The sequence below is a fragment of the Acipenser ruthenus genome, chromosome 1 (genome assembly GCF_902713425.1).
Source record: "Acipenser ruthenus chromosome 1, fAciRut3.2 maternal haplotype, whole genome shotgun sequence".
NCBI classification, from domain to species: domain Eukaryota; kingdom Metazoa; phylum Chordata; class Actinopteri; order Acipenseriformes; family Acipenseridae; genus Acipenser; species Acipenser ruthenus.
Genome location: NC_081189.1, coordinates 60,032,552 through 60,154,902, shown reverse-complemented (window position 1 = coordinate 60,154,902; position 122,351 = coordinate 60,032,552). Strand labels below are relative to the sequence as shown.

At 38.9% G+C, this 122,351-nt stretch overlaps 3 protein-coding genes across 10 annotated transcripts in view; 1 reads left to right on the top strand and 2 right to left on the bottom strand.

The window, feature by feature from the left end:
* The window catches only part of LOC117421101 (probable tRNA methyltransferase 9B), an 18,472-nt gene extending 10,720 nt beyond the window's left edge, over positions 1–7,752 (bottom strand). The window contains exons 1-5 of one of the 3 annotated variants that reach the window (XM_059026861.1): positions 7,364–7,752; positions 4,534–4,619; positions 4,159–4,228; positions 2,082–2,291; positions 367–521 (exon numbers count right to left, since the gene is read on the bottom strand). In XM_059026861.1, coding sequence (XP_058882844.1) covers positions 367–520 — 154 coding nt within the window. In that variant the 5' untranslated portion in view covers position 521; positions 2,082–2,291; positions 4,159–4,228; positions 4,534–4,619; positions 7,364–7,752. Of the gene's footprint in view, positions 1–366; positions 522–2,081; positions 2,292–4,158; positions 4,481–4,533; positions 4,620–7,363 lie in introns of those variants that run through there. The other 2 variants (XM_034035040.3, XM_059026867.1) reach the window with 2 other exon arrangements.
* A 66,637-nt stretch (positions 7,753–74,389) lies between these two features.
* On the bottom strand, positions 74,390–108,008 carry LOC117421370 (amidophosphoribosyltransferase-like). The gene is made up of 11 exons (XM_034035683.3): positions 107,651–108,008; positions 88,381–88,447; positions 85,592–85,798; positions 85,322–85,434; positions 84,970–85,115; positions 83,950–84,028; positions 77,641–77,792; positions 77,283–77,410; positions 76,106–76,327; positions 75,831–75,951; positions 74,390–75,418 (listed from the first exon to the last, which is right to left on the bottom strand). Exons 1-11 carry the CDS (start codon positions 107,776–107,778, stop codon positions 75,231–75,233), a joined length of 1,551 nt encoding a protein of 516 aa, XP_033891574.1. The 5' UTR covers positions 107,779–108,008; the 3' UTR covers positions 74,390–75,230.
* On the top strand, positions 90,609–121,386 carry LOC117421369 (multifunctional protein ADE2-like). 6 transcript variants are annotated; one of them, XM_034921972.2, is made up of 18 exons: positions 90,609–91,029; positions 93,501–93,599; positions 94,349–94,744; positions 95,144–95,236; positions 95,314–95,385; positions 96,075–96,530; positions 96,975–97,016; positions 97,675–97,743; positions 98,436–98,626; positions 108,570–108,600; positions 109,153–109,347; positions 110,064–110,242; positions 114,023–114,202; positions 114,370–114,483; positions 118,301–118,384; positions 119,406–119,586; positions 120,013–120,171; positions 121,122–121,386. In XM_034921972.2, exons 1-18 carry the CDS (start codon positions 90,624–90,626, stop codon positions 121,286–121,288), a joined length of 3,114 nt encoding a protein of 1,037 aa, XP_034777863.2. In that variant the 5' UTR covers positions 90,609–90,623; the 3' UTR covers positions 121,289–121,386. The 6 variants fall into 6 exon arrangements, with proteins under 6 accessions (XP_034777863.2, XP_034777866.2, XP_034777862.2 ...); XM_034921975.2 differs by having other exon boundaries at positions 90,609–91,050; positions 98,517–98,626; XM_034921971.2 differs by having other exon boundaries at positions 90,609–91,050.
* Positions 121,387–122,351: the final 965 nt, after the last annotated feature.

Here is a 122,351-nt window from a genome sequence, read left to right as displayed (position 1 = left end):
AAAAAATCCCATTTAAATGCATCAAGATTTCAGGTTGTAACACAACAAACTGTGAAAACGTCCAAGGGGGTGAATATTTACTATAGGCAATGTAAATACATTGTATAAATCCTAGGAATGCAGTTTAATTATGGAGCCGCTATCTTTATTGTAACTTTAAAAACAAATACTAAACAACTGTGATAACACTAACTGATAGTTTTGTTTTTATATTTTATGCACACAATTATCACAGATTTTGTTATTTGTACTTTTTAAAACACACTATAAGAAGGACTGTGCCATCATTAGAATTACATTTTGTGGTTGGTGCACTTAATGTTGGAGGAAATCAGACTGGTTTCAGGTTTGCTTCAGTTTTCTTACCAATGTCAGCAATCAGGCTTCCAGGTTCCTGATCCAGCAGAAACTGTTTTACCCGAGGCCAGGCCTTGCACCGCAGGTCACTGAGGTACGGGGCTGTTTTCTCATAAACGCTGTGCACATGTTGCTTTTCCAGTTGAATAGCTTCTTTCTCCATCCTGAGGAGATCAAACAATGCAGCAATTAACTATAGTAAACTGTCAATGTACTGTATGTAAGTGACATTCATATCCCCACAGATAAATAAAACAAGCATAAAAGTGACCTACATGAGCAGTATGTTCAAAAACTTTTTGTAACAAAATGTCTGTGGACTCAGGTCAACCTCCCACATAAATACTGTGAATAACTAAGAGGGAGCATGGGAGCAAACAACACTATAGGATCATCTACAAAAACTAATTTGACAACAGATGCAATTCTCTGCTTCACTCTACTATCTTCTATTTTAGAAAAACACCCTGCGTTTGACAAATCTTGTAATCCCTTAAATTAAAAACGTGGAGCATTTCCTGTCAATATGGCAATACCTTTTCTTTTCCTTATGGAAAACACTGCCTCATAAGCAGCATGTACAGTGCTTTGTTATCTTTTTCCCAGGCTGATCCCTGGGGCTGGGGTTCTGTGGCATTTCCAACTCTGAAGCATGCTGAGGCTCTCTGGGCTTATATTGCTGGCAGTGCCGTTCTTGTGTCCAGCTGGAAAGCATTGGGACAGATTGTCTGACTGGCTGAAATCCCTATGGTGTTTTTTTTTCCCAAGCTATGATTCATTCCACCATTTAACAAGCAGCCAGCCTAAACTTGCGAAAGCATGTTAGACATATATCAAGATAAAGTCCTTAAACTGGGACAGTATGGAAATATTGTGAACCACTTCCACGCTAAGGGGAAGCTCTGGGGGTTTTATTTTTAGGCTCTGTAATGCATGAGTCACTAAGTGCAAAACTCTGAGAGTGTAAACTCAGTAATGTTGTTGTAAAGGCAGCAGGGAACCTTTTAGGTGCTTTTTCATTAAGTTATTAAGTATTCAAGAAGATATCATTAGTTGAGGTTTTAAACAGGAAGGGACTGGTATTAAAATATCACACAAATACTGTGCCCTCATAAAAACAAAATCACCTCAGTTTGAATGAATGAAGTTTAACAAGAGGCAATGTGAATAAAAAAACATTGCTAAAATACTTATAGATCAATAACTAAAGTTTTTAAGTGTGTAACTGATTTATGTTCTACTGTTGATTTGATTTAACTTTAAGACAGAGAGAGTTATTAACACTCAGACTACTGATAAAAGCTTTGCACGCACTATATTACTTTCACTTGCATTTGCGCAATATGTTTTGTGATTCCACCTGTCAGACTGCCTGTTTGTATGTCACTGTGGAAGGGTGTGGGTATTCACTGACACAGGAGACCGAAGGGTGTAGTTGAAACACCGCACAGGTGCCCAGTTTTATTGATTTACTTTTTTTTTTTTTGTGTGCTGGTAATGATTTGTTTTAGCCCACAGAGGGCGCTGTTGCCTGTGGCCTGAATACCAGCGATGGTAAACAGGTCCACAGAAATACCCACAGGTAAACAGACACTCTGGGGCATTCACAAGTGCTCTGAAATAATAATAACAAAAGGCGAAATCAAAAAGAGAAAATAAAACACAGTAATCAAAAACTACAAAGAAAAGGTGCTGCACTCGGCAGTTACCCCAACCGTTGCTACCTGCACGGCCTGGGTCCTCGTCCTACACTTCACCGCTCCCTCAGCCTGCTTTCTATGCACTTATGGGGTCTGCCCAAGGTTTTCCCGCTACCAATATCTTTATTTTCTTCTCTTCTGGTTTCTTTTTTTTTTTTTTTTCTTTTTCCCGGTCGTTCTCGGTCCTGGAGCAGAGCTTCCGCTAGCTCGTTGTTTCTTCGTACCTGGGCAGAGCTGAGGGAACAACAGAACGTTATTTATAGGGTCAGCAAGCCCACCAATGCCCGCCTCTCAGCCACTCAGAGAGAAGGAAAGCCCACACACCCTCTCTCCCACCTCTCTGTGTCACTGCCATGACTGACCGGCGGATATTGCAAGGCTGCTGCCCTCTTCCTGCAGCACTATGAACGCACCAGAAGAGTCAGCACAGATCTCCCCCTGTTAGTCACAAATACATTTTTTCATTTATCTAAAAAATATCTTGTCTGGTAAATAATTGTTTAGAACCAGTTATTGATTTAGCATAATCTGGGGCTCTATACGGTCTGCTTGTCTATTTGTCTGTCTGTATGGTGCAATTACATTGTTAACAGCTTATCTAGCTATAAAGGGCATTTTTTAGCACAACTTATTATGTATACAGTGGATGCAGGTCATGGTGATCGATTTTCATGTTACTGGTAGCTCTAATTTTGTATTAACAGTCGTTGTGGTGGGTGAATGTCACTGACGTGCTTGTTTATCATTTTAAGGTGTATAATATTTCAGTTTATTACATACTCATAACTGTTTCATTCTCCCACTCCATAGCTAAATATAGTAATTTAGTGACGACTTGTTGGAGGAGTGGGGTATCATGTCTTTGATGGATGAATCATTAGCTTTCATTTCCTTTCATAAGAATAGCATCATTTTTACATTGGAGAGGACATCAATAAATAACTTGGGAGTTATTGAGGCCATATTTTACCATCCAAGAAAAAAAATAACACATTCAACTTAACGGTGATCAACCAACATTTTCTATTTCTTAACTATGTAAGTTACATTTCTAAATTATTAATTTGTTTTCTTAAGTACTGTTAAACAAGTCTTCTTTCTACGGCACCACAACATACAATTATACGCTTGATTATCAATGTCTGGTTAGGCAAGAGTAGGTGAGATATTAGGTTGCTATTGCAAATGGGTATGTATAGTATATAAGCCCTCTTACTGTTTGCTTTATTTTACTCTAAAGATACTTCACCCTTAGATAAAACATGTTGTCAAACTGATCACTGTACTGTGACATGACATATAACCTCTTGAGTTTGCAATCACACAACACCCACATATTCAGATACAGGTTTCCTGTGGTGTTAATTGAGCTAGTCACAAAGCTGCAATTGAAGTAACCTTGGTGATGTTTGTATAAACGTATGAATAGACCTGTGGCCAGGAATCCAACAAACTGGCCTCACATACATGGAATCATGCATGCCGTAGTTTGAAAGGTTATGATGTTTACAGTGCATCCTATTTAAATATGATACTGATGAAAAATGCTGAAATGGGGATAAATGTTACACCTAATGTAGTCATATAAATGACAAAGCTATGTTATCTGATCAAATACAAAGCACAGAGCTGGAAATTATTTGGAAAGTGACAAATGGGAATTGATTATTACCTAGCTCTTAGATTTATAAATAATTGTTTGTGTTTATCATTTTCATATGCTTGTGACGGGGTACACCCCACCCCTGTGTGTATTTTAATTATTTTGTATTATTATTATTTAAATGTATGGTTTAGTGTTTAAATACACAATGTTATGTTATTGTTGTTTTACAGCATGGATGGTGTTAGAATGGATTAATTTCTTACTAATCTGCAGACGGTCACATGTATAAAAGCCTGCAGCTTTGGCTTAACAAGGTTAATTTGGTTCAGAGGCAGAATGTGAGACATGAGTCGTGAGTGAAATTAAATACTATAGGAAACAATTGCTACTCAATCACCGTGTTTTGTTTGGCCATTGTGCCTTTTTTTTTAAAGGTGTTTTGTTTTGTTCAAATGTTTTATTTATTATTAAACGTGCGCATCAGCACTTTCATACCCCAGTCCTGTGTGTCTCCTTCCTGGTCTGACATCACCCACAAGCCATCTTGTCACAATGCTACTTCATACTGTATGAAAATCCCAATATACAAGAAGATCTGTGTGATTCAATTTTAAGACTATCAATAACAACACATGGAATACTGTCTAATGATTGCTTTCAGTTGCAACCATTAAAGCAGGGCTTAAAATTGTTGAGACTTCTGCTTGCACTATTATGCCGACAGATCGCGCCTGATATTTCTGATTACAGGTGCGATCTGACGTCACTGGAATGAGAATTTAAATATCTGCCGGTTTCAAAGTGCTTTGACGGTTTCAAGTAGACAATGCAGTGAAAGCTTATTTGTTAAAAAATGTCCTCTCGATTTACCGTTCTGTCAGAGGCTGAAAGGCAGAACTCTGAAATTCTGGGCTGTACTTCCTCCAATCTGCAAGACCATGGTAAACGAAACAATGCTATGGAAGAGAGAAAGAAAACAAAGACAATGGCACAGTCTGTGCTGCAGCACCCCCTAAAGGACATTCACAGGAAACACTAGCCTCCAGAGCATTTTGGGGCATAACTGAATTATTAGGAACTCTAAAGTCAGCGTGAAATTTTATGAATGCTCTGATGTTAGCCAAAAGAAAAAGCCAAGGCAAATTATAGTTGAGTAAAGTTTAGTTTAATTTTATATTTGAGTGTTTCTTTTTTAGTGCTGGTATTATACAAAAGGAAATACAAACTACTGTACATAATTCAGATTGTAAAGGAGAAACGGCCTTTCATTCCACTTCAGGACATGGCTTTATATAACACGTGTAGATATCCTTGATAAGCCTGGTTATTTCAGTGCATCAAAGAACAGCTTACAGAATAAATGCTTTGATTTTTTCTAACAGTTGCCAATAAAACCGTTCACAAAAGAAGCTATAGAAATATTGAGCAAAATTGGTTTAGTGATGTTTTGACATCTTCTGTTGTTGAAAAAAACTGTAGGTGGTCTTCTGCATGTCTGCATGAATACTTATTGTAACAGACTGCCTGTAAATCCTCTGGGACACCATTGGAAATGTGGTTATTTTCTACATCAAGGTAGGAAACATTTAGAGAGGTGAAAAACATATCCCATACTGTTATTGTAGCACTTTCGTCAGGTAATGGACATGAAACACAGAGAACAGCACCAGCTCAGCTCAGCACTCTAAAGTGAATGATATTACTTTAAATAGTTCCAGTAGTCCTATGATTTAATAAATAACAAAATAAATCTGACAGTGGAGTGCACACACCACATATTTATCCTCAGTTAGCCCTACTAAAATCAATTACACACAGATCTCATCAGCATAATTCAGTACAGATTTGTCTTGTAAAACCAATGCATTGCTCATCTAATTTTTCAATTCGTGGAGTCAAGGGTTTCTGTCACTTTCTCAGGTTTCTGTCACTTCTTAACAGGTTTAAAAGCATTGCAATGCATGGATTAACAGTAACTACAGTATTGTCTCTGTTTGGACATAACTATTCAGCTGTGCATTCTTCTTATTTTTATTAGATTGATATTACTATATAATAATAATAATAATAATAATAATAATAATAATAATAATAATAATAATAATAATAATAATAATAATAATAATGTGTTTATCTGTAGCTCAGTACAGGGAATCAAATCTAATGGAAAGAGATAGAAATATAATTTATGAATGGTAAAAATTGGAGAGATAGGGATTCATAAAATGAGTAGCACAGCACTTAAATCTTTTGGCCCATTTAAAACCCATTTTGTTATTATAAAACATATTTAGCTTTATTATATGACAAGTGAAATACCTTTGCCATTAAATTTAATTGGGATTCAAAATCCTGTTACCCTGCAATAACAGGACACTGTGCAATTTGTCAGTCTGTCCCAGATTGATTTATTTCAAATCAAACTCTAAGCGGAAGAAGCACTCTGCATGTTGGCATTCAAAAAGAAAGTTAAGTATACTTTAAGACATTAGAAAGCAAGAATAATTACGACAACAGCCAAAGAGCAGAGAGCACTGAAGAATTTAATAACCCATGTGTAAAAAAGGATCCCTATTAAATTAATCATGAGGGAATCTAACAGTAAAGAAAATCACGGCCACATCAAATACAGAGAAAACTCTAACGACTCATAAATAATGCATATGTCATATAGTAATTGAGGCATTTCACACAGCAACACTACTCGTGTCATCTTCTACATCCTTTAAAAAATCACATTCCTTATGTGATATGCATTCATTGCTTTGAAGTAAGTGCTTGTGAATAAGATACTTTTTTTTTTTACATCAAACTGTTCTAAACTGTTAAAATACAAGAAGGATACTAAAAATAATTCTATGTTTCCATTAGTAACATTAACTCCAAATCTGCCATCTAATATTGATTGATATAATGCAACAAATTACTATAAACTGAGGTAACTTCCGATTGATTTAATTGCTTTAGTGGCATCCTACATATATGAAGTGTATAAAACTGTTACATTACAAAACAGATGTCAGTAAATCTCAACCTCAAACCATTAAGGCTTCTTTAAAACATTTGCATACCATTTACTGTCAGGTTATAAATGTACAATTATGTACATTATGGATGCATTTTACATGATGAGCTCTAAATGCTCCGATTAGCTTTTTATGTGTGTCATGCTTCTGAGACCTCAAGATTAGAAACCATTTCATATAATTAAACAAACAGCCATCAACCACACTAATTTCAAAAAGACATTGGAAATAAAGCTGTATTGTTCCAGTGCTTTGTTTTGCGTGGAACTTTTTACTTTTAAAACTACATGATTTTTTAACTAATTGTTTTTCAGTGTAAGTCATGGTACTTAATGCTTTACGAGCTATGTATGTTTAAGATACTGATGCCTATTTGTGCAGTCAAATTTGAAAAAAAACTCAACCAACAAGTTTGTCAAAATCTCACAGCATTTTACATTTTCTGCTTTAAACTACTTAAAGTTATATATGTATATCACCACATAATGCATCAATTGTAAATAGTATACACTATTTATTTAAATATATAAATCAACCAATAAAATAATAGATTTTCATGCTGTGAACATAAGAACTGCAGTTGTAAGGACACACAGCATACAGGACAGTACAGCTCATTTGCAGTTCACAGCCTGACATTTCCTGTAGATACATGATTCAAGGATATGACCTACCTGTGTTTAAGATCCTTCATCTGCCTGTTTAGTCCTTGCAGTGACCATTATTCCACAGACCTGTTGGGAAATGTACAGAATCTAAATCTAAACCAGCCAGCTTCTCCATTTTCAAGAGCTGCTGCTCTGGTACAGCAAGGCATCCTCTGAGGCACTCTAATAGTGTTAGTCAGTGTCTGTCTATTGCATTAGCTTGCAAATATGCAGGCCAACAGTATCACAGCAGACACTTGCAGTCATCTCCAAGGCAGGAGTGAAAATGCTGAAGAAACAGGTTATGGAAGCTGCCTGCTCATGTGACCTAGCGCTCTCTCATTCAGGTGATGTGCTAAATCCTTGTCTTGTGTGACAGACCCGGGTCCACAATTACAACGTTCTCCTCAGGGAGCTGCTTGCCTACCTTTGTCATGTGCTGCACACAGCATGATTTATAAACATCATGATGTGTGTATGGGCTGGACTCTTGCACAGTAGTTCCCTGGGGAATAAATAATTCTGATTCACAGAATGTTTTTCACAGCAAGTTAATGCATAATCCTGTAATCCTAATATTTTAATCAAGGCATATACCTAGACTTCTGATTTATTCACACACATGAGTTCAATATTAACCAGTTATTTAATGCGAAAACAATTGTTTAAAGGCCTTATGATTCCAGATACAAAGATATGATAGTGACCTGAAATGGCATATACAGTACAACTTGGACAGTGTGCAATCTGCAATGTAAATACATTGTGCAGTTGTTTATTTTATGGGATTATTCTTTATAACAATACAAGGGCTTCAGGGATTGTTAATTGTGTCTCATCCTGGATTTAAATGGGAATATCAGTGTATGGACCGTGTTTGTTCATTTGGGAGTTGCTGTGAGCTATTAACCAATGATACATGTAGACTCTAACCATTTACTAAAACTGTATTGGCAATTTCAATAGAAATGCTAGTGAGGGACCATGACATTGACATTTCAATTTAGGACTTAAGTATAAATGAAGTAGTTAAGAGTTTTATCTTACTGATTGGTAAACAAATTATTTCAAATTATATCTTCAGATCACAATGCCAATACAAACTGCATTAAAAAGGTAAAAAAGGAAGGGTTCAGGTAATCAATAGAACAGTTCTCAAAGAAATTTCCAAAAACTGTTATGCATTTTATATACTGAGTTTTTGAGTGTTGAGTTCCACAATCACATACAAGTGATTCCTTGTTTCTTGAAGAAAGACACTGATATCAGTGAAGTTATTGGTTTCATTTACAGGCTGCTATCAATTTCACCTTTCATACTTTGACCCTTTTTTTTTTGCTTTACCTGCGCATAATAACATCCAAAACCGTGTCTTTATTTTAGTGGTTGTCAATTATTCCTTACTATCTTGTATGTCTAAATATTAAGCATACTTTTATTTCAATGGCAAATAGTAAAACATTGTATTACATTTGTTTATAAAATGTGTTTGTTATTGTTGTATCAAAAAGAAAATAATGAATTCTCCATAAAGCAGATTTTCAGTTTATTTGATGGTAAAAAAAGCAGATTTTCAGTTTATTTGATGGTAAAAAAAAATAAAATAAAAAAATCATAACAATTATTTCACTTCTGTTACAGCCAAGGGGAACCGACAACAGTTTTTTTTTTTTTTTTTTTTTTTTTTTTTTTACTAGGGCGCTTGGAACACAGTTCCCTTTCAATTCAAAGACGACCACCAACATTATGTATGGGATATTCCTGCGCTTGAAGTAGGTATTGCTGAACTCTCTGTACCAGAGCTGCCGAAGGCCCCTTCCTGGGATGACGCACTCGGTCCCGCCCACCCAGGGTATGAAACCGTCACTCACAGGAAGATCTCCCTCTTTTTCCCTCTCAAGACGGTATGGTAAGACCTCTTTGTTTAGCTGAGCGTGTTGATAGGAAAGAGCCTCTCGAGTCGATTCGAGTCAGTTGTATTTCCCTGGCATTCGTGCTGAAAGCTGGCTTGCCACTTTCCTGGAATCAACGACTTTTGAAAAAGACAGTCCTTTTACCTTTCTGTCTTTCAGCGGCCTCCCCGCTTGCGTGGTAAGCCGCTCTTTATATCTGTCTGTCGTATGTGAGCGACTGTACAGTCATCCGCAAATGGTTGTCTTTTCTTCCTGAGAGTACACGTGTCCTCCTCGGGGCCAGGCCTGGCCGTATCCCCGTTGTTGAGTAACCTCCAGCCGCGCTCTCCTCCACGGGGCTAGGCCTTGCCGTATCCCCGCTGTCGAGTGGAGCCGCTGGCCAAGCCCGACCACTGCGGTGAGCACAACAGTGGTAGCGTATGTCAACCACCAGGGAGGCCTACAGTCCCCAGGGTTGCATCGTATAGCTTTCAAGCTATTGATATGGGCTCAGAGGAACCTGCTGTCCCTGCGGGCGACGCACATTCCAGGAGTGGTGAACTTGGCAGCGGATCTCCTCTCCAGGAGAGGTCCACATCCGTCAGAGTGGCGTCTCCACCCTCAGACAGTGGAGCGCATTTGGGAACGGTTCGGGGAGGCACAGGTCGATTTCTTCGCTTCGGCAGAGACGACACATTGCCCCCTATGGTACTCCCTTCATTGCTTAGGCGGTCCACTCGGTGTAGACGCCCTAGCGTGCGAATGGCCCAAAGCGCTTTTGTACGCTTTTACACCTATACCGTTGCTCCCGGCTTTTCTGGAGAAAGTCCGGTTAGAGAAAGCATCAGTTCTCCTAGTGGCCCCCAGGTGGCCCAGGAGAATATGGTTTTCAACCCTGTGCCAGCTGTTGCACGACCAGCCCTGGGAGATTCCACTTCGTTTGGATCTCCTCAGTCAGGCAAAGGGCTCTCTTTGGCACCCAGAGCCAGGCAGGTTCTGGTTATGGGTCTGGCCCCTGAAAGGGACTGCTGGCTAGCCCTAGGGCTATCGGACGCGGTTGTGAGTACGATGCAGAGCGTTAGGGCGGACTCCACTAGGTCTTTGTATACCTATAAGTGGAAGTATTTTCAAGCTTGGTGTCTGGCTAGAAAACATGACCCCATCACTTGCCCTATGCCAGTCATATTGCAGTTCCTGCAGGAACTACTTGATGCTGGAAGATCACCTTCCACTTTGAAGGTGTATTTAGCAGCTATCTTTGCTTGCCATGCCCCCGTAGGAGGACTGTTCTCCCCGAATGGAGCCTTAATATTGTATTAGAGGCTCTTACAAAGGCCCCGTTTGAGCCCTTAAACTCCATAGAGCTGAAGTATCTGTCTATGAAGACAGCCTTCCTGTTAGCTATCACCTCCGCTAATCGGATCAGTGAGATGCAGGCGCTGTCTGTACACAGCTCCTGCATGCGTGTTTGGGAGGATGGAAGCAGGGAGTCGCTGCGCACCAATCCCGCTTTCCTCCCCAAGGTGATTACAGCTTTCCACATTAACCAGTCTGTGGAACTGGAGTCTTTCATCCGCCTCTGTTTGCTTCAACGGAGGATGAGAGATTGAATTTCCTCTGCCCAGTGAGGGCACAGAAATATTATGTACTTAGGACAAAAGCTTTGCGTCAATCTGACCAGCTCTTTGTCTGTCACAGAACACGGACTCTAGGACAGACCCTCTCTAAACAGCGTCTGTCACACTGGATTGCGGACAGTGTCGACTGCGTATAATGGTGCTGGCTTACCCCCACCTGGTAGGGTAGCCGCACACTCCATTAGAGGGTTGGCTACATCTTGGGCCCTTTTTAAAGGTGCCTCGATGTCTGATATTTGCACTGCGGCTAGCTGGGCTACACCGCATACTTTCTCCAGGTTCTACCGTATTAAACCTCTGGGTTAGGCAGTGCTTGTGTGTCCCTCATATGCTACCGTTCATTCTCCCTCGCGACGGCTCTGGTATACATTATCCCATACATAATGTTGGTGGTCGTCTTCGAATTGAAAGGGAACGTTTGGTTACTTACCGTAACCCTGGTTCCCTGAAAGAGAAGACGACCACCAACCACGAAGTTGCTTCAGTCGCCCTCACTGGTTCGATGGAAAAAGAGGGAGATCTTCCTGTGAGGGACCGAGTGTGTCATCCCAGGAAGGGGCCTTCGGCAGCTCTGGTATAGAGAGCTCAGCAATACCTACCTCAAGGGCAGGAATAACCCATACATAATGTTGGTGGTTGTCTTCTCTTTCAGGGAACCAGGGTTACGGTAAGTAACCTAACGTAATCCTTGGTCGATTGGAAATGTCTTGCTACACACTTTTTATAGCTAAATCAGGAACATATCTTCATCTCATCAGTTGCGGGGGATGATACACACTGAATAATGAATTAGAATTGACAAGTGTTACAGAGAACCACATTTAATTATTATTCACAAGTAAAGCCCAAAATGTAAAAAAAAAAAAAAAAAAAAAGATTTAGGTGTAAACAGCAATCAGCAGTTTTTTTTTTCTTTTGACATTTTGTATATAATTAATAACACATACAGACGTGCTCAAATTTGTTGGTATCCCTCCACAAAAAACGAAGAATGCACAATTTTCTCTGAAATAACTTGAAACTGACAAAAGTAATTAGCATCCACCATTGTTTATTCCATATTTAATAGAAATCAGACTTTGCTTTTGATTTTTTATTCAACATAATATTGTAAATAAGAAAACAAATGAAAATGGCATGGACAAAAATGATGGGACCGCTAACCTAATATTTTGTTGCACAACCTTTAGAGGCAATCACTGCAATCAAACGTTTTCTGTAGCTCTCAATGAGACTTCTGCACCTGTTAACAGGTAGTTTGGCCCATTCTTCCTGAGCAAAACTGCTCCAGCTGTCTCAGGTTTGATGGGTGCCTTCTCCAGACTGCAAGTTTCAGCTCTTTCCATAGATGTTCGATAGGATTCAGATCAGGACTCATAGAAGGCCACTTCAGAATAGTCCAATGTTTTGTTCTTATCCATTCTTGGGTGCTTTTAGCTGTGTGTTTTGGGTCATTATCCTGTTGGAGGACCCATGACCTGAGACTGAGACAGAGCTTTCTGACACTGGGCAGTATGTTTCGCTCCAGAATGCCTTGATAGTCTTGAGATTTCATTGTGCCCTGCACAGATTCAAGGCACCCTGTGCCAGGCGCAGCAAAGCAGCCCCAAAACATAACCGAGCCTCCTCCATGTTTCATTGTAGGTATGGTGTTCTTTTCTTTGAAAGCTTCATTTTTTCGTCTGTGAACATAGAGCTGATGTGACTTGCCAAAAAGCTCTAGTTTTGACTCATCTGTCCAAAGGACATTCTCCCAGAAGGATTGTGGCTTGTCAATATGCATTTTAGCAAATTCCAGTCTGGCTTTTTTATGTTTTTCTGTCAAAAGTGGAGTCCTCCTGGGTCTTCTTCCATGGAGCCCACTTTCGCTCAAAAAGCGACGGATGCTGTGATCAGAAACTGACGTACCTTCACCTTGGAGTTCAGCTTGTATCTCTTTGGCAGTTATCCTTGGTTCTTTTTCTACCATTCGCACTATCCTTCTGTTCAATCTGGGGTCGATTTCTCTCTTGCGGCCGCACCCAGGGAAGTTGGCTACAGTTCCATGGACCTTAAACTTCTTAATAATATTTGCAACTGTTGTCACAGGAACATCAAGCTGCTTGGAGATGGTCTTGTAGCCTTTACCTTTACCATGCTTGTCTATTATTTTCTTTCTGATCTCCTCAGACAACTCTCTCCTTTTCTTTCTCTGGTCCATGTTCAGTGTGGTGCACACAATGATACCAAACAGCACAGTGACTACTTTTTTCCATTTAAATAGGCTGAACGACTGATTACAAGATTGGAGACATGTGTGATACTAATTAAAGAAACTAATTAGTTTGAAATATCACTATATTCCAATTATTTATTATCTTTTCTAAGGGGTACCAACAAATGTGTCCAGGCCATTTTAGAATATCTTTGTAGAATAAGCAATAATTCATCTCTTTTCACAGCTTCTTTGCTTTATTCTATGACATACCAAAGGCATGGAAGTATACATGATAAAATAGCTTTTAATTTCATCACTTTTCAGGAGGAATGAAGCATTATTTCAATGAGCTGTAAGGGTACCAACAAATTTGAGCACGTCTGTATGTAGAGTGTTATTTAAAAAGCCAACAACAGTTTATGGCATTTACATTTATTCAAAAGGAGGAATGCCCTGGGGCCCAAGGTTCAAAGGTCATGGAATCACCAAAAATACACACACAGCCCAACCAATAGCAAGGTCTGTCTTTCTGGAAGAGCAATTAAGCTTTGTGCTATGCATTACTTATTCACAGGGTTTATTGGAAGGTTTTGTAAATGGGACATTCAATCGATGGGCTCTGTTTTGACCTTGCCTGATGTGAATATATAATGAACAAAGTCAAATATATTTTCCACAAGGATGACGTGGATTTGGAAATACAGATGACATAGATCAGCTACAAGAATTCATAAAATACACCAAGACCATTTATTTGAGAATGGATCAAATTGAATCAGACAAGATGAATGACAAGATGCATGCCAGAAGCTTTACTTTTCTCTGGGAAAATACGACCTGGCAAAGTGACCCAGATGTTTTCTAGAAATGTCTGTCCTGTAAATAGATGTAGGGTAATACCAGCTGTGATAATAACAGTTTATTAAATAGTAATATAAATACCCACTATTTAGCACAACACAGAAAAAGAACACAGAACGATTAACTGTTAGGATAGTTAATGTGATGACCCAGATGAAAACAAGGCTTATGTTTAGCTTCTACACCATTCTGTTAGATGTATTGTAACATTTCTCAAGTCATTCATTATTTGAGAAACCACATTGCCATAACATTTCACAAACAGCAATTATGCACCCTGAGCTATTTATGATAATGAATATGTTTTAAGTGAAATGGCTGAGTGACTTTTATAAGTTCTTCTTTGTAATTGGAGTGCAGCATTAGGTTTACTGAGTCTCCAAAGAAAATTAAAAACAAAAATGCTAATTATGTTGCAGAGCTCTGACTGGACTGATAATGAGCAGCACAAATCAATGTTCACAAAACAAATTGATGTTTCTCTATATTTACCACATAATTTTCTTAACTTTGCTATCACCAGCATGAGATAACATGCCCGATTCACAATTATTTTTGGTGTCTTTAACAATCAAGTAAAGTTATATGCATACAAAACTATTGAACTACTGAAACACGCTGTAGGTTCAACTGGTAGACCAGGGGTTCTCAGACTTTGTTATGGCAAGCCTCGCTTTCTTTACCCGACAGGGTGAAAAACAATGTAACCTTGTGTGTGGTTTGGGGGCAGTAGTGAGGGCTCCTCCCCCCATTCTGTCCCTCCAATAATATCTGCCAAACCTCTATTTAAACCCCAGGTCATGCCCGTGCTCTCTGTCTTGCGTTTTTGGTTTTCCAGGAAGGTTTGTCGCGAGCCAGAGGAGACCCCCAGGCAAATCTATCCTTACTCTCTTTTGTTTTCACATTTTTCTCACCTCTAGGTTCCCCTTGGGGGAACTTGTGAGGCTGCATTTCTGCACGTAAACCCAATTTCTAAATGCTTTTCATCATATTTTCTGCACTTTACAATTTACTGAAGTACCCACTTCATGATGATAACCTCCTTTGCTGCATGGCGCTGTACCCCTCTCACCAGAAAATGATCCAGAATATCAAATTCCTATGTTTAATATTTCTCTTTGAGAAATGCAGAAATGTAGGAAACCGGTCAGAAGTATACTAAAATGTTCCATAAACTCTTATTACCAGAATTAAAATAAACAAATAGTAGTAACAGACTACCTATATTAATTCTGATAATAGTGTCATTTCATTTCCAAATGCTTTATAATCCGTGTTAGGCACGTTACTGAAAAAAAGTAACTTATTACTCATTTCTTCAGAAAAAATGAATATAATGTCCTTACTTACTTCTTAATAAAAAAGTAGCATGTCATATAACTTGTTATATTACTCATTATATTACTTTCTCTTGTCTTGTCCTGCGAAACAGTTGTTGTGGCTATTGTTTACTATTTAACTGTATGTCTGGTAATTAATTTATTAAATGTGTCAAACAGATTTTTTAAAATGTTTGTAGTATAACAAACAAACAGCTCTTAATAATTTACTGGATATAGCAAATAGTAAATTGTAATCATTACAATACATGTGACTTTGCGCAAGTCATAAGGGAAAATAAAATAAAAAGAGACGTTTACGGTTACAACTGAACTGAAATGTACAACTCTGTTTATAATAATGTTATGGATTGTTTTCTGGTGAGAGGAGATAAACGTACGGTACACATAATGAACCGGGAACTTAAGAAAAGCGAAGCATAGAAAATAGTTTTTAAATGTATTACACTATTTTAGATTTTATGTTTTATTATTTTCTGAGACCATACACTGTGGTATCATGTGAATGTATTATGCATCCATAACTTCAAACACACATAACAATTTTCATTAAAGAAACTAAATAAAGTTTAACAAACATTAAGACAAAACTGAAGAATACTTATGTGCTACTATTTTGGCTCCCCAGACTCTCATAAATGTGTGTTTCCGGTTATATTATTGACGGATTACAAGATCGTTATTACGACAGCATGAAAATACAATCTTACACTTTGGCATGAATACGTGTGTATGTGTGGCTGCTTCTGAGGATGGTGTTTGTTTCGGATAGTTTTGGGAAAGTACTAGTTATCTTAGTGAGTTTTTGTAGGGTTAGTGCTTTCATTTACTTCACCTTCACGGATGGGTTTTCAAACCGCAGATGTTAATATTAATATTGCACAATGGGGTTAAAACAGAGATTCAACTCGGCTTGTCTGAATCGCTCTTAACTGAAAGTCTGTATGTTGCAGTGGCAGACAGCTGCATCTTTAACAAAACAAGAGGTGGCAGGGACAGGCACTGCACCTCCCCTGGAACAGTTGTGTGCCCTCCTATCCTGCTCTAGAAAGAGTGCAAAGAAGAGCAACCAGAATTATCCCGGGTTTATTCAGTCTTGAACAAAGAAGACTACGCAGCGATCTGATTCAAACATTCAAAATCCTAAAAGGTATAGACAATGTCGACCCAGAGGACTTCTTTGACCTGAAAAAAGAAACAAGGACCAGGGGTCACAAATGGCGATTAGATAAAGGGGCATTCAGAACAGAAAATAGGCACTTTTTTACACAGAGAATTGTGAGGGTCTGGAACCAACTCCCCAGTAATGTTGTTGAAGCTGACACCCTGGGATCCTTCAAGAAGCTGCTTGATGAGATTCTGGGATCAATAAGCTACTAACAACCAAACGAGCAAGATGGGCTGAATGGCCTCCTCTCGTTTGTAAACTTTCTTATGTTCTTAACACATAAGGGTTAGTATGGTTGGCTAAACATCACGGTCAGGGAGCTGGTGTTTAGACTGTTTTAATATTAATACTGACACAGACCGGTCATAAAAGTTAGGACACTCAGCACAGGCCAGTCAGGACACTGCAAGCCACATGGAACTTCGGGTGTTGTGCCAAATAGTGTCTCCTAGCAGTATTTGGCACTCTAGATGCAAAAGACAAATACATATGTATATTAAATATATAGAGAACTATGTGCCAAAGTTGGATAATACTTGGATTCATGTTGACCCATGGTCAATTCATAGTTGGCCATTGGTCAATTCATGGTTGGCTCTTGGTTGGACACTAACATTGTGCCAACATTGGTGCAACCTTACTTGTTATGTTGGCCCATATTATTGAGGTGGATGTCCTTTAAAGGGCATCTTGGTATGTGTAGTAAATACCAGTTATCTTAAATGTATTCTTCTTCTTGTTTAGATTCACTTTGTATCATTTTCTGTTTCAGTCATCACATCCTGCTGACATTTTAAAACTATACTTTTACCTCTGATATGTCATACTAACACCAAGATGCTGATTATTTTTCATTGGTGGATGTAAGTTTTCAGTTTTTTTTAATGTATTTTCCTATTTATAGCACAAGAATGACTAAGCGTGGGTGACTCAAAATGTACTGCTGCATAAGTTGCATGCAGTTGGAATACTGGAGCACTCATTAGGCCTTTAGGGCCAACTCTTCCTGGAAATGTTTTGCTTCTGGTACCTGAAAAGCACATGCAAAATAAACCTTGGAAATAAAGTATTTATCAAAGTCAAAGATAAAATAAACATGTATAACATGTAATTTTCTGCTGAGCTTGAACATCGTTTGGCTTTCTAGGTATGTGTCTAAATCAGTGTTAAGTCTTCTTCTTTTATCAGGATATTCTCCTAACATACTGTAACAAGGTATGTTAGTAATGCTCTTGATAAAATTATAAATAACACATTTTAGATGTCGGTACCATTAAAAACCAGGGTCCATGACCCACATCCACATTCCACAGGATGTAGAATAGCAAGACATACTGTATTGCTGTATTTTGAAGCAAGTAACTAAAAGTAATGGAGAGGACTATAAGTATTTTAACAGTATAATAAAGTAAAATACTAGAACTTGGTTTCTGCTTGATGTGTACCATTACTATTGTATAATTTTAGAAAATGTTTCTTTGTTCTGTCTTTAAAATAGGGGCCAAAATATACAACAGCTTAGCCAACCATATCAGTATTGTGAAACAGTACTTTATTCCAAGCAAAGATATCACTGCATGGTGGTGCGGTAATTGTATTTAATTCTGCCAAACTATAATGACATTTTTTTTATTTTTGTAATCGATCATTTTGAATAGGAAAACAAATGAGCAGTATTTACATGCCACACTTAATAGTGCCGTGCGATACGGGTAGGTGTGGGTTGTCCGCTAGACACACAAAAGGTAGACACAGAACAAGGTTGTCAAGCCGCACAGGCATGCAGGATTTATTCTCTAGCAGCACACAGGAAAACCACAACAGCTACCAACAATGGTAACAGGCGTGTGATAATACACAGTAGTGTAAAATACAGAAAAAACTAAAAGAAAACACTGTGAAAACACAGCTATAAAATAAAATGTGCCGTGAAAATGGCGGTGTGCTGCCCCTATGGTCCCACTGACACCACCCTGCTAACTATACTTTTTAAATGGGATTTTGTGTAGAACCCTGTAATATTGTCTAAATAAAGTAAATTGCAAGTAAAGCATCAATGCTCCAGCCCCTATACTTATTATAGGACACTAGCTATCGGGGATCTCTAAGGGAAATAGTGGTTTATGGGACAGAGTCAGGTTTTTTTTAATGTAACCTATCCGTCCAGTACTAAAGCCATGTTGTCCTTGTGCTCTCCAGGTAATGTACAAATAAGGTATTTTTAAAATGTTAAGAGCTCAAATGATTAAAACTAGTTAAATGTGTTACGCAATACATTTTGGAACAGCTATATGTGAGATTGTTTGTAGTTATGCTAATTTATAGCGTTGTTTATAGGACAGATTATAGTGTGATAGAGTGTCTGAGATTTTCTCTTGAAAGATTATCAGAAGGTTGCTTTATGTAGGTGTCACAAGGAGGGCTTTGAGTGGCGTGGGTGGTGACGTCAGCGTCCAGGAAGCAGTACATGGCAGACCGTATGTTTATTATTATTATTATTATTATTATTATTATTATTACTTAGCAGACACCCTTATCCAGGACGACTTACAATTGTTACAAGATATCACATTATTTTTTACATACAATGACATTATTTTTTACACATAATTACCCATTTATACAGTTGGGTTTTTACTGGAGCAATCTAGGTAAAGTACCTTGCTCAAGGGTACAGCAGCAGTGTCCCCCACCTGGGATTGAACCCACGACCCTCTGGTCAGGAGTCCAGAGCCCTAACCACTACTCCACACTGCTGCCCATTAACTAATAAAACAAACACATTCATAAAACATAAAGAAAATATTTAAACAAAAACACTTTAAAAACACAAAAGAACAGGGCACTTTGGCCAAAACAAAACAAACACAAACACTAATGGTATTGCACAAAACAAGTACCTTTTGGATCTCTGAAATCGGACAGCATTCGCTCTCCCTCTCGCTCTCCCTCTCCCTCTCAATTTACCATCTTCTTCTCATCTCTCTATTAATGCGCCCAGAGTTGGGTCTTTTATATTCTGTGGCTGGAGCCTTAATTACCTATTAATCAAATAATTATCTTATTAAGGGTCCAGCCACATTCCCACGAGATTGATAAGGATGGGGATTTAACCCCATCCACGCCAACTGCACATTTATAAGACTGGCATTTTTGCCGGTCTCAAAAAATGATGGACAGTCTTCGTCCGCCCACACGTACATAATATAACAATAATAATAATGATGATACAAATGAAAACAATAATCATACATAAATAAAATATATACAAGGGGTTGGCACCCCGTCACAGTAGGATTGTGATTTACATTGCTCATTAGCTTGAAAGATAGCTATGTAATGGTTATGAGTTTTGGAAGTTGAGATATGTATTTTATTTGATGAACGCTGATTTGCAAATGTATTATTGTGATTTTAGGAAGCATGCTTAGTTTAAAAAGAAATACTTGGAATGCAGCGCCTCTCCATGAGACGAATTTGAGACCACTGATGCATGCTTCAGATAATGGCCGCTGTAGAAGACGGAATCGTCGAAATGTAAAATAGTTAAATGTGGAAGAAAGTAGAGTAGAGTTCTGCTGTTAACGAGTACATACAAGAACGGAGATGCTGGTGAACTGAGTGCAGTCAAATACTATATATATATATATATATATATATATATATATATATATATATATATATATATATATATATAATTATTATTTATTTCTTAGCAGATGCTGTTATCCAGGGCGTCTTACAATTGTTACAAGGTATCACATTATTTTTAGATACAATTACATTATTTTTAGATACAATTACCCATTTATACAGTTGGGTTTTTACTGGAGCAATCTAGGTAAAGTACCTTGCTCAAGGGTACAGCAGCAGTGTCCCCCACCTGGGACTGAACCCACGACCCTCAGGTCAAGAGTCCAGAGCCCTAACTACTACTCCACACTGCAGTTTTTTTTTTCTTTTCATTATACCAGTAGCATCTTAAAGTGAAAGAAGCAATTATGGGGGACGCTGAGCTAGAAAGCTTAAAGATCAAATAATCCAGTTGTGCGAGCCACTGCTAGTTACACAGCAAGATTATGCAACCAAAATAGTTAATGGAAACGCAGTTTAAACTGCAAATGGAGGAATAAAAAAATGGAATGATGCTTGGAAAAAATAAACCAATTCAACTTTCTTGAGCTGAGCTGCTAGTAAAAAAAGATCTTTGGACAAATCGGAAACTTTAATCAGTGAGAGAGGTTACATTTTACCAGTTTGGCTAATCAGATTGAAAGTGGAATCAGAAAGGGTTATAGTGAACAAGAAGTAGTGGATGCAGTGATAAAAGCCATTAACCCTGTGCTCAGTCTTAGGAGTTATTTAGAAGGCAAAGGTGACATGTCCCTACCTAAACTAAGGAGGATTCTTGGATCATACTACCAAGAAAAAAATGTGAGAGCGCTGAATCAACAGTTGACGAGTGCATCTTGATCAATGTCAAAAGTTGTTGTTTGCATCTCAGACTTTCCCTATTGGTTCAATAGGGCCTTCAAGTGAGGCAGAGAATACCCTGGGAGATTTATGGCCCGCCTCTGCTCACTCCGGATTGGTCGCCTGTCTAAAAAAATGGACATTTTTCGACTCGCCTATTGGTTAAACTCACTCAAGACCTTCAACTGAAACGGAGAATACCCTCAACTGTTTTTTTTCTAGCGTTTGGTCGTTGTTTTAGACTTATGCAGGGAAAATGCAGACCTCTTAGTGGCTGATCACATCCCCCTCTGGAAACCCCTAGACTCTTAAAAAACCTCTAGTAAACCATGTAAATCATATTGGATAAAGGTGTCAGACAAATGAACAAATAATAATTAGAGTAGTAGTATAAGCAAGCACACCTTACACAAGTGAGTTAGGCAACGTAATGTCATTTGACTGACGGTTTACTTGGCACTGTCTGGTCAGCAGAGAATACCTTGAAGGTCCTAACAGCACGCCACTGTTCAGAAGAATCCCCAGAGGATGCACAGTTCCCCCCACCGAAAGAAAAGAGACACCAAAAAGGTAATTTATTAAATGAAATTGTAGAATTGAAAGCCAATGTGGCTGAAGTAAAGGAATTAAAGGCTGAGCTGGCGACAAGTAAATATGCCTTTGTGGCACTGCCACTTAAATTGAATGTTTGGTTCTACATGGTACAATAAACGTACCATGTGTTGCGCCTTAATTGGGCAGCACGGAAGCCTGGCCAGGTTCCAAATACATTTCGAGGTTCTTATTCGCTGGAAGCGGCAGCGTTGTTAATGGAAAGATTGTTTTAGACAAGTATAAATAGTACCTTTGTTACGCCATAGGGGGGTGCTGCTTACCTGCCTTTTGAGTTCCTGTCGTCTCCTTAGTTCCTGTTTAGGGACTTTATTCCTTGTTTTTGAAAAGTCCGCGGCGTTCTTTTTCCCGGGGTGGTTTGCCATGGTAGAGCGATCCTGTTTACCTTCGACTGTCGTTCTTGTTTGAAGTTGATTTGTTTTTTTATCAGCAAGTGCTTTGTTCCAGTTTCAGGCTGTTTAGCCGGTGTTGTTCACCTTTGCTGCCCACGATCGCTAAAGCCTGGAGCCGGCTTGTAATGCACCACGTTGCTGACGGTGTTGGTTTTTCAAGTGCATGTTCATAGTTTTTGTGGATTACTGGTCATCATCTTCCGAGAGGATCTTCAAGCAAGCGGGTACCCAGGAGTTTGGTGAGATCGTTGTTTTTTTATTTTTTTTGCGAGACTGTTTGTTTTGTTTTTTTGTTTTATTTTGTTACTTTGTTCTCGCAGTGGATATTTTGCTGGCTTGTTTATGTTTTGTTTTTTTGCTCGGAACTTCTTTTCCATCTTGTTTTGTTGAACAGTTTCAATTATTTTAGCCAATAAATGTTTAAGGTTATCCCGTGTTTCTATAGTGTATTTATTGGGGGATCTCGCGTCCTTGATGCACTGTCGCTTCGCCCTTCCCCTTGTTAATAATTTGGGTATATTTGATACAGGGAGGTAATCCCGCCGTTGGGGTTAGTTTTGTGCTAAGAGCGAGACGTTACAGATTGGTGGCCCGTACGGGGAACGTTAGACATTTTGTTTAGGCTGAGTTCATGGATTTTCAAGATGGCAGAAGGTGAAGATCACGAATATATACAGGATAGTATGGATTTTGCAAATTTTACTGCTGGTCCAGGTGTCACACGTAGACAGCCGCTAGCTGAGTTAACTTCAAAGTTGGAAGAGTTATATATCAGTGAATCCCCCACAGCTGCTCAGGGAATAGCTGATGATAGTAATGTTCCCGATTTTGGTTTTATTTTCAGTAAGATGGAGCAAATTACTGCACGTATAGACAAACTGGAACATGAAATGTCCATGGCATCTCAGAGCAGTATCAATCGAGAGGAACTGTTAAGAACATTTATTGATAACAAATTTGAAAGTATTGAGAGTTCTGTGGCTAAAATGCTAGATCAGTTGGAGAGTTCAGTGGTCAGGTGTTTTGAGCGAAGGGAGGCGAAATGGCAGGCAGAATTAAGGGATATGCGGAGCAGAACAAGCACTCCGAAAGTATCTTTTATTCCACGCTCTTATCAGCCTTACCAGCCTGATATGGCTGATGTGTCTAATAGCTCTTTGGAAGCTTTGTCACTGAGACCTATGGTGACTGAAAGTGTTAGATCCCATGCATATAATTATAAACCACCTATTAAACTAAGTTTTCCAGTTTTTGGAGAGGGTGAAGGTTCCACTGATGTATTGAGTTTTATAGATGCCTGCCAGGATTTCTTGTCGGTAGTAACCATGACTGAATCAGAAATCTTAGCTACACTGTCAACAGTGTTAAAGGGTTCTGCAAAGAGTTGGTGGATTGCAGAACGCCATAAAATTCAGACATGGGCACTTTTCAAAACTGCTTTTATTGAGGCTTTTCTTCCCACAGATTATTTAACTGAGGTGGAGAAAAGGTTGCGTGATCGGGTTCAAGATCCAGCTGAAAGTGTAAGAGATTTTGCATACGATTACCGAGCACTTTGTCTTAAGTGGCGTCCGGGTATGACAGAGGCGGAAATAGTAGATAGAATTTTGGGCAATGCAAACCCCAAGCTAGCAAGTTTTATTAGGGGGTCGGTGTCGTCGGTGGCAGATTTGGTGAGAGTTGGGGCCATGGTAGAAAGGGATTGGTCCTCTCAGAAAGAGTATTGGGGGAAAGTAAATGCAAAAACTGAGAGAGGGGCAAAGAAGCCGTTGAAAGGATCAGTTAGAATAGCAGCTGATATGTCTGTCATAAACAATGCAAGCACTCCTCAATTAGCACCCACTGGTAATGGCCATCTTTCATTGTTGGCTTTGAAGCTATCTGTGCGGGGGTGGGAAGGTTTAGCATTGATTGACACTGGATGTACGTACACTTTAATGAGGAATAATCTTTGGTTACAGCTTTGTCAATCAAAGGATCATTTATCTCCAAGTACAGAGAAGTCTTTTGTGTTGGCCAATGGTCAGGCATATACTGCACTGGGCAAGTTTCGTCTGACTTATAATCTTCATGGAGAGTTTTGGTCTGTAGACACCTACATAATGGATGATGCTCATTTAGCTCAGCCTTTAGTTTTAGGACTTGATTTCCTAGTCAAAACATCTACATTGCTTGACTTGGGGAAGCAGGTGTATGGAGTAAAGAAGCCTGAGGGATATTCATTTTTTCCATTTTCTCGTGAGAATGTGTGGGGGGCAGAGTGGCAGCTAATGGCACAGCTTTTTGTGGCAGTTCCCACTAAGGTGGTGAGGAAAGAGCTAGATCTGGGATTAAGAGAGAGACCGATATTAGAATTGAATGTTACGATTGAAGGGCAAAGGTTGTTGGAACCACTGATGCTGCAGTGGCCGTCAGTTTGTACTTCCCGTTTGGGAAAGACAGACTTAATCCACCATGTGATACTTACTACCGATGAGATTCCAGTGCGTGTCCGAGCTTATCGAGTATCGGAACACAAAAAAAACCATTATAAAGCAACATCTTGATCAAATGCTACAGGATGGCATTGTAGAACCGTCTGCTTCAGCCTGGGCCGCACCTGTGGTTTTGACCGAAAAAAAGGATGGGACATTTAGGTTCTGTGTTGATTACCGAGGGGTAAATAAGAAAACTGACCTTGATGCATATCCCATGCCCAGAGTTCATGACATTTTGGAATCATTAGAGGGAGCCGCAGTTTTTAGTTCCTTAGATTTGCGTTCTGGTTACTGGCAGGTGGCTATGAATGATCAAAGTAAACCAAAAACAGCTTTTATTACTCCTTTCGGTCTGTATCAGTTTAAGGTGATGCCTTTCGGTTTGAAGAATGCTGCAGCGTCGTTCCAACGTCTGATGGAACAAGTGCTGGTAAACCTGAAGGGTAACAGTTGCTTTGTATACATAGATGATATCATTGTGTACTCTCCCACTAAAGAGCAGCATGTGAGAGATCTGGCATCTGTATTTCAAGCCCTGGATAAAGCCAATCTCACCCTCAACTTAGCCAAGTGTCATTTCTTTCAACCTTCACTTAAGTTCCTGGGTCATATAGTATCAGGAAATGGGGTGTCTGTAGATACAGATAAAGTTGGGGCAATAAAGGAGTACCCAGCACCGACCAATCTCAGGGGGCTGCAAAGGTTCCTGGGGTTGGTTGGGTGGTATCACAAGTTTATTCCGCGATTTGCTGATAAAGCTGCTCCACTGAATCGGCTGAAAAAGAAGGGGGTGAGCTGGGTGTGGTCGAAAGCTGAGCAAGATAGCTTTGAACAATTAAAGGAAGCCTTGCAGAGAGCTCCTGTGTTGTCCCACCCTGATTTAATGAAACCGTTCCGGGTGTATACTGATGCCAGTGATGTGGGATTAGGAGCTGTTCTGGCTCAGGGGTGCTCAGAAAACGAGTGGGTTGTTGCTTATGCATCTCGTGTTTTAACAAAACCTGAATCTAACTATTCCACATCCGAGAAGGAATGCCTGGCGGTTATCTGGGCCATTGAGAAATGGAAGCATTACCTGGAAGGGGTGGAATTTGAGGTTGTGACAGATCATGCTGCTTTAACTTGGGTTTTTAATTCTCCTAAAGTGACGTCCCGCCTAACTCGTTGGGCTTTACGTCTCCAATCGTATACATTTCGAGTTGTATATCGAAAGGGAAGTTTAAATGTAGTACCAGATGCCTTGTCTCGATCTCCTCAGATAGAAAAGGCAGGACTTGCCGTTTTTTCAGAGGAAAAAAAGCATGTTGCCGTTCTTGATATGCCCTCTGAAATGAGTGAGATCGCAGAGGCTCAGGCTCAAGATCTTAACCTTCAAGAATTGAAGAAGAAGATGGACGGTCAGCGGTCTGACCGTATAGGGTTTGTGGTTGAACAGGGGGTGTTGTATAGGAGAATGTCTCTACCCAGAGGTGAGGGTCAGCGCTACCAAGTGGTTGTTCCCGAGTCATTAATTACCATATTTTTACAATACTATCATGACAACCCATTGAGTGGGCATCTGGGTAGTATGAAGACTCTGCTTCGTGTGTTGGAGGTAGCATGGTGGCCTACAATTAGGCGAGATGTTACAAAGCATGTTAAGGAGTGTATAGCTTGTCAAATATACAAGCCATCAAATCAGAAACCTGCAGGGTTTTTACAGTCCACGACCGTGGAAGAGCCAGGTTACATGCTAGGAATTGACTTGATGGGGCCTTTCCCACGCAGTAAGAAAGGTAATACTTGCTTGGTGGTGATTGTGGATTATTACACCAAGTGGGTGGAGGTATTCCCACTGCGTGATGGAAAGACTCATCGCATCGTGCAGCTTTTAACTCAGGAGATTTTTACGCGCTGGGGGACACCAAAGTACCTGGTGTCTGACAGAGGGGCTCAATTTACCAGTGGTGTTCTGATTGAGGTTTGCAAAAAGTGGGGTGTTACACGAAAACTTACTACAAGTTATCACCCTCAGTCTAATCTTACGGAGAGAGTCAACAGAACTCTGAAGCCGATGATAGCTTCCTTTGTGGGTCAAAATCAGCAGTTGTGGGATCAATGGTTGCCCGAATTTAGATTTGCCATAAATTCAGCAAAACAGGAGACAACTGGCTTTACTCCCGCTGAGCTAATGTTAGGAAGGGTTCTTAAAGGTCCTCTTGATCGTTTAGTGTCCAAATCTCCTTCACCTGGGGAGTCCAGTTACTCTGTACTTGAGAGACAGGCTGGTATTGCCAAGCTGGTTAGAGAGCGTGTGAAGGAAGCTCAAGGGCGTCAGGCTAAAAGTTATAATGCCCGGAGAAGGTGTGTGATATTTAGCGAAGGAGACTTGGTGTGGGTGAGGAGTCACCCAATTTCTAATGCAGCTGGTTTTTTTTCAGCTAAATTAGCCCCAAAATGGTCTGGACCAGCCTCAGTAATAAAAAAACTGGGACCAGTTAATTACAGATTGAAGTGGGTGGATCGTCCTGAGAAGGTCGAAACAGTAAATGTGGTAAATCTAAAGCCATATTTTGGGGTATTACCCTAGTTACTCCGCTGGGGGGGGGGGGGGGACTATGTGGCACTGCCACTTAAATTGAATGTTTGGTTCTACATGGTACAATAAACGTACCATGTGTTGCGCCTTAATTGGGCAGCACGGAAGCCTGGCCAGGTTCCAAATACATTTCGAGGTTCTTATTCGCTGGAAGCGGCAGCGTTGTTAATGGAAAGATTGTTTTAGACAAGTATAAATAGTACCTTTGTTACGCCATAGGGGGGTGCTGCTTACCTGCCTTTTGAGTTCCTGTCGTCTCCTTAGTTCCTGTTTAGGGACTTTATTCCTTGTTTTTGAAAAGTCCGCGGCGTTCTTTTTCCCGGGGTGGTTTGCCATGGTAGAGCGATCCTGTTTACCTTCGACTGTCGTTCTTGTTTGAAGTTGATTTGTTTTTTTATCAGCAAGTGCTTTGTTCCAGTTTCAGGCTGTTTAGCCGGTGGTGTTCACCTTTGCTGCCCACGATCGCTAAAGCCTGGAGCCGGCTTGTAATGCACCACGTTGCTGACGGTGTTGGTTTTTCAAGTGCATGTTCATAGTTTTTGTGGATTACTGGTCATCATCTTCCGAGAGGATCTTCAAGCAAGCGGGTACCCAGGAGTTTGGTGAGATCTTTGTTTTTTTATTTTTTTTGCGAGACTGTTTTGTTTTTTTGTTTTATTTTGTTACTTTGTTCTCGCAGTGGATATTTTGCTGGCTTGTTTATGTTTTGTTTTTTTGCTCGGAACTTCTTTTCCATCTTGTTTTGTTGAACAGTTTCAATTATTTTAGCCAATAAATGTTTAAGGTTATCCCGTGTTTCTATAGTGTATTTATTGGGGGATCTCGCGTCCTTGATGCACTGTCGCTTCGCCCTTCCCCTTGTTAATAATTTGGGTATATTTGATACAGGGAGGTAATCCCGCCGTTGGGGTTAGTTTTGTGCTAAGAGCGAGACGTTACACCTTAACCTCAGTGCTAAAGAATAGTAATCAGCACAGCACCTCCGGTCAAAGCCCAAAAGTGAAAGAGGACAGCGAGAGAGGCTGCCCTAACTGACGGAAAGAAGGGAAAGGAGCTTCGTGTGAAAGTGGAGAACATTCACTATCTATCAGGATGTCTTGTGAACAAAGGCAAACAATCAGCAGTTAAGAAGTTGGGAAACTAGAGACATCACTTTTACGGGACCAAGGGTGACCGGCCATGCTAAAGTGTCCCTTCCTCAACGCACTGGAGTATGCAAAGCATGAATGTTAATCAAGGCAGACAGCAGCAGGCAATCGAAGCTACAAACTCCCTTCCTAGCTTACATTTGCCATTTAGTACCAGGAAAGTTTTTTTTCTTCTCACCGTCTATATTCAGGATCCCGGACAGCAAGCTGCCTCTCAAGAACCTCAAAGTGAATTTGGTACTACTTTTGACACACGTAAATAATACTGTATCTTGTTTAAAGTAAAAAAAAATAATAATAAATTGTAAAACTGCAAACTTGATCATTTTAAAGAAATGTGTGTCGGCTTAAACTTTGATGTTATTCATGAATAACTCGTGTTACTATTTCATGTTTGTATTGTTTTTTGTAATGCATTATAACATGTTAAAGTAAAGGGTTGACCAATTCATATAGTTTTACATCCAGTTCAATTAAAAATCAGAAATGATAGTTTCTTCACGTGCATGTATGTGTTAGTTTTGCATACGTGATGGTGCTTCTGGTTTTATTTTTTCACCTGCAGTTCAGGGCTTATGTTTAGTTTAAGAGCATAAGAACATAAGAACATAAGAGTTTACAAATGAGAGGAGGCCATTCAGCCCATCTTGCTCGTTTGGTTGTTAGTAGCTTATTGATCCCAGAATCTCATCAAGCAGTTTCTTGAAGGATCCCAGGGTGTCAACTTCAACAACATTACTGGGGAGTTGGTTCCAGACCCTCACAATTCTCTGTGTAAAAAAGTGCCTCCTATTTTCTGTTCTGAATGCCCTTTTATCTAATCTCCGTTTGTGACCCCTGGTCCTTGTTTCTTTTTTCAGGTCAAAGAAGTCCCCTGGGTCGACATTGTCTATACCTTTTAGGATTTTGAATGTTTGAATCAGATTGCCGCGTAGTCTTCTTTGTTCAAGACTGAATAGATTCAATTCATTTAGCCTGTCTGCATATGACATGCCTTTTAAGCCCGGGATAATTCTGGTTGCTCTTCTTTGCACTCTTTCTAAAGCAGCAATATCCTTTTTTGTAACGAGGTGACCAGAACTGAACACAATATTCAAGGTGAGGTCTTACTAATGCATTGTAGAGTTTTAATATTACTTCCCTTGATTTAAATTCAACACTTCTCACAATATATCCGAGCATCTTGTTAGCCTTTCTTATAGCTTCCCCACATTGTCTAGATGAAGACATTTCTGAGTCAACATAAACTCCTAGGTCTTTTTCATAGTTCCCTTCTTCAATTTCACTATCTCCCATATGATATTTATAATGCACATTTTTATTGCCTGCATGCAATACTTTACACTTTTCTCTATTAAATTTCATTTGCCATGTGTCTGCCCAATTCTGAATGCTGTCTAGATCATTTTGAATGACCTTTGCTGCTGCAACAGTGTTTGCCACTCCTCCTATTTTTGTGTTGTCTGCAAATTTGACGAGTTTGCCTACTATACCAGAATCTAAATCATTAATGTAGATTAGGAATAGCAGAGGACCTAATACTGATCCCTGTGGTACACTACTGGTTACCTCACTCCATTTTGAGGTTTCTCCTCTAATCAGTACTTTCTGTTTTCTACCTGTTAACCACTCCCTAATCCATGTGCATGCATTTCCTTGAATCTCTACTGCGTTCAGTTTGAGAATTAATCTTTTATGCTGGACTTTGTCAAAAGCTTTCTGGAAATCTAAATAAACCATGTCGTATGCTTTGCAGTTATCCATTTTCAATGTTGCATTTTCAAAAAAGTCAAGTAGGTTGCTGACTGTCTCCCAGGATATTGTTACCATATAGGTAATTTTCCATTTTGGATCTTATTATAGTTTCCATAAGTTTACATATAATAGAAGTCAGGCTTATTGGTCTGTAGTTACCTGGTTCAGTTTTGTCTCCCTTTTTGTGGATCGGTATTACGTTTGCTATTTTCCAGTCTGTCGGTACAAGCCCTGTGTCAAGAGACTGTTGCATGATATTGGTTAGCGGTTTGTAAATAAATTCTTTCATTTCTTTGAGTACTATTAGGAGGATCTCATCCGGCCCAGGGGATTTGTTTATTTTAAGCTCCTAGTCCCTTTAACACTTCTGCCTCTGTTATGCTAAAGTTATTTAAAATTGGATAGGAACAGGTTGAGATGTCGGGCATGTTGTCCGTGTCCTCCTTTGTAAAAATCTGTGAAAAGTAATCATTTAATATATTTGCTATTTTTTTTTCTTCATCTATGATTTTGCCATTTGTGTCTCAGACATTTAACCTCCTCTTTGAATGTTCTCTTGCTGTTATAATATTGGAAAAATATTTTGGAATTGGTTTTAGCCTCCTTAGCAATATTGATTTCTATCTCTCTCTCTTGGCCTTTCTAACTTCCTTTTTGACTTGTGTTTGCAGTTCCAAGTACTCTTTCTGTGTACTTTGTTTTTGGCCCCTTTTAAACGCTCTGTAAAGTGCCTTTTTTTGCTGAATATTTTTTTTAATTGATCTATTAAACCATTTTGGCCATTTTGTTTTAGATTTAGATTTGTCTACTTTTGGGATGTAATTGTTTTGCGCCTCTAGTACTACATTTTTTAAAAAAACAGCCATTTTTCTGTGGATGTTTTCTCTATTTTACTCCAATCTACTTCTGTTAGTCTCTGGTTCATACCTTCATAGTTTGCTTTTCTAAAATTGTAAACCTTAGCTTTATTAATTACTTTTGGGGTTTTAAAAAATATTTCAAATGAGACCATATTGTGGTCTGAGTTTGCCAATGGCTCTCTGACCTCTGTTTTAGTTATTCTGCCTCCCCTCTAGTCGGTGCCTTGACAAATTGCGTTAGGAAGCAGTCATTTGTCATTTCAACCATTTCAATTTCGTCTGTCGTGCCCCCCATTGGGTTTTCCCTTTTCATATGGGGGAAGTTGAAATCCCCCATTAGTATGGCTTCTCCTTTTCTACACGCATTTCAAATGTCATTGTGTAACAGATTATTTTGCTCAGCGTCTGAATTTGGCGGTCTATAGCATGCTCCTATTATTATTCCCTTTGAATTTGTGTCCATTATTCTGACCCATATTGATTCTGCATTGTTTTCTTTGTCCTGATTTAACACCTGGGCTTCAAGACTATTTCTTATGTATAGCGCTACCCCTCCGCCTCTTCTGTCCTTGTCTTTCCTATATAGTGTGTACCCACTAATATTATATTCATCTCCATCACTCTCAGACAACCAAGTTTCTGTAACACCTATCACATCGTAGTTACTTGTTAGTGCAGTAGCTTCAAGTTCTAACATTTTGTTTCTGAGACTTCTAGTATAAAGATAAATACATTTAATAGTTGTCTTACTTGAGTTGTTGCCCTTGTTTTGACGTGGTCTCCCTTCTGTTTTTTTTGTTTTCTCCCCCCTTCCTTTCTAGTTTAAATGCTTCTGGACATCCTCAAGGATCCTTTCTCCAAGTAGATTGGTTCCCTTTCTGTTTAAGTGCAGTCTGTCCCACCTATATAGATAGTCCTTGTTGTAGAATGTGCTCCAATGTTCAAGAAAGGTGAAGCCTTCCTGTGTGCACCACGATTTCAGCCATGCATTTTGATTTTGTATTTCCAGCTGTCCATATGGTCCTTTGCAAGGTGCCGGCAGTATCCCAGAAAATACCACATTTTTGGTCTTGTCTTTTAATTTCCTTCCTAGCTCTCTGAATTTGTTTTACAGGGATCTTGGTCTGTCTCTTCCAATGTTTGTACCGATGTGGATGACTACTACCGGGTCGTCTCCTGTTCGTTCTAGGAGCCTATCCACATTCTTAGTGATGTGCTTGACTGAGGCTCCTGGAAGGCAGCACACTGTTGTAGTAAGGGGGTCCAAACTGCGAACTGAACTTGCGGTGTTTCTCAATATGGAGTCCCCAGCAATCATGACCTCCCTTCTTTTTGCTGCCTGGCCAACACTGTTTATAGGGTCCTGGATGTTGTTCCTTTCATTCTCTTGATGTTGGTTTTGTTCATCTAAATGTTAAAGTGGCTCAAATTTGTTGGATGTCTGGATTTCTGGTGGTTGTGTTTGACGAAGATTCTTTTTTTCCCTGCTTCTGCCTATCTGAACCCAGCTGTTTTGACTCTCTTCCATCTCCCTGGTGGCTTTCAGTCTGCTAGGGGTGCAGACTTCCATGAATTGTGGGTGTGTCAGCTCCTCAAGCTCCTGTTGCTGTCTCATTTCCTCCAGCTCCTTTTCTAGCAGGCTTAATCGCTGAAGCAAGCCCTGGATCGTGCAGCACTTTACACAGACTTTGTTGAGCTCTGTTGGGTTTTCTCGGATTTCATGCAGTTGTCACAGATTACTGGCTTGAAGACCATTTTTTTTTTTTTTTGGAAGTTTAGTTTAGCTTCTGCAGCTGTCAACCTGCTTTCAACTGCTTCTAACTGTGTTTCCACTCGTACAATGTCGCTTCCACACATATTGATTTATTAAACTATACGATATTTACCAACAATATATTTTATATAGAGTTTGTTGAACACAGATTCAACCTAGAGATAACTGTAAAGATTAACACGGAGCAATCAATGGAGGAATCAATGGAGTACTGTATCTAATGTATTTTACTGTTTGTGTTATTTATTTAATATATATATATATATAATAAAAGAAAAACAAGACTATTTTTTCTTTTTTTTTACAACTATTTAAAATGTCCCCACAAGGTAATAAAAATGTCATATAGAAGTAACAATAAGGTTGCTGGAATGTCATAAAATAAGTCATCAGAAGGTTGTGAAAATGTCATGTGGATGTAATCACATGGTTGTAGGAATGTCACAATAACGTAATGTTACAACGTCGCAGGAACATTCCAGCTTCCTTCATTTGAATGTTTTTAGAACGTTGTTTTGCTACGTTGTCACGACGAAACTCCAACGTTCTGGCTACGTTGCAGCAACGTAATTTTGTTAGCTGCGCTACTACAACAATCACAATCCCGGATGCTACTTTTAACTTTATTTTTGTTCCATGCAGCTGCCGCTGGATATTTTCATTTGCCGAAAGACTGAGCAACTCCCGGACCTCATCATCGCTCTTTATTTACAACTGCATGCAGATCTGTGAACCTTGCCCCTTGACGTTTGTTTTTGGCTACTGTCATGTGCGTTTTCAACTCGAGGCGAGCGTAACCGTGTTGCATTCACATTTAATTTTTCAACCCGAGGTGAGCGCTTCGTCCTACTTTCTGTCAGGGGTGAGTTCACCCCTGTAAAACAGTTTCGTCTTGGGTTGAAACTGGCAACTTGAAAGCGCTTGCTGTTGTAGTGTGAAAATGGCTAGTGTGAAAAGCACTTGCAGCAGAGCTTTTCAAACTGTGGGATGCGCCGCCCTGGGGGGTGCCAATACCTGACTAGAAAATACATTTTTCTGACTTCCTGTCGATTTTATAAAAGCTCTGTGGTAAGTGGCAGACTCGGTGGGCCTCCAGGATGATTAACTGAATAAACTACCCAGACAGGAATCAAATTCCCCAAAAATATGAGTTTGACTGAAATAAATATACATAGGATAAACATCGGTAAAACCACTCGCTATTTTTTATTTTCTTACCCAAAGTAATCATTTAGAAATCATCTCTAGTTTTTGTAGTTTTTATACTTGCTGTCTGAATAGCTAGGGGTCACTGTCAGTCAGCTCAGTGGTCCCTTAATAGGCTACTGTAGTTTCACTGTCAGTCGTTTCATCCTGTTCTGGCAGATCTTGTTGACTGAAGCAGCGCTAGAATGCTATCATTCGTTTAAATGGCTGTCAATCATGAAGACCTGCACCGACTGTGCACTTTCATTTGCCAGCTACAGCGCCTGTCATTCAAAGCACCTACTTTGAAATTAGCGGGTTAAGGTGTAGGTAAACTTTTACTTTAGGTATACAGTGACAGTTATTCATTTGATTTGAAAATGGGGCGCAAGAGGAAAACACTTACAATACCCTGACCGACGGCTGAAGTCTCTACGGCAGGACGGAGAGGGTGGAGCACAGACTCAAGTTAGTTCTGTTCAACAATCTAATGTTTTGTTCCGTGCATATTATTTTTACTCGTAAATTTATGCTACAGTCAGCACTCACATATCCGACCCTATAAAATTTTGACTTCAGTGACGGTTAAACGCGTGTGACACATATCTGATTATTTAATTTTGGCCCGTCCAACCCTTCTTTTTTGTGTTCCCTGAAAACCGGACAATATCAAAAATACATTTAAGACTGTGTTTTAAAATAAGTAGGCTTCCATTTAGATGTACTGTATTGGTTTTGTTGGTACAGTACTATATTTTTAACAGAAATGATTCTGAAAATATAAGGTGACCTGATTTTTAAGTCCTTAAACTGGGACAGTATTGCAATATTGTGAATAACTTCCAACATCCAAGCGACAGGGAAGCTCTAGGTCAGTGGTACTCAACTCTGGCCCTTGAGATGCAATCCAGTCCAGGTTTTTCCTACAAGCAGGTTCTAATGTAGTTAATTGAAGCTGCTAAGAGGCATCAACTAATTTAGAACCTGGTTGGAATAAAGACCAGGACTGGAATAAATCTCAAGGGCCAGAGTTGAGTACCACTGCTCTAGGGTTTTTATTTTCACTTTGGCAATGTTTGATCTAATATCATATTGAAAGTGAATGCAGAGACTCATGGTGATATTCAGAGTTGAATCCTTTACTTTAAAAAACATTACAGAGTAGCAATTCAATAATATAAAATTATATTTTATTGCTGATTACTGCTGCAAATCTAGTCCCTTTTCTGCCTAAGAAACTGCATCTTCTCTCTTTGATTTCGGCTTTCCATCTTTCTCTTTCTCTATGCTATCCCCCAGTGTCCAATCTGCAAGCCAGGTCCTTCCTGTATGAAAACATTACATATCTCAATATTTCTATTTATTAAATGGTTACTTCATAGAATCTATTTTTTTCAAAATATTTAATTTCTTACTATTTAATATGACATGGTATTTGTTCTGTATATTTTGTTCCTATTGCAGTTTCTGCTTGGATCATTAGTGTGCCGTGATTAATAGATACTAGGATTTTTTTTCAGCTACTTTCTACTATTAAACTATTACTATTAAAGGTGATGAAATGTGTTAAATATCCTTGACTGTGTGCAATAAATGAAGGCCACTAATCAGTTTTGTTTAGAAGCTGCCCTGATTATAGCTACAGGAATGTCCTTGTGAAGTAGTTATTAAGTATTGTTTTAAACTATTTGTATCATATACAGTACTCAACTATCAATGTAAATATATTTTTTAAGAAATTAAATGGGCACCTGGAGAGACGTTGTGAAACAGAAAAGTGCTGGTGTCCGGGTTTGTTGCTGGCCTGCGGCTACAGCTCCGGATAGTGTTAGTATTCTTTAAAACGACAGAAACAGACAGTGTTACAAGACAGACTAACAAACACAACACTCACGTTTTTCACTTGATGCAAGGTCTCCTATTTGGTTGTTTTTTAACCATTTACAAAGGAACAGATCACTTACACTACGACCCCTTATGTACCCTCCCTCATGACCCCTAGGTTAATGAGCGCATCCGCTCCTCCAATCCGCAGATGCCATGCCGTTTCCCGTCCGGGTCATTGAGTTCGGGTACCGTAGCTCTGCCCCTTTTCTAGATGACCGACTTCCACCTAAACCAAGGAATGAAATGTCATGCCATTTAGTTAAGGGTATTCTGTTCCTTTTACACAGCGCCCTCACAGGTTGGGAGGGAGATCTAACACCAAGAATCATTCGATCTCTGTCACAGGGTTGTTGGAAGCTAAGCCTAGATTATTCCAAATAGTGTCCCAATTAATTTCCAGGTCTAAAGAAGCTAAATCGCTATTCCAAATAGTGTTAGCAGCTAAAGGTTTATATGAGGCTTTTAGAAGGTAAATATATAGTAATGAAACCAGTCCTTTAGTTCTACCCCCTGTATCTAACATACTATGAAGTGGTTGCCATGGTAATTATTATTATTATTATTATTATTATTTATTTCTTAGCATACGCCCTTATCCAGGGCGACTTACAATCGCAAGCAAATACAAATACATTCAAGTGTTACAATATAAGTCATACAATAAGAATAAGAAATACAATAATTCTCAAGTGTGACAAACCACAATTCAATAATACAGCAGATAATAGTGAAAGTTACATCAGGATATGATTAAATAGTGATAGTTACATCAGGATATGATTAAGTACAAAATACTACAGATTAAACACTTGGCAGATTACAATATTCTGAGGTACAGGATTAAATGCAGTAAAATAGGGGGCAGATAAGAGCAAAATAAAGCATATTTAAATGAAGGGTGATAGTGTCCCAGGATACAACAGAGGAGTTCTACAGGTGCTGTTTGAAGAGGTGAGTCTTAAGGAGGCGCCAGAATGTGGTCAGGGACTGGGCAGTCCTGACATCTGTAGGAAGGTCGTTCCACCACTGCGGAGCAAGGGTGGAGAAGGAGCGGGCTCGGGAGGCAGGGGAGCGTAGCGGAGGTAGAGCCAGTCTTCTAGTGCAGGCGGAGCGGAGAGGTCGAGTGGGGGTGTAGGGAGAGATGAGGGTCTGGAGGTAGCTGGGTGCAGACTGGTCAAGGCATCTGTAGGCTAGTACAAGAGTCTTGAACTGGATGCGAGCGGTGATCGGGAGCCAGTGGAGCGAGCGGAGTAGTGGAGTAGCGTGGGCGAAGCGAGGCAGAGAGAACACTAGGCGGGCAGCAGAGTTCTGGATGAGCTGGAGCGGACGGGTGGCGGACGCAAGGAGGCCAGCCAGGAGGGAGTTGCAGTAGTCTAGGCGGGAGAGTACCAGGGCCTGGACCAGGAGCTGGGTAGCATAGTTGGTGAGGAAGGGTCGGATTCTTCGGATGTTGCTCAGGAAGAATCGGCAAGTGCGTGCCAGAGTGGAGATGTGCTGGGAATAAGAGAGGCAGGGGTCCAGGGTGACTCTAAGGTTCTTAGCTGAGGAAGAGGGAGAGAGTGTGGTAGATTCCAGAGGAACAGAGATAGAGAGATCAGAGGAGGGGGAGGAGGAGGGAAAGAAAAGGAGGTCAGATTTAGAGAGGTTGAGTTTGAGGTGATGCGAGTGCATCCAGGAGGAAATAGCAGACAGACAGGTTTCCCTGTAAGCACGCATCGATGAGCAAAGCCGAAGGTAAAAAAAAAAAAAAAGAACCCTGTAGATTGTATAACAATTGTAAATCTTGGAACATACAAACACAAAAACAGCATCAGAGATATCAGCAATAGTGTGTACTCTCCTATCCCTCCAAAGTGGAAAAGAGAAGGGACGACCTCTTGACCGGAACGCAAAATTATGAAATATAGGCGATTGAGAATGCCATTTAATTTGGAGTTTTGTGTGTTAACTGTGTAATTATGGGACCAAAGCATAATTTGCAGTGTTTAAGAAAGATATTTGAGTGGATTAAGTCTTGTAATCTATGTGGAGATAGTATCTTTTCTTCTAGCTGTCGCCATGAGACAGAAGCCGTGGGATCAAACCAAACAGTGAGCGGACGCAATACAAAAGACCAGAAATACAGTTTAAAATTTGGAAGAGATAAGCCTCCTGAAGCTTTCTCACTCTGTAGAGAATTTAATACTTGGGCACCTTCCTCTCCAAATAAATTTAGATATCAGAGAATGTAGCTTATCCCAGTATCTAACAGGTGGAGAAAAAGGGAGCATGGAACTAAAGAAATTGATGTGGGGGAGTACATACATTTTAATTATGGAAAAGCAGGCTTCAAACGAATTAGGGAGATGTGACCATCTGTCTAAATCAGTGTGCACCTGATTAGAAATGTTGTTAAAATTGGTTGATACGGTGGAATGTAAAGATGGATAAATGTCTATGCCAAGATATTTGAAATGTTTAACCACTGGAATATTAGATGGCAGGGTGTGACAAAGTGGCTGAGTGGATGCAGGTGCCGGGGTGATGCAGTGCGGTAATAAAACAGACAGAGAGATTTAATCCGGTTTGGAAAAGGGATCTTTATTATTTTTTGTATCCAGGTCTGGTGACCGATAACAATAATAATAAACAATAACGGGTTTGCAGACCCAAACAATAATAATAACCCAACATGTATCTGCCCCACAATTATACACACACGGTCACCAGTCCTGGGTGAGTGCAGTAGTGCTTGTGGTGGGTGATACAGGTTATATTCGTGACAGTAGGGGCGCTGTTTCGGCTTTAGTGCTTCATGTTAGCCATCTAGTGTAGTGTTACAAACAAGACGATTACACACAGACAAACAAACAAAAAACACTCACGATACTGTTTTCTCTTTACAGGGTCTCTCACAGTCCTTCTCAGTTTAAATGCAAAACCAAATGCGAAGGAACAGATTACGATTCTCCGTCCCCTTTTATGGCCGACTTCCCTTGAACCCTGGGAAAGAACTGTCAGACCAGCCTGTCCAAGGAACTCTGTTCTCGCTGCTTAGCGCTCTCACAGGTCAGGAGGGAGATTTACAACCAAGAATTGTTGTATTTCTGTCACAAAGGGTTATTTTTTTACGTACAATTAACCATTTATACAGTTGGGTTTCTAATGGAGCAATCTAGGTAAAGTACCTTGCTCAAGGGTACAGCAGCAGCAGTGTCCCCCACCTGGGATTGAACCCACGACCCTCTGGTCAAGAGTCCAGAGCCCTAACCACTACTCCACACTGTTGCCACATAATAACGCATCGTCCGCATAAAGCAAAATATGATGTCGAGTAGAGTTCACAGTGAGAGCAGAGAGCTGACTCGACGAGTGGCTCTAATGATACTGCAAACAGGAGAGGGGAAAGCGGACACTGGTATGTTACACAAGTGGACACCAATATGTTGCACAAGACCTCGAGATGGACTGTCAGGATCATGCCGCAGATGTTACACAACCTACTATAGAGATGCGTCCATAAGAAACAGCAGCCAAACAGTTGGGAGAGCCCATTCATCCTGCCAGAGAGAGAAGAGCACCTCAACTCTTCACTTATGATTGGCCAGGAAGCCATAGCGGCAGATGTTGGAACTTCCCTATCCATGCTGTGGATGCATCACAACAACTGCCAGTACCATACCAGATGCTGCCATATCCTTTTATACTTTCCCTTTTATCCGTATTCTTACTCAGGGGTTAAGTAGAGTTAAAAAAACACTTAGTAGTATGTAGCTCATATGTAACTTGTTTTATGTTGTAACTAATACATTTTGAGTATTGTAGCGTTAAGTAATAGTAAAGGGGGATTATATTACGAAAGTACACTTACCTATAGTTCTATAATATCGAACACATATGAAGTGGCAATCTGATGTCACTGGAATATATATTTTTTCCAAAGAATCCACAGGTGTTAGATTCGCCAAGGAAACTAACTGCAGAAATGAATGGCCACTCTGCCAATTCAGGAACTCTTTGACACCATGCTTACATGGACAGTTTCCACTGGATTCTAAAAAGGAACCCTGTCCTATGAACTAACTAAAATAATGAAGACCTTTTTTGTGTGTGTTTGTAACAGGGTGATGTTACATACGTGGGTCATCACTGAATAATACTGAGGCAGACACAGAACATTGGGTGTTGACACGCCGCACAGACGTGCAGATTTAATAAACAACACACAGGCTGTCACTAGGGTACCAGCAATGGTAGCCCTAATGTCAAATTTAATAAACAAAACAAAAAAAAACAAAAGATAAAAATAAAAGTTTGTCATACAAGTGGCGAATGCTAGCCCCACTAAAAGGAACGTCCCCGCTCCAGGAACCTACTACACTATACAAACCCTCTCTATACTGTTTGGGATCAACATCCTCTAAACTGACCCACTTCTGGGCTCCCGGAATCCTGTCATCCTCACGGCGACTCTTCAAACGGCCTTTTCAAATGGCCTCGGCAGGGCAATGCCTTCACAAGCACAGTGGAAGGGTTTCTTGTAATAGTTCTCTCCATGGAGCGGACACGCTCCTCGATGTCAACACAGCAAGCTTTTATCAGCACCCATCTGTATGGCTATGGCCGTGCAATACCCTCGAGCTGTGGCGCAGACACTTTTTGAACTGCGCGCATGCTCCCCGGGCACGTCGCCAGTCATTAAGGACCGATCAACAGCACCGGGTGAACCTACTTGCTCAATTAGTTGCTTAGTAATGTATCTCATGTTGCACATCCCAGCTGCTTCCATAAAGGCACACATGCACTCAAGAACCAGTGACGGGTTACTCCTTGTCACAGTGTTAAAGAAAGAAATGCTGATGTTCTTGAAGCATAAATCAGTGTAATTGCTATTATGGACATTGGCAAATGTAAAGGTTAGATTTACAGTGGGTGATAGGATGTGAAGTATAAAACAAGATTACTGCTTTGTGCTTGTGATAATGTTTGGGACAACATTTAGTTTGTCAGGGAAGCGTGTAGAACCCTGTAATATTGTCTCATTAAAGTAAATTACAAATAGAGCATCAATGCTTCAGCCCCTATACTTACTATAGGACAGTAATTATAGGACCCTAGTCATGTGATGGGGAGCTCCTAGGAAAATAGGGGGTTTATTTTTATGTAACCTATCCAAGCCATACTAAAGCTATGTTGTCCCTGTGCTCTCCAGGTCATATAAAAAATAAAGTTCCCCTTTAATTCGAAGACCACCAACAACCATACTTTTGGGATGTGCCTGCCACGGGTCAGGTATTTACTGAGCATTTTATGTCAAAGCTGCCGATTGGCCCCTCTGGGGAGTGACGTCCTTGATCCCACCTACCGAGGGAATAAGTAGTCACTCTGCAGAGCTCACTTCCTCTTTTGCTTCTCACAACCAGGTAAGTAATGTAGGTATAACTAACCTGTCCAGGGCTGTGATTGAGTCTTTAAAAGAGCTCTCACCCAAGTTTTCTGGAGTTCCCTTGTAATTTATTTACTGGAAGTTGGCTTGCCACTTCCGTGGAATCAGTAACTCAGCTTCTAAAGACTGAGCTAAACACTTTCGTTTAGTTGTTGAGTTGTCTACTCTTGGTTAGCTGCGGCACGCCCACTCGCTGCACATGGCCTAAAGCCTACCCCTTCAACTTTGGCTATTGATTGTTTCTCCTGCCTTCGCAGTACCCCTTCAGCTTGCTGTGAGTGAGTGTGTACCACTGACTTGCAGTATATATATAAAAAAAGTGTGCTTCCTCCACTGGGCCTGGTTTAACCGTTCCCCACTGTAGAGTAGACTCCAAAGACTGTTCTAACCCACACACCTCGGTACATTGGGCATAAAAAAATAAAATAATAATAAGGTTTTTTTTCTTTTCTCTCTCTCTCTCTCTCTCTCTCAGAGCCTCAGAGCCTCGTTTGCCTCAGAGCCTCGTTTCCTCAGTGCTTCGACACCCTCGGTGCTCAATCTCTCCCTGCATCGGTGCCTCAGAGCCTTGTTGTCTCGGTGCTTCGCAGCCCTAGGTGCCCCAGAGCCTCGGCGCCCTCGGTATTCAAGCGCTCCCTACATTGGTGCCTGTGGCAAAGTGCCCCCCCTGTGTGTGTTATATGTTACGTGTTGTGTGTAAATGTTGGTGTATAGGCATTGGTACACGGGATATAAGCGGTCTGTGTTTCACGTGTGTGTAAATTGTATATTTGTATTTAGGCACGGGGATGGCACATCACATCACGTGCAAGTAAAAAGTAATATGTGAGCACGGGGAATTGCACTTTAATTAATTCACGTGCAGTTGTACCGAGATTCCAATTGAATGATTGACTAGCAATCGAATCTCGGTACAACTGCATAAAAGCTGCATGTTTTCACTCACTGGGGGTTGGTGTTCGGTGAGTGGAGAACGGGTTAGGAGACGGAGGGTATTATAAAGTAAAAGTAAAGTAAAATCGTAAAGATAAGTGTTTTCACTCACCGTGTTTGTTCGTCTGTCCTGCACCGTCTGTTTAGTGGTTAGTCGTTTTGTATGTCTGTTTATTTTGGCGCAAGTGCCGTGTCCTGTTTTTTGTGTTTTGTTACAAACGTTTATTTTCTGTCTGTTTATTCATTAAATGCTGAGCGAAAGCATTCGCTCAGCTCCACCAAACTCCACATCTCTCTGTCGTTTGTGTTCCTGTCTTCTGGTCTGACGTCACCCACTCAGCCATTCTTGTCACACGTGGTGTCAGAACCGGGACAACAGCGCCTCCAGGGCTCAGGCCAGAGCGGGAACCGCAGTTTTTTTTTGTGGAAAAGTAAATAAAAAAAAAAAAAAATGGAAGGCTGGAACTGGAGAGACGGCTGCAGTGAGCTGGAGGATCTCCTCGGCAGGTTGGAGGACCAAGGTTGGTGCCTTGCCTGCGGGGTGTATGGGCACACGGTGGCTGTCTGCCCCTTCCAGGAAGAGGAGGAGGAACCAGCCCAAAGGAGGAAGGTGAGCAGAAGGAGGCAGAGAGGGGGAAAAATGAGGAGGAAGCAGAGGGAGCCAAGGTGGTGCACCATGTGCATTGCATATGGGCATGAGGACGAGGACTGCCCAGAGCAGGAGCCAGGGGAGGAGGAGCCCGAACGTCCTGCGCTTGAGTGGGAGGAGCCCGAACGTCCTGCGCCTGAGTGGGAGGAGCCCGAACGTCCTGCGCCTGAGTGGGAGGAGCCCGAACGTCCTGCGCCTGAGTGGGAGGAGCCCGAACGTCCTGCGCCTGAGTGGGAGGAGCCCGAACGTCCTGCGCCTAAGTGGGAGGAGCCCGAACGTCCACAGCCCGAGTGGGAGGAGCCCGAACGTCCACAGCCCGAGTGGGAGGAGCCCGAACGTCCACAGCCCAAGAGGGAGGAGTCGGTGCGTCCACGTCCCAAGAGGGAGGAGTCGGTGCGTCCACGTCCCAAGAGGGAGGAGTCGGTGCGTCCACGTCCCAAGAGGGAGGAGTCGGTGCGTCCACGGCCCAAAAGGGAGGAGTCGGTGCGTCCACGGCCCGAGAGGGAGGAGTCGGTGCGTCCACGGCCCGAGAGGGAGGAGTCGGTGCGTCCTGTGTCCGGAGGGGAGGAGCTGAAGGCCCAAACCCCTATTTTTTTTTGGGAGGGACGAGGGCGTGAAGCTCAGGCTCCACAGCAGCCGCTGTTTTTGCTGCTGAAGGGAGCCCAGCGGAGACGCCCGCCACCAGCTCTACCCCCGCTGTCGGAGGAGCCGGCAGCACCACCAGCCCTACCCCCGCTGTCGGAGGAGCCGGCAGCGCCTCCACCACCACCCGAGGGAGAGGAGCAGGAGCTGCCTCTGCCTCCACCACCACCCGAGGGAGAGGAGCAGGAGCTGCCTCTGCCTCCACCACCCGAGGGAGAGGAGCAGGAGCTGCCTCTGCCTCCACCACCCGAGGGAGAGGAGCAGGAGCTGCCTCTGCCTCCACCACCTGAGGGAGAGGAGCAGCAGCTGCCTCTGCCTCCACCGCCACCACCACCGCAAGGAGCAGAGGAGCAGGAGCTGCCTCTGCCTCCACCACCGCCAGGAGCAGAGGAGCTGGAGCTGCCTCTGCCTCCACCACCGCCACCGCCAGGAGCAGAGGAGCTGGAGCTGCCTCTGCCTCCACCTCCACCACCGCCAGGAGCAGAGGAGCTGGAGCTGCCTCTGCCACCACCACCGCAAGGAGCAGAGGAGCAGGAGCTGCCTCTGCCTCCACCACCGCCAGGAGCAGAGGAGCTGGAGCTGCCTCTGCCTCCACCACCGCCAGGAGCAGAGGAGCTGGAGCTGCCTCTGCCTCCACCTCCACCACCGCCAGGAGCAGAGGAGCTGGAGCTGCCTCTGCCTCCACCACCGCCAGGAGCAGAGGAGCTGGAGCTGCCTCTGCCTCCACCACCACCACCGCAAGGAGCAGAGGAGCAGGAGCTGCCTCTGCCTCCGCCACCACCACCGCAAGGAGCAGAGGAGCTGGAGCTGCCTCTGCCTCCACCACCGCCAGGAGCAGAGGAGCTGGAGCTGCCTCTGCCTCCACCACCGCCAGGAGCAGAGGAGCTGGAGCTGCCTCTGCCTCCACCACCACCAGGAGCAGAGGAGCTGGAGCTGCCTCTGCTGCCCGTACCTCCGCAGGGAGTACGGTGGCCGGAGCCCCAGAAAGGGGAGCTGCCGGCCACGAAGAAGGGGGAGGAGGTCTGGAGACCACTTTCCCCAGCAGCAGTTTCGCTGCAGGAGTTCTTGTGGCCGGAGCCCCACAGGAGGGAGCTGCCGGCTATGAAGAAGGGGGAGGTCGGGGGACCACCTGCCCCCGCAGCTTTTTCGCTGCAGGACGGGACCAGCATGCTGTCAGCCGTGCCACTACCGGCAGGGGAGCTGACAGCATTTCCAGCCATGGGCCCACTGAAGCCTCCCTTCCCAGCCCGAGACTTTTGCCTGGACTGCTGGGTATTTAAGGGGGGAGGTGGCCGTTGAGGCCATGTGTGCGTTGCACAAGGGGGGGTATATGTGGCAAAGTGCCCCCCCTGTGTGTGTTATATGTTACGTGTTGTGTGTAAATGTTGGTGTATAGGCATTGGTACACGGGATATAAGCGGTCTGTGTTTCACGTGTGTGTAAATTGTATATTTGTATTTAGGCACGGGGATGGCACATCACATCACGTGCAAGTAAAAAGTAATATGTGAGCACGGGGAATTGCACTTTAATTAATTCACGTGCAGTTGTACCGAGATTCCAATTGAATGATTGACTAGCAATCGAATCTCGGTACAACTGCATAAAAGCTGCATGTTTTCACTCACTGGGGGTTGGTGTTCGGTGAGTGGAGAACGGGTTAGGAGACGGAGGGTATTATAAAGTAAAAGTAAAGTAAAATCGTAAAGATAAGTGTTTTCACTCACCGTGTTTGTTCGTCTGTCCTGCACCGTCTGTTTAGTGGTTAGTCGTTTTGTATGTCTGTTTATTTTGGCGCAAGTGCCGTGTCCTGTTTTTTGTGTTTTGTTACAAACGTTTATTTTCTGTCTGTTTATTCATTAAATGCTGAGCGAAAGCATTCGCTCAGCTCCACCAAACTCCACATCTCTCTGTCGTTTGTGTTCCTGTCTTCTGGTCTGACGTCACCCACTCAGCCATTCTTGTCACAGTGCCCTTGACACGTTAGTGTTTTATTGCTGTATACGGTTGTAGTTAACCAAACAAAATTAGACTTCAGTGAAGTATTTCTCAACACGAAATAATGAAGTCCTGCTGTAACAATCCCAGACTTTATTGAGTCCGTGATCTCCAGCTGACTCAACATTTCTTCGTCGTGGCTTGTTCCCGTCCAGATCTTTCTCGTTCACTTGCTGTACTGTATTCAACAATAATCAAGACAATATTGTTTTACCAAGTGGTGATTACACACCGTACTGGTCTGATACCGTCCTGTCTCACATCCCCAGGCTCACTAACTCTGTATCCCACACGTTCCCCTTTTATCCTCATAACTCCACCTACGGAATCAGTGATACACCTGTTACTATTTAACTGTGTGCTCCAGTTTGTGAAAATAGAGGAGTTTGTCAAAAGAAGACTGTGTCAGTGTCTGTGAGGGTAACATTTACATATCCCAAAACTAATCTCTGATCCTTTCAGTGAATTAAACAATAAACCATGATCCCGGTTCCACAAGCAGAGATCAGTGGTTAAATATATTTTATTTTCTTTGCCATTTGTTTCTCACCTCAAGTTCCAACTTCTTCAGGTAGTAGTGACCTGTTTGGTTCCAGCTCTCAGCACACCAGCTGACCAATCCTCGGCTACGATTCTCCGTAACAAAACACAGCTGGCTGTGCGTCACAGGCGGCTTGTCTGGCTCTCTCCTGCAAGCACCACAGAAACCAGTGACAGAACGCTGTCCCTGTTACTTGCAGGAAATATTGAGGATTTGGGAATTCATTCCTAAAATAGGTGGCTTGTTTATGATTAGATGCATGGGAAAGAAACAGGGTTAAGTTAGGTTCATGAGTAAGAAACTCTAGATTAAAGTATTGACTTACAGACGCATCCACTATATCAACAAAAATCCCAAGCAGGAGAATAACCCTCTAAACTGCACTAGGCATTGTTCAGTATTTTGCATATTATGCTTGATATTCAAGTTGCTTATATTCATGACAAAAGTTATTCCACACTGGGATGGCAAATTACTGGATAGCAAGAATGTTTTTCTATTATACATGAACAGGTTTCATGTTCAGTAGGAAAATTGAAAGCTTTTATTTTCCTAATAAAATGATGGGGAGCAAAACAAAATGACGTATGTTTGTTGGATTCATTTCCATGGCAATGTCACACTATGATGCACATCCCTAGGTTCTTGCCATGCATTAGAAAAGCTATATTTAGGGCCAAAGAGATTTATAAATGTGTGGTAATTCACTTCTCACGCTGGCCCCCAGGTGCTTCAGATTACAGAATACGAAGCACCTTTTGCTATTCTATATATACCTGACTAAACATGTATCAATGTGTCCTGATGTGACAGACTGAGAGTAGGCATGCAGTTGTCAGGTTCTTCCACATCTAGAATAGCACACATTCATTACTGATGTTTCACAAGAAACCCTCTCAAAAACAGACTTCTCAACAGATTGTCACACCAGCATCCATGGAGGAATCAGAGGTGATTATTGTTACAGCAGGTCTCTTTACCCATGTGTGTGTGTATATATATATATATATATATATACAGTGCCTTGCATAAGTATTCACCCCCCTTGGACTGTTCCACATTTTGTAGTGTTACAACCTGGAATTAAAATGGATTTAATTGGGATTTTTTGTCACTGATCTACACAAAATAGTCCATAATGTCGAAGTGGGGAAAAAAATCTACATATTTTTCAAAATTATTTACAAATAAAAAACTGAAAAGTCTTGATTGCATAAGTATTCACCCCCTTTGCTGTGACACCCCTAAATAAGCTCAATATTGCCTTCAGAAGTCACATCATTAGTTGAATGGAGTCCACCTGTGTGCAATTAAAGTGTCACATGATCTCAGATTAAATACACCTGTTTCTGGAAGGCCCCAGAGTTTGTTAGAGAGCATATCTAAACAAACAGCATCATGAAGACCAAGGAGCTATCAAAACAAGTCCAGGATAAAGTTCTGGAGAAGCACCAATCAGGGTTGGGTTGTAAAAAAATATCCCAAACTTTGAACATCCCCCGGAGCACCGTTAAATCCATTATTAAAAAATGGAAAGAATATGGCACAACCGCGACTCTGCCTAGAGAAGGCCGTCCACCAAAACTCAGTGACCAGGTAAGGAGGGCATTAGTCAGAGAAGCAACCAAGAGGCCAATGGTAACTCTGAAGGAGCTGGAGAGATCCACAGCTGAGATGGGAGAAACCGTCCATGGGACAACTATAAGCTGGACGCTCCACAAAGCTGGGCTTTATGGAAGAGTGGCGAGAAGAAAGCCATTGCTGAAAAAAACCCATATCAAATCCCGCTTTGGATTTTGCCAAAAGGCATGTGGGAGACACAGCAAACATGTGGAAAAAGGTTCCCTGGTCCGATGAGACCAAAATTGAACTTTTTGGCCTTAACGCAAAACGCTATGTGTGGCGCAAAGCCAACACTGCTCATCACCCTGAGAACACCATCCCCACGGTGAAGCATGGTGGTGGCAGCATCATGTTATGGGGATGCTTTTCATCGGCAGGGACTGGGAAACTGGTCAGGATTGAGGGCAAAATGGATGGAGCCAAATACAGGGAAATTCTAGAGGAAAACCCGTTTCAGTCTGCAAGAGACCTGGGACTGGGGCGGAGGTTCACCTTCCAGCAGGATAATGACCCTAAACACACAGCCAAAGCTACACAGGAGTGGTTTAAAAACAAGAACCTTAGAATCTTAGGTCTTAGAATGGCCCAGTCAAAGCCCAGACCTCAATCCGATTGAGAATCTGTGGCAAGACTTGAAAATTGCTGTTCACCAACGGTCCCCATCCAACTTGACAGAGCTTGAGTAATTTTGCCAAGAAGAATGGGCAAAAATTGCAGGATCCAGATGTGCAAAGCTGGTAGAGACTTACCCAAAAAGACTCACAGCTGTAATTGCTGCCAAAGGTGCTTCTACCAAGTTTTGACTCAGGGGGGTGAATACTTATGCAACCAACAAATGTCTTTTTTTGTTTAATTAACTTTTGTGTCACAATAAAAAATATTTTGCACCTTCAAAGTGTTAAGTATGTTGTGTAAATCAAATGGTAAAAATCCCAATTAAATCCATTTTAATTCCAGGTTGTAACACTACAAAATGTGGAAAAGTCCAAGGGGAGTGAATACTTATGCAAGGCACTGTATATATAGTTCCATACAAAATAATACAAAATGTCAGTTATTTCAATGATAACTCTTAACCTTGCATTATAACAGTAAGGAGTTATTATTGGAAGGAATTGATAATTCATTTGCAAAATAAGGAGCAGGGACAAAATGAGATAATAAAGCCCAGTTAATCAAGGAAATATCGCCCTGCATTATAAAGAAACCATAGCCAACCATTAGCAAACCACAACAGAAATAGCAATACAATTCACTTGGTTATGTTTGGTCTAGGTATAGTGATGATATATTTCCTTAGTACTGCAATTAATTACCAGTGTGTGTTGGTTCATACATTTGTGATAGCATTGTCATAATGTTGTATTATTATGTTACAAAATTTTGTTTTACTACCAATAGCTCATGTTATTGTAGCTGTTCTTGTTCCATAATTGCTACTTTGAACAGAAACATAGCCATTGTAGTGCTACAGCATACTATTAAAGATCATTTAGTCAAGGACACTCTAGTCATGGTATACACAGTAGAAGTAAAGAGCTCAATACTATAAATTAACCACAGACAGAAAGACAGATAGTAGTTTTACATCCATATCCACTCGCTTCAAGCTAATATGAACCTTTTAGCTTCAAAGTATATTGTTGGTAATTAGTTTATTTATCAGTGTAAACTTGTTGGGTGAAGTAAATACAGTTTCTGTCTATTGCAGGAATAGAATACCATTGGGATACTGAAAATTAAAACACCAGCATTGTGTGATTAAATTACAAATTCATCTTGTTGGGAACTTAAAATTATATCTTTCACATACTAATCTATTCAGATGCAGCTTTTCCTGCGTTAGCAAGGATTTATGTTCACAAAAGTTAACCTGAAAATCAAATAATCTTTGGTGCTAAGTACCAGGAAAACAGCGCATGCTATTACTTAACCCTTTGAGTAGTGAGTTCTAAAATGCCCTGCCGGCCCTACAGGAGTGAGTTCTCTTTTTTCTGTCTTCTGCATGCGCTTGATTATGAGTACAGCGTACAAACAAGCTGAAAGCTATATGTTTGTATGTAGTGAATACTGACAAAATACAAACAAATAATTTTTACTGTAAGTAACAAATAAATATACTTTATTTTGTCATAGGGAAAGGTTTTGACTAAAAATAACAGGTAGGCAATAAACAATAAACAACGGGGTGGAACAACCACAACAACACGTCCTAACAAAAAAAGGTCTGAACGAGAGAGACACAAATAAATCATATCCGGGTAAACAGGTGGTGGGGGCGGAGGGAATGAGAGTGTCTAATGCTTCAGTGTATGATACTCCTTGAAGCATGGAGCAACGCACAGAGCTTGGTGCAGCCTCTTCGCTGTCACTTGATGTTGATGGTAAATATTCTTCACTTATGTCTTCACTGACATGTGATTCAGTGGAAGAATTATATGTATTTGAATGTAAATAGGAATCTGAATTCAGTATTATTTCTAATACTTCTTTCTCACTGAGCAATTTTTGCCAGTTTACAGACATTGTGACTGTTTATTGTATGTAATTCAGTCAATATTTGGCAGAGGGCACAAGAAACCAATAAAAGGTGTTACAGAAACCTAGTGTTACAATATCATGTTATCAGGAGTTTTGTAGGCTCAGTAATTCAAGTTTAAATTTGCAGAACGTACCGGTACGTTCGTACTCCCTGGGGACTAGAGAGCAGTGAACGTACCGGTACGTTCATACTACTCAAAGGGTTAAATATCTTATTTGCATAGGTTTAATCCTGTTTGTGTTTATTTAGCAAAGCGGTGGTTCAGGCAGGGAACTCACTTTTAAGACAGATTAAAATACAGATTAAAATAAACATCAAGCATATTAGGCACCCTCATTACCAGAACATTCATCCGTCAAATGGCTAGTATCCCATTCGTCGTTCGATAAACAACACATCCAATGATCAGCTAGAAAGAGTTTATATATTGCCTCAATCCATTCATCCCCGCTGTACGTCAGTTTGCCTCCTCCTCCCTAGCCTCCACCTGTTTTTTGGCCTTGTCTAAGGGGGAGGACAGCTATCCTGCCCCCCCCCCCCCCCCCCCATAGCTTCCCTACAGTCAGCCTCTCCACTATCAGTAAACTAAATTATGGGCAGGGGTACCTCGATAGGTGAGGCCAAAGGTCACAGATGTAATGGAAATATGTATACTATAGTATTTGTTGTCTAAGCTTTTATAAATAGTATTCTCTATCGCATGAGTTTTCCTGACTAAAATTAAAAAATATTTCTAAATAGTTTTCCGTTTGTATTTGGTATAAGAATGTATTATTTGTCATACATTATATTACTTCAAGGACTTTCACATAATTTATCACAGGATGACATTACATTCAGAATTCACATTCATTGCAGCAATTGTTTTTATCAAAGTAACTGAACATGTTGATTCATGAACATTGCATTGCATGAGTTATATATAAACTTGTGTAATTCCATTGCATCTCTTATATGGTCAATGTAGTAGCAGCACTTTGAGAATGGAACTCACTCTTTAATCAAATCATATATTTCTTTCTTCAAGCATTTTTTATGAAGCAACTTCATTATGATAACTTTGTGTTGGACTGCTTAAAATTACTTATTTTTTAAAATGGTAAAATCCTTGGAATGGAAAAGTCCTGCCAAGGCATCTGAAAATGTATTCAGATACTGATTGCCCTGAGATGGATTGCTTGAATGGCAATTTGATGCTTTTTCTAAAGCATTTTTAATGGGTTTGTGTTGAGGTTGCTCTTTCCTGTAATTATGGCATCACAATATACTTGCAATGATGAATGATTATAATGCAGCACATATGCTTGTAGCTGCAGCACTATTAAACTGGTGATCAGCTCACACCTGTTGCTAAATGAATACCATTTTGTGGCTGATGACATTGAATTTTGCTTCAGTTGGTAGACTGTGAATAGCTCTTTCACTATCAGCTAAAAGATCAAGTAGTAAAAAATGATGCAGTGTAACATCCTTTAAAAATTATATTTTAGTTGTGAATAACTTTTAAATAAAGGACATGCTTTAGCATAAATGTAATTACTGCTGCCTTCTTTACTCAATACACAAGCACCACACTTTCCAAAGCCACCTCTATTTCAAAAGTAAGTTTTACTCTCTTAAAGGAACAGGCATAATATACTGAACAGTATAAGGTCAGCACTCGGATATATGATACCCAGATACACGTCAGTCGCGTTTTACCGTCCTTGTATTAAGAATAAAATCAATTCCCATTATATATATATATATATATATATGTAATAAGGGATTGCGCTTACCCATCACACGCGATTTCCAACGCCACCAGTTTTCTGATACAAAGCCTATCTCTTCAATGTTACATTTATTTGATTATCCGTCACAACCCACGTTTTCTTTGTTTTGTTTTTTTGTTCGCATGCGTAAATCGGTCCATGCACATGGCTGTGATTCAAGACAGTGTGTCAGCACTGTGCTGGTTACATAGAGCTTCAGTGAGCTTTACCTGAGAAAAATGCAGCAACAAAGAAACAAACAGGAAAAGGGATTCCAGCGATGATAATGGGTAACAGTTAATCAATAAACAGTTTTAGATACCTGTGATGTATTATTGTTTTTTTTTAATCTGTGATCTTTCTTTTGTGCATTTTCATTTACAAGTCCACAGTAAAATTAGAGCCTTATTGAGCAGCACATGCAATTTTGAATACTGTTTCAATTCTGGATAATGTGTTGCTTTTTTCTGAATCTTTTGATAAACTGCATGGCCTTTTACATTTTACGCAATTCTGTGCATGGGTAACATTTTGATTTCATTTTGATATTGGGTCGTAATGTGGAATTTTACATACTGCTACAAATGAATACGTACCGGATTTAAAAAAAACATACAGTCCACATGTCTACAGTCGTGTCTTTTGGTAAGTGATGTTTTCCAAATCATATCGTTCTGCATTAAAATACTTCTGTTGAAAATATAGTACTGTATCCAACTACAGTACATCTAAATGGAAACCTATTTATTTTCAAACACAGTCCTTTCAGCTATGTATTTGACATTGTGGGCTGTATTCTGATCACAGCACAAATGCGAGTGCAAGTGACCAGTACATTTGAATTAGAGTAGCAGGGGCCTGTTTACATTTATCACAAGTTGGCTCTAAATTTGGAAAGATTTTAGCTAGTTTAGCCTTAGAAAAATGAATGCAATGAAGGATCTTAAATTGTATCAGACCAAGCCTCGCACACAGTGATGAGGAATGTATTCGAGACAGCATGGATTCCCATATTTCCTCTGAAAGTTCAGATCCCAAATCCTACTCCCACAGACCTTTCAGAGTAGTCAAGAAAGGAGACTCCAGAGACAATATAGGGTAGTAAATTTGGGATATTACACCTTTACAATTTGGAGTTAATTTAAAAATAAAGTCAATGGCCGATTCAGGGGGAGAACAAGAAAATTCGGCACTTTGTTTCGTATTAAATCCCGAACCTGTAGGTAACGGAAAAAGTGTGATTTTGGTATTTCAAATTTCTGGGACAGCTGTTCAAATGAAGCAAAACACTCATCAATGTACAAGTCTCTTCCACACCAAATGCGAAATGCCTGATCCGCTACTGAGGAAGGAAACAGGTGATTTACATTAAGTGGTGCATAGATACAGAAGAACTGAAAGCCAGAGTGTTCTCTAAATTGTGCCTAAATCGTAAGTGACCACTTAACTTGGGGGTTAGTGCTAAATCTAGAGATTGAAAGGAACATACTGGGGCAGGTAAAGAGAAGCAAAGGCAGGAGGATACTTCCATCTGCAGCCAAGAAGGACCATTTTGTTGAACGTGGGACAGCATCCAGTAAGAAATTACACAAATGTTAGTCACCCAGTAATAGAACAGAAAATTAGGTAATGCAAGGCCCCCTAATGCAGTGTGGAGTAGTGGTTAGGGCTCTGGACTCTTGACCGGAGGGTCGTGGTTTCAATCCCTGGTAGGGGACACTGCTGCTGTACCCTTGAGCAAGGTACTTTACCTAGATTGCTCCAGTAAAAACCCAACTGTATAAATGGGTAATTGTATGTAAAAAATAAATTGTAAGTCGCCCTGGATAAGGGCGTCTGCTAAGAAATAAATAATAATAATAATAATAATAATAATAATGCTTTTGGTCTCTGGAGGAAGGCTTTGCGTATTCTTGGAGACTTTTTTATTCCAAATAAAGAAGGATATAATTTGGTCAAGGGATCTAAAATAGGATTTTGTAATAAATACTGGGATGCATTGAAATAAATATAGAAATTTTGGAAGGGAATTCATCTTAACTGAATTAATGCGACCAGTTAAAGACAGAGGAAAAGTAGACCAACGAGCAAAGTGCTGTTTGGTACTAAAGGGAAGGGAAGAAAATTAAATTTAAAAAGACTGGTATGGGAACGAGTAACCTTGATTCCTAGATATTTAAAACTGTTGGTAACAATTCTAAAGGGAAAATTAGCGAGAGGATAATCTTGGGTGGCTAGGTTAATGGGAAATATTTCACTTTTATTGAGATTGAGTTAATGACCAGAAAATTTGCCAAATTGTTCAAGGATAGAGATGGCAAGGGGGAGGGAGGAGGCTGGGTCTGTCATATAAAGAAGTAAATCTTCAGCATAAAGGGAAACCATTATGCTCCAGCACATTGATATGGATGCTTGATGCAGAGTTGGAGTTAGAGACAAAGATGCATAGGACTCTGCACATATAGAGCTCAACAAAGGGGAAAGTTGAGGGCAGAATTTGTTATAAAATTCTATGGGGAATCCATCCTGACCTGGGGACTTACCACTCTCCATTGAATGAATTGCCTTCTGGATTTTGTCAAGTGAAAGGGGCTGCTCTAGGTCTGCCTTAGAATCAGAATTAATTACAGGGATATCTGTTATGAAAAAAGAGTTATATAAGAGGGGATCAGAAGGCGATTCAGAAGCGTATAGGGTGGAATAAAATGTCTTAAATTAATTATTTATTTCCTGCTGGTCCACTGTGTTTAAGCCAGAATGTGAATGAATCTCTCTAATTAAGTTGGCAGTTGCAGATTGACCCAAATGATGAGCCAGAATTTTATTCGCTTTGTCCCCATATTCATACATAGTATGACGGGACTTATATAGTAGTTGTTAGGCCTGTTTAGTAGACTGGAAATTGAATTGAGTCTGTAAAGTTAGCCGGTCTTTGTATAGGTCAGGCGTGGGAGCGATATCATACCGTCTATCCAAATCGGAGATGAGATCAGATAACTCTGACAGTCGCTGCGATTGCTGTTTATTAATATGAGCAGAATATGAAATTATTTCCCACGAAGGTAAGCTTTCAGGGTTTCCCATAGTGTGGAATTGGAGATGCCTGGAGTAGTGTTCTATTCAGAAACAGACCTATCTGTGAAATAATAAATTTAACAAAATTATTGTCTGACAATAGGAGGGGGTTAAAACGCCAAGAACCACGAGGTGGAGATCGATTATAAAAGTTAAGCATCAATACAACAGGGCAGTGGTCTGATATCACTCTGCTGTCATAAGTGCAAGAGTTAACAGAAGGGAGTAACTTATTATCTATAAAGAAGTAATCAATTCGAGCAAACATGTGATGCACAGGAGAGACTGCCTGGCTGAGGGAAATAAGAAACACCAAGGATCAGACACTTTATATGTATGTAAAAAGCAGCTAACTGCTAAGGCGGATTTTGAAGGCCGGTCAGGTTTTGGGGAAGCGCAATCCAGAGTAGGCTAGTCATAAAGTTGCTATCATCATAATGGGGCATAAACATTGGCCAATATGAGATGTGTGTTAAAAGGTTTGCCTGTGACTATCACGTACTGGCCATTTGGGTCTTATATTACTTGTGAGGAAATAAAAGGAATACTTTTATGCATTAAAATTACTGCACCTCTGGCCTTACCATGAAATTGGGAGTGAAAAAGCTGCCCCCCCCTCCCCCCCCTTATGCATTCGAAAGTGGTCCGAGGTGCTTAGATGTGACTCTTGAAGGTATGCTATTCCCACTTTAAGTTTCTGGAGATGTGTTAACACTATATTGTGCTTAATGGGATGATTAAGCCCTATAACATTCCACCTTATAAAGTTCACTGGGCAGCCTGCAATATGGTTATTTTTGTTAGTGGACATCATAATAAAAAAAGAGCTTTAGAAAGGTTAAGGCCAATAAAAATATCCTAAAAATTGCATGAGAGGAGAAACAGAGATACAATGTCCAATCCCGACCACATAACGGAATCCACATGACTCAGGAAAAAGGTGAATGAGAGAAACAAGTGAAAGAAAGTCTCGCCAAATGAGGTGAAAGCATACCCATAGAAAGAACAACCACTTAGTAAGCATATGGGGGAACAAAAGTGTAGACTACGCTATGACAGCCCTGCTCCTGCATAATCGCTATTTATAACAAAGCAAACAAGGACTATAGTCCTACAAGTGAACACTGCTGTCAAAGGTAATTTATTCTTTTTTTTTTTAATTTAATTATACAAGGGAGATTGTAAAGCTTAACCCAGAAGCAATTGCGATAAAATAAACTGCAGCAATGATATCAGTAGATTACAACACACAGAGCAATAGCAAACAAGAAAAAAAAATCTTCCACCCCTCCTCTTTATTAACACTTTTATTAATAATAAAATTGAATAAAAAATACCTACACGCTCTGTGTTATAGCAGGCATTAAATATTGTACATAGGGGAGGAGAACAACAAAAAAAAATCAATAAAATCTGCTTGTTCCATCATGGACCAACAGACCAGGCAATAGAAAAAATAAAATAATAAATCAATAAAATCTGCTTGTTCCATCATGGACCAACAGACCAGGCAATAGAAAAAATAAAATAAAAAATCAATAAAATCTGCTTGTTCCATCATGGACCAACAGACCAGGCAATAGAAAAAATAAAATAAAAAATCAATAAAAGTTCAGATCGTACAAAGTTACAGATTTGGGTTCTGCATACAAGACTAAGCAGATCCAGTAAGGAAATAAATATAAATAAAATACATAAATAATATATATAATAAATAGCAGTCCGTACAGACCCGACATAACAGTACTCAGTACAAACCCAACATAACAGTATTTGGTACAAACCCATAGGGTCATGTTTTTAAAAACTACAGCGCTGCGATCTTCACCTCCAGATAAACAGTTCAAGATAAAGTGTCAGCTTAAAAGAAAACCAACAGTTCCAAACCAAGGCAATTAGGAAGAAAAACAAAAACATGTGTATAAAAGTGAATGTGATATGCAAAATCTATTAATATACAGTATATGTGTGTGTGTGTGTGTGTGTGTGTGTAAGACTTCAACCACCCTGGAAGTTATTTTTAAATGTGCAGTTCTCAGTCACGAACATGTTTCGCCCGTAGGCTTCATAATTTTTACACTTTTTTTTCTTGAAAATAATTACACGAACTAACTTATTTAAGGAAAGAAGAAGAAATGTATTATGTATACTTCCACTGAGAAAAAATAGTCCTAGGGCTGTTTCATTGTGACATACATATTTTTTTTTACTTTTTTATTTGCCATAAACATTAAATTGAACATTGCCATTTATAGTAACATTTTCAAGATTAAATGGCATTTGTGAATTGAAAGCAGACTGATTTCCCACATCTGAGGGAGGATTCACAGAACAGCCAGCAGCCACTAGACTGGCACTTGGGGCCGACATCGAGGGAGGGCTTCTGAGTGTGAGGCCGTGGATGAAGGGGATGTATTTTTGTAGGAAAGGATTCAACTCCAGGTTTAGCGGTCTTCAAGAGAAGTCGACCAATAATTTCGGAGGCTGTTTTCACACCGTTGACCAGTAACTGACAATTTCCCTGGACTGTACCAGCATTAGATAATATGTGGACAGCAGTGCTGCGGATTCAGTATTTGTGTAACATACTGTAAGGAAATTTGATAGTCCATATTATATTGTTAGAATATTGTATGTATGGTACTTTCAATGGAGAGATATTGAGCACAGAGTTTAGGTGGGGTATTTTGGAATGCAGGGTCTGTCTCAATAAATTGCAGATTTGACTAGAGGGAGAGCAAATATAACCATTAAGGGCATTTCTGAAGAAGGTCCCCTATTATGCTGCTTGCTTGCATGGGGGGATGTGAGAATCTCAGTGAATCTACAGATGTAAAGGAATGTGTGTGAGGCTTGGAGACTTGCCACGTACAGGTATAGTGAGGAGGGGTCATAAATGACATCATTAAATGGGTGTGTTTTGGAATCTACCAAACTGAAGTGAATGCATTGTCTTGGTTTCAGTTCTAACAATCTCACTGCAGCCCAGAGTGACACAACTCTGTACAATAGTTCTATTCTTGTATTACAGCAATAAACATATTTTTTACTTTCACTAATATTGTTTTTCAGTTTTCATCATTTTTTCCTTACATTACTGAAAGTCCAGCTCGTTCTGAAATGGGAGGTATCATGTTTCTGAGGTAATTAACACCGATAGGTTCACGGGAGTACCAAACTGATTTGTATTCTGGATTTTTTCTAAGGGGGTGAAGGTAAAATTATTTGGCATCCGAAGGACACTTTTGTAAATATTTATTAAAACTGTTGACAGGGCACATAGAATCACCAGGCTGGGCAAACATGTAACCATGAGTACTTTCATGGTTGATTTCATTGACATTTCTATGTTTTTTTGTTTGCTCGTTAAACGACAGGTTCACAAGCTTTAGACCATTTTCATCTGTATTGATGACAAACGACTTCTGTGTCAGGTTGCGCAGTCCCTCTCATCCGCGGCGAGCAAAATAGAATTGTATGTCGAACCAGACCTTGTTTAAAAGCCTAATGGCTGTGTCAGCAGAGAGAGCAGGAGAGATTTGAATTTTGTTTAAATCTGTTTCTGAAATCGGAGGGTGGCAGTGGGATGTATCTTTGCCAGATTTTCTGTAATTCTTAGTGACAGAGATGAAAACATTATTGGATGATTTGAACTCTATTTCAGTTATTATGTTGCCATTTCTACCTACAGAAACACTGTTTAGATAGCGATTTATGCCAGCTCTTAGACCTAGAAAACTGAGATGCTGTATTTATTTCCTTCAGTGTTTCTAACTGTTGCATAAAATGCCTTAGAATGTTGTTCAATTGAACACTTGACAGTTCTACAGTCCAAGCTGATGATTTTTTGTTTCAACCAATCATTAAAAACATTCATTGCCCATGAAGTTTTGTTCTTCTCAATTTCATCTAGTTGTCTGTTAGAAATATTAAGGTGTCTACTTACAGAATCAGTTTTTTGTTTTTTCTGAGATATTTTGTTCTGCTCATTAAGAAATTGTTCAAATGACAATCCTCCTTTAAGGTCAAAATTAACTTGTGGAAAGTCATTTTTAATTATTATTATTAAGGCGTAGTAATATTAATAGATCAGGTAAGTGAGTTGGTCTATGATGTCATAGCTGTGCGGTAAGACAATTATTACCGTACGGTCATGTGATCTTGCTCAGCCAATCACAGAACTTAATTTATCCAAGCCATATTATAAATATCGAATATAGTATAGTATATACATATGTTCACAAAATAATACAGAAAAACAAAAAAACTTATCTGAGTGTTTTAACTCATGTTTCCAATTTGAGTCACATTATTCCAAGGCAGCCAAATGCAGTGTGTGCCCTGAAGCGACTGTGGATAAACCAGGTGAAGGAGCCTTGTAGAAGGCATCAGTGTCCTGTGGTGTAGTGAAAATCATCCAACTGTGGGTGGGGTACAAAAAGGCTGTATTTCACACCAGCTTCACGTAGTTGAGCCTTCACTGGGTTAAGAGCGGCAGTCGTTTTGCCACGTCTGCACAGAAATCAGGAAAAATATATATTCGCCTCCCTTGAAAATATAGATCTCCCTTGTCTCTCGCCAACCATAATATCTTCTCCTTAACCTGGAAATAGTGTACCTTGAGGATATGGGACGGGGCCTGTCTCCTTCCTTAGGCCTCGGGATAAGAGAACGATGAGCACGATCTGGGATGGGGGGGATCCAGCTTATTCTCCCCAAATAAATCGACAAAGAACTGCGACGTGAAAGTTATCGAATCACGACCCTTCACTCCTTCCAAGACACCGACAACGCATAAATTGTTTTTCTGTCCCCTACCATCTAAGTCCTCGAATTTCCGTTTGAGCATCTCGTTCTCTGCAGAAAGACTGCTGCAGGAGGCCTCCAGCACCATCACCCTGGTACCTTGGAGTGAAGCAATAGATTCACGGTTTTCAAATCTAAATGATTCTGTAGAATTCTGGATCTTGTTCACCGCTGAGATCAGAAAGGCCAGGTCTTCGCCACTCCCTGGCTGGGGATTGCTGCCTCCAGCCAGGCCTGAAATCGGATCAGGCTGAGTCGCATCTGTGGCTTGTACCTTCTTGGTTTTTGGCTTGGAAAAAAAAAATCTTAATATTGCAGGAGCTCTTTTTTCTCGCATCTACACAGAAGCCATGCTCGACAGCGCCCCAACTAGTTTATTTTTAATTACTAAAACTTTGTATTTTATTTATTTTGCTAATAAGTGTTAGGACCTAACGGTATCTTAAATACTGAAATGTACACAAATGCACAAACATGCACTCAAATGCAAATGCAAAAAAAAAAAAAAGTTAGCTGTACTTGTATTTTGTATTTTTTACATGATCTTTTCACAAATGGGGGGACGGGGAACAGTTGGGCTCCGGGAAATATTCCATGACCATTAAAGCCCTGGTTATATTGAAACTCTAGTACATTACAAGCTCAAAGGGAACATGATGTGACACTTCATGTCCCACTAGAAAATAAATCAGCTGCTGCTACTGGTAGACAGTTCAGGGAGGGTAGTAAGTATTTTACACTTTACATGTACTAATGCCAATGCCATGAAATAATGTACCTTGTATAATTATTATAAATAATAAATGATTGCCCTACGTGCCTCTACCTCTTCTATTAATATAGCAATCTCCTGTGTCGTGAAGCGTGGTTTACGTATTCTCTCAGCGAGTGACCTACCACTTGCTGTTCTGACTTGCGCTGTTTTTTCTTGATCTGTGCTACTGGCGCTCGACATGATCGCCACTTCTACATTCAAAACAGAGCAGTGACACAAGCACATTCTGTCTCTTAAAGGGATCGTTGCCTGGCCCTGATTGGATAGCAGATTCCCCAACCTACTCAGCATTGATTGGCTGGGCGCTGTCACTGCGCCACTAAACGCACTTGCACTGGGTTTTTATTTTTATCAGAATCTCACTTTTGGAGAAACCATGGCCTACAGGGCAGACGTAACCATCACTGAAGTCAAAATTTTATAGGCTCGGATATGTGAGTGCTGAACATACATTTCTTATTCTTGTTTACATTGTTTCCTGACAGGACTCAGAAATGGCAGGTTATTTCACATATTCAGTACATGTTTATCCCATGCAGAAAACATGAATAAAGCCTAGAAAAATCTATCAATACAGCCTGACAAAAATGTCATATCAAATTAGATTATATGCTGATCTTCAAAATTAAAAGAAAAAATAAACGTAATCTTCTTAAGCAATATATAGGAGAATGCTCTGTTTTACAATTCTTGGCAAAAGTCAATATGTCCAAAAAGCTTAGTGATCTCTGTCATGATGGATATATAAATCAATACACTTTAAAGCTTAAAAGCCATAGAGCTTAAGGCTACCAACTGCATTTATTGTGTCAATCAAACTCCCTTTAAAACAGTTAAATCCTTTTCTATTATTAAAGTGGAAGCTACCCTCTTTATCCTATCATAATAAAATAATCTGCAGTACTGTATTTTATAATGTCTACAAATTTATATTAATGTTCAAATACTGCAAAAAAGTAATTACATTATTTAGTTTAGATTTGTAAAAGTAGCACATGCAATAGTAAAAGGAGTATAATGGTGTAATGCTTTGAAATCCCCAAGGAGTTTTGTGTACAACTTCAGTTTAGCAACAGAAAAACAACAGCTTTTAATTGAGTTTAGTACAAGTGGTTTTCACTCCTATTCTGGAACAACTAAAGCCCCTTTCAACACTGGCATGCTCTACCCGGGTCAGAACCTACTCGGGTCAGGACCCGGTGTGATGAGGGTCGACTACGCGATTTTGCACTGCTTTTGATAAAGCAGGGTTGACCTGGGTGACAGACGCACATACACAATGCGTGTATCAATGCCCCGGAAGCAGCTTGTTATGGATGCTTCCATCCAAGCTTCTCTGGATTGAACCGTCAGCCCAAATGTTGATTAGAGCAAATGTTTCTTCATCCCTGCTGCAATCTGGGTCATGGTGTCTCAATCAACAAAAATATTGCTAAACAGAAGAAATAGATACGTACCTTGTGGAAGAGCAACCTTCACGCAGGCGTGGCTGTTTTTTATTTCATCGGCTTACGAACGGCCATCATTTTGTCTCGCTGATGGGTCAACCCGGGTACAACCCAGGTACGTGGTTTCACACTATGCGGGATTGTGACCTGGGTAAGGGGTGCCAATGTGAAAGGGGCTTTAGAAATTGGTCTTTTAAGCACGCTAAAGTTCTTTCTCATTTTCTTTAAAAATGTGGCCCCCTGAGCCTTATTCACAAATCTTTGCCTCTCAAAGGTTAGTGTCTTTTGAAAGATTTTAAATGAGAATAGTCCAAATCAAATCCTTGTGAAACAAGGTTTCATGAATACCAGTTTTTACTTTGATTTATCAAAACAGGCTTTAAAATAACAGCTTTGAGAATCTTTTGTGAAAAACAAGCTAATTATTATTATTATTATTATTTATTTCTTAGCAGACGCCCTTATCCAGGGCGACTTACAATTGTTACAAGATATCACATTATTTTTACGTACAATTACCCATTTATACAGTTGGGTTTTTACTGGAGCAATCTAGGTAAAGTACCTTGCTCAAGGGTACAACAGCAGTGTCCCCTACTGGGGATTGAACTAATAGTAGGTACCATATCTACTGAAACCGCCCTCCTGTCTGTCACCAACTCACTTAAATGTGCCTGAGCTGCCTCTCTCTCCTCTGTCCTAATTCTCCTCGACCTCTCTGCTGCCTTTGACACTGTTGATCACTCTATTCTACTATCATGTCTTGCTGACCTGGGGATCTCTGGCACTGCTCTGGCCTGGTTCTCCTCCTACCTCTCCAACCGCACTTACCAGGTAACCTGGCGTGGAGCAACCTCCACACCTCACCCTCTCTTAACTGGAGTCCCCCAAGGGTCAGTCTTGGGTCCTCTCCTGTTCTCTCTCTACACCCGCTCCCTGGGCCCCCTCATCGCATCCTATGGTTTCTCATACCATTTCTATGCTGATGATGCTCAGATTTTCCTCTCCTTCCCCACCTCTGACTCCACCATCTCCTCCCGTATCTCTACCTGTCTGTCTGCTATTTCCTCCTGGATGCACTCGCATCACCTCAAACTCAACCTCTCTAAATCTGACCTCCTTTTCTTTCCCTCCTCTGATCTCTCCATCTCTGTTCCTCTGGAATCTACCACACTCTCTCCCTCTTCCTCAGCTAAGAACCTTGGAGTCACCCTGGACCCCTGCCTCTCTTATTCCCAGCACATCTCCACTCTGGCACGCACTTGCCGATTCTTCCTGAGCAACATCCGAAGAATCCGACCCTTCCTCACCAACTATGCTACCCAGCTCCTGGTCCAGGCCCTGGTACTCTCCCGCCTAGACTACTGCAACTCCCTCCTGGCTGGCCTCCCTGCGTCCGCCACCCGTCCGCTCCAGCTCATCCAGAACTCTGCTGCCCGCCTAGTGTTCTCTCTGCCTCGCTTCGCCCACGCTACTCCACTACTCCGCTCGCTCCACTGGCTCCCGATCACCGCTCGCATCCAGTTCAAGACTCTTGTACTAGCCTACAGATGCCTTGACCAGTCTGCACCCAGCTACCTCCAGACCCTCATCTCTCCCTACACCCCCACTCGACCTCTCCGCTCCGCCTGCACTAGAAGACTAGCTCTACCACCGCTACGCTCCCCTGCCTCCAAAGCCCGCTCCTTCTCCACCCTTGCTCCGCAGTGGTGGAATGACCTTCCTACAGATGTCAGGACTGCCCAGTCCCTGACCACATTCCGGCGCCTCCTTAAGACTCACCTCTTCAAAGAGCACCTGTAGAACTCCTCTGTTTGTATCCTGGGACACTATCACCCTTCATGTAAATGTGCTTTATTTTGCTCTTATCAGCCCCTATTTTACTGCATTTAATCCTGTACTTCAGAATACTGTAATCTGCCAAGTTTTTAACCTGTAGTACTTTGTATTTAATCACATCCTGATGTAACTATCACTATTTAATCATATCCTGATGTAACTATCACTATTACCTGCTGTATTATTGAATTGTGGTTTGTCAAACTTGTACTTTACTTGAACAAAAGTTATTGTATTTCTTGCTCTTATTGTATTACTTGTATTGTAACGCTTGAAATGTTTTTGCCTACGATTGTAAGTCGCCCTGGATAAGGGCGTCTGCTAAGAAATAAATAATAATAATAATAATAATATTTTAAATAATGTAACGTGTGGTGTATTGAACGCCACAAGTTTAAAATAAATGTTGTTTTCTGTATGGCTGTAAGAATACGTAGTCAGAGCTAGGCTTCTAGTGATTGGTTCACCTGTGGATAGAAATAAGGATTCCCACGCTTCTAACAGCAGTCTGAGCTTGACTATGAAAGTAAGAAGTTTTGTTATGGATAAAATAAAGTTGCATCACGAGGAACATAGAAGAATGTGTTGCCAACTAAAGACTGAGTAATGAAAGGAAGACATATGCCTTATATACATTATGTTTGGTCTGATATATGATTTATATTAAAATGAAATGCAATTTCAGTATCCCAGGGACTCTCATTGCTACTTTTCCACATTTTTTCTGAAAAAAGCTTCTAGTAAGAAATGAGTAGTGTATGCTTTCCACTGAAACATATTAAAAGCTTGGGTAATGGGAATGGTGTTATGATTTCCCTCAAGTGGCTGGTAAGTGTTAGTGCAGGAAATGCGAGCCACAAAAACAGACCTTCTATGAGCTCCATGTATGGTGGCTTGTAAAGGCCAGGTAAGACACACAACTTTATCTGATGTTTAGAAGGCTTCTGTTGCTTGAATGCTGAATGATTTAATGCTAGTATTCAAAAAAGAATGGAAAAAAAGGTTATGCCATGAGAAATAAATGAGATACCGTGGCAGTGTGGCAGGGTGAAAGCCCTGTCGAAGCACGGGTGTGTGTGCGTGTGTGTGAGTGGATTATTGGGTGGCATGGAGGGAGTTAAAATCCCTGGTGTATAAATAAAGTGATGTGACAGAGAGTGAATGAATCCTAGTCAACAATCTCCCTCCCAACCTGTGAGGGTACGGTATAACAGGAACAATGTGCCCCAGACTGGATGGTTTGACAGTTCATTCCAGGGTCAGTTGGAAGTCAGCCATCCAGAAAGGGGGTGGAGCCACAATACCAGAAGTCATCGCCTTAATGTGATAGACGATGTGTCAGTCACGGATTGGAGGATGCGTGATTGGACTCGCCACCAAAGGAGGCGTGACTAAGGGTATTTCAGGGGGTGTGGCCAAGCAATCTGTTCCTTGGTTATGGTTGAAAAAGACCTGTAAAGGATGAACCAAAGCAAAAGTAAAACCGTGAGTGTTTGTATTTGTTTGTTAATCACTGCTGTTTTGTAATTCTCAGACGGCTAACAACTGGGAGCTGTCGCTGTCAAGCCAGCATCCAACTCGGATCAGAAACACTGCAACAGTCACAAATAACTGTGCATTCACCACCAGCACGGGAGCCCCGCAAAAGAACGCGGAACCATGCCTGTACACTGCTGTTGTCTTATTATTATTTCGGGACTGAAACCCAGTATTTCGCTGTGCAAACTACACATAGCTGTGTAGTTGCCAGCGCAATTATTGAACGGTGCCAAACCACTTTCAGGAAAATAAAAGAACTGTTTGCACCGTGAACTGTGCCTGTGTGTTGTTGTTTAAGCACTATATCACCACTGCACCTGTGCACTACTAACCACTTTGCCACAGGCGATCACAGGTGTTAGCTTGGGTAGTGTGTGAAAGTAAAATGTTGGTGAAGGTGAAGGTGAAGGGCTTTGTTTCGTGTTCCATACTGTGGTGTATTTACGTCCATGTTTCGTCTATATTACTGTGAGTGTTTTTGTATACCCTTTTATTTTGGCCATTGTGCCATTTGTTTTGTTCCTGTCATTTTGTGTATTATTATTATTATTATTATTATTATTATTATTATTATTATTATTATTATTATTATTATTATTATTATTAAATGTGGGCATTAGCGCTTCACTGTACCTTCTGTGTCTGAGTCTCCCTTCCTGGTAGAAACAGCCTTGCCAGTGATGCTGTCCTGTCAGAGTTGCTTACAGTATGTGGTCAGGCTTTAAGTTGTTGGTTTTGAGAGACGTATAATAATACATATAAAGAGCTTAATGAGATTTTCTGGCACTAGATAGTTCCTTACTTGATTAACATCTTTCCCTCCAATGCAGGTGCGCGCAAATCAACCACTGGATCTGGCAAGGTGAGCAATGCTGTTAAGTTACTGCCCAATGTAGTTTTTTGCTTCAGAGTGGTCTGTATAAATTTTATTTGGATAAAATATGCCAAAATAACAGCACTGTTATGCAGTACTAGAAATGCTTGAACAAATTAGTTTGCCTTGCCCCATTCTGTAACAGATTTATATGCACTTCTGAATTTCAGTTATGTTGATATTTCTGCCTTTCTTTTCCACAGTAACTTGAATTCAAGAGGTTATTTTTTATTATTATTATTGGCTTACTTTTTCTGTTTTTAGCCAATTGCAATTCCCTTCCTGGCATCACAGAAGAAATCATTGTCAAGAACAAGCAAACCAATTACAAAAAATAACTATTGTACCGGTTTTATCACATTTGGACTCAAGCTATATTATATGAATTATACACCGTGTAACAAAATTATTTATTTTTTTTTTGGTTCCTGGGTAGTAAGTGTTATTTCCTAATTGCTTATGCCTCAAAAGTATAGAAAATGGCTATTATTCCCCACAAACTTTGCTTTTGTGACCAGGACAGTGATATTTTGAAATTTACCTATTTTCCAGAACATTCCAGATAGATTCAGTGCTGAGTAAACTTGGAGTAACTTCTAGAACTTTCTAGAACTTTCCAGTAATATAAATAGTAGTATAAATACAGGGGCCTTAAGCCCACCAGTTCAGTTTAGTTCCAGCTGCCTAAGTGGATACATATCTGCATTTTTCTGAGATGGCATCAAGGTCATAGGAGACTTCAAAATGGTGGCATTCCTGATGGGTCTCCAAGACGGTTTTACCAAGTTTCCCTGCTATCTTTGCCTTTGGGACAGCAGGGACACCAAGGCGCACTACCACAGGCGGGACTGGCCACAGCGGACCGAGTTCTCTGTGGGGAGGAACAACGTCAAGTGGGAGCCACTGGTGGACCCCCGGAAGGTGCTGATGCCACCACTGCACATCAAATTGGGCCTTATGAAACAATTTGTCAGAGCTCTAGATAAGGAGTCGGCAGCCTTCAAGTACCTTCAAGACTTCTTCCCTAAGCTGTCTGAGGCAAAGGTCAAAGCCGGTGTCTTCGTCGGACCACAGATAAAGAAGATCCTGGAGTGCAATGAATTCCCCAAGAAGCTCACTAGTAAGGAGAAAGCGGCTTGGAACAGCTTTGTCGCAGTGGTTCGGGGCTTCCTGGGCAATCACAAGGCCGAAAACTATGTGGAGCTGGTTGAGACTCTGGTGAAGAACTACGGCACAATGGGCTGTAGGATGTCCCTCAAAGTCCATATCCTTGATGCTCATCTTGATAAATTCAAGGAGAACATGGGAGCGTACTCGGAGGAGCAAGGCGAGCGCTTCCACCAGGATATACTGGACTTTGAACGCCGCTACCAAGGACAGTATAACGAGAACATGATGGGAGACTACATTTGGGGGCTGATTCGTGAAAGTGATTTACAGTATAATCGTAAATCTCGAAAAACTACTCACTTCTAAATCTTTTGTAGTCATTTTTGTATTACTTTAGTATAAATACATGTTAATTTGGATTCATATGTTGTTTTTTTCTGACTTTATGTGAACGAAAAGACACAAATTCGCCCGTTTTCTCATTGGAAATAGGTAAATTTCAAAATATCACTGTCCTGGTCACAAAAGCAAAGTTTGTGGGGAATAATAGCCATTTTCTATACTTTTGAGGCATAAGCAATTAGGAAATAACACTCACTACCCAGGAACAAAAATTGTGTTACATAGTGTTATAGGTCCATTTTTTTCTAGTGTCTAATATTTACAGTGTGTTGCCTGTTTCAAACATACAGCAACTACACACACAGTAGGCTTGGCAGAAACATTAAAAATCTCCTTCATCTCAGTGCTGCAAAAAAGCTTGTGTAGTTACCAGGAGAATGACACTTAGGTCAGTGAATATATAGCTCACTAGGGATGACATACAGAAATACTTGTTTTTAGGTTGGTTTCCGCTCACTTGAGGTCCCTTGAGGGCCTTTTAGAGTGTTTACTTCCACAGCTTGTCAAATGGGTTATCTGCAGACATCAGCTGCTCCTTTCATAGACACTGAGTTCTGCTTCTTACAACTATTTTTTGAAACTGTGCCTGGTGTCAAAACATGTGATACAAAACTGCAGCAAAAAAATAATGTTCATGTTAGTACTGTGTAAACGTTCATAAGGGATGGTATACTGTGAATCAAATTTAACAGTGTTCAGGCCTTCACTGTGCACTCTCAATGTCTGACTCCCTGACAACAATGTATTAAGAACAGCCTGATTACTTAACAAAATTAGAGCACCTGGAAAACACAATTTCAGTAAGCAGGTGTTGATGTAACATGTAAACAATGTATGTATTTCATTATTGTTCTGTTAAATCAAGTGTTAAACAATACAGGTGATATTTTTGGATAGCAAGGATGTCTATATTTAAGCATGGCCCGGTAACCAGTTTTCCTGACACACAAAATAAAGGGCCAGGAAGAGGAAAAGGGACTATAGAAGGAAAGGATCTGAGATAAAACATAGCCATGATGGAGCATCTGTACCATTTAGGTTTAACAGATTTGTTTAACAAAAGGAAGTCATAATATAATAAAAAATACCCCCCAAACTGAAAGCATAGTAAGATGATTTTTTTTTTTATATATATATAAAATGGTAGACCTTTGTAAACTTTTAAAAGACTTAAGCAAAAACTGTTGTCAATCCCCTGTCCATTCAGCACTACATTATCAAGATATGTTCAACAGCAGCATCTATCCTTTCAATTCTCTACAGTAATAAAAAACATAAGTGTCCAGCAAAAATGGTTTATCTGATATGAGGTGTGGAAGCATAGCAGCGTAGCGGTGTGCAGTACAGACTAAAGGTGAAGCATTGTGGATTTTTTTTTTTTTCTTCCTGGAATAATTAAAGCACGACCAATAATGATCTAAGCAGTATTACATACAACACATGATAATATGGTGAACGGGGGCGAAATTAAACATTAGGAAAATGTAAATTATATTGTAACTTCTTAACCCTCAAGTTTCTGTACAATAAAAGACTCTGAGATAACACAGCATGATACAGTACTGTAATCCCCTCTTTATTGGTGTTAAGATGAGGTTACACAAAACCACTTTTTCAGTGGCTTGAAACCTGGTTCCAGGAGACCGGCAGTCCTAGTTTGAGGCACCTTTGCTGTATCAAACATGTATTGGCCTGAAACCTAGTCTCCTGAAACCAAGTTCCAAGCAACAGTGTCTTCGTGTTTCCTCACCTTTAGTTTGAGCTATTTTGGCTATGTCAATATTCAGGTAAAGTGGTTACAGATAGAGTGGTTGTAGAGTTTAATAAAATTAATAATAAACAACATATATAAAATAATAAGAAATGTAACCAACAACCCTATTTTTAGTACTTTTTATTTTCTTTTGCCTTACAGGAGCGAATGTTCATCTTCATTCCTAGTGTTCATCAGTCTATATAAAACAAATTACACTTAACTGAAAAATATACCTGCTAATTTGCAGAAAAGGCATTCCCCTGTGTCCAACAGTCCTACCCGCTACAATATGTAACATATTATATACACTGCTTATATTAGACAGACCCATAACATGCTTTAGCTCCAAAGAGCAAGTCGTTTGTATTGAGACAAGTATAAGAATGACCACTAGGGGGTGGACTCTGATAATTTCTTCCCCCTGGGACAATGAGATATTTTTCATTTTAAAACCATAGCTCACTGAAAATAAATTACTGGTGCACTCCTGGTGGTCAATTTTATACTGGTCTCAATAAGTAACTTCCACCATGTTCATGTCAAATTTACTAGTAATTTATTAAACATGCCAAATATCTATGTCAAAGTACCGAAAAAGTAATACATGATGACTTCATGGTATTGAGGGTTGAACAATGAACAAAATTATGAGGAGAAAATTCTAAAAGGCTGCATGCTGTTTGTGGCACTGGTAATGCAGAGTCACTAAACCATAAACAAACTGCATCTGGTACCTGCAATAGCACCTTTTTCATATAATTTTCTGCAGTATGACCTGATTTAAGTATTCAAACTGAAGACATCACAAAGCCCTCCACTCATCAGGAGATTTCATAACCTTGATGGCTGGATTACAAAACCTAGTCATGCAAGTTCTTAGTAATGAAGTAAAACCAAGTACAATTACTAATGTTACAGCAGATAAACATGACAAATATCAGCCTATTCTAATATCCTTGACAAATTGCAACTAAGCAAAACTTTCCTTTTGACCTTCAACCTACTCTGTAGAAGATGCCCACAGCTTCCAGCATGAACTTGACCTTCTACAGTATCTTATGAGGCTTAGGGTTTCTTGAATGTGTGCCTGTTTTTAGTTACAAATACATTTTAAATGACAATAAACGATCACTATAAAAAGCCTAAAAACTATTAAACAAAAGCACAGTCTAGTTAATTCATCAAGGACATTGATGCATTATGTAGTGTCATCATAGCTTTTTAAAAACTATTTCCAACACTATGCAACAGACACTTATTACCACAAGGTGGCACTCTTACCTTAGGAAGAACAAATCTTCACACTTGCAGCAAAAATAAATGTAAAAAATAGAACACTAGTTGAAGTAAAAGCAATTAATCATTCTTGGGACTATTCGCTGAATATTAACAGAATATCCTAAAACATTCAAATATTATCATCTATTTTTTCATACTTTTGCACATATGTCCAAGCACTATGTGATTTACATAACCTTCATGCACACATTGCCCTGAACAAAAATTATCTAAACTGTGGCAATAAAAAGGTTTCAATAAAAAAGTGTAGGTATTAACATTATTATTATTATCCCAGTCTGTCAGGAATCTGGGGCATTTCCAATACTATCACTATATATTATCGTATATGTTCTTGCAGAACACCTGCCCAAAAAACAGATACAACCAGATGGTAACTTTACAAGTAAAGTTGTGGGGCTTGCTTTATTGAGAAAGTGGTCAAAGTAGCTGATTTGTGTCAAAAGTCACACTGTTTACTAATTGTCTCATGCTTAGAAAGTTCTATGACAGTTAATTCAACAGTGGGAAGTAGCCTACTGAAAGAAGTTGATGTGGTTACTAAAACAGCTGTACCTCTTGATTGGTAGACGCCATTCCTGTTTTGATTTCATATTTGAATAGCTGAGAAGTAGAGGAAGATTTCATTTGCTCTAAGTATTTGTCTAACTTTTTGGGAAAGTGGTCAAAACAGCAGTTATTTCTAAAAATTCACAGAAAAAGTAGTTGGTGCGGTTACTAAAACAGGTGTACCTCTTGATTGGTAAAAGTTATTTCTGTTTTGATTTCAGATTTGAATAGCAGAGAAGTAGAGGAAGATTCCATATACTCTAACTTTTTGTCTTACTTGTTGGGAAAGTGGTCAAAGTAGCTGATTTGTGTCAAAAGTTACATCGTTTACAGTAAATAGAATGTTGGAAGTCTGGGAGTTTTTAAACAATGGGGAGCTTTAGAATGTTGAAAAAAGTCCCATTAAAGTGAATGAAGATGGACAAAAAAGGACAAAAAGCTTAATAGTTTAAAAAGTATAAAATATATCAAAAAGTATTCAAGCACACTGTTCCAGACCGGTCTACACGTTTTAAAGTTTGAACAGCGTTTCTAGCTTAAACGGTGTAAGAGAAGTAGCGTGCCAAAGAATAATAATAACTAGATGGTAACTTTACAAGTAAAGTTGTGGGTCTTGCTTTATTGGGAAAGTGGTCAAAGTAGCTGATTTGTGTCAAAAGTCACACTGTTTACTAATTGTCTCATGCTTAGAATGTGCTATAATTTCAAATTTCTCAAAGTTCTATGACAGTTAATTCAACAGTGGGAAGTAGCCTACTGAAACCAAGTTCTCCTTGACACTAGATAAGTGTGGGTAGGTATATATATATATACAAATAAATCATACTGCATTTCAGGAACTGCATTGAAATTCTTGATTCAGCTTCACAAGTGCTTTCCCTTTATTATATTAACAGTTTTCAGTTTAGCATAAAATAGCATCATTTAAAAAATGTACAGCAGCTGGACTCAAACATTAAGGGGACACACACGCCAGTCCTTAACTGAGTACACAAGCGTCCATAACTGCAAGTTATGAGGAAATACATTCAGTTTGTGAGTGTCAGTGGCAGAAAGGGCAAACGCAATACATTGATAAGCAGAAATCAATATTTTGGAGATGATTATTGGAGGGGCCAGTGCCCCTGCTTGCCCCCCCCCTTGTGCACGCCCCTGCAAGGGACTTTCAAACTGTAAGGATTGTTTCAGTTCAGAATTCCTGGAAGCATCTTTAGCTTCTCATATCTCATAAACCTTACGAGATGCTGACATTTAAATGCTACACATATATACAGTGCCTATAGAAAGTCTACACCCCCTTTCAAAATTTTCACCTTTTGTTGCCTTATAGCCTGGAATTAAAATGCATTAAAATAGCTTTTTTTTTTCATTTATCTACACATCCTACCCCACAACTTCCAAGTGAAATAAATATTCTAGAAATTTCTAGAAAATTAATTAAAAATAAAAACACTGAAATAGCTTGGTTGGATAAGTGTCCACCCCCTTGTAATAGCAATCCTAAATTAGCTCAGGTGTAACCAATCGCCTTCAAAATCACACACCAAGTGGCCTCCACCTGTGTTAAATTGTAGTGATTCACATGATTTCAGGATAAATTCAGCAGTTCCTGTAGGTTCCCTCTGCTGGGTAGTGCATTTCAAAGCAAAGACTCAACTATGAGCACCAAGGTGCTTTCAAAAGAAATCTGGAACAAAGTTGTTGAAAGGCACAGATCAGGGGATGGGTATAAAAAAATATCAAAGGCCTTGAATATCCCTTGGAGCACGGTCAAGACGATTATTAATAAGTGGAAGATGTATGGCACCACCAAGACCCTGCCTAGATCAGGCCATCCCTCCAAACTGGATGACCGAGCAAGAAGGGATCAGAGAGGCTACCAAGAGGCCAATGGCAACTTTGCAAGAGCTACAGGCTTTTATGGCCAAGGCTGGTCAAAGTGTGCATGTGGCAACAATATCCCAAGCACTTCACAAATCTAGCCTGTATGGTAGGGTGGCAAGAAAGAAGCCATTACTCAAGAAAGCCCACCTTGAATCTCGTTTGAAGTATGCAAAAACACACTCGGGAGATTCTGTAGCCATGTGGCAAAAAGTTTTGTGGTCTGACGAAACAAAAATGGAACTTTTTGGCCTAAATGCAAAGTGTTATGTTTGGCGCAAACCCAACACAGCGCATCACCCAAAGAACACCATTCCTACAGTGAAGCATGGTGGTGGCAGCATCATGTTATGGGGATGTTTCTCATCGGCAGGGACTGGGGCACTTGTCAGGATAGAAGGGAAAATGAATGGAGCAAAGTACAGAGAAGTCCTTGAGGAAAACCTGCTGCCCTCTGCAAGAAAGCTGAAACTGGGACGGAAGTTCACCTTTCAGCATGACAATGACCCAAAAGCACACAGTCAAATCTACACTGGAGTGGCTAAGGAACAATAAGTTAAATGTCCTTGAATGGCCCAGTCAGAGCCCCGACCTAAATCCAATCGAAAATTTGTGGCATGACTTGAAGATTGCTGTCCATCAATGCTCCCCAAGGAACTTGATAGTTTGAACAGTTTTGTAAAGAAGAATGGTCAAATATTGCCAAATCTAGGTGAAAGTTGGTGGAGACCTATCCCAACAGACTCACAGCTGTAATTGCTGCCAAAGGTGCTTCCACCAAGTATTAACTCGGGGGGATGGAGACTTATCCAATTATGATCTTTCAGTTTTGTATTTTTAATCTATAATTTTTTTCTGAATAAAAACGTTTTTCCCCTTAACAGTGTGGAGTATGGTGTGCAGATAAGTGGAAAAAAATCCTCATTTAAATGCATGAAACTCTGAGGCATTTCACAAAATGTGAAAAAAGTTAAAGGGGGTGTAGACTTTCTTTAGGCACTGTAGTTGTACTTTTACCAGCCTGGGTAAGCATGCTTCTTAACTTAAAGTCAAGCATGAAGTTAAGTAAAGAGTACATTTTAAAGATTTACTGAAACACCTCCGGTTGTACAACATACAAAGATTTAGTTACATACTTACATTCAACAAAACAGACTTCATGTGTGTTTTCTGTAAACATGTGAAATGTTCTAGTAAAATAATTCCCCCACACCAAAACAGGTAGTGAGGTTTTAGGAATTTAGGCACAATAACCATTTTTGCACATATAAAAAAAGTGCAGTTTCTTGATAAATATTTAAATACCAGTTATAAACCCCAGAAATAATACATGCAGAGTTAATAATAAACACAAAAGTGGTAAATAATGTGCATTTAATAATGTGACAGCAGCTTTTGCTACTAGGAATTACAAAAAGAGCAGTAAAAAATCCGATACAAAAGTCGTTTACTAAACAAAGGCTTAACCATTTCATTTTTAATGTATTCAAGAACCAATATTGATACATTCATTATTATTTTTATCATTATTTCATTTCATAACATTTCTTGTGTAATTTTACACACACAGCGGGACAGTACGGTTATGTTCACTTATTAATGTTTTGGTGCAGTTAAAATATGCCCTTACTAAAAACAGTATATGAGAATATGCAGTTTGTTTTCTGGAGTCGTTGTTACAGGAAACAAAGGATTTGGTACAGACTAGCTATGCAACTATGTTTCAATAAGCAGTTACAAACAGGTACTCTGTTTTCTTCTAGTATGTAAAAGAACCCACTGTTCCCAGAATGGACAGACAAGAGGAAAACTAGTGATGTGGTGTAACTGTGACTTACAAACTGCCAATTTTCAGATCCACGCTTGTAAAAAGCTGATGAAGAGGTTATTTTGCATAACTCAACACACAGTAGCTCTCAACAGTTGTAGCTGCAGACTGGTCAAAGATGGACATATCAGTCATTATTTGGTGATGTTGAAAATGCACAATAATGGCACAGGGAGTTATTGTAGTTTAGTTTAATTATTACTGGATCCCCACGACTGCAACAATTAAAACAGAAAGCTGTATTGTGATGCTTTGTCCTGAATACATCTCTTTCAAGTAACCATTAGAAGACAAGGGAATCCGTATTGCCTTTTTAAATGTCTAGAAGTCCTAATTGGTTGTAGTATTCATGTCGTCTTCAAACGTCTATTCACCACTCCAGCTCCACAGGATATTTTCCAGTAAGGCATGCCGTACAGTGGCCAAATTTCTGGTTGGCTTTCTTGTTCCCAGAGTCGTTGCCACCTATCATCATGTCTTTCTCTTCTCGAGATCTGATACCACTTTGCACAGCTGATACCAGCCCGTCAACAGAGAGATAAACCACACTGGTTGCTCCTGTACAAATATGTCAGAAGAAAGAAATGATTAAATATAATATTCAAAAATAAGGAATGGGCAAAACTAAAAAAATCACCTGCAAATCTTAACTACATTTTTTGAACAAAAACAATGCATCCCTGACAGCAAAGAGGGCATGTCATATCAGATGGATGGTTTGTAAACATGAAGCAAAAGGGAAATGTGAAAAAGACATTTTTGAAAAAGGAAACATTTAAGAAAAATGCATTATTGACACAGCCAGAGGCTAAAAACACAATGAAAAATAAATGGTCATGAAAGGGTTACATTTTCTTATACAATACCAACAGAGGGCAGAATACAGCTGTGTAGAGTATAACCCCAATATCTTGTAGCATTAGTTCTTTACCATCAGCCCTACATGTTAAGTTATGGAAGTAACATTCACCTATGTAGCCAGCAATGTCCTCAAATTCAGGTCTGTTGGCGATGAGCTCCTCTTTGGTTGGAATATTGATCCCCATGTAACAGGGGAATCTAATGGGCGGGGACGCCACACGGATGTGCACCTAAGAAGTAAGAGTCATTGGATCTGTTAAAACCGCTGAAGTTATCACTATCTCCAAATGTTATGCCTATACTTTTTAGGCGGATACAAGGGAGGTTTTAAAACCATAAAATAAAAGCAGCACTCCATCAAAATAATCACGCTCTGTTACTTACCTCTTTAGCACCGGCTTCTTTCAGTAACTTGATGATGGGAGAGATTGTATTTCCCCTTACTATGGAGTCGTCAATGAGCACAACCCTTTTTCCTGCAAAGTTATCAGTTAAAGCTCCAAACTTTTTGGCCACTCCAAGCTGCCTAAGGTGTGTGTTGGGTTGAATAAATGTTCTTCCCACATAGCGGTTTTTGCAAAGTACTTCCACGTACGGCAGCCCAGACTAGAAAAAAGGCATATCAAAAAGAATGTAAAAAATGTAAATTATGGTTCAATGTCAAACATGTATTATGCATTTTAAAACAAACTGAATAGATCAACAACTATGCTAAGGGATAATAGGATTTAGTAAAATGGTACTCATTAAAGTAATTGTAGCTAACAAAATAGTTCCATGGAATGCACATCTATTAATTTCATAGGTCTCAAAATGTGCAGCTTTGAAAGAAACACATTGTTATAGCAAACAAGTATTTTCCTTTTAAAACATGTTGTCTAGTACTGCAATAGGTTAAAGAAGCCATGCTTTTTGACTGCCTTGTACTTCCTGGGTCATTTCACTTGGAGAGTGAAATTGTCCCCGCCCTTCACTGGCTTCTTTCTTGTCAATAACTACTCAGCTGCTTCCCCTATTAACTGGCATGCTTTCAGCCAGTAACATGCTTTCACGCAGAAGACACTCCTGCAGCACAGATTACCCAGGGACTACAAATGAAAACAGATAACCCAAGAATAAAAGAAAGTAGTACCAGATATCCTGTTTTAAATTGAAAATACATGTGTGCTTTAACACGTGTTTCATTCAAAACTGCACTTGACACCCATGTAGCTAATGGAAGTGCAAATTGGCTCAAATTTATGGAAGTATTTTGTTAGCTACAATTACTTTACATTTTCACGGAGCACACTTCAGTAAAATGTAAAACATTGCCGCTTGCTTTTTACTCTCTTGAACATCGTCTAAAATGAATTAAGGATACAATTGAGCCATCCTGAGTGTATGACCCACCCAGTCTGCAAACAACAAACAACTGGTTTGTCTTTTACTCAACATGGTTGATGACTAAACAGAGACTATTTTCTTTCACATTCTATGCCGTTTTGGGTCAGCACCTATAAGAAAGATTTGTGAACTTGGGCTGTGCACGAATGACTTTCACTATAAAAGCTTAAAATACCTGTTGAGCATAGCCCAGTGCGGCTGGAGTGGCAGATTCAGGAACCGTGCTGACCACATCTGCATCTACCGGGGCTTCAAGGGCAAGCTGCCGTCCACAGCGCTGCCTTACAGAATACACCATCTGACCTAAAGGTTTAATATGTTTATTCTCAAAAACAAAGTGTGATCAAAACCCCCAAACCCAAAAGAAAAAACGTTCCATCACAACAATATGAATTTTCAGTATCTGCCATTTATGTGAAAGTCATACCACTGGGTTTAACAGGTATAATCATATTAATATACATATATGCAATTATAGATCACCAATAATAAACTGTACCATACATTTTAGGAAAAAGCCTAAGGAAATTTACCTTCAAATATCGAGTCTGGTCTTGCAAAATAAACATATTCAAAAATACAAAAGGCTGGAAGGTCTCCTTCTGGCCTGGGCATAATGCTTAAGGTTTGAATCCCATGTTTTGAAATCTGTACAATCTCTCCTGGCAGAACTTCCCGGTAATACCTAAAAGAAAACATATAGGCTTTTTTTAAATACATAATAAATAAAAATAATAATAATAATAATAATAATAATAATAATAATAATAATAATAATAATAATAATAATAATAAATAAATAAAATATTTAAAAAAAAAAAAACACAACACCCTAATAAGGCAGCAGTTTATGTAACTCATCCAGAATTTCCAAGATCCATTATAGGGTAGACTGGGATATCTTTTATAATTTGTACTGTTTGTTTTCAAATGATATGTTCTTTGTTATACATATCCGCTAAAATTACAGGACATTTTTTCAAGCATCAGCATTTCCAAGTATGAATGAAGCCATAAGTAATTTTGTCAATATCCTTCCAGTTGATTGCAGTGAGTCGTTTTGCCGTCATACATCCCACTGATAGTTGAAAAGACATATCTTTGGGCCCCGCCGTACTACTTCTCCAGTAATCTTAGTTAAAGAATCCACTACTATGGACCAGCAGTTCACCAATTTTGGACAAGACCACAACATATGAACAAATGTGCCACTTTCTTGATTACAATACCAGCACATGTTGGAGTCCCTTACCCCCATTATATTTAACCTTCTAGGTGTAAGATACACTCCATGTATGAACTTATAGTGTATTAGTTTATTTTAGGGCTGTCAAGCGATTACAAAAATGAATCGCGATTAATCTCACGATTAAAAAAATTAAATCTTAGTTAATCTCGGTTTTAATCGCATATTAAATTGTTACAATTACTACATCCATCTAATTTAAATTTGTTTTATTACTGATGCTATTGTTTTTATTATCCTTAACTGTAAATAAAATGGTTTAAAATGTATTTATTTAACCAGGAAATTTACCCATTGAGACCACCACCAAAATGTACTTGGGGCAATAATTTAGAAATTACAACACAATAAAATGTGCGGTTCAAGCTTGATCAGCAGCATACAGAGATCAGAAAACATAATACATAGGATATCTATTTTTAAATGTGATTGTGAACGGAAATAAGTTTTTTTTTTTTTAATAAAATTATAAACATGTAGCTATAGTAAGCACTTCTAGGAAATGAACTGTTAATTCTGAAGAGAACATAAAAAAAAAAAAAACCTGTCATCATATCCAAAAACTGCAAACTAACAATTTTTAGGCTTTACATACTACGCGCAAAAGGAAAAAAAAAAAAGGAGCAATGCAGCCTAACTCATTTAAAAAAAAAAAAGTATTATCATACTTAGCTTGATATGGGCTTGCAGCGATCCTGCATTTCTGTCGAAACTGGTGGGTTTAATTTGTTGTTGTTATTGTCTGTAGCAAAAGAGCTGCTAGTGTATTTTGAGAGATGAAGGCGTATTCAGCACGCAGCAGACTAGATGTACTCGTGTTTGATACTGGAACTCACTTTGACAGTAGACAAGTAAGCGTCTTTCTGTCCAGTGAGCCCGTCAAAAAAAAAAATCCAATTCATTTTTAGTGCTTTGCTCCATTAAGCGGTTCAGTGACTAACTTTCTATTTAAAACAATAACTGCACTCAGACACTCAATACAATGTTGCCGCAGTCGGGACTGAAGTACGGTGTGCTGAAAGGCTCAATACACAGCAATGCGATTAACGTGCCTTAATTAATCTCTAAAAACATTTACGCGTTAAATCGCAGAAGTTAACTGCGATTAATTGACAGCCCTAGTTTATTTCAAACTGATTTTGATATTTTATGCATATCCTTCCATACCCAGGACCAGGTCTCATGGGTCAATTGTTCTTCAATATCCCTTTCCCATATTTTCTGAATTGGGTTACATATTGTGGGGTTTGGGTTTAGTTTTTTGTAAATATTGGATGCAATGTGTGAGTTTCTCTCTATAATTTCCATTAAAGTGATTTCTAATTCTGTAGTTTTGGGAGTTGCTCTTTTTCCGAGAAATTTGGTTAAGATGAGTAATTTTTAAGTATAAGTAGAAGTCTTTGTTTGATATATTATATTTATGATTTAATTGTTGAAACGACATTATTGTTTCAGCTTCAAAAATGGGTTTTAGCTTGGATATACCTTTGGATTCCCAGACAGCATTTTTTAACGGCCTGCCATTACATACAATACCACCATTACACCATAAAGGAGTATTCGGGGACCATGAGCCTTCATATTTCAGAGCTTAATGTAACGGGCTGGCAATATCACATGAGAACTTTGGGTTATTTATAGATTCCCAATATCTAGGGGTGAACCATAGAGACTTTAAGGATAAGTTACTTTTATTTACTTCCAAGACCTCCTGCTCTATAACCCCCCACTAGGACTGATCCAGTTTTGTATAATAAGCCCATTTTAATGGATATCTTGCATTAAAAAATATATAATATTTATAGATATCTGGGAGACCCAGACCCTCTTTATCCCTACCCATTGACAACTTCAGCCTGCTAATTCTAGGAACCTTTCCTTTCCACAAACATTACTGAATAAAGCATTAATTTTTTTAAACCAATTTCCATGAAGAGGCAAGACATTCATTAATTGTATCTACTCCACCCCAGAGTGTCAGAGGTAGATCCTTCCAATTGTCTAAGTCCTCTGAGATTTTTTTAGGAATATTGGACATATTGTATGAAGCTATTTCCTCTATTTGTGGTTTTAAAGTTACACCAAGATATATAATTCCATGAGGGGCCCATTTAAAAGGTAGTGAAGCTAGGCTGATTTTATGACAATGAACATTCAACGGCACTGCTTCAGATTTCCTCCAATTAATTTTGTATCCTGAAAAGCGGCTAAAATAGTCAATTAATTCTAATGCATATTTTAAAGATGTTTGCGGCTCTTGTACTGTTAATAGTATGTCGTCCGCATATAAACTTATTTTAATAGCTGATTTGGGAGCCTGTATTCCTATAATATCTGGGTTTGACCTTATCAAACATGCCAATGGTTCTAGGGATAATACAAAAAGTAATGGAGAAATCGGACAACCCTGGCAGGTTCCCCTTTCTATAGAGAAGGTGTCGGACAACATACCATTTGTACAAATCCTGGCCTTTGGTGATCTATAAGGTGTATAAAATTGGGGCCTAGTCCAAACTCCTCTAGTGTTTTAAAGAGATATGTCCATTCAATGCGGTCAAAAGTAATACAGCTGCCCTTTGAAGTCTATAGGCTAGTAACCTACCAGCCTTGTCACCGAGTTCAAAATATTTACTTTTCAAGCGAAACAAGGCAAATTCTAACTTTTTATTTAATAAATCACTAAGTTCCATTTGTACTTTTAATAATTCTGTATAAATATTTTCATCCCTGGGATTCGCTTTATGCTTTGTTTCAAGATCTGTCAAGTTCCCAGTAAGTCTGTGAATGTTCTGGTTTCTTACTTTCTTTTGGTGAGCTGCATAACTTATAAACCACCCTCTGCATGTAGCTTTATAGGCATCTGTGGAAGGGTGGTGGGTAAGTCCGCAGAGGGCGCTGTGTGTCCGTGGTCTGCTTGCCAGCGATGGTAAACAGAACCACGGAGAATACCAGAGGTCTGGTAAACTAATTCACGGGCAGTAGCCCTTGCAGGTGCGTCAAACAATAATGAAAACAGAAGGCGAAAGAAAAAAGAGAAAATAAAACACAGTAATAAAACTACAAAGAAAAGGTGCTGCACTTAGCAGCGATATCCCGGTCGCCGCTACCCGCACGACCCGGATCACCGTCCTACTCTCCCGGCTCACTATCCTAGCCTATACAATACTCGGGGCCTGCCCAAATGTTCCCCGCTCTCCCTGTTTCTCTCTCTCAGGTCGCTTCTTCCTCCCTGCTGGTTCTCGCTCCCAACCAGCACTTTCCGCACATCCAACGCGTCTAAAAGGGCAGACCTGAGGAAACAGTAGAGCATTATCCTATAGGGCCAACAATCACCCCAAGACCCGCCTCCCAGCCATTCAGAGGAGGGAAAGTCCACACACACCCTCTCCCACCTCCCCTTGTCACGGCCATGACTGACAGGCGGTTGTTGGACGACTGCTGCCCTCTTCCTGCAGCACTGTGAACACGCCAGCAGAGTCAGCACAGATCTCAGCCCTGCTACAGCATCCCATACTGTTGCAAATGAGTCAAAAGAATCAGTATTTACATCAAATAAATGTTTTGTTTCAGCTGCAATATACTCCACAAATTCTGGACTCAGTAAAACCGAGTTATTTAGTCTCCAGCGAGAACTTTTTATGTTACAATCTGAATGGGTGAAAGAAATGGTAATTGGGGAGTGATCTGAATAAATCATATTCTGAATTTTTGATTCCCAAACATTAGAAAGAATACCCTGTGTAACACAGAAAGCATCAATCCTAGAGTAGCATTTGTGAGGTCTTGAATAGAAGATGTATTAATCTCCAAACATCAGATAATCCAGCTCCTTTACACATATTAGTTAGGGGATTTGAAATCATTATATCTGAAGGGGAAGGTTTATTTGACCTGTCTAAATTGGGGTTAGAGACAGCATTGAAATCTCCTTCCATTAGTATTGGGACTCCCACATAACTGGCAAGCAGTTTGGCAATTTGGGTGCATAGATATTCAACAGTACAATAGATTCATTATATAATTTACCTTCTACCAGTACATAGCGACCATCATCATCTGTTATAATGTTCTGGACTGCAAAGGGGGATTTTTTGTGTACCAGTACTGCCACTCCTCTACTTATACTATTATAACAAGAATAAAATATTTATCCCACCCAGTTTCAGGGTTTCACTTTCTGTTAAATGTGTTTCTTAAAGCAGTTCAATTTCTGATTTAAGTTGTGCCAAATGAGACAAAATTCTCGTTCGTTTTACCGGACAATTAATTCCCTTTACATTCCAGGACGTAACAATCGTATTTTTCAACTGTATTGATGACATTACTTAATTTAACCCTTTGCGGTCCATTGTCAGACTGGGTCCGACATCATTATAGCAACGCAAAAAACGGGTTTCTAGTCGTTTTTTCTCCGGAAAAAGCAGAGAAAACCATTCAATTGCCGAGTGGGAGCGACAGGAGCCGAGACAAGTCGGAAAAAAAATAAAAAATAAATAAAAGGCGTATCGCATGAATAGTCATACATGGCCCTGGTATCAGATAACGGGGCGGTCATAGTAAACAAGCTGGCTGAGTGCGTCAGCGCACAGAGACTACCATGGACATTTGCAGAGCTTTTTTCAGATGTTATAGTAATAAAATAATGACTTGGATCGCATTATTGAGGAGTTTGGTGATAAAACAAGTGATCAGGAGATGATTGATTGGTATGTACGACTATTATTTTGATTATTATTTATTTCTTACATAGGTGAAAGCGATAGCGAACGAAAGGGTGGGGCGGGGCTGGAGATGCCTAGTGAGTGCTTTGTTGATATGCAGGGCCATTTAAACCCGTTTGACTGTGGAAAAAAAAACTTTTAAACAGCGCGTCTAAAATTAACTGCGCGTGTGAAAATTAATTAGACCTGACGTGCCTGACGCGCAATTAATAAATGGACTGCAAAGGGTTAAAGTAATAATAATTGTAAAGATGGTAAGAAAAGTATAGTTGGAATACACTAAGTCCCTGAATATCACAGACTTGTACAACAGCGCCATATTGTGGTGTTTTACAATCCGCTGCATTTCTCTTTTATATTCGTGGACATTACAAACAACTGGATAGTTTGTTGATTTAAGTCTTGTATAAACTGTGCCAAAGGGGAAAAAAAAACCTAACAAATTGAAAAGACACAAGAAAAAAAAAAAAAAAAAAAGAAAAAAGTAAACAAAAACATACCCAACAGGGCATATTAAAACAAGTCAGGTAACTCGGTCCGCGAGTTAAACTCGGTGTTAACATAACAGCTATCTGCCCGAGCCCCGGGGCTGTGAGCTGATTGGATTCCCCTCCATAAATAATCGTCAAAGACATTTTCAACAAAAAGTAATATAAAACACAAACACAACATAGAGCATAAACTGGCTAATGCTCATCTATTGAGAATGAACAAATAAATCAGATCATACTTAACATTTCATTTTTGGCCTAATGTGTGACTTTATTGGGGTTGCCTTGGCTACCACTATTAAAATCTTGGCACATACTGTCACAATATCAATACAGTGTTTTATTATTTTATTTGTCAGCATCTGATGCAATACATAAATGTACCTGGCCCCAATGGACTGAAAACTGCAGGATTCAGAAGAAACAACCCATCCCTCTGTATGCGCATCAACATCCTGTGTTCCTGTAAAGTCAAGAACTGTAATTATTTTCATGAATTTGGTACTTCTGAAAACATGATAGAATGAGAGTACCATACACAAGGTAAAACACAGAAACGCAAGTAAACTGTGTGTGTTTGTTGGTAAAATGGCAAGACGAAAAGCAGTGTGTGCAAGTGTTTTTTGATACTTGTGTTTTCTTAACTTGGTTACGGTTTATCTGCTAAAAATGGCTTATAAAAAAGGTGGATTCACACATACACTGCTGAACACAAACCTAGAAGCCGCACTACGGAGGCTGTGTGGTCCAGTGGTTAAAGAAAAGGGCTTGTAACCAGAAGGTCCCTGGTTCAAACCCCACCTCAGCCACTGACTCATTGTGTGACCCTTAGAAAGTTACTTAACCTCCTTGTGCTCCGTCTTTCGGGTGAGATATAATTGTAAGTGACTCTGCAGCTGACGCATAGTTCACACACCCTAATCTCTGTAAGTTGCCTTGGATAAAGGCGTCTGCTAAATAAACAAATAATAATAATAAGTTGTGCTGTGTCTGAAACTCATGCCAGAATTACAAAAATTGGTGAAAGAGAAAGACTGCAAAATTTTACACTGAATTGTGGTAGATTTTTGTTAAGTAAATATACATGTAAACATAGACTTGCGTTAAAAAAAAACAAAAAAAACACACACACATCATTACATCATTGTGTTGTTTGTTGATTTTAGCACTAACTTGTGTAGTCCCTGTTTGAACACCAGGTTTGTTTTATATATAAAAATGTTAGTGTTGAAGTACATTTACCTGTATTGTGTAAGTGTATGTAAGGGTTTTTCTAATAAAATTAGTGCAAGTGGCTAAAACAGTGTCACTGTAGCCACACCTGTGGCTAGTCAGCGATTTCTACTGGACAACACTGCATTAGACTATTTATTAGACAAGATACAGTCTGTTATGTGTAAATACCTGAGCTGTGCAGCTTGGAAATCGGAACAAGACGACCAATGCTGAGAGGACGATTTCCATAAGGGTCACGGATGGCATAGATTACATCTTTGTGCATTACAAGTAAAGAATATGAAGTAGGAGTTTCAGTCATCAAATTCTTTATTCTGTGAAAAAAAAGTCTGTGAATAAACATGGTACACCAAAAACGGTCATCTAACATACTCTAGATCTAGATGTAGACATAGATCTATGAAAACCGTATATGCTTCACTTAAAGACCTTAAATAGCACATGCTGTACAAGATAGCAGAAATATTACTACAGGTTTTTCAAACATTTTTACTATGCCTTTCTCTCTCAGAATTCTTACCGTGCAACCCAATCAGGAGCATCCACTTCCTCAAATGGGGGCGTCAAGGCCAGTAACTGAGTAATAAGTTCACTGTCCGAGCTGGTCGACAGCCCTACTCCATGTCGCATTACCTGCATCATACAAAAATTTACAATAGTATTTTTTGATTGGCAAAAATGTATTTTATTACTGGATTAAGAGACCCAAAACTATTTATGTTAATAAATATCAAAACAAAGAATACCCATTTTTTTAAAAACATATATTTTATTTAGGTTTAAAGTTTACCTTTCTGCGCAATTTTTGAGCATTAACAAGCTCTCCGTTATGGGCGACAGCAATCTTTCCATGGAGAGTTTCCACAACAAAAGGCTGACAGTTCTGGAGTTCAGACATCCCAGTGGTAGAGTATCTGGTGTGTGAAATCCCCAGATTTCCATCCCGAAGCTTTTCCAAATCCTCTGGTTGAAACGCATTGTTCACCAGACCCATTCCCTAACCAAGCAAAAAAATTAAACGAGAAATGAGATTAAACCACTAGCTTTGCTGCTCATAAATGTAACATTCATAGATACTATATACATTTTGTAATTCATACTATACAATGGCTAGGATCGTTGTCTTATTTCAGTGGGTTATGTGACTTGATAGCTGTCATGATAAACCAATTTGTGTTTGTTGTTTCTATTTTCAAATTACCTTGCACGCTGTCATGCCATACTGCTTAAATGTACGTCAGGGTTGAAATTAGCACCCGCCCATCCACCAAATGTGGGTTAATTTGGTCTGTGGAGTGTAAATTTCACATACTTATCCTAGATCATTTTTTTTTATTTTTTGCTTGGCTTGGCTTGAGTTTAAATGATTTCACGTCCTCTAGCGTTATATACAAATACTGTACACTATGCAATCAAGTGATCTGTGGTAAATACTGTCTGTACACAGCATGTGGAGACATTTTGAAGGTATCAAAAGCCTCCTAAAAGAAAACAGATGGACGAAGACCAATTATCTAAAATCAGAGAAAAAATAAAAAGGGTTCGTAAGTTGAACGAAAAGTGGAGAATTGATCACAACGGACAAACTTGGGAACAGCTCATTTTCGACAATACCAACCAGAACATGTACTGCTCGGAATGCCGGTTGTATTCACAAGAGAAAAACTAAAAAAAAATCAATTTGTGGCAGTTCCCTTATTTAATATATTAAAACACCCAATGTAACACATGTTAAAATGGCATTTTTAGTGAACTATCAACAAATATACTGGGCCAGTAAAATGTCTTATTACCAGCAAGCAGTGATGATTTTATGAGACCTGCTACATCAGACCAAACCTTTACATATTTTCCCTTGATTAATCAGCCATAATTAACTGACTTAGTTACTAAGACAAAACCCACTATGTGTGCTTCAGACCCTATTCCCACTAAACTGTTCATAGTAGTATTCTCTAGGATCGATACTACTGTTTTAAGTATTAACAGTTCCCTTTCATCCAGTATTGTTCCAAAATCATTAAGGTCGCTGTGGTACAATCATTGCTTAAAAAAACCTATAGATCCAAAAGTTATTAACAATTCTAGGCCTATTTCCAATCTCCCTTTCTATCCAAAGTTTTGGAGAGAGTAGTAGCAATCCAACTTTCCTCGCAGAACGTGAGAAATTTCAGTCAGGTTTCTGCCCGGGTCATAGTACTGAAACTGCAAAATGATGTGCCATTATTTTCAGATATGGGCTCATCCTCTGTCCTTATTCTTCTAGATAAAGTCTTGAGAACCTTGTAGGATTGTCAGGTAGTTTCCTGTCTTGGTTTACATCTTATCTTTAAATAGGTTACAATATGTTAAAATTGGGGAAGATTCCTCTTTATCTGAAGTTACATGTGGTGTCCCGCAGGGTTCTGTTATTGGACCAATTATTGGACCTAATATATGCTACCCCTGGCCGATATTGTCCGTAGCCACGAGGTACATTTTCATTGCTATGCTGATACTCAACTATATCTACCTCTGAAACCGGGTGACTCCACATCTGTTAAATGTTAAACTCAGATAAAACAGAGGTAATGTTGTTGGGATCAAAAAAATTAGCTAAACAAAACAAATCTATGTGCTTCTACAGAAGACAGCTTCCCTTTTGCACTGAAGGCTGAAATGAGAAATTTGGGTGTAACTTTTGACCCAGATCTTTCATTCGAACCTCATATTAGGAATGTAACTAGTGTCTTTTTTTCACCTTAGAAATATTGCTACAAAATGCAGAGATTGATGCATGCTTTCGTAACATCTAGAATTAATTATTGCAATGCCCTGTTTTCTGGTATTCAAAGCTATGTTTTATCTCGATTGCAGCTTGTGCAAAATACTGCTGCCAGGGTTTTAACAAAAACAAAAATGCATGATCACATTACGCCTGTTTTAGCAGACCTACACTGGTTTCCTATACGGTTCATGATTGATTTTAAGGTCCTGCTTATAACTTATAAAGCCTTAAATGGTTTGGCTGTCTTATTTAAATGATCTTTTAATCACATATGTTCCTAGACAGCCACTCCTATCTCAGGATGCTGGGTTGCTTACTATTCCTAAAATTAAAAAAAAAAAAAAATACAGGTGGCACTGCCTTCAGCTACAGGGCCCCTAAACTCTGGAATGATCTGCCTAGTTCTGTAAGGGAAGCACCAACTGTTGCAGCTTTTAAAACCAGACTAAAGACACATTTTTATAATCTATCTTATTTATCCTAAAATGATTGTGTTTTTCTCTCTCATGTTTCTTTTGTCTTATGTTTTGACATTTGATTCTTGGTTGTACATGTGTACTGTTTAATGTACTTAAGGAGTATAAAATGCATTTGTGGGGAACAGATTACAAATCTCATAAGGTTGTGGCAAGACACTAAACTGGATTTTTTTTTTTAATTTTATTTTTTTTAATAGTAGTTAGAGAAAGTATGCCACTCAATCAGTAGAATGCACGATTAAAAAGGTCAACAGTTACAATTCGATAAACACATTTGCACAATACATTCAAATCATAAATATTCCGATTAAATTAAAGCCTAAGAAAGGTTACCTTGTGTGTTGTATAAATTGGCGGGAAGGCTCCATTGCTTGTAACAATTCCAGCACTTTCCTGACCTCTGAAAAATAAATAAATACATGTTTTACTTGACTTCTTTAAAGCTACCTCTCATAAAACTACAGGTTAAATATGAGATTGAGTTAACTTTAGGATGGAAGGCTGATGAGAAAAGAGCTACTCTGTAACAGATTGTTAACAGATGGGACTACATGTCACTGACTGGGGATCATTGAAAAGCAGACTAAACTACCACCAATTTTCAAGGACACCAACTAAATGTGTTCTGAAAACATTTATCCTACTGCAGAATCCAGCAGCACCATGCAGATTGCTACAGTAGTACAACTTGTGCTCAAAGAAAAATTCTGTAAATTGTTATACTGTCAGCACTCGGGTATATGACATTCAGATACACGTCAGTTGCGTTTTACCGTCCTTGTGTTAAGAAACAAATCAATTCCCATGTTATATATATAAAACATTTAAATGCATCAAGATTTCAGGTTGTAACACAACAAACTGTGAAAACGTCCGGGGGGGGAAACGTCCGGGGGGGGGGAAATACTTACTATAGGCACTGTGTATGTATATGTATGTGTATATATTTTTTTTTTCTTGAGTGTGCAAATCAGTCTTTATTGTGCAGTTACACAGAGCTTCCTCCAGTTTCACCTGATGAAAATGCAGCAAAAACCAAGCAAACGAGACCAGCTACTGTAATCATTAAATCATTAATCCACTTTAGATACTGTGATGTATTTTTTTTATCAGTTATCTGTAGTTGCTTTTGTGCATTTTCATTTCCAAGTTAACTGTGACATTAGGGCCTTATCAAACACTATATTCTGCAATTTTGAATACTGACTTTGGATACTGTTTTAATTCTGGAAACTTTTTAAAATGTATTTATCTTTTGCTAAATTGCATTGCCTTTTGCATTTTACACAGTTCTGTGCATGGGTAACATTTTGATTTAATTTTGCTGTTGGGTTGTTAATGGGGAATTTTACATATTGCTACAATACGTACCAGATTTAAAAGTATGTACTGTATTACAGTCCACGTGTCGTCTTTTGGAAAGTGATAGTTTCAGAATCATATCATTCTGAATTAAAATACTTCTGTTGAAATATAGTACTGTATCAACAAAACGAACCACAGTACATCTAAATGGACATCTACTTATTTTAAAACACAGTCCTTTCAGCCATGTATTTTTGACATTGTATTCTTCCCTGAAAAACGGACAAGGGTTGGAACGGGCCAAAAAGAAATAATCAGATATGCATCACACTCTTTTAATTGTCCCAGAAGTCAAAATTTTATAGGGTCGGATATTGTGCTGATTGTAATAAACTGGTTTGCAATTATATGTACAGCAGATGTCATTCATTTTTCAATGACAGCCAGTAATCACATTGTCTGAAAGTTCATGATTTCTTAAAAGGATTTATAAACAATTATGGAAAAATATATAAAGTAGTTTTACAAACCAATGTTATTTTCAAAATACAATTTGAATGAAGTCAACTACAAGCAGATATACATCTACACTACATCTTAATTCCATATTTATACTGTACTGTAATTTAGATTGAGATTAAAGATCAATTAACAAGGATCAGGTTATTTTCTCTTTGGAAACATGCCCATGCAAGTGACAATTTGAATAGATATACAGGATATTTTATATAACCTTATATAAGGTCATATAAAACAGAAGGAAACACTAGCTTTCATTTTCATACCACAATACTTTCAGATATACAGTTATGTAACATACAGGACTACATAGGTATACAAAAAACAAATAAAAGATTACACCATATTTCATCAATTTGTAATTCTGTCTTAATTTGAGTAGATTGTTTTTCAGAAACACAAGTGTAACTTCTTTTTAGACATAATTTTAAGCCAGATTTAATTAGTGTATTAAGTAGTAAAATGGGGCAGCTGAAAGCTTCAATGCTCATTTTAGCTGCTCAGGCAGACCATCTTAATAAACTATGCATGAGAAGCATTTGCTTTTGAGTTGCCTTATTTGGAATGGTTCTGCATTGCAGCCTGCTTCTCCGGTTACACAAGCTCTCAGCCTCCCACCCCTTATGCAGCTTAAGCCAGTAATCAAGCTTCTTTACTCGCTGTGGGCGTTCAAGGATAACCAGTCGTCTGGTTACCCAGGCAACTAGATGTCACCGGGGGAGGAAGAGAATTATTTCCAGGTCATTTGGAACATGGAGTATGGAGCAGGAAAGCACTGGACTGAGGAGGAGGTTAAAGCTCTGTTAACAGTTTGGTCAGAGAAGAGAGTTCAGAACTACCTTCATGGAGCCACAAGGAATAAAGCAATGTTCATATACATTTCAAACAGACTGCAGGAGTTTGGAGTTTTCCGGGACTGGAAACAGTGTCGAGCAAAATATAAAAACCTGAAGTATGAATACAGAACAGTCAAGTATGCCCATAACTCTGGAGAACTTGGGAAATCCATGAAGTTTTTCCAGGAATTAGATGCCATTTTGGCCTTGGAGATTGAGCCACGGTTGGGAGAAGATGAGGATGCAACATACTCGAAAGTATTTACCAAGAACTGTGAGGAAGAAACTGAAACCCATTCCATTACAGAAATGCTGAATGCAGGTAACCAGCGTTTTAAAGCAGGTTTGTTCATTTCAAATGAAAATATATGCACCTAGTTTTCAAACATAAACAAACAATTCCAGGAACCAAGACGTTAAAATGAATGCATACTACATAATTTACAAAGTACTTCATTTGTCATTGTGACACAGTACATGTTGACAAAGTAAATTCTCTACTTAATCTGATGTGTACTCTACTGTATCTAGTTTCCTCAGCTTTAAATACAGTAGGGAGGATCACATAGCAGGGAGTGTACTTCTAATCAGCTAATCGAATAAATAAGGGATCCAGTATACCAAATTGACCCATTTGCCACTTTCCTGGCTTCAATCACTTCAAGAATAAATCAGCAGCTTGAACAACAGTTACCTCATTAGTAGCATTTCATGGTTCTTTATGTTGGTCTTACTTTTCTCTAGTAATTATATTTACAAACTAGTTCCAACCTACATGGGTGAAAGTGGCCTAAGATCATTTTGACAAACTCCTGGTGCAAAACCAATTTTAGCTCTGGGGTTGTACATGCTCTCAGTTAGAAAAATAAATTACTTCACTTACAACTTGTCATTTTAGCAGATGGACCAACCTGATAAATCACATACTTGCTAGTTAGAAACATTTTAAAATGCAGTGTTTGCTCCCTACCAAAATTTTAGGAGGACATTTTCTTTAGTGTGGGGGTCAATATGTTTTATGATTTAGAATTCAACACAACCACAGTATTTGTATACATGCCAAAATAGTTTACTGTCCTTATGTTTCTGAAGAACAACAAAAAACAAAGTTTTCATTTTGTACTCATTTTGTAGTCAGCAATAATTACGTCTTTTGAAATTACCTTGATAAAAACAAAGGAAACAAGGTGTCCCTACATTACACAATTCACTTTTTTGCAGCTGTTGTGCAGAAGATCTTTCTTTCCTTTTTATGTCTGAACTTAGCCAGGGCCTCCCCATAATCAAACTCCTTCCAGTGAGGTCCCTCAACTCTTATGACAAGGAGGGGATTCAGTCAGTCGCTTGACAGTCTATTCCTGACGGCTGTCCAACACATTTTGAAGCCCCTCTCCAACAAGACTTAAATGTTTTTAAACAAATACATATTTCCAAATTACATTAAACCCCAATGAAGTACAATAAATTAAAAAACAAAGTTAAAAATGTGTTTTTTATATGCTTCAAAAGGATTTAAAAAAAAATCAAAAATTACCACGCAATCTGTATTAATATGTAAAGTAACGTTATTAGAAAATGAGCATTAGCTAAAATAAAAAGAAAAAAATGTCACGCATCATAGCCTGGAGAATTACATATTGAAAGTACATTATTCATATAATTTACAATCAAATATGTTTTTGTAGAACATATCAAAGTAAACATTACGTTTATGTAAGTAAACATTAAAGTAAAATGTAGTGGTTTTTTTTTGGTTTTCGTTTGACGACTTTTAGTACACTTTAATGGTACATATGCACGTCAAACTAAACAACAAGTACGCATTTCTCATGTTCTCTTGCTCTGTCACTCCATCTCTTACTTTCCTGTTCTCTCTCTCCAGTCCAAAACTAATCGATCGCCACTTGACAGTTCATGTATAACTAAATCGGGAAGGCACAACTATGTTTTGGTCTAGCAAACAGATAAGTTTACAGTATGTCTTACTATGTTTCATTGCCCAGTGGAGCATGTGTCAGTGTGGTATCGGCGTCATTCTCAAGAACAGCATTTCATTCCAAGGTAGATGTCCTGTAGTTTTGACATCCAACCGTGAATATGTTTTGTTTGTTTTGTTTTGTTTTTTTAAGAACACAAACCTTGCAAAACATATTGTTGCCGTCCTCATCAAAAGTTGTGTTTCTGCTACCATTCACATTGAAAATGGTGCTTGCATTAAACACGACTCATAGGAAAGGACCTGGAGAGGCCATTTTGACAAAATTCCATCTACAGACAGAAAACATTCACCCATTAAGCTGCTCACTTGTGAAATAGAAGGGCGAAACAGTACAGTTAACTCAAATACATACTCTTTGCAACTGAATTAAGTCATGTGGCTTTTTCTGCAGTCAAGGCACTATGCCAGTTACAAATCAGGCAGCAGACAAGCCCAGATCAGTTTCTCCCAACCCCTACAGCATACATTATTTGAATATCAAGTTCAACAGCTACCAAATGAATCTAAAATATGCACTCACATTTAAAGCTGCCTACATTATAAAAACAGAAACAATGCTTTCTGCGATGTCCTCCTTAGAATATATACCAACGCACTGGAATTTGTAAACCAAGTGTTAGTTCTGTTGATGATCTGATCCTATGTGTGCACCAAATACATTTTTATACTCCTCATATTTTGTAACTGTATGAAATAAGTAGTCTCCTTGCTCCTTAAATGTGACAATATAAACCTATTTCAATGTATTGTTTTTGGAGGTTTGTTGAATCTTGTTTTTGAACATGTTTACACAGGAGTGATCTGTGTAGCCTTGGAAGACGATGACATCAGCACAACTTCAGATGATCTGACAATTTCACCAATGAGGACCAAAACAAAAATCTCTGAGCAAGGTACGCTTTGGAATAGCGAAGACTTGTTACATTTGGAATTAAAGTGGGCAAATACTACATCTTGACAGAAAAAGGTCCAATTAATATTTGAAGGTACGACACTCTAGTTTTCCTGCGAGTAGTCCATGTTGTGATAGAAATGCAATTTAATGAGGCTAGGATAGGGATGATTTAAAAAACACACATTTGGTGGTGTTGGAGAATTTAATAAATACTGTACAAAGTATACAGTGCCATTCAAAACAAACTTTATTGCTGTATATTTGTGTTCTAACTGTGGAGAATAACTAAAACAATGTTTACCTTTTATCACCATAAACAGTAATTTATCTGAATATGGTTTAGTGTTACAAATCTATTTCTTCCCCCTTTATACAGTACTGCCACAGCACAGTTCACTCCCAGTGCAGCCAATATAGGGATCCTATCTGACACTACTTACCACAAGTCCTAGGTGCAACATGGGAGTATCATGTTTCACAGCAAGGGTCCTACACCTGTTGCACAGGGAGTCAATATACAGTATGATGGCAGAGTCAAAGTGAATATATAAACTCTGGAAAATAAAACTAATTTGGAGAAGAATGATAAGGGGCTTGCAAGAAAGTTGTTATGCTAATGAGGCAGGAATGTCATTTTTCAATTCTTGGTTATTTCCTTTTTAAGGGCTTACAAAATGCTCACTGGTTTGACACTTTATATCAGTTTTCATGAACAGCATTCGTGCTTTTTATATATCTTCTTTTTAGGCAACCAAAAGCTAATGCAGGAACATGCAAAGCTGTCTTTCATTCCTTCTGTGGCCATAGAAGGTGGAAAGCACTGGACAGATGATGAAGTCCGAGCACTGCTGCACATCTGGTCAGACAGCAACATCCAGACCAAGCTTGAAGGGGCAGTGAGAAACAAGAGCATATTCGAAGAGATAGCCAACAAGCTGCAGAAGTTTGGGATAGACCGAGACTGGAAGCAGTGCCGGACCAAGTACAAGAACCTCAAATATGAATACAAGACTGTCAGAAGCGCTCAAGGTTCTGGCAACACTTGTAAAAGCATGAAGTTTTTCAATGAACTAGATGCTATCCTGCAGCGCAGAACTGCCAAACAATCAGACAAAAATGGTGATCGACAGGACATCAGTGAAGGTATAGTATTACAGTTTCCTTAAGATTGCTTGCCTATTCAGCTGGTCTTTCAGCACTCCCAACTGTTTAATGTTCAATATTTTGATTGTTTTTATACTTTAGAACAACCAGAAAAGAAAAATCCTAAAACAAAATTTTCCATTCAGAATCACAATTCTGTAGAGTGGTCCATCTGATTACAGAGCATCTCTGGCAGTATTAAAATGACTGGACAAAGTGTTAATAGCAGTCACATCATTTTTACAATAAAACACTACAACCTTAGTCCCCCAGCCAAAACATTTAAAATCTGTGTAAAAATACACATATGTATAATTTTCAAAAGGGGTATAAAGAAGATGCATGGATTTCCCATCTAACTTTATGAGGGAATTAAAGAGCATACCATTCTTTTTATAGAAGAAACTCATCCAGCAGAGGCGGAAGATTCATATAGTACAGCCTCAGAGGATCCAGTGATTACACATATTAAAAAGGAGCCTCCAGATATTGGTAAGTTCATGCAATAGTAGTATTAACATTTCATACATATTTAATTTAACTGACTGATTTTTATTTTTTAACCCAAGATGAAGACTCTGTTAGTGCCACCTCTGAAGATCCTGTAACACAGAATTCATGGAAGAGGAGAAAGGAGACAGGCAAGTTTAAAAAAAAAAAAAAAATACTAAACACACATGTCAGTGAGATTTTAAACCACTTCCTTTCTCAGTTGGGTGCAAGCCTGAGGCAATCACAAATATGGTATCATTGAAAGAATACAGTTGTAAGGTAAAAAAAAGGGTGGTTGATGCAGATTACAGCAGTAATGTGATATTAATAATTTATAAAGAGAGCAAGCAGTGGAAAAGTTGTTGTAATTGTTTAACTGTGACTAAACATGCAGCACAAATCTGCAAATTTGTGGGTTGTGGAGATTACTGGACCAAATTTAACACATGAACCAGGTAGCTCACACAGCAAGAGACAGATGTGCTTATTAAAATATTTTACTTATAACCTCGGCTAATGATTTTAATAGTACTTTATGCATTTTCTGGTTTAAAAATATCATTGTAAACTTAAATTATCCGACACCAGAATCTTTTGGCATGTACATATTCTAAAGCAATATATACAGTACGTATTATTAGCACTGTACTGTAGTGCCTGTGGTATTTCTGCATGCTTCACAATTAAAAAACATGGAACCAATGGCCCTGTCCAAGCAGACACAATGTTTTTTCTAGCTATTTATATTAAGGTACCTTGTCTATGGGGCTCATGTGGTAATGTTGCAGACATAAGGCCTTAAAGTAATACAAAATTAAGACAAAGTTTTGTTTTCCAGGTGAGCATATACAATCGGATAAGGCTCCAAATCAGTTCAGAGTCATCGCAGTCAATGACACAGGAATAGGAAGGCACTGGAGCGACAATGAAGTCAGCGCACTCATTTTGATTTGGTCTGATGAAAACATCCGACAGCAACTTGAAGGAGCAACTAGAAACAAGGAAATATTCGAGCAGATTTCCAGGAGGTTGATGAAGATGGGGATTGACCGGGACTGGAAGCAGTGTCGGACAAAGTACAAAAACCTCAAGTACGAATACAGAACGCTCCAAAGGCGGAATATCCAGATCTGCAACCCTAAAAGAGTAATGAGATTTTATGATGAAGTGGATGCTATCTTGAGAAGATCTCATGCTCTTCAACAACAAAAGAGATCTGAAGAACAGTGCCAATCTGCTGATCTGAACACAACTGACAGGGCAGAAAAAGATTCAAGAGCAGAGAATAGTGCAGGTAAATGAAACCTTATGTGGTATTAACACCACTGTTCAAGCTGTCCCAACAAATGACATAGGGTTAATACTGAAATGCAAACAAAAATAAATGACTCTCAGCATATAACTAAGTCTTCCAGGTTCAAATTTCACACACAAATTAAGTTTAAAAAGGGCAACCAAATAATTAAAGCATTGCAAAGAGCCGAATCCATCTTCTGTGCTTGGGACAGTTGTGTCTTTGCACAGAAAGGCCTAGTATTTCCTGCCACATCAAAGAGATCATATTCTCTCTGCACTGTGAAAGGAATTGACTCCAGAATCAGGACTGTCACTCCATAATATTAAGACCATAATAAATGGCTGGTTTGCAATAAACCTGCCTATTTATTATTATAATAATAATAATAATAATAATAATAATAATAATAATAATAATAATAATATCTTTATTTTTATCTAGGGCCTTTCATAGTGGACCACCATCACAAAGCGCTTTACAGAGGTAGGCTGTGAACTGTGCATTATTTGCAGAGTCACTTACAATAGGACATTGATTTAACATCTCATCCGCAGGAGCACAAGGAGGTTAAGTGACTTGCTCAGGGTCACACAGTGAGTCAGTTAGTGGCAGAGGTGGGATTTGAACCAGTCACCTTGTGGTTACAAGCCCTGGACTTTAACCACTGGACCACACTGCCTCCTGCCTCCTATTTAACCCCACAGGACCCAGAAATACTACTCTAACTCCAATACAGCTTTAAATCTTGCAGGAACAATCCTCCATATCAAATTGTAATCTCAGAACAGTATTCAGAACAAATCAATGCTAGATACAAGCCAGGAAGGAGGGACATTGCATAACTAACTACACTGGGGAAGGGGTGAAGTAAACTTGAATTGAGTAACCATTTCAAGTGTTTTTCTGATGTTTATTGGATATACACTGATTTTAATTTGTTTTATTTTTTGTATCGGGGGTGTTTGTTTTATCAGTGTTTATCGGTTAAAACTGAAAATTAGAAGCCCTACATATATGGTATAGGATTACCGTTGACAGCACAACACATTTGAGTACAGTACATTCAATTTAATATCATACAGGGAAGTGTGTTGCTTGATCATAGAGCCTTAAAATGTTTTTATTTTATTTAAAAACACAGATGAAGAATCAAGCGGCACAACAGAAGATTGTTTAACTGCAGGGACAAAGAGGAAAGCAAGTGAAGTAGGTATGGACAGCCTTACTATGTACTTTTGTTGAACTTCACTGAATTTACAACCTGCTTTTAAAACAGACTTACTTTTTGGAGTTCAGTGAGTGTTAATACTCAGCAAGCCATAAAGTGAATTTAAGGTAAAACTGTTGTAGAGTCAAAGCATCACATCATACTACCATACCACTATTTTTTTCCTTGACAAAATCAAAATGACACTTCAACATATACTGAGATATTGCTGATCTGACCGGACAACTGGGCCAAACTTTACTGGCATGTAAATAGCAGTAGCTACTGTCAGACACAGAGGCTATCCTCATTCTCTAACAACGTTCCTCAGTCCTGAATTGAAGTGCTGTCTGTTGTGTCGGACTGTGCCGAATTAAGGGGCTGTCCACAAAGGAATACACTGACATTTCCAATATTGTAGTGACAAAAGACTTGTGCATTTGCAGGCATCAACTGAATGAGTTTATTATATTTGAAATGTATCTACCCCAACTACTAAGTTAGTCTAATGCAGAATAATCTTGAAACATGCGAGTCCTGTTGGAAAGAATATATATATATATATATATATATATATATATATATATATATATATATATATAAAATGTATGGTATAATTGTTTTATTTTTTTTAGAAATCAAGTTATGCTATAATTTAGCGCTCCATAAAACTACATAAGGCTGTATGATTTCAGGTTCTCCAGTATCTGCCAAAAAAAGAAATGGCACTACCACTTTTAACAGCCACATAATAACAACATTTGAAACTGTGACAGCATATGGGAATCAACCTGAAGAAGGTTACTGCAAACGAGAGGAAGACCACCAGTGTATTCCAATAATGCACATTTCCTCTGAAACTCCATGTCAGCATCCACAAATACAGGTCAGTCTAATTTTCCCACATTATTTCATAGAAATATTCAGTAGCTTACATCATTTTTTTTGGCATGGAAACACAAAGATTTCTATACAATTACAGTAAAACATGAAAACATTTGTGGCTGCTTAAAACAGGTGGCTTCAGTGCCTTGTTTTAATAGTAAAATAAACTTTCTGGGGTGTTGGGAAGAGAAGTGACATTTTCTTACAGTGTAACAGAATCTGGTATTAATAAATGGGTCAAATATCAGAACAATTTCTTGATTTACACCATTAAAATGGTCTTACTGCTCTAAGAAATTGTGTCTTTGCCTTTGTGCTTGCTTCTAAATATGGTTCATTGAGTTAGAGGGTAAAACAATAATGTAAAACAATAATGTACCTGCTGCTAGTGCAACAAGTCATTTCTTGCTAGTTTTAAAATATTTATATTTTTTACTTTAAGTTTTACACTTGCTTTGGATCGGGTACATTATTTAGATCTTTAACCAGGGCTGACGGCAGGGACAGTATAAGCAAACAGTTTAATTACCTTACGATTAAGGCGCTCTCCTTTAAAGTTAGATTAAACTATTGTAATTATTTATACAGAAATACTGACTTGGAAAAACGCCTCAAGCAAATTCCTACTTGGTTTGCTTTAATGAGTAGTACACAACATGTTTTTAATGAAAACATTTCTAAAGTAAAAACCGCATTCTGTTATTTTGCAATACCGCTGCTTCAGATTATTACCAGTGCTTAATAGCAGTAACATTTTATTTAGAGTTGTTGTTGAACTTAAACCTGTTCATGGCCTGCAGCAACACGAACCCACTAACGTCCTTGTTTAAAAAAATAAATAAATAACTGTTTGAATATAATTTAATTAATAGAGAATAAAACAAACTAAACAATTACCTAGCCTATATTTAATTAAATTTTTTTTGTAGTATCCAAACTGCCCAGCATCTTCTGTTGCAGGCACACCGCTGCTAATGTTAGCTGTTGTAAATAGTGCAGAGTGGACTGTTGTGGGTCAAACTAATGTTCGTGTAGGGGCCATTTTATTGTGGGTTTTTAATTTATTTTTTTAAAATGTTGGACTTATGAATGACTTTCCTTTTTTATATATTTTAAACTCTTTATAGGCAAACCCATAACAAAACATAGAATGATAGTGTTTACACAGAGCAATGCAAGAGTGGCTTATATTTTAATTGTGTTAAGGAACATGATAGGGTCCACACTGTGTTTTAATTTTAAGCGAGGACTGGCACTTGCTTACAATCTGCCCAGCACTACTGAATACCTGCTCACTAGGGACTGACGCTGTCAGGATGCTTAATACTTCTGACCAAAGATACAACTTTTGGAACAAGTTTTATAGTGTGCCATCTCATTAAATGGTCACGCAGATTAGTTGTGGTACCGGGGTATCCCAAACACTTTACTTTTTTTTCTTTACTTTCTTGCAGTCTTACTTAGAAAATAATTGCCAAACATCGGAAGACATTATATTTGTAGCTCAGTCGATACAGTAGTTGTAATTCTAGCACAATGCTCTTAACTTGCTCTGTTAATTTGAAGACTCCTGCACAGACCCAATCGCTTCAGTAAACACTCACAGGGGGCGGGGCAGGGGGGAGAAGGTGAGCTCAATCGCATGCAGATTCAGTGAGTCAGATGCAAAACATAACTGCCGATTCCAAATTTAACAGATAAAAACTTTCCTTTGCTTAAACCCTTTACACAAAAACGATGTACAGGCTTGACTATCGGTAGTTGTCAAAAGATAGAATGCATTGATAAATCAATGGATCGTCTCAGCCTTAAATAAAATGTGGGGTCAACTTTATGTACTATTTATTTCAGGAATAAACAAAACAACGTTTAACTTGAACTGCTATTTGGCATCCTTTGTTTTGTAGTTAATTCACTGGGGTAAAGTAAGGCCTACACAACGTATTCTTTACTCCTGGGATATTTTGCTACTTCAACGTGTTACATATTGTAACGTCTTGCTGTAAAATAAAGACACAAACAGGGGCCACACCCCCTGCCCCTGTTGCTATGCTGTCTCTGCCTGTGTTCTGAGAAAATCCTGTGTTCGTCCTAACACTAATAATAAATCAAGGTGATTTCAAGTGTAGGTCTCCTCAAAAAAAAAAAAAAAAAGACATGTTTTATTGTATCATTCAATAACCAAGGACAGTCTAATACTGCAGCATTTAGTATTTCTTTATAAGTCACAGATCAAGCATTTTTTTAATCATTTGAATGCAAACTGTAACTTTGTCCATCTTCCAATGTACAGTACAGCTGATTGAAAATGTATGATTTTTTTTATAGGTGAAACACATTTAATGGGTATCGGCAGTGTTTTCACCATACGATATTTAGCATGAAACATAAAAATCACACAATTGTCTAATAAGCTGTATGGCCTGTTTTGCTTTTGTTTCCTGTTTATTCTTTTAAAATACATTTATTTAAAACAAAATTACAAATCAGGGCTCCAGATAAAGTTTCTGCATTAGGAGCCAATGGCACATAAGCCAAAAATAAATAAATGGTCGCCAAATTCAATTGCTGGTTGCCACTTCAGGAGCAAGTTGGTTGCTTCCATATTCGAGTGCTTAAAATACAACAACTTGCTAAGACACTAAAATTATACTAAAACAGTAACTTAATGTCTGTACTCACTTGTTTGTCACCACATTCTGCTGAATGGTTAATCCATGGGTGAAAGTGGCCAATGAGCATTTTGACAAACTCCTGGGGCAAAACCAATCTTTAGGCCGGGGATCTGGGGGCCACCTTTCCTTTTCATTTTTGAACTTTGCCAGGGCCTTCTCATAATCAAACACTTTCCAGTGAAGTCCCTCAACTCTTATGACAAGGATGCAGTTTGTCACATGACAAGCTATTCCTGAGGGCTGTCATCAACACACTTTGAACCCTGAAGCCTCTCTCCAACGAGTCTTAAATATTTTTTAAACACACATATATTTCCAAATTACATTATAAACCTCAATTGTAAAAATGAAGTACAATACATAAAGACAAAGATATAAAGTTACAATGTGTTTCTTCTATATGCTCCAAAAGTTTAAAAAAAAATAAAAATGGCTATGCAATCTGTATTGTTAATATGTGAAGTAACGTTATTAGAAAAATATTTAACGTTAGCTAAAATAAATAAATATATAAAATGTCACGCATCACAGCCTGAAAAAATATATATATTGATGTACATTATTCATACTAAAATACACATGAAGTTTAAAAAATGTAGTGTTTTTAAAATGAAGGAGCTGGAGCTGTGGTTTTCGTTTCATGATTTTTACTGTACTTTAATGGTAAGTATACACTTCAAACTAAACAACAATTACAGTGCACTCTGTTTACAAGAATCACTGATATAAGAATTAACCGCATATAGTGATCAAAACCACTGGGACCAAATCATTCCTATACTAACCGTGCTAAAATACTCTGCTTGTAAGAATCAAGCAATTTGCTTATAAGAATCATTTCAGGACAAACTGACTACATGTAGGGTTAAAAACTAACAATATGGTGGTACTAGTCCAAAGGACTAGTACCTTTTGAAACTTGTGAAGTGCCTAAGTTGGAATCAACAACAACAGTTGGGGTCCCTAAAAATAGGCTTAGATTTTATTTTGCTAAAAAAATAAACACTGTTAGAAATTTAGTGTTACATTTTGTGTAATTGTATATAAAAATAATGTGATATCTTGTAACAATTGTAAGTCGCCCTGGATAAGGGCGTCTGCTAAGAAATAAATAATATATATATATATATATATATATATATATATATATATATATATATATATATATATATATATATATATATATATATATATATATTTTTTTTTAACAAAGCACCTTCGTGAATGCTCTTACAGATCGATCAGTCACCTGTTTGCACCTCGTTACTGAAGTAGAATCTGCCAGAACTGACAGCTGTATCTACTAGGGATGTGCATGACAAATATTTTGACTATCGATAATTCCACAGCTGTTTTGAGGTCGACTAATCGAATAGTCCCCCCTCGCCTCCCATTCAAAATGAGACGTACATTAAATGCGAAATAATGCAATGTGACAATTATTGTAAATTCTGAATTTTATTTTAAAATACTTAGCTAACACAACAACTTTAACAACTTTGTTAAATAAACATTAGGCTATGTGAAAAATACCTTCCTATTAGGAGACATACGGAAATGCCATAATAACAGCAGCAATAACATAAGCATACCTGTCAACTCTCATCTCGTGTAAGACACTTGTATTTTGCAAGCAAGTGTTATTTTTTTCCCAATATTGTCACAACCTTTTCCGTTAATTACAATTTCAAATGAACTATAAAGGTTGTGACAATTTAAAAAAAGTAACGCTTGCTTATAAAATATGGGTGTCTCCCGTATAATTTTTATTCAATTATTAATTTAATTTTCATTCAATAATAGTTTAGCAATGTGAGCTACGAGGCAAATGCCTTAACATTAGCGTCCTTGTGGCAATAATGTTTTCCGGTCATAACAGCGAAATACAAAATGCATTAGACTATCTAGCTAGCTAATTTATACAGTCCACTTAACTAAACGATTTACTTTTCCCACGTTTTCAAACCACACTCAACATATAGACTACTGGTCTACGTTAAATCAAATCGGAAACATACCTGTGCGTTCGAGTTCCAGTGAATAAAAAATAAATAGCCTCTATAGGCAATAGCTTGCTATGTATGTAGCTAGCTTAATAATATTAATAAATAAATAAATAAATAAATGAACAAAAAGACCTGAGTGGCATTAACACACTAGCTTTCCATGGAAACAAAAAAAAATCCTAACAAAAACTTTAGGAATAATTAACCAATGTCCATTATTATTATCATGTTCACTTGACAGCAGAGTGGATGTGACCGGGTACATCATAGAGATCGATACCTCCGACTCACAAAGCAGTTGTAGCGCATTTCAAGAAGCGTAGCTCCTCGATAACATCCCAACTGTCATCAGCCAGGTCAAGTGTGCGGGCATCTGAAAGCTTTGTGTACATCCTGTCAGACAGGATTGCGATAACTGCCCATCTCTGTTCCTGTAAGTGCTCAAACATGTCATAGATTAAATTCCATCGGGTCCGGCAATACTGCACCAGACGGTGCTCAGGCAGAGTTTGTTGTTTTTGTTTCAACTTCAGAGCAGAGTAGCTATTGCACTGTGATGAAAATGCAACACAAGACGGCTGGCCGCACCGACTACATTATGTATGGCACCAAGTTTAAAGCCATCGTTGATGGCGAGCTGCAGAGTGTGTGCAAAGCACAAATTCGAGTCCCATTCAACAAACTCTGAGTTTGCTAAGATGATGTTGCTGGCATTGTCGTGAACACAGGCAGTGATTTTCCCCCATAAACCCCAATGGTCTACAGCGATGTTCAACACATTTGCGAGATTCTCTGCTGTATGCCTCTCTGGCATGGCTCGAGTCTGTAGAACTACGCTTTTCGTTTCCCAATCCTCTATGAAATGACAGGTTATCGTGATATACGACTCGGTAGTCAGTGCAGTCCACGCATCTGCGGACAGAAGCTGCTGAATCCGCATGCATTTTTTTGAGTTGAGTGGTAATTGTTTTTCGTGCAGGGACTGTGTATTCATGTTCCACAAATTTCATCAACTCCCGAAATCCCTCACCTTCAACAAAACTTATGAGAAGCATGTCCTTTGCCACCATATTAGCAATAAGGGCTGATGTTTTTTCAGCACGTACGTTATCACACTGATGAGGCCTCACCGCAAAGGACGCAATGGCGGTTTGTTGCAGTCCTCTTTCCTTTTCTGTCGTTGCTAGCGTCGCAGAAGGGTGTTTGGCTTTTAGGTGGGTTAACATACCAGTTGTAGATTTGTGGTAGTTTAATTGCACTGCACATATTTTACACTTAACAGTGTTTTCATTTACTTTGTCAAAGTATTTCCATGCTGAACTTTTATGTGAGGAAGCCATCGTTAGCCGAGGTACGTTCTAGTTTAGCCAATCACAGACAAGAAATAACAAATCCAGTCAATCTTCATTACCGCTACATAGCGAGTTTTAAAATAAAATCAATATATACATTTTTTTTTTAAACTTTTGAATGCTGGATTCACTTGTCGATAGGTGACATCGTTATCGAATAGTCGAATGTTCGACTATTCGGTCTCACCCCTAGTATCTACTAGTTTTATATACTAATGAGAGCATAACAAATACAAAAAGAAAATGAGGGAAACACAGATATTTTCAAGAAAACTGGGAGACTTTGTATAAATGGATTTTGTATTTTTAAACGCTGCAACAACAGTTCTGCTTGTGAAGCATCCACACTATAACTTGACAGAACAGGTGATTTATTTGCACTGTGCAGAACCTTATCTTCCCCCCCTTTGAGCCCTGGAGCACAAAGAGGGAGGACAGTGTAAATGCTGGAGTCTTGATTTACAGTTTAAAACCAGTGTTTTTTACAGTGTGGTGGGGAAACAACCGCTAATAAAACAAAACAAACAGAATAAACCTAGTTTATTTTTAGATCAGTGATGGAGCTTCTAATGTAGGAGGATTCACTCTGTGTTACCACTTTGTACACACCAGACCCCCCCCCCCCCTGTTTTTGGCATTTCTACACAAATATGAATGGAACGGGGAGAAGCCATTTTGCTGGAATTCCGTCTACAGACGGAACACTTTCACCCATGTTAATCTACAACTGACGACTGCAATGAACTCAGCATGTTTATATTGTAAACATTGTGCAAGTGTTGTGTTTGGAATTGGTGCCAGGCACCTCTGATTGTGTACAGTTGAAACATGGGAAATAGCATGCTGCAGCTCCCATGCTCATTGTCAGTAGTTTGGCTAGTTGTCCCATTTTTCATGAACGTCTGTATTTGGCCACAGGCTCAACTGTAATTAAGCAGCAACCTGATGGACAGAGGTAAATCTAAAGCCAACTGGCCCTATAATCCCTAGACACCGAGACAGGACAAGTTTGTAAAATTGACTAAATTGAAAGAAATTAATCTGTAATGTGTCAAACCTTTGCAAAATTGATATTGTTACTTAATTACTGTGTGGCAGTATGAGGATACAATAGTAAAATGCACATGGAATATTTTTTTATTTACATTAGGTATTTTATAAAGGAGCTCAGATAGACAGAATAAAATGCAGAACAGCTAGAGATAAACATTAGTTAACTTCAGCACACAGCTCAGCTCGACTGCACTTATTGCAACTTAAAGAAATTCAGTTTTCTTGTAGACACTCCGTGCATAAAATATTATTAAACCGAGGTGAGAGTTTTCATTGAAAGAAAACTCAAAACTCTTTGACTTCAACGTAATCTGAAAAACTTGTGGTCGAAATGCCATTATATTTATTAAATAAAAATACGGTTGAGGTTATTTGATTTTTTATTTCTTACTATGTGACATGTTTTTGAGTTCGCACCTTGTTACTTATGAATGGATATGAGTCTGTGCAAATGATGACGTCCCGATTTTATACTTCGTAATGTTGCTAACTTCATGTAGTACTGTATCAAAATCTGTTTTGAGCCCGGATAAACACATATGGGTGACGTAGAGGGGTTCCCACTCTGTGAGAATTAACTTTAAAATATGTGGCCCAAAGTGATTTAACCCCTGAAATATCGCAGTTACTTATTCAATTTATGAACATGCCAACATGCTATCTGTGCCATGTTTGTTATATCAAAATATGTTTTGTGTTGGGATAAATACATATGGGAGACAGAGGGGTTCCCCCTGTGTGAGAATCAACTTTGAAATAAGTGGCCCAGAGCAATTTTACCCTTGAATACCCCAGCCACTTATTCAGTGTGTGTTACATTTGCGGGATGCGAATACAAAGCCAACTTCAGCATTGTAAGCAAATCGTGGAGTCTGAAGTTCGTGGCCACACTTTGCTGGGACTTGCCAGTTGTTAGTATGTGCAGTGTGACTGCAAGTCTTTCTGTAGGTACCACTGGCATCCCATGTGCATTTTTGCGTTGAAGCAATGGTCCCAATCTGTTGAACAGATCGTCGAATCTTTCACCAGTCATTAAAATACTACCTCTTGCTGTCATACCCGCATCTCTCTAATTAATGTATACAATTCTCCCTTTCGGGTTCTCTGTTGTTTTTGATTATTTAATTTTTTTAACCTCTTGTTAGAGGTACAGAACAAACTCAGCACAACTCCTAAAATGTATTTTTTTTTTTTTTTTACCTACTTCGCGAATGCATTCTGTATTTAAAGTAAAACGACAGATTTGCAGTCAAAGGGGATGCGACACAATGCGTCCTTGTTGTGCAGCGAAATAGTGAAGCTGGACAGCTTAGCTGTCTGCGCCTGACGTATCTGCATCAGAAGTTTTAACAAGCCAGTATAACCGCGCAGGAATCTAGAATTAGCATCACGTGTAACCTGTTGTAGTATTATTGTTGATATTGTAACTACTGAACTACGTTACTGGGTGCATGCATCACTTATTTTCTACAGCTTGTCTACAAAATGTTATTGGCCTCGTGTCATAACGGGCATCATTTGATATAATTCGTACGGAAATGTGTCTGATGATACACGTTCTAACACGTGAACAGTTGATGCATTAAGAACTTTAAGCATAATATGAATACGGTGTTATGCAAAATGACATTTCTATTTTGTTTTTCTTTTATCGCAATGTAAAGGGTACAGAGATAATTCACACATAAAAAGTCTGATTTGTTTGTAACACCTACAGTACAGTTCATAAATCCATGCAACACAGTAGCAATATATTCATTATTATTGAATAAAATAGTCCTATTTCTTGGATTTTTAACTTTGATGTATGTATTAGTTTTTACAACGTATATTAACTATCTTAAAGCAACTTTTGCATGCATTTTCACATATTGTGTCCTCCTCTTTTTTTTCTCAAATTTCCAAAAATATTGAAAAAAGCGATATGCTCTTAACTTACCTGTGCTGCAAAGCTACCAACCCCAGAGTTATTACTTGTGCAACCTCCAGCTGAGTTGGCCACTCTCCCGCAGCAACACAGCCAAACACTCCGCACTCTTCACGGATCCCAAGTTCTTCAAACTCCATAATTCAGATAGATTTATGCCAGATAAATAAACAATAAATTAAAAAATCCAACTCCCACTTTTGCACCAATACTTAGCTTTAAAATGTCCTAGCAACGCTTCCTGTCAATTCGAACCTTCTGCAACCACGTGCATAGTTTTCTACTCCAGTAACAGTCGTATTTAGATTCGACCATTTTGTTTTCATAGGGAGGTATGTGCAGCACATTAGATTAATAATAATAATAATATATATACAAAGCCACTCTATTATTAATTAAATATATAGTAGAATTCAAATAATACTTCAGAATATTTATGTAAAAAACTATTACATGTATATCAAACTTCATATAAAATCCATTCGAATATCTAAGTTACCTGTAACTGATTTGGTACAAGCCGAACTAATTTGACCAATCGCATATAATTGTCTAATAGGGGTACATTTTTTTTTTTTTTTGCAAAATCGTATTTAAAATGGGTTATTGAATTGTCTTTATTGCACATTTTGTAATAGTTTTATTAATTTGCATTTTAATTCTATCTGTTTTTCACGTGTATAACGACGTTGCGTCAGTGATTGGTTTTGTGTGAGAAGCAGTGAAATTTGTAACTTTTTTGCTCCTTTTGTACGAGTTTCGCTGTCTGCTACTTCTCTTTCTTGAACTAGTCTCTGTAATCTTCTTTCTTGTGCAGCAATTGTAAGTTGTGTTTATTTGAAAACTTTTTTTATTCTTATTAGTATTATTTATTGCAAAACAATACCACAAACCAAAAATATATGATAATGTCGCATTTTTATGATTGTAGGAACAGGAACGGTCCTCCGTAATGGCTGCAGGTTTGTACATTTTGACATTCTTTTAATTAACTTTCGTGTGTTTTTGTTTTTATATGTGCATTTGTTGTCTTAAAGTCCTGTGTCTTAACAGGGTTTTTTTTGTTTGTTTGTATGTTTATCCGAGTAGTGCTGCAGCAGGACGGTGTGCCTCTGTTGTGACATTTTTCGATAATACAATATGTTTGTTAGCTCCGGGAAAGAAAAGAAAAAAAAAAAATCTGTAACATTTACATTGAAGACATGCTGCTGTCCATTGGCTCACCTGAATAAATCTCTTTCACCTGCAGCATCAAATATACAGGTTTCGCATATCCTATTGCCCCTTTAGTATCCGGTATATGGATTTTGTTGAATAGCTTTGCATTTATTCCGGTATAAATACTAATCAAACTAATCATTAGATCTGGACTACCGACGTGGAGTCGCGGTGAAAGCAGAAATACGAAACAGATCTCGTTGTCTTGGGTAACACAATATATGCTTAGGTATTTAGAGAGATTTAACATGTTATACAGGTGGATAAAAAAGGTTTTTTTTTTTTTTTTTTTTAAGAATTGAAACTGGTAAAGCTGAATGAGGGCAAGACTAAAGAGATCTATGAACTCCTTGACCGCCCAGGTCATGTGCTGGTGCAGTCCAAGGACCAGATCACAGCGGGCAATACAGTGAGGCGGGACCAGATGGAGGGGAAAGCAGCCATCTCCAATAAGACGACAGGCTGTGTCTTCAGACTGCTGCAAGAAGCTGGTATGTATTTTCAACCCCTGTCCCCATGTTTGTAGGCAGCAACCTGTAAGTGCTTTTGGAATCTTGGCAACTGGCACATGACCCTGAATCCCTGATGGCCTGCTTTGAATGTGACCCAAATCCTGCCCAATTTCTGGTTATCAAACTTAACCTTTGGAGTTTATTAGCAGCTGTGTTGATTAGTTCTGGTATGCATAATAGACACACATCTGTTCTCCAATATATGGAAAAGACTAAACTCCCCAAATTAGTTCAGACTATTCTAATGTTGTTGTGTCTAAGACCATGTTCAATAATAATAATCGCAACATTTTATCTTTAACCAAGTCAGTTTTTTTCTTTTTTTTTTTTTGTAGCAGTTGTACAGTGGAAATTGGTGTAATGTGACCGTGCATGGTTCTTTTAGAAGTCATGGAAACCTTGTATTTCTATTATATCTTGTATAGTGTAATATTGAAAAACTTAAGTAGGTAACATAGAACACATTGTTTTTATGTTGGTTTGTACTTGTAAACTGAAAGTTTAGGATGCCTGATGCATGGTATAAGGTACAGCACAGTATAAGTAGAATCCACTTAAATTCATTGCTTACCACAACAATGCAAGCAAATACTGTTGTCAAAAACTGAGAGTGCAGTATATTCTGAAGATGTTACTTTTTTTAGTAACGATGAAAGGGTTTTATGTGTTGGTATTGTAATAGCAATTTGTTATAGGAATCAAGACTGCTTTTGTTGAACATCACTCCTCTACAGCCTTTGTGGCTGCACGGTGTGAAATGATCCCAATCGAATGGGTGTGTAGAAGAATCGCCACTGGATCTTTCCTGAAGAGGAACCCTGGTGTAAAGGAAGGATACAGGTTTAGTCCTCTGAAGTTGGAGATGTTCTTCAAGGTAATTCATTTTTTTCATGGAGTTACAAGGAATGTAGTGGAAGTGACAGTATTTACCTGCTTATATGCAACAATACTATATATATATATATATATATATATATATATATATATATATATATATATATATATATATATATATATATATATATATATATATATAAAAAATCTCTAGAAATACCGAAACTAGAGAACAACATTCTTATGCAGAATTTGTCAGAATCCAGGGCGGTGGAGGGCCTATATGTCTGTCTGTATGCCTGTCACATTTACACTTGTACATGCTGTAGGTCAGAGTGATTTACTTTAATTGTGTATTTACAGCCATGGCAGTAAATGTATGTGTTTTTTTATATAATATACAGACGTGCTCAAATTTGTTGGTACCCTTACAGCTCATTGAAATAATGCTTCATTCCTCCTGATGAAATTAAAAGCTATTTTATCATGTATACTTGCATGCCTTTGGTATGTCATAGAATAAAGCAAAGAAGCCGTGAAAAGAGATTAATTATTGCTTATTCTACAAAGATATTCTAAAATGGCCTGGACACATTTGTTGGTACCCCTTAGAAAAGATAATAAATAATTGGATTATAGTGATATTTCAAACTAATTAGTTTCTTTAATTAGTATCACACATGTCTCCAATCTTGTAATCAGTCATTCAGCCTATTTAAATGGAGAAAAGTAGTCGCTGTGCTGTTTGGTATCATTGTGTGCACCACACTGAACATGGACCAGAGAAAGCAAAGGAGAGAGTTGTCTGAGGAGATCAGAAAGAAAATAATAGACAAGCATGATAAAGGTAAAGGCTACAAGACCATCTCCAAGCAGCTTGATGTTCCTGTGACAACAGTTGCAAATATTAAGAAGTTTAGGGTCCATGGAACTGTAGCCAACCTCCCTGGGCGCGGCCGCAAGAGGAAAATCGACCCCAGATTGAACAGAAGGATAGTGCGAATGGTAGAAAAAGAACCAAGGGTAACTGCCAAAGAGATACAAGCTGAACTCCAAGGTGAAGGTACGTCAGTTTCTGATCGCACCATCCGTCGCTTTTTGAGCGAAAGTGGGCTCCATGGAAGAAGACCCAGGAGGACTCCACTTTTGACAGTAAAACATAAAAAAGCCAGACTGGAATTTGCTAAAATGCATATTGACAAGCCACAATCCTTCTGGGAGATTGTCCTTTGGACAGATGAGTCAAAACTGGAGCTTTTTGGCAAGTCACATCAGCTCTATATTCACAGACGAAAAAATGAAGCTTTCAAAGAAAAGAACACCATACCTACAGTGAAACATGGAGGAGACTCGGTTATGTTTTGGGGCTGCTTTGCTGCACCTGGCACAGGGTGCCTTGAATCTGTGCAGGGCACAATGAAATCTCAAGACTATCAAGGCATTCTGGAGCGAAACGTACTGCCCAGTGTCAGAAAGCTCTGTCTCAGTTGCAGGTCATGGGTCCTCCAACAGGATAATGACCCAAAACACACAGCTAAAAGCACACAAGAATGGATAAGAACAAAACATTGGACTATTCTGAAGTGGCCTTCTATGAGTCCTGATCTGAATCCTATCGAACATCTATGGAAAGAGCTGAAACTTGCAGTCTGGAGAAGGCACCCATCAAACCTGAGACAGCTGGAGCAGTTTGCTCAGGAAGAGTGGGCCAAACTATCTGTTAACAGGTGCAGAAGTCTCATTGAGAGCTACAGAAAAATGTTTGATTGCAGTGATTGCCTCTAAAGGTTGTGCAACAAAATATTAGGTTGGCGGTCCCATCATTTTTGTCCATGCCATTTTCATTTGTTTTATTATTTACAATATTATGTTGAATAAAAAATCAAAAGCAAAGTCTGATTTCTATTAAATATGGAATAAACAATGGTGGATGCCAATTACTTTTGTCAGTTTCAAGTTATTTCAGAGAATTGTGCATTCTTCGTTTTTTGTGGAGGGGTACCAACAAATTTGAGCACGTCTGTATATTCAAATTCAATGGTGAAAAATTTGTTAAAGTAACATTAAGGTTTGTTTGCAAATGTCCAAAAGGTTAGGAAATTGCAAGTTAAGGTAGCCACGCAACCTTAACTCTGCACCCTTGTGTGTGTTTCCTGTAACACTTGACATCACATATGACATCATCAATGACATGGGCAATGACATCACTAAGCACATGACAAATTCTCCCCGAAGACTGGCCATACAGAAGTCATTGTGATTGGTAACATGTTCAGTAACTGCATTCCCACAATCTTTGCTGTCAAGCTCATTATTTCACCAGTGTTCTAAATAAAACCAATTAACTCAGAATACAGTAGAGCTAATTAATTAGTCGGGACCTTCCACAAGCCATATTTCTCCAAACTCTTAATATTGGAATCCACAACATTGGCTTTCTTGTATGAACTACACTGTTTCACATGGCAAAAGGAGTCACTGCATTTTCTACAGTATTATTCATTTTATTTTTGCACTGTTACCCATTCTTCTTTCAAACTTAACAGTTCAGTAAGAATTCTTGCTAACATAATCTTATGGCTGGAAGCCAATTATGGCATTGAAATGTTTAGGTACAATTGCAGATTTCTGCAGTTCAATGAAGTACATAAAGCAGAAGTGGATGATAATGCGTGCATTGTATGCTTCCAAGAAACATAAAACACTGCTTTGTGTACCACAGTATACATGGAGCAGTACACCATACAGTACTACAGAAGATTCATTTTCTATTTCATTGGCACCTTCGGAGTGAAATTTTAATGGAGTGTGTTATCTTGCATGTAGGTTTTCACATTGCATGTCCCATTTTCAGGTACTCCTTTCCAAACATCAAATAAGATTATGTTAGCAAGAATTCTTACTGAACTGTAAAGTTTGAAAGAAGAATGGGTAACAGTGCAAAAATAACTTTACAATGCATTAGTAAGACCTCTAATATTGTGTTCAGTTCTGGTCACCTCGCTACAAAAGATATTGCTGCTCTAGAAAGAGTGCAAAGAAGAGCAACCAGAATTATTTCGGGTTTAAAAGGCATGTCACATGCAGACAGGCTAAAAGAATTGAATCTTTTCAGTCTTGAACAAAGAAGACTACATGGTGATGTGATTCAAGCTTTCAGAATTCTAAAAGGTATTGACAGTGTCGACCCAAGGGACTTTTTTGACCTGAAAAAAGAAACCAGGACAATGGGTCACAAATGGGGTTAATTTTTAGTAGTCGCCAATTGATTTATACCCCATTCTTCTCCCTATTTGAAATGGCCAATTGTACTATTTTTAGGCTCGGCTCACTGCTACCAATTTAGGTACAGATTAAAAAAAACTAAGTGTAACTGCTTATTTAGATGTTTTATACACTGGAAAGTAAAGTTGACATTTTAAAATCACTGTTTCACCTAGCACAATCACACTTTGCATCTTTATTTTTAATTTCTGCAAACGCTCTGCCTACATCTCATCTCAACACTAGTTTAACCCTAACTTCTCCAGAACCTCCCTGCAGAATGTCACATCAGTCAACCTGAACAAAACTGCTCACTGCATTAGAATACACACTGGTATCTGCAATTACTGTAATGTATAACTTTTTACACCATAGTCAGGATGTTAAAGACATTTTGTTTGTTTTTGTCATACGCTGTCCCTTCGTTAAGGTCCAATGCAATGATCTCCACCCTGATCTGGGGCTTTACAGTAACTGTTGCCATGGCCAAAGAGACAGAGATTAAGAAAAAAAAAAATCCTGTGAAATGATTGGTCTTCATTTTGTTGTATTTTAGGATGATGCAAACAATGACCCGCAGTGGTCTGAAGAGCAGCTGATTGAGGCCAAGTTCTGCTTTGCAGGTCTGAACATCGGACAATGTGAAGTCGATGTGATGAACAGAGCCACTGTGGCAATTTTTGAGATCCTGGAGAAAGCCTGGTCAACTCAGGACTGCACTTTGGTAGACATGAAAGTAAGAAGAATGTTTGTTTTTATTTTTAGTTTTACCTTTCCTTCTTATAGACCGAAGTGAGTGTCAACATCCTTTCAGTGAAGATCTGCTAAATCCATATTGGTCTTTGGGCTTACAAGGATCATAGGTGTGTTTCTTGTTCACAAATGTTTCTTTGTCTCTTCTAGATTGAGTTTGGTGTGAATGTAACAACCAAAGAAATTATTCTTGCTGATGTTATTGACAATGATTCCTGGAGACTATGGCCTTCTGGTGATCGGAGCCAGCAGAAAGACAAGCAGGTAACTTTTTTTTTTTGTTTTTTTTTTTTGTTTTTTTTTTTGTTTGAATTTTGGTGTTGGCTGCCGTATACTGCAGAGCTGGAGTAGAGTCACTGGTCTTAAGTCAAACCCAATAATGTTGAGTCCAAGTCAACCCAAGATCCAAAGTCAGAATAGTGACTTTATTGTAATATTCAAAAGTACGCATTCTACATACATACATACATACATACATACATACATACATACATACATACATAGCCTTGCGAAAGTATTCGGCCCCCTTGAACTTTGCGACCTTTTGCCACATTTCAGGCTTCAAACATAAAGATATGAAACTGTAATTTTTTGTGAAGAATCAACAACAATTGGGACACAATCATGAAGTGGAACGAAATTTATTGGATATTTCAAACTTTAACAAATAAAAAACTGAAAAATTGGGCGTGCAAAATTATTCAGCCCCTTTACTTTCAGTGCAGCAAACTCTCTCCAGAAGTTCAGTGAGCATCTCTGAATGATCCAATGTTGACCTAAATGACTAATGATGATAAATAGAATCCACCTGTGTGTAATCAAGTCTCCGTATAAATGCACCTGCACTGTGATAGTCTCAGAGGTCCGTTTAAAGCGCAGAGAGCATCATGAAGAACAAGGAACACACCAGGCAGGTCCGAGATACTGTTGTAGAGAAGTTTAAAGCCGGATTTGGATACAAAAAGATTTCCCAAGCTTTAAACATCCCAAGGAGCACTGTGCAAGCGATAATATTGAAATGGAAGGAGTATCAGACCACTGCAAATCTACCAAGACCTGGCCGTCCCTCTAAACTTTCAGCTCATACAAGGAGAAGACTGATCAGAGATGCAGCCAAGAGGCCCATGATCACTCTGGATGAACTGCAGAGATCTACAGCTGAGGTGGGAGACTCTGTCCATAGGACAACAATCAGTCGTATACTGCACAAATCTGGCCTTTATGGAAGAGTGGCAAGAAGAAAGCCATTTCTTAAAGATATCCATAAAAAGTGTCGTTTACAGTTTGCCACAAGCCACCTGGGAGACGCACCAAACATGTGGAAGAAGGTGCTCTGGTCAGATGAAGCCAAAATCGAACTTTTTGGCAACAATGCAAAACGTTATGTTTGGCGTAAAAGCAACACAGCTCATCACCCTGAACACACCATCCCCACTGTCAAACATGGTGGTGGCAGCATCATGGTTTGGGCCTGCTTTTCTTCAGCAGGGACAGGGAAGATGGTTAAAATTGATGGGAAGATGGACGGAGCCAAATACAGGACCATTCTGGAAGAAAACCTGATGGAGTCTGCAAAAGACCTGAGACTGGGACGGAGATTTGTCTTCCAACAAGACAATGATCCAAAACATAAAGCAAAATCTACAATGGAATGGTTCACAAATAAACATATCCAGGTGTTAGAATGGCCAAGTCAAAGTCCAGACCTGAATCCAATCGAGAATCTGTGGAAAGAACTGAAAACTGCTGTTCACAAATGCTCTCCATCCAACCTCACTGAGCTCGAGCTGTTTTGCAAGGAGGAATGGGCAAATATTTCAGTCTCTCGATGTGCAAAACTGATAGAGACATACCCCAAGCGACTTACAGCTGTAATCGCAGCAAAAGGTGGCGCTACAAAGTATTAACTTAAGGGGGCTGAATAATTTTGCACGCCCAATTTTTCAGTTTTTTATTTGTTAAAGTTTGAAATATCCAATAAATTTCGTTCCACTTCATGATTGTGTCCCACTTGTTGTTGATTCTTCACAAAAAATTACAGTTTCATATCTTTGTTTGAAGCCTGAAATGTGGCAAAAGGTCGCAAAGTTCAAGGGGGCCGAATACTTGCGCAAGGCACTGTATGTATGTGTGTGTATATATATATATATATATATATATATATATATATATATATATATATATATATATATATATATATATATATATATAAATGTTGCTGATTTTTTCTTAATTACAGCAAGCACAATAATTTACTTTGGGTGACCTGAGGTGTCTAAAGTTAGATGTTGTCCCAAGCTTATGAGGAATACAAATATCGCACAATGTGCAGTTTGCTAAATGTTTTCCTTTGCTGACATTGTAGTTTTTAAACCTGAATTGCACCACTTGAAGAAACACTACTTGACTCAATTTTCACAGTGCGTGTGGATCTGCCAGACCCCGTACTGCAGAGCAGTTGTGCGCAAAATGTGGGATGATTCAGTAAGGGGCCCATGACTATGACTAGAGGCAGTTCTGTTTAAGAAAAAAAAAAAAAAATAGAAAATGTTTAATAAATATACAAATTATAGTCCAAGTCATTGCCTTTCAAGTCAACCGTTGACTCTAGGACTTGTAGAACCGGAGAAATTATGTGCTGTGCTCAAACTTTTTATATGCCGCCCCCTTACTTAGCATACATTTTCTTGCGCCCCCTAAGTCTATAAATCTTTTTTTAAACTTGGCGAGTCAGTTAACCCGTTAAATCTGGGTTTCTAACAAATAAGTAAATTGAATTTAAAAAAAAAAAAAAAAAACTTGGTGATTTCAACATTTACCTAACAGATAAATCTGAGAAACGTGGCATATCCAGTAAAAGCGCTCCGCGCGGAGTGCAGGATGTGCCCTATCCTGCAGATCGCAAGTTCGAATCCAGGCTATGTCACAGCCGACCGTGACCGGGAGTTCCTAGGTGGCGGCGCACAATTGGTCGAGCGCTGCCTGGGTAGGGAGGGCTTAGGTTGGCAGGGGAATCAACAGCTCACCACGCATCAGCGACCCCTGTGGCCGATAGGGCGCCTGTGGTTCTGCAGTGCAGCTGCCAGATCTGTGTTGTCCTCCGGCACTATATGTCTGGTGGGATCGTTGTGGATCCGCAGTGGGAAAAATGACGGCTTGGCAGGAGCACGTTTCCGAGGACACGTGACCCAGCTGCCGTTTCCCGAGTCGGCGGGGGGTTGCAAGCGGTGAGCCGATGATACAGATAATTGGGCATACTAAATTGGGGAGAAAACAAGGGTTAAAAAAATTGGCAACGACTAAATTTATAAAAAAAATAAAATAATGAATTAATCTGAGAAATTCAGCAATTAAATCTGAAAAAAATAAACCTGGGTTTTCACAAAATAATAAATATTTGTTTTGCCAGCTAAATCTGAAGCTAAATGAGCCCCCGCCCATTGACACGTTTGATTTGGCATTGTATGCTGCGCAGCTGCCCTTGCACTCAGAGAGCCAATGTCTGCTTCCCTGCCTCCTCTGCATACTGTAATGCCAAAAAAAGTACACATTTCGAAACTTAAGAATGTGTTTTAACATGCTAAACAAGAAGCTTGGAAAAAATACACGATTTACATTAAATCCAGGAAAAATACTGTTAAAATATATACATGGAAACCGCCATTTTGCCTCTGTTCACTGCAGTTTCACTTACACTCGCCACTTCTACCTTGTATCCTGTAGTAATGCAAGTGATTTAGTTTGTAACTATTAAGTCTACAGTATTTGCTGCTTCTGCTGTACAGACACCAGTATTAGTCATCTTTCGTTATTTAGGTAAACCAATGTGAAACAGATTGGAAATTATATGTTGACGGGCCTAAATAATTATGTATTTGTACTTTGCCAAACAAAATACCGAGGAAGCGGTCAGATATGCTGTGCCTACAATACATAGGAGTATGCAGAATATGAGAAGGATCTCTTTTTAAAAAAAAAAAAAAAAAACCATCTTCAGTAGTTGGTCCATTTTATTGATAAAATCAGTTGCTGGCAAATCTGTTTAACCACATTACAAGTATATATGATTTTTATTTAACAGGTGTACCGTGATCTTAAAGAAGTCACTCCAGAAGCACTGCAGGTGGTTAAGAGAAACTTTCAATGGGTGGCAGAAAGAGTCCAGGTACCCTTTTCCATATGCTTGTTGTAATTTAAATGATATTAAGCATTACATGATCTACATTTTGAATCACAACCAATAGGATTCCACTATGGAAATAGGTGATAACCAGTAGACTGTGTGTGTGATGCTTTTCTCATATTACATACTCAATTTGAAAGCGATACATTGTATGGGTCTCAGATTTATGTTTTGAAACTTATTTTGGAGCAGCGATAGCTTTGTGGTCGGAGATTTGGGGTTCAAAGTCCAGCTTGGCAACTTACTGTATCATTTACATCTTTTTGTTGAAAATTGGGGTGTAATGCATCAGGACCCCACTTGATACAAGTTGGTACAGTCAAACAAGCAAAATTCTGTTTCTGTTCTTTTTATGCCCATACTTATGATCGTGTTTGAAATGTTCTTGCATGTAAAAAGTAATTTGGTCACAATTTTTAGTCCATTAAATGATTTCATCTGTTTTGTAACATTAACAGTTTTATTTTAAAGACTTTGAATCTTGCCTATCCTTTTTAACTGTTTCACTATATGTAAACCTTTAAATGAATAGTGTCACATGTTGCAAGGTTAAAGAATCATATGACCTGCCACATTTCATTCAACACTGTTTGAAGTGTTCAAAGAAAGACCGGTCAGTTACCCCTATAACTAGACATGTGACCATGAACCTTCATGACCTTTTAGTTCCATACCAATTTTCATTCCATGTGCTGTTCTTGTATATATATGAATTTACCAATTTAAACATTCCATGTATTACAAAGTACACTTTATTCTTCTGTGCACTACTTAATTTACTTTGGTGCGCCATATAGTAATTAGATAAAGTAATAGGATACTGTAGGTATCCATTTTAAAAAGCAAGCTCTATCTTTCAAAAGCCCTATAGTTAAAAATAAGATTTGTATGGGGTGTTTTGTTATGTGGTTTATTTATTCTAATTGTTCCTATTTATACTCTGGAATACTGTGGACATGTTGTTCAGTCCAAACTCGTAAGAATATATCTTGTCTCATGCCAGTTGCTGCTGGAATCAAAGAATACTGGCAGAGTGGTGGTGCTCATGGGGTCCGCCTCTGATATTGACCACTGTGAAAAGATCAAGAAGGCTTGTCTCTCCTACGGCATCCCTTGTTTCCTGAGAGTCACCTCTGCTCACAAGGGGCCAGATGAAACTTTGAGAATTAAAGCAGAGTATGAAGGTAAACGGTGATGGGAATATGGTAGTTTGCCTGTATGGGGAAAGGGGTGTGAAAGTACAAGTTTACATTAATGGGACCAGATAGGTGTGTCTGGTTCTCCTAAACAAGTAAGTAAGCATGAAAGTAGAATACTGTCTGGCAAGGGCTGTTAAACGGTGAAAGAATTTAGTAAAACTCTAGTTTAATTATAGATCTTAATTTTATCTCTACAGTCAAATATAAACATGGGATGTGTACTTTTTTGCTGTACTTCCTGTCGTTGTTCATAAACACTTGTCATAACATTTTTAAAATTTACTTTAAGCTAAAAGTATGTATTCAGAGCTTTCAGGCATACTCAGAATAAACCTGTTGGCAGTTTAGACAGTTTCTACCAGAAGTCTCAATGTCTTATCCACGTGTATTTTTATTTATTTTTTTAACCAGGTGATGGTGTTCCGACTGTCTTTGTAGCAGTGGCTGGCAGAAGCAATGGGCTGGGCCCAGTCATGTCAGGAAACACTGCATACCCTGTTATCAACTGCCCTCCAATTACTGCAGACTGGGGTGCACAGGACATCTGGTCATCTCTGAGAATGCCGAGTGGTAAGGCTTTACTATGCAATCCAGTTAGGCCGATTTTTAATTAAGAAGGGACGGTTCTGGAACTTTTTGGCATGGCTTGGTGTGTTTGGTAGAGCATGAGGACTTGGGACCAGTATGTCAATGTAAGAATATGGTGCATTCACTTGTAAAACCTTGTGATCTATTTAAGATTATGATGGCTAACATGTTAACCAGAGCGAGCTTTGGTTTACTTTAGAATCCTCTTTGCAAACCGCATGGTGTTTCCCTTTATTTAGATTACTAGACAGGGTGAGGGGAGCTTGAGGTCAGGTGAGATTAGGCCTAGGGGTCCTGTCGGACACACCTTTACTTCGAGGCGAGGCTTGAGACCTCAAGGAAGGTAGTATGGGACACCACCGCCAGAGTGTGAACTACTGTTGCGGAGGAACAAAGCAAGGCAGACAAAGGGTGACACATACCTAGAGGTTTAATTGGGAGACTGCTTAGCTATTGCTTGTGTCCTGGATGTGTACTAATTTCATTTAATTAACTTTGCATGATACTGGCAATTTTATATACATTTGTTTTGACCATTAGTCCAAACCAAAATCATGAAGATTTTCTGATGGTCAATTTCTATCTTAAGTACATTCTCTATTAATCTTTGTTCAAATTTGGTATGACCTTGATATGGTTTATCAGTTTTTGTAGGTGACTTGTTTTACCATGCATACGTTTTTTGCCCAAGGGAATATATTTCCCCCGGTTTCAAATTGCTCTATACATGAATAACAATCCTCTTCAACTCGTGCTCGACTGGGTTCATAATGGAAGACGGATTAAGGGCCAAGAATCTTGATATTTCCACCCCAGTATTTTGTCAGAGTCCGCATTTATCAGTGGCTTCTGAGTGGAATGACATTTAAATTTAATAGAGGATGTTCCTTATTGTGCCAAATCTTAAACTTTTTTTTTCTTCTGTTTCCCAGGTTTGGGGTGTACAACTGTCCTTTCACCGGATGCTGCTGCCCAGTTTGCAGCACAGATTTTTGGCCTGAATAACCACCTGGTCTGGGTTAAGCTGAGGGCCTCCATGTTAAACACATGGATCTCTCTGAAACTGGCTGACAAGAAACTGCAAGAATGCACTCTGTAGGAAATTATATTGTAAAAGCAAATTTACTACTTTCTGTACAATATGTACTTACTCAAGCCCTGGTGAAAGCATAATGTAATTTCAAATTTTTATATATATATATATATATATATATATATATATATATATATATATATATATATATATATATATATATATATATATATATATATATATATATATATATAAAATAATAAAAAAATGGAACTTGTTGTTTTCATTCTAGCTGTGATATTTTATTTATTTTTATGCCCAGACTCATTTTCACTTTGTGCAATTTGATTCCCTGCTTCCATGAGAAGACTTTACTTAATGTTGTAGCTTGATGGCACACATTCCATGATCATGTTAATAACCCTTTAAAACTGGAGTTTAAAGTGAGAGTCACATTTTTTCAATGCACAAAGCTTTATGCTGGTAATTTTAAAATGTATGTGGTGTAACTAAGAGTCAGCTGATTTAAATTAGGAAACCAGCAGATCTGGAAGTAAGAATTCTGACTTAATTTGTAGACCGTCTTTGATCTTTCAGTTAAGGATAAGTGGGCATGGTGTAACTGTTGGTGCGTATTGCATTCCCATGAAATTAGGACAGAAATGTAAAAACTGTCTTTTGTGCTTTCAACTGTGACAGGTATTAATAGAAGAATGCTTAGTTATATAATATTTTTTTAAAATCTTCTGTAAATGTATTTGCAGCAACATGAGTATATATTGTAGCAGCAATGCTAAAAATAAGGTGATGTTCTACAAAAGTATTTTCAAACTTTTATTGGAATTTGTTCCACTGCCCTGGCCAGATTCTCTACTCCAAACTGCTCTGGATTATTCCTAGGTCATGCTTGTCCTATTCTTCTCACCCACTTTTACAACATCCACAAATGGCAATATTCCACTATGTATGTTATACCTGATCTCTGACCACTAGAGAAATGAGAAAAATGTCCAAATGATACAGATTAGCAAGATGGGCAAGCCAATATGCTTTACCAAACCTTTATGAGACTGGTACCCTAATTTAGGGAGTGATAGATGGATGACATATCAAACACAAAAAGAATGTA

Coding starts and splice junctions, on each gene's coding strand:
- LOC117421370 (XM_034035683.3), bottom strand. CDS start 107,778: ATGGAGTTTGAAGAACTTGGGATCCGTGAAGAGTGCGGAGTGTTTGGC. Junction 85,435..85,591: donor CTCAAAAATTGCGCAGAAAG/GTAAACTTTAAA, acceptor TGTATGATGCAG/GTAATGCGACATGGAGTAGG. Junction 75,419..75,830: donor GGACATTGCTGGCTACATAG/GTGAATGTTACT, acceptor ATATTTGTACAG/GAGCAACCAGTGTGGTTTAT.
- LOC117421369 (XM_034921971.2), top strand. CDS start 90,624: ATGGAGTATGGAGCAGGAAAGCACTGGACTGAGGAGGAGGTTAAAGCT. Junction 95,237..95,313: donor AAAGGAGCCTCCAGATATTG/GTAAGTTCATGC, acceptor TTTTAACCCAAG/ATGAAGACTCTGTTAGTGCC. Junction 114,203..114,369: donor GCACTTTGGTAGACATGAAA/GTAAGAAGAATG, acceptor TGTCTCTTCTAG/ATTGAGTTTGGTGTGAATGT.